The 117844-nt window shown below is 40.8% G+C and overlaps 3 protein-coding genes across 10 annotated transcripts; 2 read left to right on the plus strand and 1 right to left on the minus strand.

Annotated features, from left to right (window-relative positions):
* Window positions 1–9814: 9814 nt before the first annotated feature.
* SYNJ2 (synaptojanin 2) lies at window positions 9815–77869 on the plus strand (the record flags this gene model as incomplete). Its single annotated transcript, XM_082307655.1, has 27 exons — window positions 9815–9935; window positions 20196–20282; window positions 29378–29648; window positions 31932–32157; window positions 41313–41396; window positions 43221–43282; window positions 46191–46287; window positions 48075–48247; window positions 48635–48716; window positions 48944–49093; window positions 49191–49356; window positions 50664–50855; window positions 53002–53086; window positions 55306–55446; window positions 58328–58520; window positions 60244–60402; window positions 60623–60779; window positions 62736–62853; window positions 64913–65131; window positions 66331–66409; window positions 67676–67844; window positions 68231–68383; window positions 71054–71188; window positions 72428–72540; window positions 73296–73404; window positions 74740–74942; window positions 76845–77869. The coding sequence occupies 27 exons, from the start codon at window positions 9815–9817 to the stop codon at window positions 77640–77642; spliced, it is 4542 nt and encodes a 1513-aa protein (XP_082163781.1). The 3' UTR covers window positions 77643–77869.
* On the minus strand, window positions 72578–109237 carry SERAC1 (serine active site containing 1). Of its 7 annotated transcripts, none has more exons than XM_082307659.1 (18): window positions 108467–108975; window positions 106013–106104; window positions 104623–104659; window positions 104169–104305; window positions 102939–103028; window positions 101863–101994; window positions 99696–99817; window positions 97547–97675; window positions 96048–96161; window positions 94217–94379; window positions 92246–92396; window positions 91278–91419; window positions 90368–90468; window positions 87501–87598; window positions 86783–86965; window positions 86155–86298; window positions 84050–84213; window positions 72578–72634 (listed from the first exon to the last, which is right to left on the minus strand). In XM_082307659.1, the coding sequence occupies exons 1-17, from the start codon at window positions 108616–108618 to the stop codon at window positions 84077–84079; spliced, it is 2124 nt and encodes a 707-aa protein (XP_082163785.1). In that variant the 5' UTR covers window positions 108619–108975; the 3' UTR covers window positions 72578–72634; window positions 84050–84076. The 7 variants fall into 7 exon arrangements, with proteins under 7 accessions (XP_082163785.1, XP_082163783.1, XP_082163784.1 ...); XM_082307657.1 differs by lacking the exon at window positions 72578–72634 and adding an exon at window positions 109214–109229 and having other exon boundaries at window positions 81778–84213; window positions 108467–108773; XM_082307658.1 differs by lacking the exon at window positions 72578–72634 and adding an exon at window positions 81778–82620.
* A 114-nt stretch (window positions 109238–109351) lies between these two features.
* On the plus strand, window positions 109352–113458 carry GTF2H5 (general transcription factor IIH subunit 5). 2 transcript variants are annotated; one of them, XM_082305799.1, is made up of 3 exons: window positions 109352–109433; window positions 109874–109993; window positions 113058–113458. In XM_082305799.1, exons 2-3 carry the CDS (start codon window positions 109959–109961, stop codon window positions 113236–113238), a joined length of 216 nt encoding a protein of 71 aa, XP_082161925.1. In that variant the 5' UTR covers window positions 109352–109433; window positions 109874–109958; the 3' UTR covers window positions 113239–113458. The 2 variants fall into 2 exon arrangements, with proteins under 2 accessions (XP_082161925.1, XP_082161926.1); XM_082305800.1 differs by lacking the exon at window positions 109352–109433 and adding an exon at window positions 109440–109677.
* Window positions 113459–117844: the final 4386 nt, after the last annotated feature.

Consider the following 117844-nt stretch of genomic DNA (forward strand, 5'->3'; position numbering starts at 1 on the left):
ATCAGGATCACTAAAACCAAAAACTAATTATTAGCAGACCAATTGGGCAAAAAGCATCAGAGAGCAAAGCAGGGAGAAGGGAGGGATAGGGACAATGAAGAGGGATGGTAATGGCAGCATAAGGAAGGGAAAATAAAGTTGGTGATGCGGGCAGCAAGGAAGGCAATCCAAAGAGCTAATGCAGTAGAGGTAATGAAAACAGCAGCAAACAGACATGGCAAGAGGTGAATGATAGTGGACTGGGTGCCTGACAGAAGTAGGGCTGTTACTTTTGGCTTGTGGCTCAGAGAGGAAGACATGAACATTTGTCACGCTCCAGCCACCCCTGCCCCCTCCAAAGTTTATTCTAGGTGGCACTGTAATTCTCACACCCCAGGATCTGGCTTCTCCCCAAAACCACAGCTTTGCTGAGCTTTTACAGCCACACCCACACGCAGCCTTCCCCCCCCCACCCCGCTTTACCAAACTGCTGAGATTATTTTGGCCTACCCACGCTCTGTGTTCACCCCTTCCCACGCACACCAGCCTGCCCAGGTCACCGGTACTACTGGGGTACCTGCAATGGTGGCCGGCACCAAAAGTGAGGAAATGTCCTAGGAACAGAGTGCAGACTACAGAGAAAGATAGTTTCTCACCCCCTTTCCACCCTGATAATTTTTGAGGCCACCTCACGCACATTTGGAGCAAAAAAAGGATAGTAGCCTGCAAATGAGTTTAGCTCTAACTTTCAATCGGCAGGGCCAGTGAGCCCTAGACTAGCCTACTCACCTACATGGACTAATCGTTTTTGCTATGCGTGCCATGACCGATCCCCAGACTAGCAGGGATTGCATGACTGCTACAGACACTGCCCTGGGGTGGGAATGTAGCATTCTTAATCAACCCCAAACTCCCATAATGGTTTATATGTTAACAGTGGACATGGCACAAGTTAGAAGTACAGGCAATTCTTTTTGTAAAAGCAACGCAAAATCTTATTTTAGTGGAGCAGAGCGGGACACCTAAATAAACAAGTCAAATTGTCAAAAAACAAATACTGACTAGCAAGCAGAATGAAGGACTACCTATGTTTACTTGTACATACACATAGTCTGTGGATTTAATTGGTGCATTAAGAATAATGTAACATACCAAAATGGTTGTTCAAATAACTTCAAACCATGGTATTTCCTCAGTCCCTCTCTTTTCTGGTCTGTTCCTCTCATTCACACACTCCGTGCTATTTCATAGCTACCCCTTTACAGCAGTACTGACAGATACAACACCTCCTTCTGTAGTCCTCCTTTCCTTTAAGGAAAAACATATGTTATTCACTCCGCATTCGCCATATAGATTCACATCAATTATGCAGCTGTGAAATAGCTTGACTCCTTACCCCGTTTGCTCTATTTCACTGTTTTAGTTTTTCTTTACCCTTTTCCAGCTCATGGCTGGTGGTGTACTGAGGAACTCCATTAACTATTCTAATTTGAACCAGTTCATATTCACTGTCTTTTCAAACTATTCAGTCTAAAAGTCATCTTAGCATAAAGCTGCTGAGGAGAGGAACACCTGAGATTTATCACCCAATGCCATTTTTACAAGATTTTTCAAAATTTACAAAAAACAGTTACAAAAACCCCAAAGCCTCAGTCTTCCAGGTAAACAAGTATGTTCTCCTTCCTTCATGTGAATGTGTTATTACACTGCCTCTTGCTCCCCTTGCTCTTTGGTCTGAAATCCCTCCTAAATCTGAAAATTAATGGACAGGGCTTTCTAAAGCATGAGGAGACATAATACCACAAAGCATCTGTTTATAAAATGAAATTAAACAGGCCTAACTTCAATTCAAAAGCACCACAAATGTTGTACTAGAAACAACTAAAATGGAAAAAAAGGTTTTGATGTGATAATAGAAGAGCAAATCTATGTGTGCAAGGCAGTTTGGGTTGCTTTGAGAGGGTGACTGAATACATGGCTCTTTTCTATGTGGGTTAGTATCTGGCATACAGTGGGCCATTATCAAGGGCACTAGCTAGAAATGCTGTATCTTAAGAAAGACGCAGCAAATAAATCCTGAACCTTACACCTAGGCAATGTTTCCCATGGAATTTATATATGAAACTGGAGTTCTGGATTATATTTAAGATTTGGGAGAAATTATTCTACTTATCACAGAGATATAAGGCTCCTTTTCTCAGTAGTTGCAGGGTGGTGGTACGGGCTGCTCGATAGCTGTTGTGTTCCACCAGACTACTGGCACAGATCACTGCTGCCACATGCTGTGTTTAAAGCCGTTTTTAAAGACCTATGAGATCTATCTGAAGGAAAGTATGAAAAAGTAAAATGCTGATAATATATTCATTTACACAAGATTAAATAAGAGTCAAACAATAGACTTTTGCCCCTTGGACTCTCCAAAGTTAGTTACTTTTCCCTTTTGGAAAGCAGTGATTTCATGTGCTTTTGTTACAAATTCATGTTTCTGAAGGTAAGCACATAACTTTTAAAATTTATTGATATCATGATTTGATTATACTAAAGTGGTGCTCTCCAAATAGAACACTCTCTTTTTTTACCCCTTTTTCTGTTCAAATACTTGAGTAAATTACATGTACAGGTTGTGTCCAAGATTCACTTCTGTTCACACAAAAACTTTAGTTTTGCTTTACCTTTGTGTTATGTGTGCAAGAAAAAACAGAACTGGAATGTGAGGCTACTTTAAAATATCAGCCTCCGTTGCTTTTATATATACATTTCTGTGAACACAGAACATGTGCTCATCTAACTAACAAAATCCTATTAGAAAATGTTACAACTGTAAATAGCTAGCTCTGAAAATAAACCCAGTTAACGTGCTCTATTATCCTTATGAGTGTTCAAACAACTCCCACTAATGCTTACATGCTGAAACTCCGTAGAAGATATTCTCCCTTGAATGCCTCATCACACTGAGGGCAGACTCTAGTTCAATCAGCTTTAAATAAATTAGCATTAATTAGAGTCATGTATTGAGCATGGAAACTCTGTTCTCTTTGCCCTCTCTTCCCACCCCTCATTTTTAAATGCCTCATTATAGGTCTCATCTGCTCTGTATGCTCCTGGTTTCTGATGTGTAGTCTGTATTACCCAATAGGACAAAATAACTAAAGATTCTTGTGTTAACAGAATTCATTTACAAGTTAATTATAGTAAGAGGGATCAGAAGCTAACATTTTCCTCAAGAAATAAAGTGTACTGCACCATGAAAATTATCCAGATATATATGAAGCCCTGCTAAGACTTGACGGACTGCTTTTTCTCCTCAACTTTTCCAATTTTTGTGTGTCTTGGTTAGTCTAAAAAAGACAAGGTTGTTTTTTATTCATTTTAATTATTTAGCTTTCAGGTTCATCTTCTGTATCACAATCAGCTTTCTGTTGTATTCTTGCATTTTCCACCCTTGTATTCCATCTGTTTCTGTCTGGCTAGCTGTAACATCTCAACAGACAATGAAACTCTCAGATTCTGAACAACCAGGAAAACTCTATTCTTCCTTCTTACAAATATGGAGCATCAACAGAATAGTTCAATTCTTATTTAAGAATGAAGTTAGGAATGACTTTGCTGCAACAGGCAGTCTCTTCCAGTACCCCGTCTGTGAAAACTGTAGCCACTATAAACCAGAGAAATGCCACAACAGGAAATCTGGGACTACCTCTTTCTGGAGTTTTCTTCATAGCTGACTCATGGATAAGAGGAAGGCCTCCTTCACCTCATGAAAACCACATCCCTTGATATCGGGTAATCGTGAAACTCTGCTTTCACTGTTGATGTTCAACAGAGGTGTGCACAATTTGTCAGAAGATAAGAAAAGGCATATGCTCACTGAGAAAAACTGCCAACTTAGATGCCGCGTCTCTGTCTGTGTAGATATTAAGTGGTTCATTTTAAATTTGAACTTTCTATTTTATTAAGCATTTTGGTTTTCCTATCAGGAGTTCCAGAAAATTAGGCAAGAAGCAGTGGAAAACTCTGTGGCTTCCTAGTCCTTTGAACACAAGAGAGGAATACCTACAACTAATCATAAGCATGTCAGTCTGGAAGAAAGAATGAAAATTTTATCTGGTTGTCCGGTCACTATTACTGCCTAAATAAACGCTGTCTGACTAATGCTGCTCATCTGCACATAGTTTTGGGATGAAGAAAGTTAAGCTTTAAAACAGCTGCTGTTACTGAAAATAGTCTCTCAATAAGAAAAGGCTAGTATCTGTGAATGCAGTCAATCTGCCTCTCTAGATAAATCTCTTTCATTTAGCATGCACACAGTTAAAATATAAGTGGAAGAGGAGGTGAGAAATTCCACTGACCTCCCAACAACACTTCAAACACAATTTTTCATTAGCAGCATTTATAAAACAGTTAGCACTCCACCAGAGCATTTCTCAGCCACTTCTGGTACGTGTTCAGAGCTTGAATTCACAGCCCAGTCTTCTGCCAATCTGGAGCTACAGCCTGCAGCCAGATAGGCCCTGACTCAGTCTGAACCTAAAGCCAGTTGTCTGCCAGTCCAACTACCTGTAGCAGTTGAACCTGCACTGTTTATTCACTTGAGAAGTCTCAACCAAACAAGGAGCTGTGAGATTTAGGCTACTGATATACTTAAAGTTCAGCACATGTTTTAGTGTCCTACTGAACTGGAAGCTCAGGTCAGCTTTATTAACCCACCCCTCTCCCTTCCAAATAATTCGTTAAAGGGTAATACTGATACCAAAATATTCGTATTAAAAGTTTCTTTTTCCTGCTGTAAGGATCACAGACCCCAGGGGCAAGGAGTAAGGGGAGCTTGTCAGGAGAGGTTGTAAACAGGAGTGGAAAGTTGAAAATATCGTCACTGGCTTAAGTACAGAAGATGTCTCTGCATCACTCCTCTTACACTCATGGTGAGGTCAAATGTTCTCTGTCAAGCTCTAAACACACAAAGCACACTAATTTATCACTTGTGCTTCTCACACTCTTCAGAGTTATTTTTAAGGAAACGCTGTTGACTTTGTTGAGAAACAGTGACCTAGCTCGAAGTATATCATACTGTCTCTGTAACAAAGTACCAGATGTCTTTTGCACACAAAGTTCTTTACACAGTCAAGACAAGCGTAACCGACTAGAATAGAAAGCTCTTCTCTCAATTTCACTGAGTGTAAGAGGTGACATTAAAAACCCACAGCTACTTTCAGAGCAAGATTTTGAGCACTTTAGCCTACAAGTGTTGCAAATGCTTCTCGGTGACAAATTCAGCTTTAAATAAAAGTTATTCTAATATTAACTAGAAAATGTGAAAACAATAAAAAGTTTTGCATATTAGCAGCAGTTACTAGTTGTTTTGAATGTCATGTGCAGGAAAAGTGGTGCTGAGGTATTTCCCCTATTTCTTCTTTATTTACTGAAGTCAAAAGTTTCTCATAAAAGGCAAAACCCAAACACTTTTCAATGACCTTGTGGGCATACACATTTCCTGAGGAATCTGTGACCACTGAGGCTGTGTGCAAGTGGCCAGAAATCTCCAGGAAATGCCATCACGAGTAATCTTTTATATTTAGTCTCCAAGCTTTAAAAATTTACCATTGTTTCCAGTAGCATAATATTGGAGACACACAGATATTTTTTGGTTGTTACTACTGTGTATCACCAAAGCTTTTTGTACAAGAGTCCCAGATTGCAAAGATCACTCAATAACACATAAAGACAGAAAAGTAATACTACAGGGACATTCACCCATTCTATGCCCCAAAGTCTAGGCCACGGGGTTCACACAGCTCTTCCAGGCAGCTAGCAGACAGCTAAGCCCAATACATCCTGCTCTCCCCAGTTCTGCTAAACTGTTTTGTAACACCCCTGTTGTTCCTCTTCGGATGCATCTCCAGACAAACATTACAATGCCACCTGCTAAGATCAGCACCAGCACTCTCTTTCATTAAGGCAGTTATTCAGACCCTGTAAACATCCATTACTATAAAGACCTGGGAGCAGGAGTCATTATAATGCATAGCATGCTTCAGAGGTAGACAAGGGGCTGGGGAGGGGAAGGGATTGGAAATGTGAACCAAACTGAATAATGACTTGGAAGAAGATAGAAGTGTTCAGAAATGAGGTAATTTCTGCAGCTAAGATAACAGCTGAATTTCTAATGATAGCAAAAGAACTGTGCTTAAAAATCTGTATAAACACAGCGTGGACATTATCTTCAACACAATTTAGGCCACAGGTGAGCTAACAGGAACTAAACTGTCTTTAGTAGCTGAAGGCTGTATCCTCCTAGCACGGAGGCTGGCCCTCTAACATATCAGTGCTGCAATTTTGTTTGAACTGCATGTCACATAGTTCTGCAGTCAGCAACGAGATCTTAAGGATTCCTCCCCTTCTGATAGGGAGAGAGAAGGATCTCCCTCCCTCTCCTCTGAAGACAGGAGCTGGAAAAGGAGTTGGAAGAAGAGGAAAGCAAAGTAGCACTACTGCTGACAGGAGATATTCCACCCCCCAAAATACTCTCACTATTCTGTGCATGCAGAATGGTAGAGATAGCCCAGTGACCTGTTGCTTCCCTCAGATGAAGGCTGCAGAGGCAGCGGAAGATCACCTCCCACTATTTAGCTGTGGGAACATTCAGAAAGTAATGCAAAATATCTGTGACTGCTCAGAGGTATAAAAAGTGATAAAGAGCCAAAGATGGGAGTGTGAAGAAGGGCAAAGAAACCAGTATGATGAAACTATCAAGGCAGGCGATTAAAGGAAAGGAAAAATCCAATGCGAAAGGAGGATGAAATGAAAAAATGCTGAGGTGTTAATGAGGGTGTGTGGCCTGGGTGAAAACAGATGCTGTGGAAGAGGGAATGAGTTCACCTGAGGGACTCCTCAAAATGACTACAGGAATTAATCAGTTTCCACGATACTCACATAAAAATGCTCCAGAGCAAGACAGCTCAACTCCAAATGTCAGCTAAAATATGCTCTGTCAATCTCAACATTTTCCCTTAAAAAATGGACTTTCATGCATTGAATCATAATCAGTTTGGTTACATGAAAAGATCCTGAGTGCCATAAAATAAGGCAAGGGAAACCTTTGCATACCCTCCCAATATATCGAGCAAGGTTGCTATCTGAGCCCTCACTTTGGACATCATTCTGGGTGAAGGTTTGTAAATTGTATGGCTTTATTCACCACTCCTCTTCACCATTTTCTGATAGTTGCTTTCTCAGTCTTATGTTTCTAAGGTAACTGACCTGTGACACAAAGTCTAATTAACTTAGTGCTTTTTCAGTAATTATGACATCACATCTTTAAAAATGCACCTTTCCATGCTGTGGATGTTTTGCAACCCGAACCCTCTGAGAAGATCTGTTCGTAACAGATTAAAAAAGATTCATTCACTGAGCTACCTGTGGAAGCAGTGCTTTGTCATACACACTGCTAAAGGTTTCCAGTTTTCCCCCTTCATCTGAGTTTTCCTCTCACGTCTTCATCTCCTCGTATTGATTTGGGGTGCTGAAAAAAATACTATCCCAGGTGCACCAGTCCCTTCTCTAGTATTTTGCCCAACAAATCTGACAGTAAGTTTTTTATTAACAATCCTAAATTGTGTGTTCTTGGAATTTGCAGCGAAAAGCACTAATGACAAAAATTACTAATGAGTTACAAGTACGGGCAATAGAGAGTGACTTACCAGCATCCTCCAAGTGACAGCTTACTCTCATAATGGAGTTTAAAGAGGACTATGAAGAATCATTCCTCAAAGGCAAAGACACACAAAAAAAGGGCGTGGTTGTTTTTTTTTTCCTTGTTATTTTTAAATACGTAAGTGCATGATCCAGGGCAACTTTTTAAAATCCTACGTAATACAACTGTCTTAGGCAGCTCTGATTGTTTAAGTGATACTTTCAGTATTTCACCTCAAGTAAGCACTTTTCTCTAGGGAAAGAGGTCGCTGTGAAAGATGACAAAGATATAAATGGATTCTTGGTCTGCTGTTCCCATGGGACAGCTGTAAGAAAGGCATCCCTTTTCTGTTTAAAACAGAGAATGGTTAATTCACACTCTTCCTTACATCCTCTCAAACCTCCAAACTTTGAGCTGTGTGCTCTCTCACTTTTTTCATCCTGGTCACTTAATTTCTACAGTTTCTGGGTCATTTCTTTTACGTTACCCAGCACTTGTTATCTCACCCTACATACTGTATCAAAGATTAGGATCAGGGGAAAAAAAAGCCCGGTGCAAACACCAATCCCACTTTCCCTACCAGTTCCCTTCACAATGCTAGCTGTTTTAAGAAGGCACCATAAACATACCTAAAATTAATCTCCTTTCCAAATTACTACTAGTTATAAAATAAACAAAACAGAGAGGTGTGACAGGAAAACAGTACCTGTTTTCAGTTTATTTCCATCAAGTTCAATGGGAGCAGGGACTGTTAATATTCCACCTGGCAGAGCACAGCCGTGGCTGATGTCCTCAACGCTAATGTGAGACAGTGATAACAGATGGTAGTTTGGGTATTTTGAATTTCGCAGTTTTCTCTACATACCAATGTAAAGTGTAATTCTGCCATATTAATGAATTAGAATTGTGATTGGTTTACCTGTGTATAAATAGGACTACATTTTCTGCTAGAAATTACAGCAAATTTTCTCTCATCTGAACAACATTTGTGTACCTGTGCCTACCTCCTCAAGCCATTCCTTATGGCTGAACTCTAGAAAAAACTAGCGCTTCATCCTGTACAGTCTCAAGAGGGAATTGGGATGGGAATCCTGCAGTATCAGAGAAGGAAAAAAAAAAAAAAAAAGCTCACTTTTATACGAAGGAACACTGCTTTTTAATTACTAGTCAACCTGAAACGTGCATTGCGCCCTTTACCCGAAAGGCTTGACACACAACAGGCGGGACCGCGCTTTCCCGGCGCAGCCCAAACCCGCCGTGAAGCCGGAGGGCAGCGGGCAGCCCCGCCGCCGGCCGCTGCCCGCAGGAAGCGGGAAGGAGGGCCGCCCCTCCGGGGCAAACCCGGGCAGCGGCCTCCGCTGCCAGGCGGCCGGAGAAAGCCGTTTCGGCGCCGGGGGGCACCGCACTCATCCCGGGCCTCCGCGCCTCACGCAGCGCGGCCGCCGCGGCGGTGCGAAAGGCCGCGGGGCGCTGCCGGGGGCTCGGCGGCGAGCGGCGCCTCAGCGGCCGCAGCCCAGACGTGCCGCCGAGGGGGTGGGCAGCGGCGCCGCCGGGCCGGGCCGGGCCGGGCCGGGCGCGGCAACGCGGCGCGGCCGCTCCTCCCCCCCTCGGCGGCAGGGCGGGTGGCGGCGCCTTGTACCTGTCCCGGAGGGGGAGGAGCCGCAGCCGGGGAGCCCGAGGGCCAAAGTTAACTGGAAAGTTTGCGAGGGACCGTGGGTGGGAAGAGGAGGGCGGAGAGGAGCAGTTCGCTCCCGCGCCGCTGGCCGCAGCCGGGGGCTCCCCGAGGAGGAGGCAGCAGCAGCCGCCGCCGTGCCGGGGGGCCGCAGGGGACGGGGCGAAGCGGCAGCCGCAAACTCCCCGCTCCCTGCAGCGCTGGGCGCCCCCTGACAGGCACTTGGAGGCCTGCTGAGGTGACCGGCTCCCGGGAAGGGGACGCGGCCGCCCTCCTTGCCCGCCTCCCTGGGCGTTCTCGCCGCCGGGGAGAAGCGGGCAGCCGGGACCGGGGACCCCGCGCTCGGACGAGCTCCGGCGGGGGCGCGGGGCTGCTGGCGGCCCCCCCGAGGGTCCTTCGCCACCGGCGCCGGGGGTCGCATCCCCACTCCGCCGGCACCCTCTGCTCCTCCCTCCCTGCGACCGGCGGCTCCCATGGCTCTGAGCAAAGGGCTGCGGCTGCTCTGGAAGCAGGAGCCGGGGCCGAGCGCCCTGCTGGAGGCGCGCAGCCGCCAGGACTGCCTGTTGCTGGAGGCCGGCACCGTGGCGGCGCTCAGTAAGTGCCCCGCGGCGGGCCGGGCCGGGCCGGGCCGGGCGGCTCCCCGCGCCGGGCCTGTGGGGGAGGCTGCAGCGCGGGGGGGTGGCGTGTCCGTGGGCGCGCGCCTGGTGCCTCTCTGGTGCCTGCGGGACTCGAGTGGGGCCAGCGGAGCAGTGCCGGGGTGCGGCGGCCGATGCCCGGGAGGTTTGGGGCACTTTGCCCTGAGGCGTGGAGGGGGGAAGGGGAGAACGCAGAGCTGGGCCCGGTGGGACGCTGAGCTTAGGGCCCTCGCTCACCTCACTTTAAACCCCGGCCTCCCGCACGGCCCTGCAGGCCTGGCCGCTTGCTGCCGGTGTGGGGTGACCCCCGGTGCCCCGCCGTGCACGGAGGGTTGGCCAGCATCTCCTCCCTGTGCGACTCCAGGCCCGATCCGCGTCCGACCCTCTCTCTTTCTGCTCCGGGTGCCTTTAGCCTCCTCACCAGCAGCCCCGGTGGGAGAAGCAGGAGGGGCCGCCTGCCTGCCGGGTGGCTGTGGGGGCACAGGGCACCTTTACTGTGCAAGCCTTGTACTCTGCAGCCGTGCATGAGCTTCACCGACTGCAGAGGAGGGTCCAGTTAAAGAGATGGGGCCCGGTGCCTCTTGAAGAAATTTCTGTTCAGCTACGTCGGGTGCCAGCCACCAGCGTAGACATCCATTTCACAGCAGAATTTGTTTTGGATAACTGACTTGAGATTCATGTCCCATAAAGAAAACCTGGCTTCTTGCTGTGGTGCCATACCTGCCCTTGTGGTTTGTACTGTATATGGTTACTTGAGGAGCTCGAGTCTCACCTGGGGCAGTGGAAACGTGCTCAGGGTTGTCTCATCCTATGTTTTGATACTTGCCACCCATGAGTTAATGCAAGGCCAATGTTGAGGCAGGCACAGAAAAAAGTGGTGACTGAGAATGTAAGGTGCAAAAAGTAACGCAGGGGAACACGTTGTGCTTGTGCCGTGTTCTTAAATTGTTTAGCGTGTAGTATTTAACCTGTTCCTGCAATCATGCCACTGTTCACAGTGTTGTAGAAGTCCATATTCAAGCAGCTCAAAGGAATATGGGAAGACTTAAACTGTGAACTCCTTGTACTAAGAACTGTATGTATGTTGTGGTTTGTACAATGTCAGATCAGGATCCGGGCCCACTGAGCTGAATCTTCCATGGTATACGATGGCAAGACATCCGGACTAAAATGCCTAATTTTCAGGTATTGGGGATTTTATGAATGGAAAAAGCCAAAAAGGTCTTCAGGTGACAGCTGATTTTCACGAGAATAGTTCTGATAGTGGAAAAATTTTCACCTGTCATGATAAAGATGTTATTGCCACACCGTGGGTATTTTTTTAATTTATTTTATTGGAATTTTATATTGTGTAATACGTTGGGGGTTCAATTTCTTGTTAAATTCATTGGTGATAGTGGACATTAATGTGTTACATTTTTCTAGGGGTTTTTTGTGTCAATTTTCAATGAACTGACAAAGTGAAAAGTCTGGTACTACTGAGCAGCATTTTACTCACTTTCCCTGATTCAAAAGCCTGTTGACATTAAAGCTCCCCACTGATATCAGTGGGTCTTGGTCTGTATTTCATTGTTCTGAGACAAATCTAAAGCAGCTCCACTGCCTAAAGCCAATGTGCATGAATAAAATTGAGAGACCAATATTCATCTAGCCAACCCCAAGCCATTTGTATGACCAGTAGTTGGAAAGATTATTTGCAGTCTCACTAATTAAGGGAATCATCAACTTACAATAGATTTTTCTCCCTCAGTGTTGCTGTCTCCCATTTGAATTGCTATAGCTAGAAATGATTAGAGAATTTATATAGTCTCTTTTAAAATGTGTGTTAGAAGAATTTTGAAGTAGTGATCTGTATAGTGGCTAGTGTAAAAGCCTGTTCGCCATGCCTTTTGAAAGTCCAATGTCACCTCTTGAGATAACTGTAATCATGCATGCGTTGGCATCCAGCCCACTCCATGTTAGTAACTTTGTCATTTTATTTCATTTGGTTTCTCTTTTCCTTCCTGGGTTGGTTCCTGTACTGTTGGAAAAGCTAGTTTATCCAGTTGAGCCTGTTTAGTTCATGTCTTCTGTTTATGCAGCAAAGGACCAGAAAAGGAGGGAAAACCAGCAGTGGGTATTGTGATGGTAAATTTACAAGAATTGTGAAGAGGAAGCTCTGTAGCCAGGGTGGTAACAGAAACAACATTAATTCTGTTTTGGTTGCCTGGCCTTTAAGTTGTTACTAACCATAGAACACTTCAGTGGAAGGTTAACGCCGTGTATTACGTATGGTTTCAGATACACTAGCCCTAGGATTGTGTTCATTTTGGCTTCGCTGTCTAATTTTCCATTTCTAAAATAAAGTTTTTAAAAAATTGCATGCCTGTGGTGAGGAGGAATTATGCAACTGTGCCTTATGCAAACTTCCACTAAATAAAAGCAGATACATATACCTGGAGCACTTAAGTTGTACAGCAGTTCATGGGATTTTGCAATAGCAGCCTCATGTCAGTAGAACTGTAGAGAGGAGTATCATGGATGGACAACAAAGGCCTGAAAACAAATTTTAGTCATTTTTCATTATTCTTTTTCCATAGTTACCAAGTATCTCTTTGCCCTTGAACAGGCATGACACCTGCCTTTTTTTTGAAAGTTCAATTGCTTCTATAATACTTTTGTACTAGAAGAAACTTAAATGTCAAATTTAACCTAGTTCAAGTGGCGGAAGGGAGTGAGAATCATCCTGGAAGAAGTGGTGTTACAAGAAATCTAAAAAACCACACACTTGTATAGACACTGCGTTTATACAGGCCATAAGCCTCTGGCAAACTCATAATTAAAATAAACCCTTTCAAATATGTAAACCAAAAATTTGATACTCTCTTGTGAATGGATGACTTTATACTTTTTCCTCTCTCAGTACATTATAAAGATCATGATGACAATTTTAGTTGTAAATTCGTTATATTTCAGAATTGCCTTATTGCATATAGAGATATAATACTTTTAACTTGAAAAAATATTTGAACATTTGGTATCAGTAGTGGGAAAGTATTAGGGAGATCTCTAACTGTCTGAGATGTCAGCAGTTTACAAAATGAGCAAACTTGGGCTGTAGTGGAAACCTAACCTAAGAAACTTCTGGAAAAATCAAGGAATCAAAAATCGCAGCAGGCAACCTAGCTACATAACCCCAAACCCTTTAACTTAATCTGTATAGCGATATAATATAAACAGAACAATTTTCTGTTCTATCATAAATTAAATGGTATTTTTGAAGGCGGGACTTTTTCTTCCTCTTCTCATAATGTCACTGTAGGGTGGAGGGTAAAACTCACTGTTTTGAATTTAACAGCACATTTCGCAAGAGGCTTTTTTTGCTGCTGGCAGCCCTGAAGCTTCAGTCATCTCCAGAAGGATGGGTGACAGCCTGAAACAATTCTTCCAGGAATTCTCTGAACTAGAACATCAATAATTAGATTCTATGGAAGAAACTTAGAGTCGTGAAGGATGAAGAAAAATTGATTGAGAAGTTTTGGCTTATACAAGAGGGAGTATAGATACAAATGCTGTTCCTACTTTTAACATATTACAGTTTTAATGCTTTATAGATTAAGTGAACTGCACAAGGCAGTTCTGAACTGCTGTCAAGGCAGTCACTGAACTAAACTAAGGCTATAGTGCTGAAAATACAGTTATTTAACTTTATTATAGCAGGTAATCTCAGTGAAATGATGTCAGCAGGAGTGCTCTGCTATTGAAATTCAGCATAAAAATATGTTTTTGCAAGGGCAGAGCCAAAGGGTGGACAGATTTTTTTTTTTTTTTTTTGTAAGCACTTTGATTCTGCAATTGCTTTTATTAAGGGATGTTACAACACCTGTTAGAGTGGATCCTAAATGGCCATGGTCTTTTGAAAATACTGAAATTCAAAGCCGATACAGTGCATGTTTTTGCAAATAAGACTGATGTTTTTCCTCCAGACTTTCACCCACAGATCTGGGAAGTAAGCCTTTACTAGAGACAAACTTATATAGAATTAAGGGGTGTGTACACTCTGCAGAGCAGCTCTGTGCCTCCTCTACGGCTTCAGTTGCACGTATGTGTGTGGTTCTCTGACGGAGCTGAGCGGAATCAGGGTATAGCCTTGCAGCGAGAGGGACACAAACCCAGGAATTGGCAATTATTTACCTATGTATCTTTTTTTGTACAGAATGCAGTTTCTGTGCAGTACGTACATTCACTGTTTACAATAAGCTTTAGTTTTGTATTTAGGTGGAAAAATGTGCCACTGGAAATCAAACACCAATACTTCTGTAAACATATTGTGAATGTGTTTCTAAGCACTATACGCTATCCAAAACAATGAGCCCTATAGCATGACTGATTTTTACTCTTGAGCCAGCATATTTATATAGCTAATCTCCCTATTCTGTCTGTATTTCTAAAACTTTTTGTTTAAATTTAAAAAAATCAAATAATCCAATTACAAATTTTTATGAAGTTTTCTGTAGTTTAGTGGTGGTCAAACTTCTTCCATTTGTGGATCCCTACAAAACTTGTAGTGGAAGTAATCTATGTAGCAGAAGCCTTGCTTTCCTTGGTTATGCTGGCAATGGGCACTTGCAAACTATGGTTTCTCAGGCTGAAAGTCACTTCTGTAGGTTATAGGAACAGATGTGTGTTACAGTTCCTTTGCTGCTGTTGAAATGGAAATTGAGTACACAGAAGAGGGAAGGTGTATGGGTGTATAAATGCAGAGTGTAGATTACAAGACTCGTTATCTATGCTAGGAAACTGTTAGTGGTTGTGAGGTATAAATTCGGCTTGCTGTTTTATGTCTGTAGTGACTACAAGGTTCTATGTTAATATATGTAATGTATGACAGGAACCACATAAAGATAATGGTCAAGCTCCAGAGGAATGACTTAGGGACTTCTCTTTTATCTTAACTGCCTGCAGACCACAGTGCTGGCCAGTAGAAACCTGGTGGTTTTTATGAGTCCATTCTTCTTTGGTTGTGAATGAAAATATTCATCTATAGACATGCAGCTATGAAAACACAGTCCCTCACTAGAAAGCAGAATGTTTTCAACCTAATACAGGAAGCCAGTGAACTGATCTTTCCAAAATGCCACTTTCTTGAGTTGTTTGTTGTGTTTTCAACCAGCTGTTTTCCAGCTTTCTAGAAAATCGGTAAATATATTGCTTAGCATTTTGAATATCCAGACTCTCTTAACCGTAACTCTGACCACAGACCTCTTCCCAACTCTGTATTGCTTGACCTATATGGTATTTCAGAATACAGTAGGACTTGCATAATGCCTGTGTAGCTCTGATTGAACATGAACAGGAAGAGTTTAGCGATGAAAGATAAGGAAAATAAATGAAAATACAACAAAGTGCTTTAGGCCTGTCTGAGGATGACAGAAAACAGAATTTGGAGGCAAGTTAATTATTTGAACTCATGTAATACCAGACATTGGACATACTTCTAGGTAAGGCGCTAATGGTAGTGTACATATTTTTTTTTTCGCATGTGTTTTTGGTTTATTTTGTGTATGAAATTTCTGTTTGATTATAGACTTGCTCTTTCTGGGGAAACTTCACACCTCTTTCCCCAAAATGCTAAACGGCACAAATAAAGGAGACAAGCTACTGAGACGCCATCACATCAAACCTATGTTTCTAAAAGTACTTAGAAATGCTTCAGAATGTACCTGTATAGCAGTACCTACAGCTAAGCGGGTGTCTATTTCCAGAATCAGGCTTAATAATCAGAGGGGAGAGCCAGAATCTGTAACCTGGGCCCAGGCTCTTTTCTTCAAGAGCTCTTTCTTCAGTTTTATCTTCAAGTTCTAGATATTACTGTGTCTGTCCTTAACGTTGGACTTGGAACTAAGGTGCCTTCCTGCCCTTTCCCTCTGGTCACTGACCTTTCTGGAAACCATATGTTTGAGAGCCGTGTTGGTTCCTCCTGAAGTCTGGGGGTTCAGCCCTAAGGAAGGGTTGAATAAAGGAAACTGCGTACGTCTGGCCAGGTCCTGCGAGCCGTTAAATCGAACTGGGAGCTTTCACAAGCAGGAAGTCACACTTGGATAGGCCATGTGGTATATGTAGTTGTCTGTCTTTTCGTGGTGTTTTTCTTTGGCTCTGAAATATTTTAGGCACGGAAGAGATCACTTCTAGTTGCATTTATTGTAGCTCAGTTTCATTGAATTAGTGTGTGCCTCTTATTTTGCAAGGGTTAAAATTTTGAGCTAACGTGCCAACCTTCTGTATAATTTACATCAGGAGCTTTTACGTAATTGATATTAAGAAAAGTGCTTGAGGAATGCAGGCAGCGTGCAGGTCTGTAAAGCTATTATGAACGCAACACAGTTGTAATATTGCAGAGGGGTGGATACTCAATTATATGCTTAGTGGAAGGAAAGATTACTACAAATATTAATGGAAAGCTGCAGTGGAGTTTGGTAATTACTATGTGTACTCTTTAATACCTATAGCTATTATTAAGTAGTAAACAAATGTACTATGTATTTGCAAACTCAACTTGTTCTCTAAGTGGAAAACTTTTTCGTGAGTTCACTTCTGTAGCAGTATTGTGCATCAACTATATATGTATGTGTATATGTATTTCAAGCTGTCTGGCTTGAAAAAGGAAGGATTTTACATGTGAGCAGAGTATAGTTAAACATCCAGTCTTCGTCCTAGGTTTTCAAGCAGACTGCTCTCACTGCCTCTGCATTCAGACCTTTTATGAAAGCCATTGCAGAATAAAAAACCTGACTTCGGAACATTTAACAGAGAAACACAGAAATCATTTTCATGTTACCGATTAGAAAAGTGCTATGTCTTTGGACAGATCTAGCTGTCAAATGTTGCTGCTAAAACAGTATTTTCAATATTGTTGAAACTTGTCAGATATGATTTATATTTTCCCTGTTCGTCAACAATCCTTTAGAGTTTCGTAGTATTTTTTCCCTTTAACTCTCTTCTTCATCCAGCAAAGGCAGTAGCACATTCTTGAGTTTTGTTCTCTGTCTAGTCACTCTCTTTCTGATTCTGGCTCTTGTGTCCCAGCACTGTTTGCAAATACTCTAGGAGATGTTTCAGACTAGGTTTTGATGACAGTTATTTGAGATTTCAATAAGAATTTTTTTAAGATTTATAAATATTTCTTTTTAATAATAAGATACGAACTTGGCGCAAGCCGTCTGCAATAATGTCCTTTTAAAGTCACGCTTTAGTCATCCTTTCCATGTACTGCTTTTTGTAATGATTGTTGGGGATTCCTCCTCCTTGTCCCTTACCCCCTCCAAAAAATAAAAAAGTTGGCAGGGGTGTGCCAGAATCCAGCTAGGACCTCCCAGTGCTGGCGAGGTGACACCTGTATCCTCGCTTGCTCACGGGCAAGGCATGGAGCGAGACAGCGCCGCGGTGGCTGGAGGCTGTGCGGGGCGAAGGAGTCACCCCCCCAGATCACGAGGGCCCCTACGGAGGGGGTGCAGTGTGCGGGAGCTGCTGCCTGACCTCTGCTGCCTGAGGCCCCTGCCCTGGCCCATGCAAAATGACGGTGCTCACAGTGCACCTCAGGAGTTTGTGCAACAGGAAGGGCTATAATGGGACAGTAGACTTCAAATTCCATCAGTATCTATAACAAAGGGAATTTTTTTTTTCCCGCACAAATTTGGTCTCCGTGCACCAAAATATTCTGGCCTGTCCATTTGCGTGACCCACAGGCGTAGCTGTGTCTGTTTGGCATGTTCTTTCCCTCTCGGACTATCCACAGGTGAGGTCTTAGAGCATGCTGTATCTTTGGAGAGTGCATGGAGATGTCAAGGAAAGATCACTTTGTCTCTTTTTTGGTTTCTGAGTCTAAACTGCTTCAGGGAGCAAAATGAACCCTAGAATAAATAACAGAATCTGCCATGTGGTAGAAGATATTGGCAAGTTGTTAGCCAGCCAGAACGGGTGGCAGTGCAGCCCAGAGTCCTCCTGGAGGTTTGTGTCCAGAGCCTGCTTCTCCCTTCCAGGCAGCTCTGCTGGTACTGTTGCCCTGCCTGAAGCTACTGTGCAGGCAAAGGTTCTGTCAAATGGCCTGCCCAGACCTCTGGGGTGTTTCTGAACCACTGCTGGCAAAACACAGCTATTTGGGCATTTGGAAAAGTCCCATGCTGGGAGCTGATGTGCGTGTGATGCTGCTGGCTTGACCTGGGAAACTGGTGGCTTCTGTACGTGCCAGGGTCGAGCGCTTTCCGTTAGCAGCATGAGTTGTGTGTTGCTTATTTCCACGCTGAAGTAGATTCCATTCTTTTGGATCATCCTCTTACCAGACACTTTAACAGCCAGCTTTCCAGCACGTAATTCTTGAAGAGTATTACCGTGCTTTCGAGAGGTCTTTTAAATGTTTTCAGGTTGTGCCTAGCCTGCAAGTTTGCAAGCTTCTGCATCAGTCTGAGATCTGAATCTCTTGCAATTTCTGTTGTTCTCTGTTTCTTCTTGGAGGTGGAATATTTGGAGCAAGAATTTTGTTTATGGTTTTTCCTTTTTATTTTAAAGGGAATGAAGATAAGCTTTTAAGGCAGAGAACAATTTAAGAAAAAAGTCAGTATGTTGTTGCTGCTTTTTTCTAGTGAAGGTGCCATGGAAAGCAAAACATCACTTTTTTAACTTTTTTTTTTTTTTTTTAATACCTAAGGAGGGCCTGAGAGGGAGTCTTTCTTTTAAAAAATGAAACATTGTTATAGTATATCCAAACTGTTTTTGCTGAAGTTTTTTTGAAGTGCCAGAGAACTGAGCTTCCAGAGTCTCAGCTCTTAAGAGGTGCTGATACTAAATATTTAAATTGTTGCTGTCCAGAGGTTTGCCTGACCCAATAAAAATCCCTTTCTCTTCTTTCTGTTGCTTATGTTTTGTTTCACTGGTGTGTGTGGTATCAATGTTTTACTAGTTTTTGTAATTCACTCAGTGTTTGTGAGAAAGCAAAATAGATAATTTGTGAAAGTCTGATGTCAAAAATAAAATCAGGAAAAAATTAACAAGTCTTCTGTATTTGTCACCGATGCAAAAATTGAGACAAATGTGTTTTGATTTCCTTTGGAGCTTGCCTCTACTAAGGACTCCACAAGAATTGTGCGAGTGGAAGAGTTCTTCCTTTCACTTCAAAATGTCAGCAATATACGAGATATTTATTTGTTTTCCATGCCTCTCACTGAGCTACTTGCCTCTTGAGGCTTATAAACAGAAGTCTGTTTCTTTCTTTTCTGTGCTCTCATCCATTGCAGGCAGTTCAGTTTGTCCTTTTTATGCCCGGAGGTTTCAGATTTTTTTAACTGCTGAAGTTTATTAGGAGCATAAGATTCTAAAGTGTTAGCTAACCTCCAAAAGTACCATATTGCTGTTTATCTGTGGTTTGAGAAGTAAATGGACATTTGAGGGTCACAGCCTGTTTTCCTCATTCATGAGGCTAACCTTGCTCCTCATTAGGAAATATATACCAAACGCAGACTTACTCATTCAGGAAGTGCTTTGGTTTTACTTTAAAATGACAAGTTTGAGCCGTGTTCTGGCTTAATATTTAAATGTTCAGGTTGTGCTCATTGAAGTCAGTTGTTGCAGAAATACACAAATCTAACATCAGCATCTGACCCTTTAATTTTATTTATTTATTTCTAAACAGCTAATTCTTACTTCACTGAAATATAAGTTCAATTCCTCTTGAAATCAACATCTGATGCATCTACGTCAAATTATGTTATCTTGCATAAAAAAAATTCTGATCTGTCTGAAATTAGATTGTGAGAATCTGGAAACAGAAGCCATCTCTTTTTGCACATTAAGAAAAGATATATTTTAGCTCATGGCCGGACAAATTATTATTTTTGTTCTTATTTTAGAATGGTGTAAAGTTTACATGTGCCTGCATATTCCTTTACTTATTCTGAAACTGATGTGGCATCTATACTATAGAATAAGAACATTACTAATGATCACATTGTTTGGAAGGGTAGTTAGTGCCCTTCTTTCTTCTAGGGTGGTGTCTGGAGAGGCTGTGCATTTCTGTGCCATCACCTTTTAATCACTGTATTCTTACAGCATTTTAACCCTACCTTTGTACTGTAGTTTTGTTTACTGAGTGAAATCAGCTGGGAAGCATTGGTGTAGGCTGTAGCAATCTGAATATTTGATAAAGACTGGAAAACTAAGGTTCACTGCCTTGCATTTTGTTTTTCAGCTCCAGAAGAAAAGGATGCAATTAAAGGACAATATGAAAAACTCATGGATGCTTACGGCTGCTTAGGAGAGCTTCAACTTAAATGTGGTAAGTGACCATCTGTATGACTAAGATTATAAAACGCCCAGACAATGCCAGACGATAACAAATGGCCAAAGTTGTCTAATTCCTCAACTTGTGAAAGCTAGTTTCACCTTGTTATGTTCAGTCTGGAAGAGATCTATTTCTTTTTCTATGCTGTGCCAAAAGCATACTGCTAAGCGATAGTCTAAGAATTTTGGATTTTTTCTAACTTTTGTTTTGTCTAACATTCTTAGCTGCCTGAAGATAATTGTCTTTTTTTTCCCTACCACATTTGTCCAAGGCAAACTATGATGTCTTACTTTTTTTTTGAAGGATCATGTTTAAACAGTGATGGTTACTGAGACTGCAGTACTACAGATGCCCAGTCCTTACTATAATGCCCAATTGCCTTTAATTGGGTAATTCACATCGATAAGGATTTGCAGAAGCAGGCCTTTAGCTTCAACTAGTATAGTAAGGAATGTTTATTGTCATTGCTGTAAATTTCTGTACAGTTTGGGAATCTTGATTTAGCAAAGGACTGGCTATTACACTGCCTACAAGAATGTTAATGGAAGTAGCATGTTTTAGGAAAAGAACTACAGTCATTGATTTGAAGGTAATAGTACCTTACACAGCAGACGTCAAATTCACTGATGAAAAAGATACATTAAAACAAAAAGCACTATATGCCTTGTTCCTATGGTCTTCTTACAGTAAGGCTTAATTTTGGCTTGGAGGAATGACAACCATGTTTTCCATATAACTCGATCCCTGGTCAAGGAATCTGCCAAAGGCAGTGGTGGTGTGAGCACTGGTGTATTTAGACCAGTAGATATAAGTGTATCTTTTTATAGCCCGCTTACCATTTTATGGTATGAGTAATATGACTTGAGATTGATCTGAAGAGGCGACTGCAATCTGAAAGATTTCTGTGTTGTAATTTAAAACTGTAGGCCCATCTAGTCTTTTTAAAAATTAATGTGGGCTTTTTTTTGTTTTGTTTCCTGTGGAGTTAATTAGGCATTTCTATGGAGATTAATACCAATTTGTTAATGTAATTAAAAATGGAGGGCTTGTGATTAGTTTTTCTTGGCACTTGATCCTGTTTTTCTTCATAGGAGTCTAATGAATCCTGTTGTAATAGTAAAGGAATGTAGCTATTGAATTCAAGGTCTTTAAGTTGCAGATGAGGGTAGTTTCTTGTACATGATGGGAACTAAATATATCCAATTTTAGTCTTCATATTAAAAGGTGAACGATTTCAAATGGGGTATGAAATATTCTCAGTCTTATTTTTTCTCTTTTCTCCTTTTATTTCTGTGTTTCCCATGTCCTTACTTCTTTTTGAACAACACCTGCTTAACTTCAGTGCCCTTAAAGTGTGAGGTTTTTCCTCTCTGAGCTTTGTCACTACACCTCTGTCTTGTACCTCCTGGTACAGGACTTCCTTTGGAAAGGATTGTTAAAAAATGTATTGGTAATTGGATAAAAAATTTAACTACTGGAGGCAAACTTCTAATTGTGATTGAGTGAAAAGTCAGGAGGGTCGTGCTGTAATGGTAAGCAAAGGTAAGCAAACATTTTCTGCTGCTGAACATGTTTAAAAAAGCAAAGATGATTGCATGCCATCTCACCATTCAAGAGGTAGCTCAAGTTTTTTTCAGTCTTAGTTAACCCTTCAATCTTACATGTAAGTAAGTTCCATCCCTTTAGCTATTGCTTACATAAAAGATTAACACTAGAAAGGAATGTAATGTAACTTTTTTCTTTTTTTTGTAAAATGCATTCTAGCAGCTTCAAACAAGGGCATAATTGGCCAGCTCTTCACTGAGCATCAGTGATCACGCAGACTTTGTTCAGGAGCATCAGTATTTTTTTCTTACTACTGGAAACCTGCACACCATAAGTACTAAATTAACTGAAAATATTTGTGAAAGTACATTCCACTGTGATATTAAAAGAGTATATTTGTAGAGCAGAAGGGGAGACTTTTTTTCAAGGCATGAAAGATGTCTCTGAGCACTTTAATTAATCTGTAAATATCGCTACTTAGGAATCCAAATAAATCACATTGTATGCCTGCCAAAGTAGATGGTGCTTTTCACAAGAAAGTAGATGAAATATGTGAAACTGACTCACAAAGTTAATGTTTCCCACCAGTAATAACATTCACTTCTATGTACTTATGTCTGTTAACATGACTCACTAAGTTCTTCTGCTTTCTTTTGTGAGATGGATGGCAGCAGAATGAATTGTACAGTGTTTCTGAGCTGTATCTCAGCCAAGATTTTGCTGCCAAAGAAGATCTAGCAAATATACCTTAAGGAAAGTGTTAAAGGAGCTGGCTTTGCAGCGTTTGGTTTAGACACTGTGGTGTCAGGAAGGGGTGCATCTATGAGGTCAGTATTTTGACACCATCACCTCATATTTTGTTTAGTTTAATACAGCTGCTGTATTTGGGGAGGCATTCTGAATTAATTTGACTGTGTGTATACTCTTGCTCTTGCACATATACAATGTGTAGTTGAAAGGAAGAAGTTTCAAAGGCAAAAAGGACAACTAAGTACCTGTTTTCTATTCCTTTTGAACATTTCCTAAGTAATTGTATTTAGAAGAGAGAGAAAGCGTATCTTTGAGACTAAAACTGTAGTTTGGAAAATCTTTGTTCTTTTCGTAATTCTGATATAGATTTCCTCAGAGATTTTCAGCTAGATGCTTAGAATCTGCTCCTCTGGTGTCTTCTGTTGCTAGTTTTGAAGGCAGATCAGAGGCAAAAATACCTTGCAAATTGCGTTTTTGTGGACTATAAAGTGAAGTGGAGGTATGTGCGGAGTGGAGATGGAACAGGCTGAGGGAACGTAAGGCAATGGCATGACTGTGTTGGAATGGAGAAAGAGCAAAAACTGGAGCAAATTCATTTTTAAAAGGAAAAGGCAGTCTTGAGTGAAATATTTACAGTTAAGAAGGACAAAATAAGAATTGAATATTGCCTCCTTTTCACTGCAGCTCGTAATAAGCAACTCTGAAGTCATCCAGTCAACTACAGGGGGAACAATTGCTTTGAGTCATGTAGACAGGTTAAATACAGAAACTGCAGCTTATTATGGTAGGGTGTGACGTACCAGAACTGTGTTTCCTGTTCAACTTGGATTAAGGCAGTTGGTTTCACAAGAGCTTTTGAAAAAATGCATGCAAGTTATTTTTGCCTTGTTTCTATGCCAAATATTCTCCATCTTCTGCCTCCCTTGTGGAACCTGATAAAAGGGCATTCAGCACATATCGCTGTAAGCAAAACATTTCTTACATTTCTTCGAAAGTGTTCCTTACAGACGGTTGTGGTGATTTATAGCTGTAATGGGGCAAAAATAATGATCTTGGTTACGATGCATGAACGTTTATACCCATCTATCTGAGATCAAAATTTGGTCCATAAGCTTTGAAAGATTTTTCTTTTTCTTTAGTACTGTAAGTTGGTCTTGCTTTTTCATAGATGTGTTGTTGCAGAAAGCATGACTAGTAAGAAACACTTCACTTCTTGCTCTAAAATTATTTCAGAGACTTCTTTAAAACATTTCCAGGTTGCATCCTAAGGAAATGAGGGACTTTTCCACAGGTATGATTGTCAATTGCAGTTCTTACGTTCCTAAATCACTTTCATCTATGCGTAAAGTTTAGAAAGGCTAATATGAAGCGGGATTGCATGTTAAACTACTTGTAAAAGTGTAAAAAAATAAAAAAAGTTGTTTTCCAAGGGGCGGGGGGGGGGGGGAGGGCGGTAAACAGTCTGCAGCTAATGTGGTTGTTGGTACAAAGTGAAGTGTAAGAAAGAGCCAGACCTGGAGCCTTAATTACTTCACAGGAAAAAGTTTTCCATTTTTTTGAGTTGCTTTTTTGTTGGCCATGGTGTTGGCCCCATTCATCATGCACTTTGCAGCTGTCAGCTGAATATAATATGCTTTCTGCTACTGTACTGCACATGAAATCAAGGGAAAATTACCATAAATTTTCCACCCAGTGTACTTCCATTAATCACTCTTCTTGATAGGAACTGTTGGGCTCCTGTTTCAAGAAATAAGACTGGAGTTCAGCCTGTCCCCTACTCCAGATACGCAGGGAGCTCCTGAGAGCAGGGAACCTCTGTAGGCTGGCTGCAGTGGTAGTACTGACAGGGCCACTGACTTTAGGGAATTGATTTAGTGTTAATTCTCCCTTTGATCTTGAGTATGCACTACCAGCATTTTAAAACTCAGCTTCCTGACTTATTTGAGCTTACACTTAAGCAATGACTGCTCATTTCATGGCTTTAGTATTTTTTTCCATGTTGCTGTTGGTGTTCTGAACAGAAGAAACGTGAATACCTTGAATACTGTTTAGTTCCTTTCAAAGGCTGTAACCCCATAATATGCTTCCTGATGCTGCTGCCAGGTGGATTTGACTATCACCTGATGTATTTTTGTTGTGATTGGTGTTAGTCTGGTGCTTCAAGTGCAACTTGCATAAGAACAGTTTCACTGGAAACTTAAAAGGAGCGGTATTTTTAATATAATTACAGAATTGGAAATGGTAGTGAGCTGCAGTTTTGAAAAGTTAAGGCTGCGGGGATTAATAGAATAGTCTCAACTGTTTTAAGGAGAAATACCTTCTAGCTTTAAGGAATGTCTGGGTGTTTCAATTTGATCTGTTTCCTTAAAGGTGTGATATTTTCAAAGTTTGCTCAGCAATACCAATTTAATTAAAAAAAATCCTCTCTTTCTTGTGCCATGGCCTCACAAATCCACCTACCATAGGAAATTCGATGTTGTGTTGATAGCAGGATTTTTTTGTTGGTTTGGTTTGGTTGGGTTTTTTTGTTGCTTTTTTTTTTCTTTTTTTGGGGGCGTGGGTGTAGTAAGCCAGTGCAACTTCTTGCATTCTTTTGTGAGATTTACTGGATAATAAAAATAAATTGTTTAGGAACTAAAAGAATTTTTCATTAAATTCTTGTCAGCTAAAAATGTTATTTTCCTTGCAATGAATGAACACCTACCAAATAACTTAGTATCTGCAATTTTTAGAAATGGAAAGAGTTGATTTTAATTTTGCTTTTTATTAAAATTGCTTGCTCCAGTAGCAGCATCCATCCTGATTGAAGCAATTGAAGCAATTCCTACCCTTAAATTTAAGTGCATTGAGGTAGGGTTGTGGTTGATACAGCTGTTTTCATGTTAAGTATCTATTTTCAACAGGAAAGATTATGGCTTGTTGACATTTACATACCAGAAAAGAAACCACATTGACTTTTTAAAGTTTAAATTTAGAAGTAAATGGACTGATTTTTTGCTTTAATATATCCATAATAATAATAATCGGACTTTCAGTGACTGGCAAATAAGCAGAAGCATTGTTCCTGTGGCTGGTAATGTTAGGTTTCTGCCATATGAGGTACTATTTGGATATGTAATGCTTTTGTTTTATTCCTTGGAATAGCATTTTCAATCTGACAAAATGCCTAAGTGGAAGCATGAGTGCAGGTAGCGCAGTTATTTGCATCACAAACTTGTCCAATGTAGTTATCAATATATTTAAAAACATTAGCAGCCTGGGTTGAGGGGAAATAGTGTGAGAAAAAAGTTTTGGGATTGAAAAAAGAGATTCCCGGACATAAGCTGATGTCGCTGGCGAAGAAGGGAAGATGGGGAAAGCTTTGTTTCACTGTGTATAGCTTAGTGGTGAATAATTTCTTAGACCTTAATGGAGATGTGATTAAAAGATGAATAGCAGAGTAATATTTTGGTAGCATTAATTTTGCTGTGTGAGGTTCTAAAAGGGTGAAAGGCTGATGGGAGCCCTACCTCTGCTCAGGACCCTGTGGCTACATCTGTGCTGTGAATAAAAATGGGGCAGGCTTGAGCGCTGTCAATGGGATATTGTGATTAGCTTGCTCCCTGTGCCAAGGGCGGCATGCACATCAGGCAAGGATCTTCCTCCCCCAGACAGTGCAGTGATAGCCTAGACCTGATTCCCAGGAACACTCTCCAAATACCACCTGGGATGAAGGTGGTATCAGGGGATGGAGCTTGGAACTTTTTTCTAAGGCAGAGAGTCAGAGAAATTTGTGTTAAGCTGGGGCTGTGGTGGTGTAGGGTTTCTGCTTTCTACCTGTTTTGTAGCATATCCTGAGTGATTTAAGCAAATCAGAGAGGCTAGAGTTGATCTGAAGACCACCTCAGCTCACAGTGCGGTCTAGGAGGACAAAGCAGCAAAGCAGGCTAGTTTTATCGTAGCTTAAATCTATTTGTCTCTTTACTGCTTTTTCTCCAATTTTCTGGCTTGTAAGTGTGAACTCCTTTGCCAGCCTGCCTCTGTTCAAAGGCATCATGAAAAGTGCATGAAGGATGAAGGCTGCTCCATAATTTGAAGTACTGTAAGGACACTTATTCTGTGTATATAGAATCATAGAATGGTTTGGGTCGGAAGGGACCTTAAAGATCATCTAGTCCAACCTCCCTGCCGTGGGCAGGGACATCTTTCACTAGATCAGGTTGCTCAAAGCCCTGTCCAACCTGACCTTGAACACTACCAGGGATGGGGCATCCACAGCTTCTCTGTTCCAGTGTCTCACTGCTCTTGTTGTAAAAAAATTCTTCCTTATATCCGATCTAAACCTACCCTCTTCCAGTTTAAAACCATTGCCCCTTGTCCTGTCACTACAGGCCCTGGTAAACAGTCTCTCTCTATCTTTCTTATAAGCCCCCTTTATATATTGAAAGGTTGCAATAAGGTCTCGCCAGAGCCATCTCTTCTCCAGACTGAACGACCCCAACTCTTTCACATGGGGTTGCTACACAGTGGCAGGAAAGAGTATTACAGCTTCAGAAAGCCGTCAGTCTCCTGATGCTTCAGGGACAGTGTAGTAGCTTCTTAGCTGTGATTTACTATTTTTGAGCTCATTAGCTAGTGATTTAGGAGAGTAGAGGTGCTGGACCTCTGCATGTGTAGATGTGTCTCCCATTTTGGGGGGGAGTGGTTGAGTGGAGGAGGTAGTAAAAAGAGTCTAGAGTCTCTGCTAAGGGATAGCAAGTTTCTAAGCAAGGCAAAACTCTGTAGTTTTGATTGGCTTTTCTGTCATGCTTTATTCCTACTTGTTGCCACCTTAAACTAAAGAATTGCTTTATTTAGATCCAGTTATTTTCCACTGATTACAAGCTCCTCAAAGAATAGAACCACAGATGAAAAGCCCACTATTATTAATTTTTTGTTCTTTTTGGCTATTTTAATGTTGACTTTCTCATTTGAATTCTTCTGAACCCTCTAGGAAAGTTTAAGGTCACTGAAGCCAATGAAAGTGCTTGTATTCTTTGTCTCGGTGTCCTAGCCAGACAGCTCTCCGAGTCTGTCACTACTGGTTTTCTGTCCCTGAAGCTGATAGTAAGGCATATTAATAGTGTTTCTATACATTGCTTCCAAATTCTCATGAGTGAAGTTTACTTTGAGCTGATCAGTTTTGCATGGTTTCAGCAAAGTCACAGAAGCTATTAGCTATCCTGAGAGACAGCTAACTCCTCCTAACCTCTTCTGGAGGCTGCAAGACAGTATTTAGTCAGGTATGAACTACCATGGTGATAACTGATGTTTCTCCTACTCTTCATCCTTTATAATTATGCACACTCAAGTGCAAAGGAGGAATAAACTGTCAGGTTTTATGTATTTCTAACCCTCCACTACAGTGTCATCTAGAAAAGTACAGAAGATGTACTTCTTAAAAACACTCAAGAAGCAGAACACAGCATACCCTTGTTACAGAAAGAAATGTGATGAACAGAGCTTTTTAGTAAATACCACCTACACTGGCCTTTATGCAAAACCAGAGTCAGCAGAACACAATGAATAAGATAAGGTCCTGCCATTCCAGTCCCATGTGCCTACGCAAATATTCTGGCCCTGCTGCAAACCACCCCTAACTCAAGTTTCTGTAGCCAACTTGTGATCTGGAAGCAAGGACTTCCCTGCTGGTGTTTCAGAAAAAAAAACAGTTGTGGCGTGAGAGTTTGTCTGCATTTTTGGACAGTGGGCCACCATGGAGGGTTGAAGATTGGTCCTACAAAATGTTCCCTTTTGCTGTCTGAAACCATACTGTCCCAGATTGTCACTGTGCCCTTAGCTAATTAGCTTGCCCTTGGCAGGTCAGCTCTTGTTTCTGCTATGCTAGAGCAATAAATCTTGGCTCACTTCCACCTTTTCTTACTAACTGAAGTGAATAGGATGACATTGTCTCTGTTAGAGGCCAATTTAACTGAATCAAACAGTTTCTTCCTAGCAGAACCAGTGTTTTCAGAACAATTGTTCCACTGTTTCTTAATTACTTTATCATTTCAGAGAGAATGAGCAGAGGTTGAAATCCTCCTGTGTACGAGAGATCTGATTACAGTGGTGTTCTCAAGCTTCAAAATTTATCTTTTAGTTTTGGGGCCCAGAAATTCAGCTGCTTCATGATTTCACACTTTGCTTCACAGCCATGAGAGCTGGAATTCTTTTTAGAGATAAATGACGTTGTCGTCTAATCATATACACTCTTTTGTGACATAAAAAACAAAATCTCAAGAATTGGTAATACTGAAACTTTCTGAATGGCTGAACACACCCAGCTGCATCTGGAGCCAGTAAGAAATCTGAATGCTTCATACCTTTAAAATTCAGAAGTCAGTTGAAAAATCCATAGTGAGGAATACACTGTATCTTATAAATGACCAGTCTTTTACCTTTCCCTTCAATCAAATCCAATGAAAACTGTATGTTCTCTAGGGTGGTGAAATTTGATTTTTGAGTAGTGTCCCAACACCAAGCTCATTGCACTTCATAAAGTAAGTGGGAAAAACACATTCTAATGCAACAAAGGATGGGAATGTATAAGTATTGTGGAATATTATGCAATTGCACTCACTTACCTGCAGTCAAAAGGAGTTCAGAAATGTAAACGAACATAGGCCATGTGCTTGTTGTTTGTATTTGTTTTCTTCGGAAGCAAAGATGCTGGCCTCTGCTGGAGCCCTGTCAGCATTGCACATGACAGGACTGATGCGAAATGGCATAGCCTGGGTCCACCTGTAACCCTTCTGTAACTATCTGTCACTTTCTAGGTAACACTCGGCTGCACTTTCTGGTCCTGGTGACAGGCTGTACGTCGGTGGGAAAAATCCTGGATGCTGAAGTTTACAAAATTACTGCAACAGATTTCTGTCCTCTCCAGGAAGAAACCAAGGAAGAGGAGCGTGTTACTGCCTTGAAGAAAATACTGAACTCTGGGATGTTCTATTTCTCCTGGCCTAATGCAGGCTCAAACTTTGACCTGACTGTGCGGGCTCAGAAGCAGGTTGATAACCACTATGAATCTGGTGACTCGTTCTTCTGGTTAGTACTGCATGTTATACCAAAGTCTTCTGTCATCCCCACCTGTATCTTATTGGTCAAACATTCTCAGAGGGACGTGAACATATGCATTTCAGGTGCCCCTCCTTCATTTCATTGTCATGTCATTCTACAGGGCGTGTGGCCTTAGTGAATTCGTGGTAAACCTGGGTCAAACAAGTAACTTCTCTTTAATTAAAATTAATCTGATTGATAGTGAAATGCAATTCTAATAACTGGACATTTTGTGTTTTTAAGAAGGAAACACAAGATGTATTGCTCACACTACAGAAACATGTCTCTACATGTCATGAATAGTTTCCCCTGCAGTTCTTTTTAATAATTTGCTTTAAACGTTATCTAATAGAAACCTGCACTTCAACTGTTCATAAATCCCATCATCCGTGCCAAAGTATCTTCTGTTTCTTAAAAGTCTGTGTGTTTAAAGTCTGTAGTTTAATGTTTCAATAATATGCCCTAGTTTTTATGCTGAAAACATCAATATGTTTGCAGCTCAGTGTAAATGTATGTTGCACAGAAGGAAGCTCCTGTGATACTCTGCTCTGTACTTCTTACTTTCTTGTGCTTATAAAGCAAATAAAAAGTTATTTCTTGTTGTGGTAAGTATTGGTTGAGTGGAAAGGAATACATACAGATGCTGGGTTTGGTCTTCCCTAGGTGGGTTCATTGTTGATGTAATTCAGTTTGTTTGCTTTACAAGTTCTGGCAGAATGCTTGAATTCCTATAGCCTCGTGTTTTTCTTTTTAAACAAAAGGATAGTCACACAGGAAGCATAGATGTACTGGAAATAAACGAGGGTTATACGATGTAGGTGGAAAATAACTGGCAGTTAAATGTGGGTGTGCTGCTAGAATGTGTGATAAGTCTTGTCACCCAAAGTAGGTGAATGTTAAATAAGCAAAAAAGTTCATAATGGATGATAAATAAACATGAGAGAGCAGTTCATTCAGGCTAAAGAATCTTTCTAGCTATGACGTGATTTTGACTGGTAAGATCTAGTGTTTTAGTTTAACTCAGAAGAGAGATATATAAAGCTTGCTTTCAACTGTGCTAATTACGCATCCCTCTCAAAAAGCTCTCCAAGCGTATCAGGTTAGACACGTGGCACAAATGAGCTGTGTTCCAGTGATGAAACTCCTAAGGTGGCAGTATCTCTTAATAAAGAAACAACCTTTAAAAAGGAACTCTTTTTACCTGTACTGTCTTTTGAAACTTTTCTTGGAAGATAAGTATTTGAACTTTCCTTCTTTGCTGCTTCTGGCTAATCTAGAAGTAGCCCTTGAAGAGGTTCAAGTCTCTTACATGTTGTAGAACAGGGATGAATGGCGACATCACATTTAGGGCAAAAAGGTGTTCCAAAGATGATTTATCTTGAGGCAATTATGTGATATGGGAAATTCCAGACCAAAGAATAGATTCTTGAGAAAAGTAAACAGTGGGATAAATAGTTACATGATGAAAAGTGTCAGATGACCTTAGTTATAAGCAACACAAACTGGCTGTTAAATGAGTTCCAACGAGAACAAAATTCTACTGGAATTTGGCTGAGTGAAGACTTCCCCTGTGAGTAGAGCTAGAAGAAGGAGGTGGAAGAGATACCAAAAATTGTTTTAGAGCTGCTTTTTCACTTACATACTTAGTTTAAAAATGTAAGAATGACTTGCACCTTTTTCAGACAAATGCTGTACTCTAGAAGAACAATTCTTCAGGGGTTTCGCTGGGGTTTCATTTTTTTAAAATAAACTCAAGGTTAAAACAGACATTCCTCTTAATTTTAGTAGCATTTTTTGCAATATCTCCATTGACTTATGGGTCCAGTTTCTGCTTGGAAAAATTTTCCTGAAAATCCTGGTGGGTTTTAAAATGACTCTTCATCCTGTAGTGTATGCTAAGGTCTGGGCAGTACTGTTCAAAAAGTAATTAGCTTGACAGCACTGTAATTTATGAAAAAGGTTACTAAATAGAAATGTATTACTGGAACTGAAAGAGGTGACATTTGTGTCTGAATTTATAAGGCAGAGGTACAAGATATAACGACAGCACGTTGGTGGTAGCTGTGCTATTAAAATTTGCATGTTCTTGTTCACTGTAGCAGTTCACCAAGATTTCTTCCTGATATTTCCTGGTTTTGGATAAAGTAAAGGTACAACAGAAGAGGGGTCACAAAACAGTAATTGCTTAAATTAGTGATTGTTGTGGGGTGGCACCCATGCCTGTCTGCCTTATTTTATTCAGTAATGTATCTATGTTGTTGAATGTTACAGGAACCAGCTATTGCATGTGCCTTTCAAACACTACCAGGTGAACTGCTCTGACTGGTTGCTGAAAGTGATCTGTGGCGTAGTGGACATTCGCACTGTTTATGCTTCCCACAAGAAGGCGAAAGCCTGCCTCATCTCTCGCATCAGCTGTGAGCGAGCTGGTGCCCGGTTTCACATTCGAGGGGTCAATGATGATGGACATGTGTCTAACTTTGTTGAGACGGAGCAGGTAAGCGGATGTATCCAATAGCTTTGACTAATTCAGTCCACTCGAGTTTAATTGGGGCAGAGTTTCCAACAAGAATTAAAGGAGTTCAGTAAGTGTTTTTTCCAAGAATATTTAAAATATTATTGCATGACAGATCTATTTGTTCTTGCCCATTAAGCATTTCTTTGCAATCTGTTCTTTTTCTGTGTTTCTGACTTTTCCATGCACGCAATTTTCAGTAATACTTTTGATTTTTTTCATGAATGTGAAAGTCTAGCCATTTGATATTGTAGTGAAATATAGACATGGGTTTTTAAACCATGCAGAGAGCTCTGTGTGTTAATTCATGCGAAATAAACATGTGTAACAATAAGTTTCTCAATTGCACAAAACTTGCTTAGAATTATCAATCATGAGGCCCATATATTAAACAAAAGAATGTTTTCAAATCTGTTCCAGAATAAATGTCACACTTTTATGCATTCTGCATACATTTTAAAGTACATTTTTTCTAAAATTCATTGTGTTTCCCATGCTATAGAACATTGGAGAAGAACTAGTTTGAAAGATTTTCTGTAAAGTAATGGTCTCTACACTTCATTTCTCTTTCATTCATTTTAAAGTATCTCTGTTAGTCCATACCACCAGGTTTGCTGGGCTAGCCGTTGAAAGTCCTTTGCACTACAGTGGCATAACTATGTCTACACTGGTGTAAAAGAATTTGCTTAGGGATGCTGGGGGTGATTTTCAGCAAAGACTAGAGCTGAGATTTGCTTTTGGCTCTAAGGAAGTCACTTTTAGAATCATATAAAATCTTATGATCATAAATATTCATGTTTCAAGTTACTCCTGTCTGCCTTATTGGATCGAAGCCATCACTTCTTTTTACAGTAAGTTTTTCAGCTAAAAAGCGAGGGTGATTATTAACTTCCTGCCTCACAGGACTTTTGCAGACCAGCCACAACAACATTTATAGAAAGTAGGTAGCGTATGTTGTGCTATGGTGAAAAAGAACTCTCAGCGCTCAAATATATCATTCTAGTTAAGAGGAAGCTCCCCAGCAAAGGAGCTGTGTTCGCTGGCAGTCAAATAATCTTTGGCTAGTAAAGGAAACGGAGAAAAAACACCATCTTCTCAGAGTTAGGCAAATTCCAGCGCAACTCGTTTTGAAAGAGACTTTGCTTTATATTCCCCTTTGCTTTGTGGGGGATTCTCTCCAGTGAGAGGTGGTATGACACAGTTTTTATACATACATGGTAAAAACCTTATTTCCAGCTGATGCTGAGACAAAATATATGGGTGAAATGCATTCAGCAGGCTCCCTTGATTGACACAGCCAAGCAAAATAACACAGAGTCAAGTGGTTTATTACACATGGTTTAGCTTACTACCTTGAAAGTGAACAAAAAGCAGTGGACCCTGAAGAATCTGAAATCTTCTGTTCCCGCTGAAATAAATGCATTCTTATTCAAGCATAATCACCTTTTCCTTTTTGAATAGAAGTAGTAATTACTAGCAGTCAGAATCGTCATACAGAAATGGATGTCTCTATAAGCAGAATAGATAAATGGCTGGTAGTAGTTATCGACAAAGGACAAGGATCTGCTCCTAAAATTTGGTTGTTTTCAGCGTCTTCTGGGAAGATCTACAAAACTGTGTATGTAGCATAGATTGTTTTTATATGTGTATGTATGTGTCTAAATATGTAGGTGCACATACCATGAAAATAGATTGCTAAGGTGATCCACATAAGGGGAGGCTGGTGAGACGTGTCTACATGACACAGTGAGTGTAGTATAGAGATACTTAAGCTAGCTGTGTCTTTACTTGTTCCAGAAGAGTTATAGCTTTGTCACTGTAGGACTGTGCCTGACTGCTGAGGGTGGCATCCCCCCTCAAAAGTGCCCATACTTTAGCACTAATATTTCCTCATGGCATTGCGTGAGTGTAGCGGCTCACACTCAGTGCTGTCCTTTCTGTCATCCCACTGCATGAGGCAGGCATGCCTTCAGGCACCTGTTTGTCCAAAATCCAAAGATTTTAGGCACTTTCAAAATTTCCTCTAACATGTTGCCTTGATGGTACAGCTTTAACCTCTTCACCTGCTTCTGCCTAAGGACACGTGTAGAGCTACCTTAGACTTGACAGTGCTGCATTGCTCAGCAAAAGGCCTGGAGGAGTTGCAGACTGGTATTCCCCAGTCTGCTGGTGAGGTTTGATCCCCAAGACATGTTCAAAGCATGCACAATGTTGCACGTGTGACTTTCTGCCCAGTGGTCAGAGTTCTCATCGGGGATGTGGGTGGCTTTTCGCTCATGTCCCTCCTTTTCCTGGTTTGCCTGCGTTTTCAGTAGGCTGGCCTGGCAGCTTTCCACTTAGTGTTCAGGCTTCCACAAATTCTGCTTGTTGGATGCCAGACTCTTCCCCTGCAGTGCTTGGGTCTCTGTCAGCCTCTGAATTCTTTGCTAATAATTCTCTTTTGTGCCTCTGCTCCAAAGCAACTGCAAGTCAAGTCCTAAAGCATCTACATCGTTCTAGAAAGTCTGTCAGTGCATTGGGAGATGCAGATAGGTCTGCTCACCGAAAAGTGGAATTTTCCCCTGGAACTTGGGAACAGAAGAAGGGACATATGCCATTTTTCAGTAATAACTTGGTACAGTCTGCTATTTTAGTTGAGTGCCTTCTCATGAGCATTAGTGCAAAGTATTTTTGCACTCAGGATTGAAGAATGTTCTCTTGCTGAAATGCAGAGGAAAGAAAATGTTAGAAAGGGTTGTCAGCTTGCTTTCAGATCAGTCTCATATTTGCGGCACTGCACTTAGCGGTTGTCTAATTATGGGAAACACTTCAGCTATCCTGCTCACTAGCTGGGTCAGAAGTAACTCGTTCTATTTAATTATATTCCCGGAATACATTACGTTGCAAACGATTAGCATGAAAAATAAGATGGCCTTTGCATCCCAGCAAAAAACCTGAGGATTGGCTCCTGGTGAGTGGCAAAGCAGTACTCGGTTGCTCATGCTTCCCTTAGCTGGGGCTGGGTCAGGCTCTTCACAGGAACTGCTGCGCTTTGTTCCCGTTCAGCCAGGGGCTGCCGTGAAGTGGGAGGACTGAAGGCTTTTGAGTGTTTTGCAATTTGGTGAGCAAAAGCACAAGAGTCGAATGGTTACAGGGTGAAAGGCTCAAGTAGGTTGAAAATTATAACAAGGTTTTGCAGTTTCAAAGGATTGTGTGGTTTTGTTTGTTTTTTGTTTTTAAAGGAGAAAAGAAGGTTGCTGTTGCTAATGGGGATAAACACTAGTTTTACCAAACTGCGTGTCCTAAGAAAGCGAAGTTGGGCTAACCAGTGGGATGCCTGAGATCCAGTTCAAGCTGGCATCCACTTAACCATTAGGAAGGAAGAGTCCTAGAATAAACTCGCTCCTACTTTCATAGTAGACTACTGACTAATCGCCTATGAGGTAATATCTTGGCTGAATAACATTTTGTTTCCATTTGCTGCAGCCTGTACAGTGTAATGGCATGCTGGCTGTGTGCTTTCATGGATAAATAGCACCCTAGGATTCTGAAAAGCCAGGACTTTTCCCCCCTTTATAGGAATTACTTCTAACATTTTTCTGTTTTTAGAAGAGGGAGAAACAATTAGTCTTATCTCCAGGCAGCTCTTTTATGCATAGATGGTATGCTTTTGTCTCCCACTGAGTTAGTCTTGTGGCATTTTAGCTCTGCAATGAGTCATTTTTTTGTGGGCTCACTTAACTGCTGTGACTCAGAGTGTTTGAGAAGAAGAGGGAAAAAGTTAAATACCTCGCTTCACTTTTGCTTTTCAAAAAAACCCAAAAAACTACTAGTAGATCTTTCAGATATTTGATCATTTGGCTTGCGTCTTTCCAAAGAAAAAAGAAGAAAGAAAAAATAGTAGGAAACACTTAAGGAAAACAAAACATGTCGGGGAGAGAAAAGAGGGCTTTTTTGGAATCTCTCTAATGTGTGCTTCCAGATTTGCTGCCAGTATTTTGTAATGGGACAGCAGCCCTTTCTACTTGCAGTGTTGCAGTTAATCCTCAAGTAGTTTTAAAATCACACTGTTTCCCAGCGATAGCTTAAATGTTTCCTTTCACCCTTTCTTCTTTCCTCTCCTACTAATCCCCTAAAATTGAGACTGTATCACATTCTTTTAATTCTTTTCTGCTGATAGCATTGAGAAACAAGTGTGCTTTCTTCATTTAGTTTGTGTGCCTGTCACTGTTTACATTTCAGCTCCTCCCCCAGTTATCTTCCAAAGAGTTGTGCTAAACTCTCAATATCTTAGTATGTGACTTTCAGAGAACAACTCTTAATTTACCAAAGATAAATTAATCGTTTCAGTTGTTTTCCCCTTCATGGAACTGTTCAATAAAGAAAATGGAAACCTTGACAAGGCATTAAAAGGAAATGCCATGAATTTGGACTAACCTTCCCTTTCTTCCAGTTTAAGAAAAAAATGTCGGGCATGGATTAAGAAAAATGATCCCTATTGCACAATAACTCCTAGACCGTGTTGGATAGCTCTTCAGGAGAGGAATGGATGCAATCATGTGGTTAATTTATTTTCTGGATCAAGTTTTAGTATGGCCCCAGGCGGGGAAAAGAGGATTATTTTGGCAAGTACATCCTTGGATCCCGTGGTCTGAGTTAAAGGGACTCACGGAGAGGTATGTTTAGGCCATCTGTTATCCATGCTCTTTGTGGGTTGTGTGGCAGAGCTGGGGATCCCAGAACAAGCCATGTGAGTATCCATTTCATCATGGAGTGTGTCTCTGTGCCCCTTGAGTCTGTAATGAATTTTGCCATTTGAAGTTGTGACTGGATAATTATTTCCTTCTAATGAAGCTAAATGATGGAGATTAGTGAATAAATTATTCCAAGCGATGAATGGGAGCAGCATGCTGAGATGAGAACACCAGCTGGTTGACATAGATGTTTGCTTTTTGCTCAGAAGTGCTACCAGTTTGCCTCTTGCTCAGAAGCTTGCTAGCAGTACCTGTGCATGAAGCTTGTGTTACCAGGAAAGGTCTTTGGATCACAGGGGCAAGGTCTGGCCCTATGCAACAGAAGGAAAGATTGATGAATGTCCTCTTGAACTGTCAGCAGTATCACCCTTGATCCTGGAGTTGGAGAAAGAGACCACAAAAAGAGTCTAAGACAGCAGAAGTTGAAAGAAAACCATGGCAAATTCTAACACCAGAGGTCAGAGGACAGGCAATCTGTTATCAAGGCAAAGAGGACCTCCTCATGGGTTAAGTGTCCAGTTGCTATTACGTTGTCTGATGGGAAACTGCAGGAAATGTGTCTGAAAATCCATCCAGCTAACTGGATTGGATTGTTCTATGAGCAGACCCTTTGAGATTAATGAAGTAGTCCTTGAGGATTTGATAGGAACGAACATTCTCCTTGGCGCAAGTAGGCAACAACTTGGTGTCATTTTGGATCTAAGACAAAAGATAAGACTCCACAATAGTTTTATGAAGCCCAAAGACAAAAATTTAGCAGTATGTATCAACCCTAATGACAAAGTGTTGTCCAAAATGTAACTGATTGTTGTTGAACTGGTAGAGGAAAACTCATGTGATCTTCTTGGATGTATTGCTTGTCCATGAGTTAAGGAAAACAGGGGACAGGAAAATTCTCAAGTGCTTTTTAAAAAGGAATGGTTTCTTTTCTTAAAGAACTGTTCACCTTTTATGTAGTGCCTTAGAATAAGAGAAATGGATCTGCTAGAGGACGGGGTAATAAAGTCAAAACTAGAACGACAAAAAAGTGGGACAGATATCTGCTTGTAGAAAACATGACACTGTGAACAAAAAAATGATCAAAGCTTGGAAGAATATGAGAAAAGAAATTCTGTACTTAACCATGCATAAATGGTGGAATTACATAAGCAATGAAGTTGGAATCTTTTATTTATGAGTATAATTTTAACCTGGATGTATTATCAGTGCTTATTTAAGATTTTAACAAATGTGGTTTCTTATAGTGTATATGGGTGTTAAGAATATGTCCATTCCTGAACTGGAAAGTCTTAGTCTCAGTCTTTCAACCTGCTCACTTAAGACATCTGCTGGTAGGAAGGCTGTGGCCACTATTGTTGTAATGACAAGGGGCATACATAGTAGAAGGCAATGTCAAGATCAGGGGTCATGTTCCTTGGAGTGGTGCATGAAAGATAGTGGGTATTGCTGAAATTCAGGGAAGATTTGCACAGTTGTAATGCTTAATGAAATGGTTACAATCTGTTTAGGAAGGAATGACTGGCAGAAAAGGGTGTTACTCTCCCACTCATTAAAAAATACTAGGTCTTTTTCCAACTCACTGGCGGCTCTGAAGAAAATAATTTCGGATTCATCTGGGTCATGAAAATGAGGTGAGAGGATTGTGAAAGACCACAGAATTGCTCCAGAGAACAGAATGATGAGCCCTGTAAGTGAAAAGAAAAAAAATATGTGCTAAAGCAGAGAACTTTCTTGTGAATGACTGTGTTGGAGAGGCCATGTTCCCAGTTCAAAAACATCTGAATTTCTAAAAGCATAAAAATGTCAGTTTGTTTAAAATGCCCTACCATCATAGGGGAGTTCTGTATTAGACCTCACTCTGAGAGAGGATGTCCCCAGCCCAGCACATCAGGATGTGGGCATCCTGTTTAGATCACAGGAATGATCTCCAAATAGTTTGAATTTTTGTTGTTGTTGTTGTTCAGTTTTCCAAATGCACAGCTTAATAGAGCAGAAAACGGTTAGAAGAGGTAATGGGTGAAAACCAGTGAACAGAAAATGTGAGTGATAGTAGTAACGAACATCTGTTAACTCTTACGATGCTGAATCACTAGTCAGTGGAAATATGAGCATCTGTTAATGCAGAAAGGCAGAAATATTTGGTCTTTTTTTTTCCATTTAAACTGTAGCTCAGGAAGATGTTAAACTGCCGGTATTAAAATTAGAATTATTACTGTTATTGTTATCTTTTAATCAGTGGATCTAGAGAATTTGCAGGTGGGACTTTTTTAAAAGAGCTGGCCAAAGAGATACTTGAGCTGTCCATTTTTTGGTTAGTTACGGAAACAGAATGTTCCAGAAGATCGTAAAGAAAACTGATCCTCTGTACAAGCTGTTTGAGTGGCCAAATTGTAGTTCATATGAAGCTTTGTTTGTAATCATCATTGTTAGATGCTTCGTTTCAACCCATCGCATCACTAAGGTGATGATTCGTGTCAAATTTTCAAGTGAGCCAGTCCTGACTCTTTTTTTCATAGATTCAGGACCTGACCGTCATTTAGTGTGAGTCAGGATAATGCTGGGGCTGTCAATGGAGCTACACAAATTTGCTTTACCTTACAATTGGCTCTTCTGGGTCCATGAGTGAGTGAAAAGATGATTCAGTGTTTAGGAGTCACTGACTCATCTTGGTACAACCTGTCTCAGTGAGGATGCGACAGAGGAGGAAGGTGGGCCTGCTCACTCCTCCTGTAGTCCAACTGCAGGATGAACTCTTCTGAGCACAGAAGTGCAAAGAGAGGTGCACCAGTGTGTTGCCATGGTAATTAGCTCCTGCGCTCAGATACTGGCAATGTTTAGAAAACTTTACTGGGAGAGCGTGTTTTAGAGCCACGTTACTCACGCTGCGAGGCAGGCCTCGCAAGGGCGCTTCTCTGAGCAACCCCCTCTCTTGCAGGGGGTTGTGCTGGGATGAGATGCAACAAAGAAGGGTTCTCAGTTCATTGGCGTGAGGCTAAAAACATTGAAACGTACAGTTTTGCACTACATCTGGGGTAGCCATCATTCTAACACTGACATTGTGTCCTTGATGAAGCCCCTTAAGTCTTTCATCTTGGTGAAATGGGGGTAGTTGTAAGTGCTCTGCAAAAATATTGTAAAGATTAGTTAGATAAAACTGGTGATGGAATATTTAAATACGTACTTCTCTGGTGTAGCTATACTTCTTTTCACATGTGTAACTCTAAAAATGTACATTGGTAGTGATTATAAAGATGGGAGTTCAAGGTAAATGAAGGCACTTCCCCGAGCCACCCAGCCAGCACATCTAGTGGCAAATCCAAAAGCACAAACCACGTTAAAGCTGTAGAGTAACCCATTTTCATGTTCTTTTCTATTTTGGGAGCTGCTAGCTAGCTGGCAGCAGTTGTGCTAAATGATATGATGCGGTTAGAGAAGCAGCTACCTGGATGACCTGGTTACCATTCCTCCGCAGGGCTGCAGAGGACTTATTGTCATGCATGAGATAACAGAGATGTGTATCATGTATCCCCTATGGAAAACAGCCAGGATTCCACAGCTAAGTATAGGCCAGGGGGGTGAGCCAGGCTTTGCACAGTTGCTCTGTGGTCATACTGAATCTGAAGATAGTACCTTTTGTGCTAAGTTAACGTATAATGTAATGCTTTGCTTGGGGGCTGGTGGAGGGGGAAGGCAAAGGGGGAAATCAGTCTTTGTACTTCGCATAGATCTGACTCAAAATCAGCTTGTTAGCAGTGATCATAAGAACAAATATTAAGGGAGAGTTTGAGGTCTGGTTAGAGAAGGAATGGGGAGTTTGGAGCCTCTCGCTCCTGGAAAAGCAGTAGATCGCGTGCTGTTCGCTGTGTCTCAGAATGGGAGTGGCGAAGCTGCTGGTTTCACTGAGATTTATTTAGACACTCTGACAAGGCACAACACGCAGTGAAATAAGAAATAGTAAATAAAGCAAGAGATAAGCTTATCCCACACCTGACATAACCCATCATCGGTCACAAGGAGCAATGACATTTTGGACAGTTAAATTTTGTGAGAGAGACAGAGTATATGGCTGGTCTTCCTGAGTGTCTCCACCAGTAGATCAAATCCATCTTCATTGTGGATGAAAGATTCCTTCCTTCTTGCCAGTGGTGGTGTTTTAAATTTTCTCTTATTTCTGGTGAGTAATGAATTGAATCTGCTGTGATGACATGAAAGCAAATACGTTGTGCTTTGTTCCGCTGCCTGTGAGACTATGGAAAAGTGGCTGAGCAGTAAGTGGATACAGTGAGATACATGGTTTACTTTTTTTACCCTTTGAGTTCAGTGTCTTAAACTGTCACCTGATGAAGGGGTCACAGACTGAGAGATCTAACTGCAGAACTCCTTCCCTTTATTTTATTTTTGCAGACGATTTACTTGGATGATGACGTCTCTTCCTTTGTGCAAATCAGAGGTTCTGTTCCACTGTTTTGGGAGCAACCGGGGCTTCAGGTAAACAAATAATCAAAAAGCCTACCATACTTATCTCTCCTGCTACTTATAATTTAGAAGTTACATACAATTTAATTGTTTTTTTAAATGAGCTGCAAAGCTCATTCCGTGAAAATGCTGAGCTCTTTCATTTTAGGTTTACCTTGTAGGAAATTTTGCATGTTTAGATAAACAGAACTAAACCAGGCAAATGGCTATAGTTAACTGAAGTTTGACATTTTCATGTGTTCGTGTGCCTCTACAGGGAACTATTTGTAAGGGACTGTGTCCTAATGTCCTAAGCTGAAGCTTGTAGCAATATCTTTATCACATTTTCAGTTTGATTTGGAATAACCTTTCCTTCTGAAATGCCCGGTTGGCTTGATGATATTGACCTCCACAATAAAACTGGAGTATCTAGGGATACCAGGAGCTCTATAGGAGCACATTACCTTGAAACACAGCTTAATGTCTGGATGATGTGTTTGCTAGATTTCAGTCAAAAGAATGATGGTGGTCTAATCTGATCTTCTGCAAGGCAGAGATGTAGGGTTTCATCAGGAGATTATTGCATCAAGCCTAGCGGGTTACATATGGTCTGTGACTTACAGGTTACAAGCTCAAATAAGAATCACCCTAGCACTCTTTGCATTCTCTGAACAGAGGGATAAGTATGGAATGAGTATGCACATATATGCATATATGTTAATGTAACTTTTTATAGATTCTTTAAAGATTATTTGGTACTTTTTTATCTTTAAGTCTAGCACGTAGGTACCATTCAGAACTACTGGATTTAGTGCAAAAGAAAGATGACTAAAGGATCTCTATTGTTGTCTGTTAGCACCATCCAGTGCAATACTTGCTTCTTTTTATAAAACGGGTCTGCCCATATGGTTGTGCAGACGTCCTGCCCATGGTGTAGCTGTACCCAGCACTGTTGTTCTGTATGTTATGAAGCCATAGAGCTTTTCCCCAGGTATTTTTGGATAGTGCGTAGCATTTCTAGTTAAAAAGAATTTTCAGTTTTTTAGTAGGGACACAGTCTGCTTTTTCGCCTAATCTGGATTAGATTATGCAGCTTTCGTTTATGTTGGTGAATACTCATAACTGTTATTCCTTGGATGTGAGTGTGCTGGTGCTGATGTTAGAAAGAATTGCAGAATCCAACCTCATAAAGACAAAGGAAGATGATGAAGTACGGGAAGCAATGCATGATCCTATAAATAATTAGCAGTGTAGTTTTTGGAGAGGAAAGAAGCCGTCTGCATACTGTAATAACAGCAGCTAGCATTCAAAAGGAGCTTGAGGCTACTGTTGTTGACATCCATAGTAAAAGTCTTATTAGATTGATGGCACAGGATTTTATCCTTCATATTTTCAAAGGACTTTTCTGATGCTTTTTAGTTTCTGTAAATGATGAAAGATGAAAGAACTCAGGACACACAGCCCATGGAACTGGCATAACTGCAGCCTTTTCTGCTGAGGGAAGGGCAGGAAGAATGCTGGGCACACAGCATGCTCGTGTGAGGCAGTGTAGGATATTTGCTAGAGGAACCTGGCAAAGGGATGTGATTTGTTTGGCCATAAAAAGATGTGTAGGTATCCCTTTGCTTAATGATAATCGTGTTTTCACTTGTAGTTGTAAATGTTGTTGTCTAATAAAAGCTGTGGCTTTTGTATTAAGGATATTATGTGTGTGGGTGTGTGGAGTCTGTTAGAGTTGTCTGGTGCTGTTAGAGAGATGTTTTGCTCTGAAGGAAAAAGGGAGACATCTAGTGATTTAGGACCGTAGCAATTTAAGAAGTTACTTCTCTTTCTTCTCTTTCCAATATTTTATTTTAGGTGGGTTCTCATCATCTAAGGCTTAACAGAGGTCTGGAAGCTAATGCTCCTGCCTTTGACAGGTAAGCTTCATTCCACTTTGGCAATAACACAGCAGCCTGGCGTTTAACCAAGATTCCACAACTTTATGCCTTCCTAGTAAATCCTGAGAGATGTGAAACATCTCTCAGATGATGTTGCCAGTCCCTCAGGTGTTGTGGGATTAAGTGGGTTTACTTTATTTATTCACTTATTTTTGTGCATTTTCCTTTCTGTTTTTAATGGTAATTGAATTAATTTGGTCTCCTGGCTTGTTTCTGTAAAAGCTAAGAAATACTGAGTGGTATGCAAAAGGGTCTATGTAACCCTTTGTGAGCCAACAAATGTGAATTTACACTTAAGGTACTCAGAACATATACTCTTTAGCACTGTAACACAGGTAATTAAAAAGTAAACACTGCTTCCATGCCAATCTATCTGGATTGTTTTTCTCCTCATTGTTTTACTGCTATAAAGAAACAACAGTGTCTTATTCTATGATCAGTATCTTATTCTATGATCAGTATTCTGTGATCAGTATTGACAGCATATATATGATGCTGTCATGCTGATGCTTTTCTACTTTAGCCGAAGACTGGCTTGTAAACCTCTTTGAGCAATTAATACTCTGCTTGTCAGCTGGAAACTGTAAAAAAAGCCATACATTAGCTTGATGCCTTTGAATGTCTGACTATGAAGTGCTGTCCTTTAAGGGCAAACTCCTATGGACATCACTGGGAACATTGCCTGAAAAGGACATGAAGGATTTGGCCTGTGGGAAATCTTCAACTTCTAAGTGCCAGGTCAAGTGATTAATTTCTGTTTTGCTTTGGTTTTGGCAAATCAGAGTTTATGTTAATTTTGAGTAAGGCCTGTTAATACCTTGATTTCATTTACTGCAACTGTCAGCAAACATGACATTAGTGACTGTTAATAGTTTTGCAGCACTGAAGACCCCAAACAGGGATTAGAATCTAACGGGACTAGGCACCATAGCAGTCCCTGCTCTGAAGGGTCTTAGCCTACATTCTCCAAGCTTTTTAAGGCTCTTAAATCCTACTGAATTCAAATGCCTTTGAGACTCGTGGTCTTGTGGTCATCAGGTGCCATGGTAACTTGCCCTGCCAGTGTCCCTGAAGCTCCATCTTAGAGGTTTGCATTCCACAGCAGAGATAACGTATATAAGAAGAAACCGATAATTTATTCAGCATCCTCTTGTGCTGCCCAAGAAATTGAGAGTACCTCAGCAAGGAACAACTCCGTAAGACCATTTAGCTCAGTCAGTCTTTTCTCTCTGATGAAACTGGTGAATAGCTTTCTTGTAAGAAACATGAACATGATGATCAACTTGTACTATTCCTTCTTTCCCTTGTGCGCAGAAAAGCCTTTGGGTTAGATGAAGTTAGGGATCTGTCTGCTTACAGATCTGTAAAAGACAGTCCTTTGAAAATGGGCAAGGAATAAGCAACTACTTACATGGAAAAAGATGCTGAAACTTAACAACCTGCTACAGCTTTTCTGAGAGTGTAAGAGTGGATTTAGCCTGTTACATTTTCCCATCTGATAGGTTAATGTGTTGAGAAGGCACTGTGAGAAGTGAATGGTAATCTTGTTAGTGGATCTTTTTTGTCCCCTCTCCCCGAGAAATCCTTGGGGAGCTCTGCTTACTGTACTCAAGCAGGTCACCTGAGCTTCAGCAGTTTTGTTGTAAGGAAGCAACATTGGCAGAGAAGTAGGATCTTGATGCTGGGATCAGGGGGGTGCAAATGTATGGGAAGAGTTAGCATACAGAGAACTGGTTGCAGAATCAGGAACATAAATAGCACCAGAAAATATATTTAGCCATGTTTGTTGAAGGCCATGCTGGTAACTTTTTCTTTCTTTTCTCCCCTTCCACGGTTTTGTGTGTGGCTTATTTCTGGTTCTAGGACTTAAAGGTGCATGCCAGAAAGATGCATGCTTGCTGTTTTTCTGACACTTCGCCATTGCATGTCGCTTTGCAGCATGTAATAGCTTTTCATTTGTGTGAGTGTTTATTTTATTGTTTTTGTCTATTTCTATCCAGCTTCCTCTTAAGTACTACTACAATGTTGTTAGTACATGATGGAAGATGGCTTTAAGATCTGGTTGTCTCTTGGTGAGCCAGCACAGCTCCTGTAGCACATGTATGCCAACTTGAAAAAAATGTATTGAGGGGAGAATGGGTGCCTCTGCATCTGGCTAAAAGCTCTTGACTTGAGAGTCCCTAAATGTCAGGCTTTGAGAGGTTGGGGATGTATGCCCAAAAAAATACCACTTTATACTTGTCCTATTTTGTGTTTTTCCTGAAGAATCTGGGCCAGCCCTCTTGGCTAAAAGGACCTTTGGTCTGATTCAGCACAGCAGTTCTTATGATTACTGACCTTCCTGCTTAATTAAGTTGAGAGTGAATGTCTCAATGTTGCAGTAGCTCGGAGATGACTGAACCCTGTCTCCTATGACGTGTGTTTGTGCCTCTCTGGCCTTGGCATGGGAGTCCTAGGCCCCACTGCTGCTGCTGCCTCTTTGTAGGCTCAGCCCTGCAAGATGCTGGGCAATTCCTGTTGAAGTGTAACATGTTTCCTCTCTTCTTGTCCTTCCTATGTAGTTCCCAGGCTGACAGCCAAGAGGTGGGAGCATACGAAGGGCAATATCAAAGCCAACGCTGACATGAAAGATCTGGGGCCTGTTTCCTAATATGCTTCTTTCTTTAAATTCAGTACAAGATACTGTGTCCATCAATTGCATACCTTCACCATTTGTACTATTTAATAATTGCTCGCAAGGAAACTGAGGAAGATGTCTGTAGCTGCTGTGGCTGAAACTTTCTGCTGGATGGAACAACCAGTGATCTCTACTTTTGTATTTTGAAAAAGGTAGTAGGCAACATAACATGGTTTTGTTTAGTACTTACTATGGTTACTTTTGCTGTAGGCATATGATGCTTCTGAAAGAACAGTATGGAAAACAAGTGATCGTTAACCTGTTGGGAAGTAGAGGAGGGGAGGAGGTGCTCAACAGAGCTTTTAAGGTAAAAGCAAACGTTTGTTTGTTTGTTTGTTTTTTTAAACTGCTGATTTCCCCTGAGTCTCCGTGTTCTTCTGTTTCCCTTCTGGCCCGGTAGGTGATGAATAGTATATCTTAAGAAATGATGTTATCTCTTTACTAGATGTTACATACTGAGAGAATGGTGCTTCATAGTCTCATAGCTTAATTTCCAGCACTGCCTTCCTGCTTATTTCTTCACACATTTATGCGCATTCCCTTTAACCAGACTTCGAAAAAAATCGCCCTAATTCTCCTAAGAGTAGTTCACATTTGCAAAAATGAATTGTGGTCAGCTTTGTCATGGTATGTAGTCACCTGTGCAGTCAGGTGCCTCATGGAATTGCTTGGGGGCCAGGCCCTGACCCTGGCTCACTGAGCGTAAGCAAGCTGTCTTGCTCTGATTGTAATGGGAAATAGCTATCTCACACTGACGGTGATGGGAATGGGCTGCCTGAGCACCGGATGACAGTCTGGTGTATGAAGAGAGAGGTTTTCCTGACCCCTACGTGTCCCTAGGCACAACTAATACCTGAAAGCATCTGGGTTGTGCTTTCAGGATGTCAGGCATTGTAGCTGGGTTGGGTTCTGGTGCAGTATTCTCATGGCCAGATTTTTAAAACTGGTGTGTACTTGAAGCCGCAGGTTGGCACTGAGTGGGATTTGCAGCAATGCATAGCTGCCTGTGTCTGGCTGGAGGCTGGTGGCAGTCTGCCCCCTAAGTGCCTGTTGCTTTAGAAATCTGACACAGATACGTTGGAGTATATCTTCCTAAGAATAACATGAAGAATGGTTTAAGTACACACCTGTACTGTTATGTATTTATCATTGGTCAAAAATGATACAACAGTTCTGAGTTTAAGGCTTAATGGCTTACTTTATACAATTATACTGGTGTAACTGCTGCATGTACACTGTTAATGTAATATCAGAATTGTTTTGTTCAGTTTGTGTCACAATCCAGGTGGAGTAAGGTATCCGTCTCTTGAGATGAGAATGTGCAGAAGGGAAGGGAGTAAACAAAGGCTTGCATAGCTAGAGTTAATATAACAGTTCTCCCTAGCTTTGTCGTGGAGAGCAGGATGTATTATTGTCATATCTATTACAGGTACCTTAATGAAATTTGTGGTGATTATGGAAATGCATGTGAGGTCATGGAAATTGGCGGTGAAATAATGAGTCTGTTTGTGCCTCTTCTTTCACTTTTGTGGTTTACCACAAACATTTTGTCGTATGTTTCCTGGGACATTTCTTTCTTACTTCCTCCCCAGGCACCCTCTACCGAAATTTAGGGCCACGTTTTCCCATGTCTTGGCACTTCAGGAATGGTTAAAAAATACACCCATGCACTGTTATGCTCCTGTACCTTAAGCAGGTCTGGACACCCTTCCCATCAGGGTCCTGGTCCTGAGCCTACCCAGAGCATCACTGTTGCTGTACACCCTCACGCGCAGAGGTAGCAGCCCACTGCTGCAGGGCTGGCATTAGCCAAGGCACAGACAGCAGCAGTTCTGAGGTGTACTCTGCACTTATAGTTTGAGTTCTTCTGCAGAAAAATTGGGGTCTAACCATCCAGTTTACTTTTGGAAAGAAAACAAATAGGGAACTTCAGGTGCTTTTTTCATGTCTGGCCTTTCAAAATTCCCTATGAACTTCTCAATATTAAAGACGTGATAAACAGGCAAAGTTTAGTAATGATAAAAGCATGCTGATATCAGTCCTTACACTGTGGCTTGAGCAGGATTTGTTTTCCTTCATTCTCTATCTAAACAGAAACTGCTATGGGCCTCTTCCCATGCGGCAGACACTCCCATGATAAACTTTGACTACCACCAATTTGCAAAAGGTGGGAAAACTGAGAAACTGGAAAATTTGCTGAGGCCTCAGCTGAAGTTGCACTGGGAAGACTTTGGAATCTTCACAAAGGGCGAGAATGTAAGTCCACGGTGAGTGTCCCTGCCCCTCTGTCCCGGTATAGCCAGGCACCACATGTCTTGGCCTTCCCAGGTTGCTTGCTGTGTTTGGACCACGAGCATAATTTTGAGACAAAGTGTAGTCTTGATGCTAAATAATTATTTGGCTTAACTATATCTCCGTTGTTTGAAATCTGCAAAATTACCAGTGCATGGATTTGCTAATGCAGTTTTGCAGACATAGTCAAGTAATTAGACATGTTAATGGAATGTATTGTGCACAATGTGCTTGCACTGTCAAAATGTGGGTGGGTATATTCAGGCTGAACATTTGATGATCTTGTTCAATCCACTCATGATTAGATGTTATTTTAAAATATACCTTTTTTTCCTCCCTCCTCTTGTGTTTGGTTACCAAAGTCTGCAGACAGGTACTTTTCGAATGAATTGTTTGGACTGCCTGGATCGTACTAATAGTGTACAGTCCTTCATTGCACTGGAGGTGAGTTTGTCAGAGGACCTTTCATGGATGCCTGTACTACTGCATACATTGTCTGTTCCATGGGGAAGACGGGAAAGAGGGCATAGGCCTCAGTGATATGAGTCTGTCTTGCCAGCTCTATGATACATAATGGTGCTGGCTGGAATACTTAAACTGAGGATAAAATGCAAAAAAAAAATTTAAGAACAACGTTGTTGTTGTTTTTTCTCCCTTTGCACCTAATCCAGATCCTGCTTGCTCAATTAGAGAGCCTTGGGTTGAACTCTAAATCTATAATTGAGCGCTTTGTGGAATCCTACAAAGCAATGTGGACTCTCAACGGTCATAATCTGAGCAGAGTATTTACTGGCAGTCGTGCCCTTGAGGGGAAGCACAAGGTAAAGAAAAACGGCAAAACTGTTTATTCACCAGTAAAGAAAGATGTCCGGTTTACTCTTCAGTGTTACTTGCACTGATGATTCCTGTCTGATGTAGGTTGGGAAGATCAAGGATGGCGCCCGCTCTGTGTCTCGCACCATTCAGTCAAATTTTTTTGATGCAGTAAAGCAGGAAGCCATTGAGTTGCTGCTTATGGGTGACTTCTTCAGCGAGGAATATGCAGACAAAGGCAAGATGCTCATGGACCACACTGCACTGCTGGGTAAGGCCAGTGTAAATCCTTCGCTTTTCTTTTGTGTCTGTTTTTAGCTGTGTGATATAAGCAATTGCACCCTTTTGAAAAAAATCAATAAATAAGCTACTTTTTGCACAAATCGGTTGTTTGAAACACTGCTTTCAAGTGACCATAGCACAACTCTGTGAGTTTTAATTCCACTGTGCTTATTTCTCATATTTTGTTTTGGCCTTCTGAGTATGTTTGTCTGCTGTTTGATGATGATCTCCTCCAACAGTTTAGAGGAGTTGGTCCCAAGGGAAAGATTTTAGGGCTATATTCCCAGTCCGGTCCTGTCTGAGTTTGTCTTGAGGAAGTCTCTTGAGCTCAGATTTTTTTATCTCCATATTTTTGGCCTGGAGTTTGCACATGCTTTTAGCCATTTGGATGTTTAAAGGCACATTTATGTTGTTATGTTGGTTCATTCCCTGCTTTACTTCAGGCCCTGACAGTCCACAGCATATACGCTTTTGTTTGCACCCATCTAGAGTAAACTAACTTAGCGCTCTCTGAGAAAATACTTGTGTGCAAAATACAGGATAATTGCACCCACAAGCAGTATCAGGTGGTCAGTTTCCTCCAGAGAACTACTGGATTTTAATAGGATAGACGTGAACCATTCAGCACCACTTCAATCCTGGGGCTGCTCCCTGATACGGACCACAAGGAAAATATGGATAGCTTCCCTATGCCTGACTGCCAATGCAAATCAGGTGGTTAAAGATTAAGGTTACCTCAGGTGCTCACACAAAAAAAAGCACACTGCTAATTTTCTATAATCATCAAAAATAAATGAATATAACGATTTCCTGTGAGGAGCTCTGACCAGGCTAGAGAGCCATGACAGTGCTAGTTTTGGACTGATGTGAGATTCTGTGCTGCTCTCTGCCTTTCCCCCCACACTCTAAACTTGTTAGGGCTTCAATTTAAGTCATAACTTGTGACATGTTGATCGTTGTAGGCTAAACTGAAAAGATTAAGGGAGGAAAAATAATTTGTTTGCTTATTACTTGAAGAAGTACAGGAAAACGTATGCTGAAAGTGAGTGACCAGCCCTTCACAAGCTTTCAAAGGGTACCTGATTTCTGGAAGAGAAGTTGCTGACGTCAACCCCAGTTATCTTGTAGTTATTGCCACTGCCATTTGAGTTCCTCCTTAGCTTTCGTGTTGTTGCTGCTAGAGTAATGTCATTATTTCTCAGGGACTGCGTTGCTGCTGTCTGATGCTTTCTGTCCTTTTACGGCACATTCTTCTTTCACCCACCCTCTTTCTGTCTGTCTCCCCTCTTCTGTCAGTAACTCCAAGTATTTTGAAGGCCATGTCAGAGCGTCAGTTTGAATTCACAAGCTTCAAGCGAGTTCGTGTTGCCACGGGCACCTGGAACGTGAACGGAGGGAAACAGTTTCGAAGCAACATCCTCGGTACCAGCGAGCTGACAGACTGGCTGCTGGATTCTCCCAAGCTCTCTGGAGTTTCTGAATTTCAGGGTAAGACTTCACAGTCAAAATGTGTAAGCAATATTTGGTGGCATCTCTAGGGACCGCAAGTTGGGACACAGATTTGACCAGCTGTTCTTTTCAAAGGCAGTGCATCTTGGAGGACATTTTCTGTCCGTTCTTGGGGGTGTATTCAGCCCCATGGAGACTTGTGCTGCCTCCCCTCAGCAGTGGAGCGGTGCATGTGAAGGGCTTCTGACAGTCAGAGCAACTTGTGGGTCTGTGCCAGGTGACTCTGCTTTGAACCTTCAGCAGGTCAGAATTCAGAGGTCTCTTTCACGCCATTGTGGGGTGTATCTGGCTATTCTGCATCCCATATTTCGTTTTCTTCTTCAATATCTCTGTCCTTTGTTCTTTGTTGTGAGTGGGAGCTACATGCTTAGGTGTCCTCAGAATGTCTCCTTGATCTTTATCTGGAGCTAAACTTATCTGTACAATCTCGACTCTGAGATTGTCTGGAAATGTTACTATCAAAACCTTCAGACAAAAAGAGTTATTACATTTGTTGAAGGTAATTTCCTTTCTTTAGCACTATAGGTAGCTCTTGTGCTTGTGGCTTGCTTAAATTGGCTGCTGAATTTCTTATTTATAGAACAAGGCCAGGTATTGTAATTGATTTACAGTTTTTATTAAGGAAAATGAAAAATGAATGTTCTGTCATTTAAAAATTGAGTGGTTGCAAAACTATGGCAAAACCTATGCTTTCATTGTTCCAGAGGAAAATTTAGCTTCCTGCAGGCATCACAGGGATATTCCTGTGCCTAACCTTCAAGCTCAGGAATTCATTCCTCAAATCCTTGGCTACTTACACAAGTTGTGTTGTTTGAACCCTCAGTGCTTGAGTGCGTGGATATGTGATTAGGTGCAGACAACTGTACTCTGAGCAGCTTGGGTGGGTGATCGGTGCAGTCTGTTTCAGAAACAGTTTAGATGTGTTAGCACATGACTATGCCCATGATATCAAAATTTGTTGAGAGGCTGTCATGTGCTAGCCTTGCCAGGCCTTTCCCTGAGAGAACTGGAGGAGCAGGACTAAGTGGTACAGGCAGCCATAACGTGATAGGCCTAAGCAGCTTCTGGAAGGGAGCTGAGTTATGTGAATGGGCAGAGCTAGGGTATGACCATGCAAATGTCTGTGTTCGTGGTAATGTCAGTGCAGTGCCTACACCAATGGGTAAGTGTTCAAAGACAAATGTCCAAAATTATTAATGGAAAATACACATATGACAGTGCCTGTCATGTTAAGCCAGTAAAGGAGGCTAGCTGTCATGTGCTAGTTTCACCCTTGTGTCTACAGAGAGTTGCTGCATATTTTACTTTTCTTTCTGTTCTTATTTTCTGAGGCAGGTCTGGTTTAGGTTCCTGTGGTTGTCTACTATTTAGGTCTTCATGTTGAATTAAGTTACTGTTACCTTGGTCGTATGACAGTTTAAAAAAAAATAAAATCCCTCTAGGCAATGGACAGGCCTGATGGGTTAACAGATATGCTTCACACTATTATATGAGAGCATTGGATCTTTGGTGTTTTACCAGGTTAGTATCCACAGGCCTGGGCCAGGGAAGGGAGAGTCACTGTGCTCTAGAGTGGCCTATCCTAAGCTTAAGTTAGACTCGGAAGAAAACAGAAGAAGAAACTTCAAAGGCTTCTTTAAATGAGTAGAGAAATGTACTAAAGGCATCGAGAGGGAAGGGACATGCTGGTGTGTGGACAGTAAGTTCACTTACATAGCAATCAGTGTCAAAAAAAGAAAAGGAAAAGCATGTTGAGTAAAATGACAAGTGGGTGAAAGATGGTGGGTAGTGAGATGTTGTGGCTTTAGTGATGAGTGGGGTGAGGGAGAGAGAACATTGAATATTTTCTCATCTTAACATTGCTACAATATAATGCTCTGTTCTGAACTGCTTCCTGCAAGAGAGATGGAGACCAACTGGTGGGAGAAAAGCAGGAAAAAATTTCAGAGGAACTGCAGGGGTTGCTTTGTGAGATTAGATTAAAGGAGCTATGAATATGTATAGCTTGGCAGGGGATACACAAGATAGAACTACAGGAATGATCTCTGACAGAAACTGGAAAACAAGTCGTTAGAAGAAACAACAAAATAGTAACTCTTGTATGACTTTTTCCTCTTGCCAACAGATGATGAGAACTGCCCTCCTGACATATTTGCAGTGGGATTTGAAGAGATGGTTGAACTAAGTGCAGGGAATATTGTGAATGCCAGGTAGGTTAAAAAACAAAACAAAATAACAAAAAACCCCAAACCTCAAAAACAAACAAAGAAACAAAAAAAAACAAAAAGAGCACTCTCTCCAAAGGAACTAGCCAAACAAAAGCCTCCAGAGTTGTGCTTTGTATGGTCAGGTGTACAGAATACTTCCTTCCAAGCCTGTTGCTTGTAATCATAGCTGGAAATATGTTTGCCATTAACAAATGGCACGGGGACGGTGTTGAAAGTGCTGTCACTCTGTGAACTTCTGTACAGTAGAATACACTGTGTTTTGTAAGTCTCTTAAGTCTTTGTGTTGGCAGAGAGGGATTCTGATGGTTTACACTGATTTAACACTTGTACTTAACCCACTGTCTGATGTTGGAAAAATGTGTTCAGTGACTAGAAACATAATTGGCATTCATGTGGGAATTCGAAAATGAACGAAATGTCTCTGTGGCTAATTGTATTTGTGAAAATTATGGCTAGAGAAGGAGTTAAAGGCAAAGCCTGAGCTTGGCTCGTCAGCATGTACAGTAGGCTATGGTGTATACTGGTCCTTTTGAATCTGAAGGAGGAATACATATGGAACCCTGAAGATAATGTTTCCCATGCTGATTCATCAGGCTGACCAGTTAGTTGTCTCTTCTGGGAATGACAAGTTAAAGCAGTGCTTAGCATGGCTGCTGGACTGGCCATGTATCTGCATGTATCAGTAGACTTTGGAGACAAGAAAACGCTAGTTCTGCAAAAGTGAAGGTATATGCACCCACCCACAAACCTTCAGCTAAGAACAGCCAACAGCTGTGGGTAGCCAGTCATCTCGCAGTCAGAGAAGATCCAGAGAATCATAGAATCGTTTAGGTTGGAAAAGACCTTTAAGATCAAGTCCAACCGTTAACCTAGCACTGCCAAGTCCACCACTAAACCATGTCCCTAAGCACCACATCTACCTGTCTTTTCAATACCTCCAGGGATGGGGACTCAACCACTTCCCTGGGCAGCCTGTTCCAGTGCCTGACTACCCTTTCAGTGAAGAAATTTTTCCTAATATCCAACCTAAACTTCCCTCTGGCACAACTTGAGGCCATTTCCTCTTGTCCTATCGCTTGCTACTTGGGAGAAGAGACCGACCCCCATCTTGCTACAGCCTCCTTTCAGGTAGTTGTGGAGAGCAATAAGGTCTCCCCTCAGCCTCCTTTTTCTCCAGGCTAAACAACCCCAGCTCCCTCAACTGCTCCTCGTAAGACTTGTGCTCTAGAACCCTCAGCAGCCTCGTTGCCCTTCTTTGGACACGCTCCAGCACCTCAATGTCCTTCTTGTGGTGAGGGGCCCAAAACTGAACACAGTACTCGAGGTGCGGCCTCACCAGTGCTGAGTACAGGGGGATGATCGCTTCCCTGGTCCTGCTGGCCACACTATTCCTGATACAAGCCAGGATGCCATTGGCCTTCTTGGCCACCTGGGCACACTGCTGGCTCATGTTCAGGTGGCTGTCAACCAACACCCCCAGGTCCTTTTCAGCCAGGCAGCTCTCCAGCCACTCCTCCCCCAGCCTGTAGCGTTGCCTGGGGTTGTTCTGACCCACGTGCAGGACCTGGCACTTGGCCTTGCTGAACCTCATACAATTGGCCTCAGCCCATCGATCCAGCCTGTCCAGGTCCCTCTGTAGAGCTTTTCTGCCCTCCAGCAGATCAACACTCCTGGCCAGCTTGGTGTCATCTGCAGACTTGCTGAGGGTGCACTCGATCCCCTCATCCAGATCATTGATAAAAATATTAAACAGAACTGGCCCCAGCACTGAGCCCTCAGAGAAGATCTCTTCACTGTGAGCACAAGCAATCTTACAAGTCGTGAGACTGACATGGATTTTTTGTTTCATGGTTATGATTACTACACTCAGCTTCGAGTTACCCCCAATGAATGGGGATATCAGATGTCATGTGAGCATGGATCTTTCTACATGTAGTAGACAAAATCCCTCTCACATCCAGAAGCAGCATAACTGTATTTGTGCGCTGTGCCTGGGCTCACTGACCCTGCTAACTCTGGGCTGGCTCACAAGGAGGTATTATCTGTCTCTGCCATGCATCCTACAGCACTTCCAGTTCTGGAACCAGCGTGTGTACAGCCTAATGGATGTCTGTAAACCTCAGCCGCAGTTAATCTGCTCGTTTTATTGACTGTAATGTGGTTTGTTTTGATTCCATTAAATGATTTTATGTTTGTTCCAGTACAACGAATAGAAAAATGTGGGGAGAGCAGCTTCAAAAAGCTATTTCCAGGACTCATCGCTATGTTCAGCTGACATCAGCACAGCTTGTTGGTGTTTGTCTGTTCATCTTTGTACGACCCTATCACGTCCCCTTCATCAGGTAAAAAAACAAAACAGAAACAAAACAAAAAAACCAAAACCCAACCTGTGTCTTCAGTAACATCTGCTGTTGGAGTGTGGCCAGAGAGGGTGGGAGTGATTTTTCAGCTTGGTTGGAATTACGCAGACATGGATTCGGGTCTCTGCTCAGTGTGGGAGAGAGACATGTTTCCAGGCAGCAGTAGTCTGGAGTCCGCCCTGCTGGCTAGTGCAAAGGTCAGGCAGCCCCAGTATCTTCCTCCAGTTCAGCTGAGAAGCCAGGCATGCTCCAGGTGGGCAGTCAGGGTGCAGCAGCTTGTTTGGGTGCTGTCTTTCTGGAAAAGGAATGACCTGAGCTAGGAAGTCCGAGAGTGTTTGCAGCACCAAGTGAAGGCAAGTGCTTGCCTCTGCCCAAAGGGCAGGTTTTACTTTCTAACCTTAACCTTTTCTCCTTAGTGTTTCCATATGGAAACAGGGCTGGTTTCAGGCCTGAAAAGAATGGTGGAAAAGGTGGAAAGGGAGGTGGGGGGAAGAGAGCTAATTTTGCCCCCTGGCATTTTATAGAATTGAGAGCTGTAAGGGCCCATTAAGTGTTTGTCTCTCCTAGATGTCACAAGAGCCAGAACTGTGTGCCTAGTCAGGAGGGTGCGGAGCTCTGTGCCTTCAGCTTACGAGCACCAATCACCTTGGAGACTGATCAAACTCCTCTTGCCCCTAGAAGATTCTCATTTTTATTAAAGAGGAAAGAGTACCAAGCCACAGGGATTTCTGCATTAAAATGCTTTTGCCATGAGCAAGAATTATGCAGGCTAAGGGTGAATGGGTAGGAAATGAGTCATTAGCCCAAACTGTCTTTGGGCATCACTCTGTCCTTAAAGTCTAGAGTGATCCAAACAGTGCCCTCTACTCCATGTTAGGAGCACTAACTGGCCACTGCATTTTGTGATTAAAATATCAAAAGCTGTCTCTTTCTTCCCTCTGGTCTCATATCTACTGAGAAGAGGAGTGCAGAGCTTGTGCAACATCAAGTGCTCTAGGCTAGGCAGAGTAATATAATCCAGGTAACCCTGATGGTCTTGCATTGCTGCCTTCCCAGTAATCTTTCTTCAACATGATTTTAAAAAATTACATATTTTTGGTGGTACGAAGCAATCCAGAAGAGAAGTGTTTCTGTCAGTTTTTGACTTTTCACCTGGCTTACAAGATATTTAAGTAATCCAGCAGGAGATGCATGGTTTAAATGGAGATCAGAAGCAGAACAGCACAGTGGCTCTGTTGCAGCTGTCAGACTGCTAGGAATTGGATGTAGCCCTTTGAATCTCCAGAGAAAAAGGGAAGAGTTTGATTTTAGTGACCAAGTTTCATCATTTAATGCTAGTGTGCTGCTATGTGTTACATGAGCATAATCAAACCTAACCTGTATGCTTGTGTAGTTTTTCCCATGTCTAGAAAAGGAAAACAAAAATGATCAGCAGTGCAAAAAAAGGCTTCTGTGCTTACAGAGGTTGAAGAGATCAGAACAAAAGTTAGAGAACAGAGAAATAAAATGAGAGAATAGCTGAAGCTTATACAGCAGTGAAAGGATTGATGAAATACAAGCAGTTGAATGTACAGTGGGTTATCTCAACGTAACCTTTGCCATGAACGCAAGTCAGATAAATATCAGTTAGCAGTTGGGTAGGCAGGCAGCAGGAAGGGAGAACTCCTTAGAGTGAAAAGACTGAACACGTGCTTCTTTCAGAGTGCTTGAAACCCATCCTTTCATTGAAAACATTGATGGTCCCCTTTTGCCTCCCTGAGGGTGTCTTTTCTGGAGTCAGGAAAAGAGAGAAAAATAAAGAGGGGCAAAAAGGTAGAAAAGATGGGGGTCGAGGAAGAGAGGAAAATGAAGAGGAGGGGAAAAATGAGAGCCTGTAACATCTTGCATCACTGAGATCATGAATGCTTGACAATGACTCAAATAAGACTGCATGGTTTCCTCCCTGCCCCTTGCTTAAAGCCAGTAATATTCCACTCCAGATCTGCTCAGCTTCTCTCTGGAAAGTAAAATTTTCTCACTGGGAAGGACATGCATGGTGCTGGGGTTGGTTACAGCAATGATCTCATCATTTACTTATCTGATCAGACAGGCATGCTTTATTCTCAGAGTAGACTGGCTATCTGGGAGAAATTACCCTGTGAGCAGGTGCTCTGCTTTGCCAAGCAAGTCATCTTTCTGTAGTAAAGTGTATGCTAATCATGACGTTGAAATACTGTGTAATTAACAACATGGAGGACCTAAGCAGTTTGTCATCAGTACAGAACTCGTTTTAGGAGTTAGGTATAAATAGTTGTATCTAATAATCACTGATTTTATTGCACCTGATTTAGCAAATTATGGGTTATGATCTGTTGCTCTTTAATTGATTGAAAAATCCGGCACCAACTGCGAAGTTGGGTTTCAACACATGGTAACACTAAATTGTTAACTATCTGAAAAACAGATTTCTGTATGTTCAAAAGTAAAAGGAAATATAATAGTATTAGTATTAGTTATTGTCACTATTTTAAAGACCACGGTAGAGGTAAACTTGAAAAGTATATTTTGTAGAAATTCCCAATATTTCAGAAATAACGTCTTGCTGGCCTGTTTGAAAGGGACAAGAGGAGGAGGAAAATACTTTCAAATAGTTTTATTTCTATACTCTTGTATTATACTTAATTTGAAACATAAGTACATGAACATCATCAAGAAACTAAAAGATGTGCTTAAAAGCAGCAAGCTTTCTGGAGAGGAGAAGACATGGCATTGTAAACTGGCTTTTCCTTTATGTTGCAGACAAAGTTAATTGAATGTTTGTCCCTGCAGCCCTTTACTCTCTTCTCTTTCTGTTTTTTTTTTTTTTTTTTTTTTTTAAATACAGGGATGTAGCAATAGACACCGTGAAGACAGGAATGGGAGGAAAAGCTGGAAATAAAGGGGCAGTGAGCATTCGTTTTCAGTTCTATAGTACCAGTTTCTGCTTTATATGCAGTCACTTAACTGCTGGGCAGACTCAGGTGAAAGAGAGGAATGAAGATTATAAAGAAATCACACAGAAACTCAGCTTCCCCATGGTAAGTGTAGGTGTATGTATGCTAAAAACATTGGAGATAAAGGCTGTATCTTTACAGCTGGTCTCAGGCTGTCTTTGATGACAGGTCATCAAAGTCATCTCAGTGCCATAGAGAATGGGCATAAAAGAAAATGGTAAAGAAAACACACACACACGCACGCACGCACGCATGTTTCACAGGAGACCAGACACCACCCCCAGTATAGCACTTCCTTTACAAGAGTTCTGTGCCTTTCAAAAAAATATAGTTGCTGCACTGCTTGAAAAGTCCTCGCCTTTGAACTGTTTTCAAGTTGATCTTTCAGAATGGTGCAAGTTAACTGACAAATCTGTAAGGCCTGATGGGTAAGATCTAGGTGACTGGTGTTAGAGCTGGAGAGCATGATATTGATAGCTCTTGCTGGCGCTAGTTAGTAAGGGTTGCTAAAAGACCATCCGTGTTACTCAGTACATCAGTGCTTTAACTGCTCCTGTTTGGGTACAATATATCAGTTCTTGGTCACTGATGTGGTACTTCTGTTCCCTTCATTCTGTCCTCATGAACGTGTCACTGTCAAGGAACTGCTGTTTTTTTCTCAGAGTATGGCAAGTATGCTCTATTGGTCTGTATGAATAACTTTTCCCCTAAATCGTGTCAGATCTATCACCCTAGTGTTTTATTTCACACTTGTCTCCTCAGGCCGGTAGATAACCCATGGGATTTGTAGCAGTGCTTCTTTGCTTCCCTTAATGTTGGTCGCTTTAATTTCCACAGTGCTTTCTTTCTCAGACCTCTCTGGAGAGGTCCTAAACTAGGGAGCAAATGGACCAGTTTGTGTATTATGGTTAGTCAGCAAAAAATGGTATTTAGGTTGCAAAGGATAAAATTTTAACTCCCTGTTGTTCGCAAGGTGTAGAGGCTTGGCACATGCAGCATATCAATCAGTTGTTTTATGTAAGAACTAATACTGACAGTCTGAACATCCTGCATAGAATATCTGCTCCAAATGGCCATAAAGTTGTGCTTATGGTAGTTTTCCTTCTAATACCTCATTAACTATTTTATGTCCCTTCACATTTACAATAGCTAAATGTACCTTTTGTGTATAATGCATATAAAGAGTGCCCTCTAGTGTTGTGACAGCCACAGCTCTGCAATATTTCCTTTACGAATCTCTGGGTTTTAGAGGTTTATAGCTTAACTGGGAAAAAAAAAAAAGACTGGTTAGAGGATAGGATGTTAACATTAGAATTGGAGTGAGTTTTCATTGACATTTTATTTCAATACATTTACAAAACTATGATGTGAACATAAGATCAAATTTGGAGCTTGTTCTTACTCAGGACCTTTGTTGCTGAACATGCCTTGGTACCAGAAGCACATTTTGTGTTATATTTAGAATATGTAAATATATGTGTGTGAAATGTGTTAGGAAAACAAACATATTTTTAATATTCATGATAGCCAAATTGTGAATATAAAGCTGGTGGCCCAGCTTAGACATACCTTCAGGAAACAGGGGTCAGAGTCTGACACTTGTTTACAAAATTCAGCTCAGCAGGATGCAAAAGACAGTGAAGGAACCATTGCATTTCAGCACAAGATGGGTTTTAACAGATAGAATGTGGCAAGTAGGTCCGGTATTTAGTAATTCAGAGAGACTGACTTGTACGTTTCAGTGCTTTTAAAAGGTGTTTTCATGAATGTGATTTAACATTAACAGTATTCTGTACCTCTAAACTAGGGGCGGAGCGTGTTCTCACATGACTATGTCTTCTGGTGTGGTGATTTTAACTATCGCATTGATCTAACATATGAGGAAGTCTTTTATTTTCTGAAACGTCAAGATTGGAAGACACTTTTGGAATTTGATCAACTACAACAGCAAAAATCCAGTGGAAAAGTAAGGGAGTGTGTCTTATTTTCTTGAATACTTGCACGTTGGCTTGATCTAATTCCTTGAGAGAGCGAAAAAGTTGCATTTTCAGACCCTTGTTTGCAGTACATGAATGTAGTAATTTGTATAAAAATCAGAATGTTGTTTGTTTGCAAGGAAGTTGGTACGTCACAATGGCATCTACTAATCTGTAACTTAATCAAAGAGATGGTATTTCTTTTCATAGATTTTTAAAGACTTCCATGAAGGGACTATTAATTTTGGACCAACATATAAATACGACGTTGGCTCAGAGGCTTATGATACAAGTGATAAGTGCAGAACCCCAGCTTGGACTGACAGAGTGCTTTGGTGGAGAAAGAAACTGCCTTTTGAAAAAACAGGTGCGTAGGATCTTTCCTCCTTTGTCTGAAAGTTGTTTTCGATTTCATCCAGAACCCACGTAAGGGGATTTAATCTAGTGAATGGTGAGGAAGGGAGTTAGTGAGTTCTGGGCTGAGAGCTGTCGCGAGATGTGTCCCGTAGGCTTAGTCAAATTGCAGGGGCTTTGCTCAAGCAGATGTTCTTTTGGCTCCATTGGAATAACTTGTAGAGATAGAGAGCCCTTTCTTCTTGAGGGTGTGAACAAGGCTTCATGCTGCAGATTGAAATGGTGCTAGGAGCTCACTGAGGAACTGAAAACAATCCAGCTGTAGCAATCTAGAAATGATTCTGTTGCTTTTCAACATTAGTCCACATAAAATTCCCATGTTAAAATGGCTAGATTGTTATAACTGTTGTCCTCAGTAGATGTATTAAGCACTTTTCTGTAATTTCTTCTGCCTTGGTAATTCTTAGGAATATTTGTGCTAGTTTCTGGAATTGTGGGAGATTTCATTAATTAGTGGTTACAAAGTACTTTGAGATCATGAGTGGCCGGCACAACAGAAACGCTGTTTTCACTTGTTATTCAAACGTTACAATAACAAAATAAAAAGTATTTCTTTGTGTTCCAGGGACAGTTTTCATAACCGTTCTCTCAGTCTGCGGGTACATCTATCTCCCAAGGTTTATAAAATCTGAACAAATTCATATGAAAAGTGTAATTGCTGGAGAAGTAATTTAGTTTGTGCCTGCAGATGTGATTTTTTCACATTCCTGGGAACTGCTGCTTGGAATCCAAGTCATACCATGAGTACACTAAGTGTAAAAACTACAAAGCAAAACTGGGGCAATCAGAGAATACATGTCAGTGTGATACAGAATTATTCACTCTTATTTAAGGAATGAAAAATAAAGTAAAATGAGGAGCTTCAGTCATTGATAGAGACATAATCTGGGAAAGGAAAATTGTATGAGACATAATAAGGAGGTTAAAACAGCCCTTTTGTGCTGGCTGTTTTCATTTTAGGAAAAAGAAAACCCTTCAGCATTTTCAATCCTTGTTTTGCCTGGCAAGGCTTGCCCGGGGAGGACTTTAGTTGATGGAGTACACACAGAACATAGGACCTGTCTAGCTGGTCTGCAAGAGCTGAGGCAGGTCCCTTTCTTTAGAGCTTGTAGGCCTCCCACAGCTAGCTGACGTGGGTATATCACTGACCCTTTGTCTGTTCGCCCACCTTCTCAGCCCTGCAAAGCTTTTCTAGTTAGTTTGCTGCCAGAGTTCCTCTCCTTTACTGCTGGTGGCAAGGCTCTTCTGCTTCTCGGCTCTATTTCTTTTGCCTTGCTTCTTTTTGCTTCTGTAGGCTAGAGGACTATTTGCCTTCTGAGAAGAAAGAGTAGTCCCAGTGCGAGTGATTAGGCGAAACACCGTATTAACTCATTTTCAACTCTGCAGAAAAGACAGAGAGCTATCCGTTAGCCCAAACAGTGACCTAAAAACTTTCCTGTTATTGACAGCGATATAATACCTCACTCTAGGATAACGTCTGGAGCATTTTCTGTCACCTTAATGGATTGCAAAATAAGTATTTGGAGGTTGGATTTGCAGTGTATTTTGCAAGTACAGTGTCTGTTTCTATGCTCAATAATGGGGCAGGAGGAAAAATACTAATATGACTCTGTCAACCCAGATTGTCCAGGTAATTGATTGGGTGACATTCAGGTTACCCATTTTGCAGGTGTCTTATTCTAGTGACCAGCTGTCTCTGTTGTGCTCCCTGTCCTTTCTGTATTTTTTTCCTAGTCCTTAGCTTGTAAATCTTTTAGGATACAAGTTCTTCTTTGAATGGTATATACAAGAACCAAAAAACCCCACCTCCCACTACTAGGGTCTGTGAAGTGCATCGTAATAAAATAGCTTTTAACTGTTAGTAAAACTAGCTTTGGGTGAGTTTTAAATCTCATTGTGTGCTTCATAGCTGGAGAGATCAATCTTCTAGACAGTGATCTGAATGCTGACACTAAAGTCAGTCACACCTGGACCCCTGGAGCCTTGATGTACTATGGGAGAGCGGAGCTGCAAGCATCTGACCACAGGTAAAGTCGTAAGCAAACAATCAGAGGAAGGGTTGCTAGGTTAGAATGTGTCAAACTGAACTACATCTTCAGAGTGAGAGATCGAGTCTGATTGTAACAGGAGTTACACCCTTATTCTGTGTTCAGTATCTGTTTGGTGGTTTGTTGTTTTTTTTTTTCCCTCATGGTGGGTTTTATGCCAGGGTGGCAAGTATCTATGGTCCTGTATTGATTTCTGCTGCACTGTGATCTCAGTAAGGGTTGGCTAAGTTGCAGCAACAGGTATAGAAAGCTGAGGGCTTTCTGTTGCTTGGTTTTGGAAAGCTCCAATACCAAAACAAGCTGCTCTGATGGGCTCCCGCTCAGCTTGCTGTGGGAGAGGAGGAGGTTGGGACTATGTGGCCTGAAGAGGTGTAAGCCATGTACGTAGGGCCAGGTGTGACCTCTTCAGAGTAGTCAAGTGTTGGGCTTCTGGGCTTCCCTTAGAAATGGAGATGGGAGGAGGAAAAAACAAAAAGACCAATGCCTGTGGTTGGTCTGTATCACTAACTTCTGTTTAAACTTGTCACTGCTTCACTTCTATGAAACAAATTCTGTAATAAATACACCTTGAAAGCTGCCTTGCATTCAGAATAATCTTTGTCTGTCCCTTGCATGCCCTATGGAAATGCTACAATATTGTTCCTCATAGCAGCGCTCAGTGACCCACAATAGCTGGCTGGCTCTGTGCTTCTCCTGGTGCTCTTGCATGCGAGGACTGTTCTGTATTCCTCCAGCAATGGAAGAACATGCCTCTTGCAATCAATTTTTGTGTGTCAAGGCTTTGACATTGCTGTGTTCCACAAAGCACAGTGGAACTGCTGCACTCATTATATAGGACCCTGAGGATGCAATCTGTGAAACATGGCTGTTGTTCATTGGCTTTCTATTTCAGCAAACTTGACTGCAAAAACTGCTTTTTAATTCCAGTCAGCAGGTTTGTTTTCCCAAGGTTTGTGCTGGAAAAAGGGCTTAGCTATATCTTTGTGACATATGGAAATGCATTATGATTCACAGTGCTTACAGAAATAGTTAACACTTCCTATACGTTTTTTTGCCTTTACTATTCCTTTCTAGCTCTGCTGTTGTTGCTTTCATACGTTCTGGTAATGCGTATTCCAGAGCCTGCTCTATTGCAAGTAGGAGGCAGCAATTTTGACATAGTTAGAAGAGCAGCCATCCCAGTTCCTGCTTTGTGTGTATGTGCAGGTGGAAATCTGAGAATGTGGATTGCAACCACTGAGATGAGGCAAGCTTTACTCTTTCAGACAGGTTTCTCAATTTGATTTAGATCTGACACACAGAGAGGTCATTTGTAAGAAATGGCTGAAGAAGCAAGTTTGCAGTGTTGACTGCTTATAAGTTGATGAACCGACATATGTTTGCTACATAACCACATTATACACTTAGAGTACCTTGTCCGTAGTTTTTGGAAGAAGACATCTTTATGTGGCCTTGTCTAACAGAAAATAATGTATTGCCTTCCCAATCTGTAGATGTTTTGGGAGACAGCTGTTTGATAATGAGCGAAGTATCCTGGTATTTTTAGACTGCAGGTTTGCCAGAAGAGCTACACACAATTGTTATTTGAATTTCTTTCTGGTGTGTCCTCACTGTTACATTCAGCTAATGCAGAGCTGGTAAATATAATTAACAGTGCTCAAGGCATGATCTTCCATTGCAGGAAAAATGAAACAGTCCACCAGACTCTGAACTTCTGGGTTGTCTTGCCAGCCACAGTGCTTTTTCACAGTGAGACCTTAAGGAATTTGTTCCGCTTCTCTTTCTGTGTAGAACATAGATAATAATCACTTCCTTCTAAGGTACAGCAGGCTTAATTAAGTGTTTGCAATGAGATTTGACATCGTGGAGTTAAAAATGATCATAGATGTATAGAGTTTAAACAAGACCCTGTTTGTCCTTCACACAACTAAGTTCTTAGTCCTACTGCTTGACACTGATTTTAGTTTTATATAAGCATTTCCTATTGGGTGATGTTGATCTTAATTTTAAATAAGCATTTCTCCTTTGTTTCATGTAGGCCAGTGTTAGCTATTGTAGAAGTGGAAGTTCAGGAAGTTAATCAAGCTGCCCGTGAGAGTGTTTTCCAGGAAGTGTCATCTTTCCAGGGGCCACTGGATGCCACAGTAGTAGTAAATCTGCTCTCCCCAACGCCTGAAGAGAAAAATGAATTTCCTGAGGACTTGCGTACAGAGCTTATGCAAATGTTTGAGGATTATGGCACTATTGTTCTGGTCAGGTAAGTTTGGGATCTGAAATAGCATGTCATCGATTCAAAACCACAGACTAGAAATTCCCTTTTTTGTCCTGACAGAATTAACTTTGTATTAGAAAGTAGTATGCTGAATTCCTTTACTGCATGTTGAATTCTTCATTAGAAATTGAATACAAGTATTTTGAATATCTTTTACCTCTCCTCACCCTGTTAAAGAAATAGTCTAACAGCTCTCTTGGCTGAGTGGAGGAGAATTTTATTCAGTACAGCACCATAAAGCAGAGGCTTTGATGTGAATCGTCACCTTTAGATTCAGGCCTCATTACCATGCATTGCTTCTGCTGGCAGGGTCCTTGGGGCCATACTTCACTTCCTCCAAGGAGGTCTGCTCTCTTGCAGCACTCTTTCGCACTTACTAGGATTTCCTGGCTGACTCTCCTTTCTTTTGGGGGTCATTTTGCTTATTTTTTAGTAGTATGGCTTCTTGCTGTTTGAGAGGGAGAGTGCGATACCTTCTGGCAGAGCAGTTTAATTTCATTCTGGTTGATTCCGTACAGGGCTCCAGCATAGCTATGAGACTTTGGTTTTGAGAAATACAGGCAAAAGACCTGGCAGTTGACCTGGGAGGCAAGACCAGAAACTTGTTTATGTTGTATTTGACCCATTTCTTAATGGAGAAAACTGATGACCTGTAGTTGTATGGTTTTATGAAGTACCAAATATAAGTTGGGGGTTCAAAAGCAGCCCTGCAGGAACAGCAGCACCACTTTGTTTGTGAAGAAAAGGAGCAAGGAAAAAACATGCTTTGGTGGTATTTGTTTTGTTTTTAATTGCCTTAGAGCTTGGTGGTATACTCATCTTTGGGAACATCACATGTCCCCTGAGGTGAGGGATACGCAGAGCCATGGAAGTTAGCACAGAGGGAGTGTGGATATCAGACTAGGTATCCTGTCAACAGCTGCTGAGATGTTTGTGGTGCTGCTTCAGGAGCGACCCAGTAAAGGGCAGGGTGATGGGGTCACACAAGGGACGATGGAGGAGAGGAAGAGCCCAACTGGGATACATAGATCACTTGCTCCTCCCAAAAAACAGAGTTGTGAGGAAAATACAACTAAAACAAAATACATCATAGCTGTACAAAACTATCATGCTTGCCTTTAAGGCTTTTCATTCAATGGTGAAGTAAAATGCCCTGTTTTCTCTCTTTTGCCTTTTTTTACTAGGATCAGTGGAGGTCAAATGCTGGTGACATTTGCAGACAGCAAGTCAGCTCTTCGTGTTATGGATATAGATGGTGTCAAAGTAAGACTCTTTCAAACCTATAATAATAATTTCATAACAAATTTCTCAAAAGTGGTTGCTTAGAATGAAATAGTTGAGTTTCTAGCTAACTCAAGTAGCATTATTTTAAAGAAACTTAGTGCTCACAACGTCCTTAGCTTTCACAGCTGCTGAGGCTTTTAATGCAGTATTTCAGTTTCAGGAGGGCAGGAGGTGACTTTTCTTGGAGCTCCTAAGCAGTGCTTAGTATCTGGCCTCTGATACCACTGCAGAATACATGGACTCGGTCATCGTTCTGGCACTTGAAGCAGTTCCCCTGAGATTATATGTGACTTTATACTGTTGCCAAAGCATCCTCACGATTGTGGTTTGGAGATTTTTTTGTTTCTCTTAAGTGTATCAAATAAACTCCTTCTACCAAGCTGGAACAACATGACTCATTGGCCTCCATGGCAAACTCAGCATTAGCAGTAGGCGTTTACCTTCCCATCCCCTGCTCTTCCTTCCCACACATATACTCTACAATTCATCATCCCCCTCATTTATGCTGACAAAACTGTTTGCGGGACTGCACTATAAACTTAACATTGAAGTAATGGATTTAACCCTCATTCTTCTTTCATATTTGGAGTTTTATCTGTTAATTTGGCTCATTTCATTGATGTAATTTATAGCACAGACCCAAACACAATTGTATGTGCACAATGTGTGAAGGTGCTGGGAACCCGATTCAGGAACTTTCCAAAGTAATTTTGCTGCTGAAGCTGCTGCCTTGGATACATCTCACCCCAAATGTCATGGAGCAACACATATAAGCAGCTGTGGTCTTAATCTGTTTAATAATATACTTTCCATATACATCAACCATCATATTTGGGATTTTCTGAACAGAGAGTCTCCTTACAGATGGCATCAGGTGGCAAATTCTTGTGTGTTTTAAAGCTACTGACTCAAAAATGGAACCCTCCCACACCATTATTACTATCACAGTATCATTTTAACGATATTTGATGTTTCACCTATTTCTCAAGTATTTCCTAAATGCAGCAGCAGTGCTTTTGAGCTGTGAAGGTAATTTTCTTTCAAGAACGTTGTTACAGTCTGAAAACTTGGTTATGGGGATAGGAAGAGTGCTTCCTTTTCATTTAGCTTCTGAAATGAAGCTTTAGTTATATCAGTTTCTGAAGCAGTTATACAATAGACTGGCAGCACTTGGTTATTCTGTTCAGGTGTTCTCATTTTGCGAAGTTGCTTGGCAAAGGGGAAACAATTCTTTTTTTGCGTTAGGTCAGAGGCAGAACAGTGAAGATCCGGCCCAAGACCAAGGACTGGCTAAAGGGCCTTCAGGAGGAAATTGCTCGAAAACGGGACAGCATTGTCCCCATGTCCCCCACAGCAAACTCCTGTCTTCTGGAAGAAAATTTTGACTTCTCAAGTTTGGACTATGACTCAGAAGGTGAGCAGCAGGTTTCTAAGCTAAGTTGTGAGAATTGCTTTGCTGACTTTGGTTGCACAGAGAAGGTACAGTATGAGTGTTGGTGGTATCTGAATTTGTAATGAAGCCACACTTCTTAGAAAGAGGATTGTAACTAAAGCCATGACCCGGCACTGTGCCTGGGCAGAGAACTGTTGCTTAGATCATCCTGTCAATTTAGTGTTATAACATATGTTAGCAAATCCAATGCATGGTACAGTTGTCTGTATAGAAACAAACTGTAATGAAACACACGGGTTAAACAAGAAGCTTGCCCAACACATATATTAAATTCACTGTTTGGTAGCAGAGAAAGGCAGGGAATGCATTTGCTCACTAAGTCTTTGTTATCTAATATTTTCATTCAGGTGATATAGTGGAGGATGAAGATGATTATTTAGATGATGCTTTGTGTCAACACCTAGTAGCAGACACAGCAGAAGATATGCCTGAGGGCTGTGGACATTTTGCATCCACAGGTCATTCAAACAAATCTGGACAAAACGCACGGCTGTATAAAGGTAAATTATCTGCATTCCTTAAAGTAAGACCTGAAGGTTTGTTGTTTGTTCTCCTTTTGTCTCTATTTCCCTGCTCATTTGTATTTTCATTGTAGGTCCTCTAAAGATGAGGGTCATCTTTTTGGTTCATGTTCGTACAGTGCTCAACCCTCCTTTAGTTAGTGACTGTAACTGAGGCCCTCAGGCATAACAGCAATACAAATAATAAAGCTTAGATCCTCCTTCTCTCTAGCCCCGGGAAAGGCAGGAGTGCTGAAAAATGCTCGTTTGCTTTTATAGAAATTAGAGAAATTAAGTCTTTTTATCCATTTGGTGTTGTCTGGCACCAGAGCATACAACAAAAAATTGTCTGTTATTTTCTTATTGGTGAGGGCCAGAGCAAAAGCAAACCAAAGGAATCCTGTTGATTCAGTGATGGGCTTGGCCCTGTCCTTTGAGCAATAGCTGTGGCAGTGCAGTCAGGTGTAAGCTGGACAGTCCAGGAGGTTGTTGTGTTCAAATTTACTTACTTCAAAGAAGCCTAAAGTTTCTCCTTTGTTCCTATTTTTTTTATTTCTGAAGAAGTCGAGGTTCACACAACAGGTGTATTCATTCTTTTAGTGCTTCATAAATGTGTTACCTTTTTTCCTGGTCACCTGGCTTGTTTGCACATTATTGTGAAATGACTTGGTAAAGGGAAAATAAAGCTGTGAAGAGAATCCAGATGAAAACTGCAGCAAGCACTAGCCAAGCCAGTGGTGGTCTTATACTGGGATGTGATCAGGACATGCTTCAGTGACCAAGCATTGACAGGCTGGGTCACGTATTAAACAACACTTCATCATGACGGCAAGTGATTCAGTAGCTGTCTTTCTGCACTCTCACAGAAGTGCTTTGTCTTCTGACATAAAAGTGAAAACTTTAATACCTTCAAAGGTTGAGTCAGAAGTAGAGTTCAAAAAGATTAAATGAAATTCGTAAGTTTACACAGACAGATTTTTCCAAACAATCATCAGAGGAGTGATGTATAGCTTTCTTGCCCACCCTGAGTCATAGGCTGGGTGCAGTGTGGCCAGACCCAGAAACCTAGCCCTGAGCCAAGGAGTAATCTGTCATTATTAAATACTGTGGAGCCAATCACTTTGTATTATAGGATGCCTTGCCCTCCAAACACCTCTGGCCTACTGTGTGATGATTCATTAAGCTACAGAGAATTGCAGTGATTCTTTTCACCCACACTAACTCTTCTCCACAAAAAATATCACAAAGTAAATGGAGATTATAAAGTGTAGTTTGAAGGAGGTCAAGGTGGGGTCATGATCTCGTATAACTCAGAATATGATATATTCAGTCCATCTTGAAAGTCTCTGCAATTTCAGATGCCTCCATAAGCTTCCAATTCTGCCTGAGTAACTCCTAATCGAAGGTATGATGATTGTATAGCTGGTGTTCGACACAGATGGAAACCAGTGACGGGCAGAACAGTGCGTATGTGTGTTTCTGAGGTCCGAGAAGGGCATAGTCTCACAAAACTGATGTTCCTGGGAGCTGTTGCCTAAAATCAGCAGCCTTTTAGGGGAAGGAATAGAGTGGTGGTGGCTGCTTTTTGTCTTGTGTTCAGTGTGACTGCCAGAATTTCAAGCCATGCATTTAGGTGCCTGCATGATTCCTTGGATCCTACCGATGAGCCCGTATCTGCAGCTTAGAAGAAGATGCAGAGAGAAGGGGGAGGGCGGGTGGGTTGGGCAGATCTCCGGCGGTGTCTCTGTGGCTGCCATCCGCTGCTGAGTGGGAGTAGGAAACTGTGAGGCAGCTCAGTATTCCCTGCAGAGCACAGCTTTCTGAAAAACAGGAACTTGTGTAAAAATGCCTGAAGTATGAGGGACTGCTGCTACCATCATTCCTTCCCTATCCTCTCCAAACCACAGGGACAAAACTAAACCCAGTGGATTTTGGAGCCCTAAAGAACAGAGCTGCATGGCTGGGCAGGGAAGAGAACTGAAGTGAACGCCCTCACTTCAGCAGGCTGGAGACTAAAGCAATCCCTACTCCTCACCTCTCCAGCTGTCAGAGAGGCTTAGATGGGATGAAAGACTGTGTAATAGCCGAGACATGTAAGGTGCAGCCAAGTGCTCTCAGATTGAGGCAGCTGTACCTGTTAAGAGACGTTGCTGGAAAGCAGAGATGTGATGAGTGAGCCATTCAGGCAGATTTTTGTCTGGCAGAAAAAACTAGTTCTCCTGACCAAGGAAAGTTGTCTAATCCTCCGAGGAAATTCCTGCGTTCAGGAAGCAAGAGCAAGGGATTGACCGTGACTAGCCTCCTCGTGGCTGCCGTGACACAGTTTGAATGAGAGCAGGTTGCCACCAAGTCTGGCTGTGAAAAGTTCAGAATCTAACAAGCTGACTAGTGACCCTGAAATCAGATGCAGGCAGTCTTTGTGGCGACACAAACGGTTAATAAATGATGGAAAAAGGGAGAGAGAAGCGTTTGACCAAAGGGTAGCTGTTTCCTGGAGTGGGAGCAGGGAGACATTCGGGGAGAGCAAAACAATATGAAAGGAGCCACGTCGTGTTGCTGAGATACCTGGTTGAAGCCTGCCATTCATAATCGCCTCTCTCCTGACCGCCTGGATCTGGCGCATCTCACCCAGCGGATGTCTAATACAGGTCCTTTCTAAAATGCCCCTAGATGATACGGACCTGGCCGATTTGAAGCGAGAGCTGGAGGCAAGTGGGGAACGCCACCGCCGCACTCCAAGCAGGTCTCTGTCCATTCCCACCAGGCCTCGGCCACTTCAGCCGCCGCAGAGGCCTCCCCCTCCTGGTGAGTTTAACTTTCTTTCTTTAATGTTGTGTTGGCCCCAGCTGAACAGTTTTGCCTGCCATTTCTGGGTGACAAAGAAAGTAATTGTACCTTGTTCTGAAATGTCAGGCTGTTGAGGTACTTTTACTTGCTTCCCAGTCTGTTTCAGCCTGACTATGGCTGCAGTTAGCAACGGGAGAAGTTTGTCTTTAGGATGACAGATACTCCACAAAAAATGCCTTAGTGAGGATGGAATGGCCCATATGTTTCGTACTAACTCATCACTCAGGTTAGCGAGCTGACCAGCCACTTTGTGGCAATAAAAAGAAACATCAGTATTTATGCCTGCTGATTTCCAAAGTCACTGAGTGTTTTCTCACAGTTTGTCTTTTTCTGACTTATTTGTAATCTTCCTTTTAAAAAGTTTTGACAAAATACTTGTTCTGGACAGTTTTTGCCCTTTCCTGCTTTGCAAGCAATTCTTTCTTGCTTTTGTGTTTATGAAAGAAATACAAAAGTGGCTTATGATTTTCAGTGAGGCACAAAGGGGAAGTGATGCTCTTTACCTAAGCTCTACCCACCTGAGATGCCATCGGTGCTATGCTGCTCCTGTTTTTATGGCTGCTTCTGCATGAATGCCGATTGCTAGATCAGCATAATCATCTTTGCCTTCTGGATGACACAAGCTATACATCACATTTTTCTTGCAGTCCAAAAGTCTCTCTTCCGTATATATTTTCCAGCCTTAAATTAAGGGTTCTGTCAGACTCACTGCTGGAAGATGAGTTCTTCAGGGTTATTCCCATTCATTTCTGAGCCTATTGCACAGAAGTGACAACACTGGTCTCTGTATTTCTGTGCCTGGAACGCAATGTTAATGCTCAGCTGAGGTGACTGAATTGATTAAATGAAAGCAAGACTTAACAGGGAACTGCTTCCTGAAACAGTTTGAGATTTCAGCATTTTATTCTGTGTTGAGATTTTTTTCACCTTAGATTAGACCAGTAACAGTTCAGCCCATCACTCCTCCTAGATCCAAGTGTCTTGCTCTTGGCACTCAGGCAGAAGGACTCAAGGTCCCCAGTGTCAGGAAGACAGGAAGGTCTTGCCTACTACGCCTGTCCCTGGAGGAGCAGGGAGGGTGACGGCATCTCTTTTATTTGTCACGAACAATTTCAAAGCACATCGGGTTTGCTCCATTGCAGATAAAACGTTGTACCAGCTCTTGAATGTAAAAAGCCATTTTTATTCCTCTTGCAGCCGGAACATCAGGCAAAAAGTCCCCCTCAGATGGTTCCCCCTGTCCAGGAAGCCACTCCGCCTGCTCCATCCTGGCAACAGCGAAGCTGCTTCCCGGAGCCCCTCAGCAGCCAGTGAGTCCTGCCGCTCGGCATGGCCACTTAGCACTGTCCTGCTCTCCCCCATCTGCATACACTGTAGACACTGAGCATCGCGGACGTGACGCACCTGTCATACAAGGAAGGAAGTCCGTCACATGCCTGAGCTAGGAATGCTAAGATGAACTTATTGTAATGTAATACTAGACTGTAGGACCTGCTAGACACCAGAAAAAATGTTATTAAATTGCCAGGAATTAGAAAAGCCAAAGAGGGAGAGAGAGAGAATGGTGCAAGACCGGGGCACTGTTGGTTTATTCCATGTGCTGCTTTCTGACAGATGCTAACTTGAATTCTCAACACCCCGATAATCTGCTTTAATTCTTTTCTTACCTCTTTTCTGATGGTCCCTGCTAGTGCCCAGCATACAGGTAGAGTCTTGACCCTTCCCAGCAAGGCTGCTTGCCCTCTGAGGAGACCAAGACCGGAATGTGGGAACACCTCCCCGCTCCTGTCTTGTTGGATGAGAACCCTAATATATTGAACGAGGGATGGCTAAGGGACTCGCTGCGGCAGTAAGCCATGGGCCTGTCTGTCAGCTGGTAACAAAGATATCTGCCAAAAATATCTGCCAAAAGATTCCCCACCATTTCTGTAGTATTTACAGATTGCTGAATAGCCACTGGCAAAACCAGAACTTTACAGGTGTGTGAGCTTAGCTGTAAGATTACAGGTGTACAAGAAAAAACAGTTCTCTCAAGATTGCTCATTCTCGTATTTTTTTTTTAAAGCCTAAAGTCCGGACTGGAATAAGTAAACCTTACAACGTCAAGCAGATCAAAACCACCACAGCTGAGGAAGCAGAAGAAGCTATTAGATGTCTTATGGAAGCTAAAGGAGGTGAGGACAGCTTTCTAACTGACTTCTAAAAATCTTTAAATAAAGAAAACGGTAGGTGCATTCATCTTTCCCATCATAGCCCAGATACACATACTTCTATTCAGAAGCTCACCTGAGCACTGCCATACACATTGTTGCAAGATGGTACCTGGTGTTCTCTTGTCAGTTTTGATAATATTAACCTTTTTTTTCAAGATGACTCAGGTTGTATATTTTGTTGTAGAACCTGTTAGGAGGAGCACCTTGGGTTATTTATGTTCAGCTTTAGTCTGAAAAATTAAAAGATAAAGATGGGGTTGTACTAAACTGATGATGCCTTTGTTAGCTCAGAGTTGCATAAAGGACATTTACTGCTCTATTTCGTGAATGCTCACTATTCCAAGCAGAACTAGAGAGCAAATACAGCTGTGGGAAGAATAACCTGGATTCTGTTCACATTTGGCCAGCAAGGATAGTTGTAACCTAGATAGCAGCTTGCACCACTTTAGCTTGAATAGCTAAGCTAAAAGGCTACTCTCGGCTTAGGATCTCTGTCTAATCCCTGGAGAAGAAAGCTTCTTGCAAGGGCAAGTTAGAGCAGGAAACTAGCTTAGATATTGAAACTTAGGCAGTGTGAATACAGCCTCCAGGGTTGCAAGTAGTCTTTCTGCTGATGCTGAAGGAATGCAGCGTGACTCTGGGATGATTGCCCGAGTTTGCGAGGCTCTCAGTTTAGGAGAAGAACATCCCTTTTCATTTCTAAATAGAGCAAATGCAGTTTGGAATAATCCAATTTAATTAGAAATACCATAAAGGCATCTTGATGTTTGTTCCTTCGAGAATCCTGTACATTTGTTTTTAAATCAGATTTAGTCTCCATTAATTTTGAAATTCACATTAAGCACTCTGGTAAGGAAATGAGTCCAGTCAGCATCACTTTCAGTCCCTTGTGCTGTACCACCAGTTGGCATTTACAGTTCTTCCCAAAGTAAAGGCGCACTCGGTATTAGTATCTGCATTATCCAGATAAGGAAACTAGGGCAAAAGGAGACTCGGGACTTGAGTCCAGTACTCCTGAACTCCCAGCCAGTGTTTTATCCACTTGGCTAAATGGTGGCACAGCACTGCTGTTTCGGCATGAAATTAATTCAGACAGGGGAGTTTTTCCCTAACTGCCTCTTGCAACTGTGACAGGATTGCAAAGAAAGATCCATGCTTATTTCTAAAACCTGCCTTCCTGGCCTGAGCACATTCCCTTTAGGCATGCACGTTTTGGGAAACATGACCATGAAAGAAATGATCTTGAAGATGATACATTCTGATCAAGCCAAGATGCTAACTGGTTTTGCTTTTCAGGACTACCGGAAGATGCAGTAAAGCCTGCTCCAACTAGAAACCAAACGTTCACCAAACCTGAGCCTCCTCCCAGCATCACAAAGTCAGCATCATTTCAAGGGTCGCAGGCAGGACCAGTGCTTGTGCCCCATCGCCCGCCACCCAAAGTTCCAACTACGAAGAAGCCAGTCCCTCTGCAAAGGAGCGGAGTCAAGGTGGAAAATGTAAGATGGCTGCAGCAAAATATACCCAGCCTCCATGACACAGTGTGAATGACGGCAAGAGGCGTGGACTGTTAAACAGTTCATATGAAGTCCTGTCATTTAAAGTTCTTAGCCAGCAGGGACTAAAATGATTTTGTGTATTGTAGTCACCAATGCATAAAAATATACTAGGAGATCAGAAAGGAAAGAGAGCCTTGAGTTCCTTACTCAGCCATAGTCAGCTTTTCTATTTGTCAGTCCATTCTCTTAGCTTTTGTTACTTTTCTTCTGGTTTGTCTAAACCTTGTCAGGATTTAGGACTCATCCCTTCTTTATCACAGCGTTTACTTTGGACCACATCATGAGCGGTCTGCTTTGTATTGATTCGAAGCAGCTTCTGGATCAGCATGCTGTTCTGTGGCCTGTTCGGAAACCTCTAACTTTTCTCACACGCCTTATAATGGGATTCAGCCTTTCACTTTGGATTCTGGATTCTGCTCAAGAGTTCGGTTCTTAAAAATACAAACCTGTAGGTGTTGGGGTTTTAATCTGTCTCTCTGTCAGGTCTCTACAATGGAGATGATAGTTCTTCACCGCTAGAGCTGCTAAAATGAGTATTTAATGGTGAAAGCAATTTAAGTAGGAGAGAGACAAATACAACCTTTTATATTCTTCCTTTGACAGAACCTCCGCTAGGAAGCTCTGTTCTAAGCTGTTAGGACTCCTGCCTTACCTTCCTTTGTAAAGGCATTCATCCCTTCTCTCTGGCGGACTTTGTGCAATCTCTACTTAGCAGATTCACAAAAGCAAAAAACCCAGACAACACAGTGTGTGCCCCCTCCTCAAACATTCAATAACAAGGAATGGTCTCTGTTTATTTTATGTTGTCGCCATTCCCAGGGCACTCCTGAAAGGTGCTGAGAGGGAGTGCTGTTTTGGTGTTAGTTATATGAAATCTCCTGCAGGAATGTATCTATTTCAGTTTGACTCTATCCACTCCTTCTTCCATCTGAGTGAATTCAGATGGGAGTTGTGTACTTGAAAACCTCTACCCAATCCACCTCTTTCTTTTTGTTAAAAAAGCATGCAATCAATCAAACGTGGGCAACTTAACAACAGCATATAGACAGAAGTAGCAGGGGATACGTCCATCATGAAATACCGACTGGATATTTTGACTGCATTAAAAAGCCTGTATATTATCTATATTATGGGAGAGTAATAAAGAATTAAAATGCTTTCATTCAGTCACACTGGGTGTGAGAAATCTGAGGCAGCCCTTGCCCTCTTGGACTGGGCTGGGTTCTAGTTATTTATATATTTTTAAATGGTGAATATACGCTAGATTGTACTTCGAGAGCTTACTTATAGCTTCAGTTCCTAGCATCAGTGAGACGTGACAGAGCCATTAATGCCTTTCTTGGGCTAGCTTGAGCTAATTGTCCTTCAACCTTATGTATCAGAACATACCCAAAGACACGTGCTAATGGCCCTATTAATTTAGCCTGCCCTATGCATTCTTGCTTAAATAATATTAGTCAGCAGAGAGATGTAACAAATAAATAACTCTCCAGAATGGTGTTAAATTGGCCTGGAGCAAAATCCTACCATGAAAGAGAGATGGTCAGAAAGAGATGTATTTCTCATACAGGGAGCAAACGCGCTGTAGGATCCTTGTCCTCAAATAGCACTCTGTAAAGGAACACTGGTCCAAGGCACGATGTGTGAGAATAGAACCAAGCAGGTACGGCGTAAACCTGTGCTGTCAAGCCTCCTCTCTGTACTGCTTTTTTTTTTTTTTTTTTTCCTTCCAGTACTGTCAGCTCTTCTCAGTAATGCCATCAATAAGACTTGCACTAGGAGTGACTCAGAGTTTAAGGTACCCTTTTTGTTCTCAAATTTCTTGTTCCTTTTCCCCCTCAGGCCATGCCTACAGAAGAGCAATTTGACCAACAGACAGTAGAGTCTCCTTTTGGCTTGCCAGAGCCCTGTTTGGAAGCCGGAGCTATTCTTAGTCCGACCAGGATTACTCCAGTCCCTAAACCCAGAACGCCACAACCTGGGAAGCCTCAGGAGAGCAGGGGGAGCGGTGAAAGGCAGCCCCCCTCAGCAAGCACAGCCGAGGCCAGCGCGCCGTCTCCCCCGAACGCTTCCTTTGCCCCAAAGGTGCCACCACGAAGAAAGAAGTCGGCTCCTGCCGCTCTTCATCTGCAAGTTCTCCAGAGCAGTGACAACCCACTTCTTAGTGGGTTAATGTTCAACTCCAGCAACAATCCTGAGTTCTGCCCCCAGACTCAGGACGCTCGCGTCCCTGCGCAGGCTGCTCTCTCAGCTCCTGCATCCTCTGCCCGCCCAGAAAACACCACAAGCAAGCAGCTGGCACCCAATGCTGCAGAAGCGATGGGCGACCTTCAGGGCCCTCCTGTACCAGAAGGCCAGCATCCACAGCTCTCGGATACCAGCTCCCTTCCAGAGAACAGCAATCTTTTGGACCTGGACTCAGATTCTTCCTCCCCTCTTTCCACACAGGCAGCATCAGCTACTGCTCCAGCACGCACTCCAGAAAAGTTAAAGCGCCCCAACTTGAAAGATTTCAGTCACTGGGTTACATTTAGTGATGATGAAGACAGCGGTGCACTGTCAGAAGGGTTCGACAAACTGCTTGTCTTAGAACAAAACAAATATACCTTGATGAACACAAATACTGATTTAGAATTGTAAAATTTGTCCCCTTAATGTTCCTACAGAAATCACAATGATGATGCAAAATGAAAATAAATCTTTTGCACAAAGATTTTTATTTAAGGAAATAGATCATCTGTCCATGCTCCATTTCAGTCTCATGTTTAAATATAAAGATACTGCCCCTGGAGGGAAGTGTACAGAGTATATACAACCTAACATTATCTATAGCTTGTTTGAAAAGTTCTTTATTCTAAGTTATTTCTTTTTATTAATCCATCTTACGATGTTTTATTTAATTTCAGGTACAACTCATATGTAAGAACAGGTAATGTTGTATGGAAAAAAGATGTTACGAACAACATTTTCCTGTGAAATTCATATATTAATTTCTGTCACTTGAAATAAAGAACCCTTATCTTTAATACTTAGACTGCTACAGTTATTCTGGAACAAACATCGGAAAGGGGAAGATACACCAGTGTAACTAACTACAGCACTAACACTGATAGTGTTCTGCTACCACGTTTCTGCTGTGGAAACAAGGCTTAGACAGTATCTTCTTGTAGATCTTAACTAGCTGCTGCGTTGGCAGGCCCCCGTACTTACCTTGTTGAAGTCATTCCTGTGTTGAAAGTAAAATTAAAGGTGTGGGCTGTCAAGCAGAACCATGAGAGGTGGTGCCCCCGCATCAGCAAGAAACGCCTGCTCTTACTCCAGACGGGGCAAGTGAACCCCCGTGTTACCGCAGACCTCTTCCAAGTGCCGTGCTGCTCCTGGCGCTGTAAGACCATGCCTCAGCTATTCTGAAAGGGCTGGGGAGCCTCTCGGACTATTGCTGCGCCCTACAGTGAGATCAAAGGCAGCACTGGTTGGTTTTCTACCGCGGTTCCACAAAGGCGCCCTGGTTTTTGTTCACAGCAAGCCGATGCCGAACAACAGACTTTACAATGAAATCACACGTGGACAACAACAGTCATTTTTCGAAGAAATGCTATAGTCTGCTTGTGTATTATCTATGCAGCTACTGTGGAAATATGAATAGTTGAGACCTGCTGATGACATAGGTCATTAGCACATTAATGTCTTACGCTAAAGACAGTTTAGTAATTCAATAGTTGTGTCTCTGTTCCCATTCTGCTGCTTTGTAAGAAAACGCCACGTCAGTCTTCTATTTCCACAGTGCAAATGAGGAAGGAGCTGGTCTTGGACCCTAACTTTATGCACGTGCAACGCAGGCTGTTACATCCTGAAACTCAGCCGCCGGCACAGGACTGGGGGTGGCAGAACCCCCCGGCAGAGAGGAACAGTTGCTTTTGGCCCAGTAACGAGCTCGCCCACTCACAGCAAAGCTCAACTTGGACACCAAAGCGGTAGGGGGTGGCAGCGTGCAGAGCTGCTGCTCTCCCTTACATTTAGCCAGCGTTCCACCAGAGCCCATAGGACGAGTGTTTCAGGTGGGTCTATAGGTCACGTACCCCGGCGGGCTGACTCCTGAAGTATTGCTGCTCAGCTCAAAGCAGACTTGATCTCCACAATGAAGTCCTCTCTCGTTTATTAGCAAGCCAGCAGTCCTGCTTCTCAGAAGCCCAAGATGTTGGCACCGATCATCCCTGGTGCTAAATGTGTTGGTTATCTGCTCTAGCTGCCCAGGCTTTTGCCTTGCCTGTGCAGTAAAACCGTACGCTATAGATGCCGTTTGTTCAAAGTAGGCAGTTAAAAATGATGAACAGATTGCAACTTGTCATGGTAACTTGTTAAGAGAAGCATCAAGATCTTTTATTATTAAAGGAAGGAGAGCATTTTTAAGCAGTTGGTGAAGCTGAAAAAAGCCTCTTGTTTTCAGATGTTTTTTGCAGAAAAAGTGTCTTAGAAAAAGCAGAGATTGGGTTTTTTTTCCTCCATAGGAAATATAATTTACTTGTTCTCAGCTTCCTGGAAACTGGGAATTCAGCCATTTTCTTATTTGTAATGCTACCTGTTTCACTGCCACTGCCACAATTTGAACACAAGACATCCTGTAAGAGAGGATGCTGCCTTTGTCTGAGCACCTGCCATCCTCCTCTGATCCCTCCTTTGTCAGACACTTCAAAAAAAAAAAATCCCCCAAACCTTCAAAGGCCAAGCCAATAAAACCCAGTGCTAAGCCTCTTACGTGTCCGTTTAACGTGGCAGCAGGCTGGTGAATAATGCTGAAGCAAGACAGTTGTTTCCCTATCAGATGACACAGAGCCTTAGTCTCTTTGTCCTCCTCTTAAAAAAAAAAATAAAGCGAATATTTATAGGCACATTTCAGTATAAAACATTAAGAGCAGTAAAAAAGAAAGAGTACATTATATGACCATATCCAGCATTTTCTGCAAAGATAATTAACAGCTCTAGGACAGCTAATTTACATGTTAATGAAAGTGTTAGCAGGAAAGCCAATTAAAGTGGATTTATACAAGTCAAATAAAATCTGCTTTATTACTCTCCTTGAATAAGAGAAGTATGTAGCCCTTAGCATTATATTTTATGTCTATGTATGTGGCAAGCTGCCCATTAAAGTATGAATCCCCGCAGCTAGCTGGTTTATACTGTCAGTGACAGCGTATACCATTCTGTCGCAGCAAATCAAGGGAAGGGAAGAGACAGTCCAGCTGAAAAGGTTACAGCAAAGAATGAGGGATCTCCTGTCTCAATATATTATCTTCCACACTGGTACCCAACACCCCAGCCAAGTGTTTTCCAGAGGCGGGTTCCAGTTTTAATGCTCAAGAGAAGCTAAGCAGGGCCAGACTTGCTCTGCATTTGGGAAACCATTAACAGAAATCTCAGACTGCAGGAGGCGGTGATTCTTTCCTTCTCACTCGGGATTAAGCCGGGCCCCACCACAACGTGAAAAGAGGCTAAAGTAACCTGAACCACCGTTAGCTGGCATCCACAACGAGGGAACCCACAGCACGGCTCTGTCCTCAGCTCTGCTGCCCGTTCTCACTGGGACGTTATCAATGGAAACCAGTGTTCCCAGTGGTAGCTGTCAGTCTCGAGGGCCATATAACGGGTGGTAGGGACTGGCTATCCCATAGCATTTTTCGTGTTGTGAACCCAGCACTTGGAAATCTTAAAATTGTTGACACTGGCTGTGAAGCCAGGCATCAATGATTTACCAGAGGCAAATATATAAGCATCTGTGTGCTTATTTAATGTGAGAGACTTTGGCAAAAGCCTAACGCCATGTGAGCTTGCCCAGGGCCCTGTAGTACAGCAACTTTAAGTTGCTACAGGCATCCTGGTTGTTCAGCTGCATTTGTGTTTGGGGTGGGTAAATGGTTCTCCTTGGTATAGCAACTGCCTGATTTAGCTTTTTTAGGTGGGTGATCACTGAAACAAACACAATGAAAGAGAACCAAACCCAAAATATTGTTCAGAATTTCTGCTCTGACAAATCAACATTTTTGCTTTTTCCTTTTTGTCCAGAATTGACATTTTCACCAGATGGAAAATTTCTCCTTTCTAGCTAGCTGCTCTGCCTGGCACCACGGAGCACAAATGACAGTGAAAGCCAGTTTGCACTAGCATAATCACAGCAATTAAAAACTTGATGACTGTTGCTACCAACACAGTTATACAAGAGTGATGGACAACAAGCGCACGAGGATTGAAAAATTCCTGTTAACCCTCCCTTCCTGTCTTACTATTTTAGTCTTGGACACCACAATGCAGATGAAATACCATCTTCTCTGGCAACTCACACATACCTGCTAGCCACATCTGCAGGTGGGTTCCCAGCTAGACGGGATTAAGAGCATAGTTTGAGACCTAAGAATTCACGTAAAGGCACTATTCTGAATTAATGTGACACCAGGGAAGCATGAAAGCGTACCTTTCTAATGGGAGGCAGACATGAATGCTACACAACAGACCCTCTGGCCCTCAAACCAGTGTCTGTACAGGGTTTAGGAGGCACTTTTGCAAATCTAAAAGCACACCTGAAAAACTGTTCAGTTTGGCAAAACTGATGACCAGCTGCCCCAGTACTGTGCCTCTTACAGAAGATGAAGGGTAAACATTACATTCTTCCAGTATGAGACAATCACTAAAAAATAATGCAAGTCTTTAACAAAAGTGAACATGATCCAGAGCATTCATTTGGCAGATCATTCACCTTTAATACATTTTGTGGCATATCTAGTACATCTTTAAAAACACATTTCATTACTATATTCCAAAAAAACCCCAAACCCAACAACCCTCAAAATATTAGTTTTAAAAGTTACACATATATACATACAGTTAGAAAAAGGAGAAAGTTGCCTCAACAGTTCCAGTTACAGTAGCAAAACATAGATGCATTTACTGACGTTAATGTGTAATGTAATTGATCTGAATCCCTGCAAGCCAATAGAAGTCTATTAAAAGCAATACAAGATTTGACACGCATTCAGTTATTAGAAGTCTTGTCTATTCACAATGAATTCCACATACCTCTACTTTGTGAACACAAAGTATTCTACTGTATTTACACTCTGAAGTTTAAACCACAGTGTAAAAAGGATAAACGTCTTTAGAAGTTACGACAGTTCTGTTACATTTTCTATCTGAAATACTGCCATGCAGTGTTCTTACCTACATCTCGGTTATGGGTGGAAAAATGCTCTTTTTGCTAGTGTGGTGCTGTACATTCTCTGTACTACTCTCGTGAATTTTACTTTGCAACTCCAGCAGGCCAAGGCTCAACTTCCAGAGGTGCATTTTCAGATGCAGGGTCCTCCCGGGCTGGAGTGCTCTCGAGTGGGAACAGCTGAGGCGGCCTCAGGACCTGGCAGGACTGCGATGGCCACTGGCACCTGCACCAAGCCCGTGCAGAACTGCAAAGCGCACCCCACCTCTTCGGTAGCTTTCATAGCCCTAATTTTAAGGCCAGTGATATTAGATCCATCTCACATAAGTGATGCTAAGGGACGTCTTAAGCCTGTCATCAATACAGGCCTTATGTAACAAATGGTCAGCTGGGGCAGTATAGCCTAATCATAGCCTGTGTTCGTTTTGAGAGAGGGTTGGGGGTGGAAAGAAAGGAAGGAAAGACACCACAGTTAGACTAGGCTGCTTTTAACTACGTTGCCAACTATTTAAGACTTTAAAAAAGTGTCTGAGCACTGCCATTTTTTTTTCTAAAAATACTATTTCTCACCAGCACTGTTAAGGTATCCTTAACATAAACATAAACTCAAATAAGACAACACTGCTGCTTTTCTCTGTATCTACACCAATAAATACACTTGGGCTTCAAGAAATCAAAACATCTGGGATCTTCTGTATTTCCAGTGAGACCTGACGATCACCTGAATTTTTTCCTGCTTTACTTTTTTCCTACCTGAGCTCCAAACTCAAAGCATCATCTTTTTTGTCAGGGCCTACATGTGTCTTACTCCACTTGAGCATTTTCAATGCTATTCTTTAAATCAGCTAAAGAAAGAGTTTCTAAATGAGTAACATGAGCCAGGGATTTGAATGCACCATCTTCTCAGTATGTCCCAAGAGTAAAGCAAAAGAGCTAAGCCTCTGTTCTGCATCTCCCACGTGAACAAGCACAGAACTGCCCTGAGTCTGACCAGATACACACTGTCCTAAAGAAAGCAATCTCACAAGTTGCTAAGGTTAAGAGAGAAATGTACAAGAAGGTGAACAATTCTTTTGTTTAGTTTTCATTTATACAAACAGATTAAAACAACTACAGTTGTCTGTGCAAGACAACCTACCAACCTCTCTCTTTCTCACACAGAAAACAGATGCCGTATTGGCTGACAAATCTGGGTGGTCTATTAAATGAAAAGGCGAACTACAAAAACCCCTGTAATTGGGCCACTAGACCAAAATGCTACCTTCATTCACTTGGACAAATTTCTTCAGGCTCCAGTCAGACTACTTAACATGGACAGTAAACCAAAGCTTTGAGGCAGCCACATGCTGCTTCTCCCCTTTGACACAACAAATAACCACCTCAGTTAATTATTTCTGATTCTCTCTCTCTAAGATTTTAATCCCAGATGTATATTTACCTTAATGAGACCACCTACCTCCAGAGCAAGCTTTTTTTTTTTTTTTCCCCCCAAAAGAAGATATCCTGGGCACTCTCCATAGTCTAGCTGTGTTGCTCCAGAGGGATATCTGTAGACTAAATGAAACTTCTCTTCCACTCAATCCCCATCCCCTCCCAGCCAAATTGCTGGAGAATTTACACGCATTTTGTCGACAGATCATGGTCACTTTAAGCTAACACACATTTTCTTTTTGCCAAGTTTATAGGCGTTCAGTTTGTATTTGTTTTGAATATATTTTAGACACCTCTCCAACTTATTTCTAAGTTGGAGATGTACTGAAAATTATTTTAGCAGCAGATACTACTGACATAGCATCTTTGTAGTTCTGCAGATCCCCTAACAAATGTTAGGAGAAGAACTTACTGTGTTACAACAAATGGAGGCAAAAACTCAGTCTCCAAGTTCTTGGGCTAAAACATCCTGGATGAACTTCAATGTACGTTGGTACAGGAAAGCATCCTTCTTCTTTGGCTTACAAATATTTAGATGATTAACATCCACTGGAATAAGGTCTCCAATTCCTAACTCTGGGAGAGGGGGGAAAAAAAATACATACATGTAAGAAAAAACTACCAAAGTTCATAAGATCACCTAGACTGAAAAGCACATCTTGCATTACTAATTTTTCTCTCAAAAACAACTTCTTGTGTCTTCAGTTTAACTGTTTTGTCTTCATTATTTTTTAATGTGCTAAAAGCTTCAATACACACTGTTATAGTCATATAGAGTTATATGTTTCTACAAAACCCGCACTAGTAAACCATTAGGTCAGAGTTCTACTGTCTTTATTGGGAATACACAAATGTACATTTCTCCATACAGACAACTCTGAAGAATCAAAACTTCATTTACCAGCACCTGACTGACAGCAAAGTCCTGACTGAAGTTTAAGCATTGACATGAACAGGGATAGGGTTTAATCCAGGGTATCCAGATTCTGATCACCACTAACTGCCCATATTCCTTATAAAATACTTCAATGCGGAGATTAAAAATGGGACTAGAATTAACCTGAAATATGCCATAAATCACTACATACATTTCCAGTGAAATGAAAAATTTACATTGCTTAATTGTAGAATACACGTATTCCATTTCAGGCACTGATTTTGGGGCACACTACAGCATTTATTCTTTCCTGACAGCTATCACTACTAGTGAACTTTCCAGTTAGGATGCTGTGACTGCCACATTCCAGTTTATTATCTATTCACTCAACCTCCTGAGAAATCCCCCATTTTGTTTGGAATTCTGTATCTTTAACCATGTAAAATTACACTAGAGCAGGATAAAGTTTGCTTTCATGTGCCCAAGCATGCATGTAAGAAACAGTGAGTGTACTGCTTGTCAGCCTGGGTTTTGAACAAAATGAGCGGCGTGCCACTGAACCGTCATGTAGCCTTTAAAGGCATTCGAGAGCTCAGGCGCTGCATTGTGCATCATCTCTAGAAGAGGAAAAACGTGCTACAAAATTGTAAGTGCGCAGTGCTTATTTGTGCCCTCTGTTATCCAGCCCTCTTCTTCACTTTTTTTTGTTAAATCAAAAAAAAAACTGCCCAGTTTTTCAGTCCTCACCAATAAAATTGCATCAGCAACATTTTCGCAAACAACTGCTTCTTGAGAAGACATACTGAAAAAATACTGCTAAATATTGACTCAGGAAAACAGGGATGTATAGTCTGTCTTTTTCAAAGCAACTAACCTTGCATTTAACCTAGTGGATTTAGCTGGTGGAAAGCCTGATCTAAACCCAAAAAAGCAATGGTTTCTGTTCAAGGCCTTACACGTACCTTGGGCAGTGCAGAAGAGGGTTTTGCTCAGGGAAAACCTGAAAATATCGGACTTAAAACAATTCTCTAAGTTGAACACCCATAAACAAAGCAAGAGAAAGAACTATCTGGTTTTCCCTTCTCCTACAAAAGGCAAAAGGATGGAGGGAACTCTTCAGGAGGCAAACTCTATTGCTTGAGTACCTGAGATATGGAAGATAAAGGATTCTTAACACTGACAAACGGCTTTGTGACTTTTTCCTTCCATTAGCAGTTTACTAATTTTCTTTCTTATTTTTTAAAGGAGGAAATAGCTGGAATTTGTGGGAGCTTCTGAAACACTATTCAGCCTACCTACACAAGGATAAACAACAGTTACTCATAATTACAAAGGAAAAGACTACAACAATGTAACATTAGACCAGGGTCTACCCTGCTTTTTTCAGTAAGCAAGTGCTACTTGCATTTAGAAAAATCAAAACAAACAATTGCTATTCTAAGATATAAATGTAGCTGCCTGTGATCTCAGCAGGGTGACTCTAGTTTAAACTCAGCCAAAAGTTTAAACAAAAACCCCCACAACATAACAGATGTATTTTTCTAAGTCTTTCTACCATAGCATTTATAATCCTTCCTCATTATTGATGCTCACACGAATATATGCAAAAATCAAATAAATTAAATGGCTATTTGACTTACCTGCTGATTCCAGAGGTACGACGTGCAGTTTTATCATGCTGCCTATGTGCGTTGGTAAGGTTTCTGCAAAACTCAGCACTGAAAATTTCTTATCTTTGGCAAAAGACAGGAAGTCATCATTCAGCTCTTTAAGGGCAGGAGAATCTGAGAAAGAGCAACATAATTTTTGCAGTGTTACCTTGAACATAAGATTATAGCATTTGTCTGGCAAGATTGCATTCCTGAATAAATGTTTTTCAAAAATTGATACTCCGGTAAAAGGAGTAGCATTTTGTTTGTAGTCCCTTTTTCCAGCTATCATATGCAACAATTGCTTGTTTCTGCATAGCATAGAATTTGTTTAGAAGATAGGAGTCTGAAGTCCAGCACACGTTGAGTTACTACATTGCTAAATGGCCCAAACTACTCTTCTATAAACTTGTTCTGACCTCTTTTTTCCCCCCTCGCCTCTGCAATAAAATGAAACAGTTACTCAGAATTAGTTACAGTAATTCAACACACAGCCCAAAACATAAAAAGGGGTTTTTTGTTGCTTTTATCCAGCTTTTTCTGACAGCAGGATAAAAAAAAGCATCATGAACAGATTAGCATAGATCCCCGCTGTTAAATGGTAGCAAAGTGAGCGTACCCTTGCTGAGTTCTTTAACCTCCACAGACGGAAAGAGAAGATATCTGGCATTTATAGAATATTCAGCCAGCTGGGAACCATGGTGAGGTACGCTATAAAATATGATTCCTCTGGTGTTGTTTACAATTTTATCCATTTCTGGATTCTTGGAAGCATCCACCAGCATCTTTTTGACTAGAAGACCTGGCAACAGAAACTGAATTAATGCAGGGATTTAAACCACTGTGAAAATAATGATCATGCTATATTATCCACGAAACAACTAACCATATCCTTGCCTCAGTTGATTGGTCCTTAGTTTGTCAAATATGTAAGATTAAGTTGAAAAAACCCCAACCAAACCTAAGGAGGCATTAAAATAAAATGTCAAGGAATGATGCAAATCCAATTTTGGTTTGCTTTAAGTGCTGCTAATGACATTTACTATATGCCTCATCATGGAGAAAATTTTGCCTCTGGATTCCCATTTACATGAATTTCAACTCATTGATTTTGTGTTTTTAAATCAATACAGTAAAACCAAACAGCAATAAAAATCCTTTGAAAATGTATATGCTGTTGAATATAATGCATTGTGAAAATAGAAATCTATTTTCCATTTTTAGGACTTTGCAAATTGTTTAGATAAACTATTCCGGATAACTGCATTTCAGATAACAGCTTATTCTGAAATAAAACAGCAAATAAATACTTTATATCAGATGGGCAATATGCTTACCACCCATGCTATGTGATACCCACACCAGAGGTCTGTCTCCAATCCCAGCAGCTCTGAGCTTGTCAAGAAGCTCATTGCTCCTGTAAGCAATAGACTTCCTGCAAAGAAAAAACAAACGCAAGCATGATGAAGCATGATAGCTTAAAAGGCAATGTTAAAACAGAATGAACTTTCAGTGCTGCACATTTATGAAAGTGAATTAGGTACATAAAACATTAATTACTTAATTATTGTTGCTACACTGAAAAATGCCAAAAACTTTTGTAAGGTTGGCTTCACAAGGACAACAGAAATTGAGCTAAATTGTTTCTTGGTCTTGCTACAAAATTTTATTTTAATTTCACTCAACACTCATTTCCTTTAGCTTTAGTTCGATAAATCTCTTTATGGAGTTTTAGATAGCTTCATTTACACATTGTAACAAAATTATGTTTTCATTTTATGAAGCATCATCAATGCATAATAAACTTTATCTCCTAAAACAAGAATATACCTAATGTCTGACAAAAATGTACTTTGCTAAACAATGCTCAAAATGTGGAGCAAGGTACAGGAATTTAATAACTAAGTGCATGATCAACCAATACATTAAAGAATCAGAGATAATGTCTGTTATACTTTCCAGACAATAATCTCCAAATGCTTTGTACTGGAATATGTATATAAAAGTATAAAAGCACAATAATCTCCACTTTATAAACGAAGAGACCAAGCTCTGGAAAGGATAAGGTACATGTTAGAGGTTGAAAATGAATCTGTGGCACAACCAAAACAAAACCAATGTCAATTCCTAATCCAAGCTTGAAAGTGCAACATCATTACTCCTTGCAGCGTAACAAGAATCAAACATAGAAGACCCTGGGATAATGAAAACATCAGGGTACTGGGGCAACTGCTGTGCAAAGTAATTCACTTCACCTCCATTGGTTCTCAGCATTCTCACTAGAAATTGCTTTTATAACACATATGAAAAGGATACTCAAATGGGTCTTTTCAGCCGAACAATAGGCTTTAGGAGAGCTGAGAGACATAAAAATTCACTTTTGAAACAGCAAATGAGCCTATACACTTAGAGCAATCATAAGGTTATGATTCTACTGCTACATCTTTGTTCCTGCTAGTTAAAAACATCTTCGATATCTTTCATTTTTTTGTTAACCATATCAAATTATAAAATAATCAAATACTATGCTTGGGTGACCATAAATAGCAGGTAATGTAATTTTCCATTTTGCGATGAAAAAGACATTATCTTAAAATAAAGAAAGAAATCTATGTTTATTTCTTTTTCAAATTTTATTCCATTATACTTAATCCAGATGGACACAGGAAAAAAGTTCTCTTAGAATCATAGACTCATTTAGGTTGGAAAAGACCTTTAAGATCATCGAGTCCAATCATTAACCTAGCATTGCCAAGTCCACCACTAAACCATGTACCTAAGCACCACATCTACCTGTCTTTTCAATACCTCCAGGGATGGGGACTCAACCACTTCCCTGGGCAGCCTGTTCCAGTGCCTGACTACCCTTTTGGTGAAGAAATTTTTCCTAATATCCAACCTAAACTTCCCCCTGGCGCAACTTGAGACCATTTCCTCTTGTCCTATCGCTTGTTACCTGGGAGAAAAGACCGACCCCCACCTTGCTACAACCTCCTTTCAGGTAGTTGTAGAGAGCGATAAGGTCTCCCCTGAGCCTCCTTTTTTCTAGACTAAACAACCCCAGCTCCCTCAGCTGCTCCTCATAAGCCTTGTGCTCTAGACCCTTCACCAGCTTCGTTGCTCTTCTTTGGATGTGAAACAAGGTACAAAGTCCCTCTACAAGGTCCAGTCATCTTTGGACCTTGTAGAGGTAACCACCTACGTGTTTTTTACTGTCATTGTTCTGCCTAATTTCAAATAGGCATATTAACAGCCATGTCTTCCTTATTTCTTCCCTGCTTACATGCTTTCTTTAATGCAATAATTGCATTGATCCTTCGTATATCCATAGGGAGGAGGGAATGAACAAGTACCAAGTTCCCAGTCTATTATACACGTGCTGAATTTTTTTTCTCCCCTACACAAAACATAATCAATTTTCAGATCCTTAACCTGTGAGCAGTCATGCACATGCCTTCACTGAAGTACACAGGTTGAATCTACAGTACTAGTTACATGCTTAAGTATCTGCATGAGTGTTTGAAGGACTCGGATTAGGATCTGACTTAAAGATCACTGAACTCAATTACGAAGCCTAAAATCCATTCAAGCCAAATAACCTTTACAGACTCAAAGTATTTTTATTTTTTAGAAGGAATATGTTTGGAGGTAGCATCTTCCTCTGACCTACCCGGTTCATGGTCACTAAAAACACAATTCCTCTGACAAGGGCAATTACACTATCTGACCAAACCAGATACAGTTGCTGTATTTTATCTATCAAACACTTATATCAATCTCTTTCCAGGGATTAACACTTCCTGAATAAAATTATATGCTTCATTTTATCATGAATATAAAGCCATAATACAGTGATTTTTTTGCTGTGCTTATGAAGCATTATTGGGTCATTTTAAGTTTAAGGAGTATTCCCCTCAAGATATAAAATTGATGTTATATTACATCAATTAATAGCATAATTTAGTGTCTCCCCTAAATATGAAGCAGAACAGACTGTAAGAATTTAGGAAGTTGCCACAAGCCATTAGCTGTGAGGCTAAAAAGCTCAAGCATACTATGACTGTACCTAATGTTTTTTCAAACTTGATTTTCAAATGCAACAGGAAAAGTTAAATTCACTGTATCACACTAGGTGATCCCAAGGATCAGCTTTACAGGTCTCCCTCCCATCCCCGCTCCAAACTGTGGACACTGCATTTGTTACCTGTGAGCCTCAACAGGACATTTTGCTTTCCAGTCACTCAAATGGGTGTCATATTCCACAGATATGATTCTAAGGGCAGGACAGTCTGAAGCCAGCCATGTCTAAATTAAAGAAAAGCGAAACCAAAAGGAGCTTATAATTGAAGTACTTAAACTCTTGCAAGCAATTTATCAGCCATGGAGCAAAGATGCTACTATGGGGACAATATCAAGCAAGACTTCTGCTCTTCAGTTAATCCCCAAATACATCTTACACCTAGACTATTATGCTTTTATTACACACTGGCAAACTCTAGCCTGTTCCCCAGCCACAGAGTAGGTAAGGGATGGATTACTAACTTGTGCATTGCTGGCTCCCTCTCCTGGATGAAACAAGAATCACTAAGATTACCAACAGCACACATCAGGAAGTTTTACAGAGATACTTAGGTGGTTATACCAATGTGAGTTGCTTGAAGCAGTAATTACTTATTTACCAACAATATTTAAGTAGCAATCTGCAAAAGTTAAGGTACTCAGACACCTATGTAAGAAAGGATACTTAATTTAAAATGTAATTTTATGTATCTTTTTCTCAGCAATAACATTCCATAAAAAGAAAAAAAAAAGAAAAAAAAAAAGGAAAAAAAAAAAAGAGGGAAGTAGCCATTGCCTCCTCTTTCACTAGCAGGAGAATGATGGTGAGAGCATTAAATTTAGCAGGGCTTTTCCTTTGCAAGAACAACCTGTTCAGAATTTCAGCTTGCTAACAAAAATATATCAGGAACTTGGAAAGTGCTACTTGTATAACAGATTACAAGTCATTTGATTCAAAAGAGACAACTGCAAGACAGCGTAATTCCAAATGCTCTGGACAGCTCTCATTAATGAGAAAACAGCAGCCGCATGTGAAAGTGTTATTGTCTTTTTACCTTCGGCCAGCACTGACTATAGTCCTCTTCCCCTTCTAAAGCCTTTTTATCCAGACGCCGGTCAATGTCTTGCTGTCGCCAGGTTTTAAATGCTGCTCCCAGAAGCCCATGAACAAAAAGGATGTCTGCTCTGATGGGCTGACTGATACAGAAAAAGGTATTTTTAAGAGGTGCATCGTACATATTCTTTTAGCAAATTAAATTCACACAGAACTTTTAATCTAAGGGATGCCAAAATGCTATTTTTAACACTATATGTGATTTCTTATCTTATGGACAACATTTCATGACATTTCATGATATTTCAGAGACAATATTCAGATCGAGACAAAAAACAGGGATCCACCCAGAAGAGATATAAAAAGAGGTATGGAAAGTACCCACCTCACAAGTCACATTTTTCTATAATGAAAAACACCACTCTCTCCAGCTACTGTTAATGCAGCTTGACAGTTCCAGCTTTATCATCAAATTAGATCTTCACTGTAACCTGACTAACACCAGTGACCCAGGGAATAGTTGCTACTAAATGACATACCACGTTGGAGGCTGCTTCAGTCCCAGATACACAATCACTATTAAAAGAAGCTGCAGCTGTAAATTTGCTGCATCTTAGGCCAACACGTGCTGCTGCCAACAGAATTATTACAAGGCACTGTATCCCAAGACAGCCAGTGCAAAGGCCAAACGGTCGCAATGCATGCAAAGCAATAATTCATCTCATGGTTTCTGTTTGGATTTTTCCATGCAGTACAATAATACTCCTTTCATGGCTATGGACTGCTCCCATCATTTCTGTTGTTCTCCTCTTTGAGAATCTAAATTCAGACCTCTCAACCCACTAAAGAACAGGGGGAGCAGGTGACGTGAGTACAGCAGCACTCTAATGCTAACTCTTCCAAAGTTTTGTACCTGAACAGTATAACAAGTAACTCAAAGCACACCATGTACAATATCTCCTGCTTTACCTGCTACGATATTGTGGATGCAAGACGTAAACACCATCTGGATACTTTTCTTTCACTGTGTCCCTGTCTAGATTAGCCAAAGCTCTGGATGCATGAGAAGACTGAATGATATGTGGGGATTTCATTACTTCAGCAAGTACAGAAACCCAACCTACATTGAAAAAATAAAGTGGCAGGTTAACTAATCAGAAACATCATCCAAAAGAATTCAGAAACATCATCCTTCAAAGTATACTTGTGAAAATAGATGTTAAAACTTAAGAATGGTAATATCAAAACAAATTATCTCAATCCACTCTCTCTACCACAGGAAAGCCAATGGTAGGTGGTAGAACCTCCAAAATGCAAAAATCCAGAGTGGTGAGGAGGCAATGTATTTTACTACTGTTTGGCTTATGATTGGAAGGAGAACTTCTCAGAAGAAAAAGGGAGTGTATCAGCAGGTCAGTGCAGCTGTCAGTGAGAGAACAGATCACGAGCCTCTTTTTGCAGGTAAGATGCAAGACAGACAGAGAAAAGAAATGTCCCAAAGAGAAAATGAAGCTTAAAGCATATGAAAGACACAGGAAACAACCCACAGGATCAATGGCAGGTGGAAAAATTTATGCTTGCTGTGAGTACAATCATTTCTGATTTTAAAATCCAGTGTGTAAAAAACTGTTCAAGGAATGAAAACATTCTCGCTATTCTAAAAACAGTATACTATTTATACTTAAAAAACATAGGAGAATTAATGCAGGAAACCTTTGAATACATTCCTCAATAAAATTTTAAGTCATAGCTACCTCAAGAAAAAAACAGACACTTTATAATACTTTAACTATGGTGTAAAATATAGTTTCTTAGACATGGATGGGGATGTTCATAGAGTACTGAGAAATGCAAAGGACTATCTTTTATACACACACAGACACATAAATTTCTTTACAATCCTGATAACTCTTGTTGCTGCTAGCAAGAGTGGTCTATAAATCACAATTACATTAAAGTCAAGTTCATAAATAAAACCTGGGAAGACTTTGAAGAGAGATTTTCAAATGGAGGCTGATTTGAAAAAGAAGAAACAATTTACTTAATAAGCACTGTTTCAAAATCATGCACAGTATGTTGTTATTAGGATAGCCACTATGTTGCTAATTCAAAATAGTTCATTGTGGAATTAGGAAAAGAATGAATTGACACGTGAGTCTTGTTTAAATGCAAGTACCTTTGTTCTTTCTACCACAGCCATTCCAATTTTTTATCACCCTCACAGTCCTTCCCTGTGCCTTTGTTACTTCTCCTTTTTGCAACAGGGAGATTAAAAACACACACTGTGTTTAAGAGGCAGACACCAGCTCGGATGTATGCAAGGGTATATTGATATTTTCTATTTTTCTTTTGATTTCTTTCCTAATAAAACATTGGGAATTATTTATTTGGTACAGAACTAGAAAGAATCATTTCATTGTGATATTTAGGGGGTATAAAAAAAGGGGCACCAGAGCAAAGCTTAGCAGAAGTTACTAGCCTAACGTAAAACAAGAGAGGGCAGGAAGGCATGTTTCACTTTATTCCAAAAGATAAGGACTGCAAGCTGGTCTGGTCCTTTACAAGACTAAAACACAGTCAATTAAAAAAAAAAAATCTACAAGGTAGATGATCTGTAGGAAACTCGAAAGATTTTTGCCAGTAATGTGAACCGAACATCAACCAAGTCCAAATTTTCACCATCCATCAGACCTAGAGCACCTCTGTAGCACTGATATATATTGGCTAGACAGCATACAGGAGTTTTTAATCAACACGGTTTACACTGTCTACATTTTTTGTATTAAAAAAAATGCGCAACTACAACACCTCCCCACCCCACCAAATATAAAAAAACCACCACTGCCATGGTCCGTTGCATTTTACAAAAGCACTGAATCCTCTGAAAATTTTAGAATAGAAATCTGAAATTCAGACTGCTTGCACTCGCTTTCCTTTTACCTGCACGTACTATGGATGAATGAAGACGTTCATCCAAAGCCATGTTTCCAATAATGCGAATTATGTTCCTTTGTATTTTTGCTGAATCTTTACGTAGCTGGTATATCCTCTGTAGTAGCTGAAGGCCTCCTTTAGCTTCAATTTTATCACAGTGAGAAGAAACCTACCATTATACAGTAAATACAATGACAATAAGTAGATGTTCTGCAAAAGGTTCTTTGAGATGCTGTTAATTCACAAATTAGGGAATTTTAAGGAGCCGATAATGATGCAGAACCCTTATTACACAGAAATTCTTATTAATCTAGAATTTATTATGCCATACTTGCAGAGGAAGTAAATATTTTAATATGCTAAATGCATTATTTGTATGCATTGACAACCTGAAAGATGCTAAGTACCATCACTCCACTCTCCTCCACATCTGAGGGAGATGAGATTGCTCTCCACTTGGCGTGATGAAATTTCAACTAAAGTTCAAGAGTCTGAACAGGACAATTGTCTGCATTTGTTAAAGCACTGTCTCAACCAGAGATACTTGTCTTCCTGTTCACCACCTAAACTGCAATCATTACAATCCCTTCTCTTTGAAATGCAAAGGCATTGCTACACTCCTAGTGTAGCAATAGTACTGCTATCATTATTGATCTTAAGGGCAACAACAGATTCTAGTCCAAGCAGATGAATATGCACTAATTCATTGTAGTGTCAACTACTGCTATTGGCCAAATGCTTATGACTTGAAAACGTTGTCTACAGTGCTTAAAAATGTGTGATAGTTATGGAACTGCTGATGTCCTGAAGTCTGTGGCTTTCAACAAAGACAGACACACATTCGGAATGAGTACAGTCACAACTTTTTTAAACTGAAAATCTGGAATGTAACAAATCGTAGACTAAGTCAGAATTTCTACGTGTATGGAAGATGTGAAAGGAATACTGGCACACTGCACTTTATCCATTCGTACTACCAATAACAATTTGGTATTCTCAACACTGTTTCTCAGTGTTCTACGCTTGTGCACAATTAAGTGCACGCTGAAGAGTGCAGCAATAGGAATCAAGAAGAATCATTGTTACACAAAATCTTCCATACTCTTCATCTGTGTCTGCAAAGAGCATACTGGTTCTGGGAGTGCACTGTATCAGCAGCATGCTGTGCACTATTCTGCCCAAAGGCAGAGACCCTTAAAGGAGGGACCTTTGCGAATAGCCAAGGATTGCCTTCTGTTCTGGCTTCTGATTAGAGTGAATTCATGAGGCTGCTTCACTTTCTGGAAACCTGGCACTAGAGTTAGATTAAGAACTACAAGAAGAGACCGCTTGTAAGCTTTCTGAACTGATGTACACCAGCTCACACAAATCCACACACACTTTGCACTGAGAATTTCACATCATCAGTATCTTGCTTACTGAAAACCTGCAGAGTGGAAACACCATTTCCTCATGATACCTATCTCCAATGACTTTGAGTGCCAGTGGGAGGGAGCCTTACACAGAAAAGACTTGTTAAAGCCATCTGGACTTCAGGCATTCTCTCCTGCTTTTCTGTGTCAGAGCTGCCCTTTTACTTCCTGAAAGATATATACAGGTGTAGTACAGGGGAACTTATATGGGCTAATTAGAAACAAAACCAGAACTTACATACACTTCCCACATGAAAAAATTAGTTTGGTATGCTGCCTTCAGTCTCAGTTGTCTGAACATCCTTACTGATGGGGTGAGGGGTAGGAAACAAGGAAATGGCAACTCCTTCCCCATGTATGAGAGCACATTGGAAAGGAAGGTTTATAAATGTAGCTTTTCAGTTATAGTTTAAAGGACAAATTACCTTAGAATGCTGTACTAAAGCTTGCAAGCAAAAGAGCTCCACTGTCTCTGAAGGGATTTTACTCAATGTCTCACAATATGGAAGTCCATTTCCTCCAAAACACCATAAGCCTCCCTGAAATGAGAATCAGTAAAAATTATACCACATTCCAAATGGCTACATAAAACAAGCATTTCTAAACTAAAACGTTAAGTGTGTAATGATCTATAGAAATTGCTATAAAGAGTGCACAGCATGCATGCATTTTTCAAAATGTACAAATTACACAACAGTACACCATAAAAATACCTACTGTTTTTAGCTGAAAATATTAAATAGATTTTCAGTCAGTAGTCTCTATAGTCTATTAACTTCAAAACATACAATAAAGGCAGAAAATGTAGGATTTTCATTTTGTTAATGAATGTCATCTTTTAAGAGTTTGCTTAAGCATAAAAAAAGGAAGAATCAGACTGCATCTAGACTTCCAGAGTTGCAAAAATGAGAAGAGGAAAAGAGGTCTTCAGCACTTAGCATAGTCTCTGAAGACCAGCCTCTCTCAATCATGCAGTAGGAAGACCAGCATAACCTCAATAAAGAACAGTTTTCTAGAACGGCATGATTATCAAAACGCCTCCATGTGTGGTGTCTTACCAAAGCTCCCTTTGTAGCAAGAGCTCTGGCTGTGAAAACAATAAAGGAGTCATAGTGTAAGAATAGTACACATAATTGTGTCATAGGGAATAAAGAGTTATCGCACTCCGAAATCCCTAAATAAAGCCTGTCAGGCATCATTATTAAAATATGACCATCATTTTTTATTATTGTATCTTACAAAAAATAATAATCGCCTATTAAAAAAGTCACAACTTTTAAATAAAAAAATAAAATGCACAAGAGAGAATGCCAGTGTCATCCACTACAATTATTATTTTTAAGCAATAACTGCACTTCAAATTACATTCCTAAAGCCACTTAAGAAGTTGTTAGACAGACAGTGTTGAAGAATGCCCAGTTTCCAAGTCCAAACAGACCACTAGACTATTCCAATTCTGGTTTTGGCAACAGTTACGTCTTACAGGGAGGCATTTCCATGTGATATAACAGAGTTTACTATTTAAGGTGTGCTAACAACTTATCAGCTTGCCAGTAAGACTTAACAGAGGTTTAATCATCTCAGCAGTGAAAGAACACTCAACGGTAAGATGAAATGTGAAAAAATCATTTTATGAGCACTGCAAGGGGAAGGAAATGTTCTGGAGAAAATGTTGAAATATCTGCTTTACAGGACAGCTTGTAAGTAAAGATATAATCTTTCACTAGACCAAATAGGGAAAGATAAACAAGCTTTCAAGCAGACAGACTGTATGCAGAAGAGATTTTACTTATGTTGTATGGTCACAAAGTCTCCATATTTCTCTTCCTCGTATAATGCTCAAAAATACGGAAATAGGTTTGTATTGTTGAGCTCTGCAGGAACAAAGAATCAAAATAGTTCTATTCTGCAGGTGGGAACTCACCCTTTGTGCAGCGAGAGTCTGACTACTTTCACGTAAAGCAAGAGATGTGAAGTACTGGACACATGGATCTAGACCAGTCTGAGGTAAAGATACTAACAACAAGCGAAGTTCATCTTCTATGGTATAATCCTGTGAGAAGTAAGCACAAATAGCTTTTAGTTCTGTTCAAAGCATGACGAAAAACACAGAGAAAAGAAAGATCTGAAATATTAATAAGGCCAGAAAATATGAACCCTGGACTTCAGTGCTCTGCAACTTCAGTTTAATAGTTACACCTGTAAAGACTTTGGAAACTGATAATTCCAAAACCACCAACGGAGTGATGAAAAGTAAGATTTAAACTTCATATTTTGGTGGCCTTATTCTAATAGGTCCAGAAAAGCCAAAGAAAAACCAGCTCCTATTGGCACAGGAAGCTTAAAAGTTCACCCTTAGCTACACAGTAATTTTGGTGCTGCTCCATTAAAATAATGTATAAATTACTAGTGAAAAATACAGACAATATTTCTTTTAATCTTTTATCTGCAAAATATTCATATAGATGTTTGTTTAATAATCCAGGGTAGGTGACAGGAAAACAGATTCAACAAAGTAATTTTATTTGCCCACAGTCATGGAACTTGCAGTTACTCTAATCCTTGCTACAATCAGAGATATCTGATGTGCAGAGCAACACTTGCTGTCACAATGATTTGCTTCAACTTTCTAAGCAGCAGATTGGAACTCTTAGCTTCAATCACTTAGCAATCACACCGCTGTAAAATTAAAGTATATACAGAACCATATACTAGCATAACCTACTACTTCAGGACTGACAGGTACAGATCTACTATCACATAATGTTACAAAGATAAGAAAGCAAACTGAGAATATCACTACCAATCAAAGCTGATTTTCAGAGATTTTTTGGTTAAGATGTACAGGTATTCTCTGACAGGGACCTTTGCCAGCATTCATTCTATTAGCATTACAAAAGACCTCTTATATTATGCTTTGTGTGCCCATTCTGTTTATTGAAGAAGCTGATATGATGACATGATTGATCAAACCATCATATGTATATACTTACTCATTGACATAAAAACAAAACAAGGTCAGATTTATCCAATATGTATTCGTTGGTACCCAAAAGCTGGCAATAAAGAGGTGGGCCTAGGCATAAAGAAAACAAGGCTGGTAGATCTTACTGTATGTAAAGAGGATGGGGAAGAGCCACATCTCCACCTCAGAACCTCTGAAGGCATTTGGGAATTTAAGACAGATTACTTAAAGCTGTTCCAAATGTCACATATTTGCTTATCTGATTAATTCTCAGTTACTGTATTGAGGTACAAGGCATTTCAGCAGCTGAAATCATACTTATTGAATTTTCTGTTGGAATACCATTCAAATAAATCTAACAAGTACTGTGATAACTGAAGTTAAGTAAAACTTGGTTAATAGTAATAACACTAAAGCTCATCTCCAAAAACTTTCATAACTTCCAAATTCATACATAAGTAGATTAAGATGTCAAAAGGAGAGGATAGCAGAATTTTTGGTGAAAGACAGTGAGTATGTCTACATTAGTGAGTGTTGGTGATTAGATTAGGAATTTTTCCAGGCAGCAAATCTGCATTGCATCTGCACTTGGGAGTCACATGGTGCACTCAAAATTATTTCCCTACTTATATAATCAAGGTTAAAGCTGTGTGCCAGAACACTATCTAGAGCACCACACTAGCAGTGAGGATGAAAAGGCCTCCAGGAGCGCTCTCTATGCATAGGATTCTGTCAGCATCAACAAGGCAATCTAGGATGACTTAATATAAGACTGCTTTGCATTGCCTATTAGGTACAGACAGGCAGTGCGTGCATCAGACTGGTAACTGGCTCAAACTTCACTGCTAGTAAATATGTAATGTGGACATACGGTCTGAGAACAATAATTATCAACCCCCTATCCTTACTTCTTTCCATCATGCCATTCACTAATGCAGATATACCCCAGGGGTATATCACTACATTACGGTTTTGTATTTTGGTCTTAATTTTACTACTCGTTCGTTATTTTAAAAGGGCTCCACTTTAGCATGGTTACCAACAACAAAAGCACTAAAAACAAACAAGCAAGCAAAAATCATCTAATACCTACTTTTCATTTACTTACATTCTTTATTTTTGGCAATGGTGGTGGAGGCAGAAAAAAGCGAAGGTCGATGTCTTTGGATCGAGCCAAACCTATAGCGGTCCTTTGATCACAGGTTTGGGCAACTGTACCATACTGATAATCTGTAGTACAAGAACTTCAGTGTTAGGGTTAAAACTAACCTTAAATATTTCATTTGGTTTTAAATGTAGTTTCTGATCTACTTTGTTAATATACTTGAAAACAGAACCACCTCTCTGCAATCTACATAAATAAGCTCTGATTTTGTAATCACAAATTCCAAAAGACAAATATTGCAATTGTTAGACCAGCCCTATACTGAACTGAAGACACCTGGGCACTAATTGCTCATTATAGACCAGTTTGATAAAGGTCCTCAGATATAAGCTGAACACAAGCAAAAGCAAACATTCAGTACTGCCACTGTGAAAGCAGTACAAGGACTACAAACCCAGCTTAATCCCCTGAGCTTGAGTTAAAATTTGAAAAGCATATGCATATTTTTTTCTGCATACAGTATTAAAAGCCAGAGCCTTAAATCCAAATTCTGCCAAGACATAGACACCTAATTTTAAATGATACAAAAGCTATGTTTCAATAAAATTGTTAGAGTCACAAAATCAGGCGATCTCAGAAAAGGCAGGACAGCACCAAAGTACAGTTTTAAGTAGCTCTTCCTTACTGAAGGTACAAGACAAGACTTTCAGTTACCCTACTGAAGGGAAACCAGACTTAAACAGTAACTACTGTTCCTTTCCAAAACCCACCTATTTTATAGCTGGAGAAACTGAAAATTACATACTGAAATTAAGTGGCAAACTGAAGGAAAAGAAAATACAAAGTGGATCAATATTTATTCTACAAAAATTAGTTTCTGGCCTTGTTACTGTTACACAATTCTACAACAAAACTGACAAGCCATCTAAAATATACTTTTCACAAACAGTCACAGATTGTCCATCTTTTTTCTTTGGTGCAGACCACTTAGAGCTGCAAACTGATGTCACCGAGCGGTGCTTTGGACAAGCAGAATACTGTATTTACGATAACAGGTACGCTGAACAATTTGGTCCTAGGTGTGAAAAGTTAGCACATGTTTTCAGTCTTCTTTGGACTCAGTTTTGGAATATCAGGTTAAAAAAAAAAAAAGCCCATTTCCCTTATGAGGTAGTTGGCAAGAATAATTAGCGTCTCCAAAACATCCAAATACTACAGCAATGAGCACTACAGAGAAAAGGAGACTACAAAAAGCAACTAGATCCCCAACTACTGGCCATCTCGTGCACTGAGATCACCTGCTACCAGTATTCTCCTACGAACACGAGATGGTCATACTAAATTAATACACATAGCTGCAGTTTTGGTGCAGCCTAGCTTTCAAATGTTTTCAAACACAGCTTTTTGATGTAAACTGCTTGGAGTAATTAATTAGAGTTTTATAGAGGCAATCTGAAACAAGATAAATCCCTTGGTGTGGAATTGCACTGGAAGAGTGAAAGGTCCTCAACTGACTGGATTACCAGAATAACGAGAGTCAACATTAGAGTGTCACCTAGTTTATATGGACTAGTGATGGAGGGGGAAGGAGGACACACATACACATCCCTCCTCCCCCTTTACTTGGGGTTTCAAGGATATTCACTGCTGGAGGAACAGGGAGGGCTTATTACTACCAAATAATAACTAGGATGGAAAATGTCTTACAAATAATGCTTACACATACAAGTCCTCTACCTCTAGTTTGTCATTACTATCTATTAGTTCCTAACCAATTTTTATTAACTGAACTATGGTCTTGAACTCACTCCCCTACAGAGCCCGATAAAAATCACTGCCAGAACTAGTGACCTTGTTAGCAGTTCCAACAGAAAAGCTAAGGAACTAATCACCATGAACTGCTCTCCCCCATGATGGCAGTGGCTACAAATCTCTGGTGGGGAAACAAGAGAGGGGCCGGCACTGCAGGTACACACGCTGTATCAGAGTATTAGGAAAGAAGAATTACTTGAAATGTAAATAACCCACCCACATTTTAGATCAAATTTCAGAGCGTATTTACACTCCTTGCAGCTACCAGCCTTTTTTCATGTTGGTAGCAGACTTGCAACAGCTAACTGAGACTTTGTCATGTTTCTGGGATGAATTAGGCTACACCAGCATACATTACCATGCCAGTGACTGTTGTTTGCCAGGTCTTGTACAGCCTGCAGTCGGACCTCTTTGTCTTCTGACTGACTCCTCTTTAAGAGGAGCCATAAGGCACATTCATGATCTTCTCCATCAAATGTACTGAATTGTTCTTTTACCAGGAAACAAATAAAAGGCAAGTTATTATTAATGAGCATTTTAACAGTCATGTTTCTATTCACTGAGTAAAAAAACCAACCAAACCTGTTTCTTTTGATATTTGAATATTAGTCACCAACAGTAATTTAGAGTGTAATGTTTTAATATTGAATTAGTACAATATACAATAACAGAATGGCATTAGCAAAATGCTGATCCTTAAATTAACGGGATGATTTTGACTCATTTTGGTGGCAACAAGTCGATATTTCATATATATGTTAGACGTACACACCCTGGCTGGCACTTGCCAACTAAAATTGCCAGCTTCCAGCAGGAGCTGGAAATGATTAGCAACTCTTGAAGCTCTGACCTTGAATACTTAATTTCATAGCACCACAGTGGAGGTACATATTGTTATAACCATTTAACAGACAGCTACATGAGAACAGATAGTATGCCCCAGGAGCACAGTTTCTTATACGAATTTAAATTCTTATTTTAAATTACTCTAAAAAGCAGTTACACACTATTACAAAAAGACTGTGCTGCTTTCAGTTAGTATTGGCAATTCTGATGAAAGCATAACATACTTTTCTAAAGCGAAATTTTTAGAGTATTTCATCCCCCAAACACCTTTTGTACAAAAAACTGGTATAAAATATTAACCTAGTATCTTAAGCTTCAAATCTCTTCTGAAACAGGGGAAAAAAAAAAAAATCTCAAATCTCTTCTTAACCATCACTTTCATTTACTTTAAGAAAAGGAATGGTTTTAATACATAGAAAAGATACTAATACTCTACATTAATACAGAAAATTATAGTAATATTACCACCGTTTCAAACACAAAAGAACATGTTAACCTTGTAAGAAAAATTATTTTACTTTCTAAAAGGCTTATGTTTTACTATTCAAAAATAATAATCATAGATAAAGCCATGGTTTCAATACCTACTGTTAAAAGGTCTCCGGAAAATTTTAGCTTCTGTTTCTAGAATTTTCCTCACAGCTTTATGGATTTCTTTTCTGGCTTGGTATGTGATCCCTATGAGAGCATTTTTAGATTACTGGAAGTCTGAAAGACAGTTCTACTACATTATTTTTCTCATATATATATATATATATATACACGCACACACATATGTGTGTGTGTATATACACAAAGACAAGTGTAAGGTCTTGCACCTGGGAAAACATAACCCAGGAGTGCAGCACAGGCTGGGATCTACCCAGCTGGGGAGCAGCTCTGTGGAAAGGGTCCCAGGGGTCCTGGTGAACAACAGGCTCAACATGAGTGAACAGTGTGCTGCTGCGGCAAAGAAAGCCAACAGAATGCTGGGTTGCATCAACAAGGGCATCACCAGCAGAGATAAAGAAGTCATTATCCCACTCCATTCAGTGCTTGTCAGGCCACACCTGGAATACTGTGTTCGGTTTTGGTCCCCGCTATGCAAAAAAGATGTGGACAGGCTGGAGAGGGTCCAGAGAAGGACCACCAAGATGACCAAAGGACTGGAAAGCCTGCCGTATGAGGAAAGACTGAGAGAGCTGGGTGTGTTCAGCCTTGAGAAAAGAAGGCTTACTGGAGACTTTATCACCATGTTCCAGTATTTAAAGGTTGGCTACAAAGATGGAAACTCCCTTTTTACAAGGAGTCACATGGAAAAGACGAGGGGTAATGGGTACAAGTTAATCCTGGGGAGATTCTGGTTGGACACAAGAGGAAAATTTTTTACAATGAGAACAATCAGACATTGGAATAATCTGCCCAGGGAAGTGGTGGACTCCCCAACATGGGACATTTTTAGGATCGGCTGGACAGGGTGCTGGGCCATCTTGTCCAGACCGTGCTTTTGCCAAGAAAGATTGGACCACATGATCCTTGAGGTCCCTTCCAACCTGGTATTCTATGATTCTATGATATATACATGAAATATATACAGACACACATGTACATACATATGGACGTATATATATAATTATCTCACATATAGAGAACTGTATGTATAGAACTATCTTAAAAAAAACAGCCACCAGCTTAAAATAAACTTGGTGACATTGCGAAGAATATCATTTTTGTAACAGATCTCAGGAAATATATCCTTCCTTATACAAGGGTGACTTCCAGAAACATTCTATTCTCTTAAAATTCTATTTTTAGAATCCAAACAATTATGCATCTTACCTTGATATTCATTTGGATTTAGAGAAGCTGTACGTATGTATACATAGGATTTAAGTTTTTCTTGATGTATAGCTTGAGTATCGATTTGCAGTAACTTCTTTAAGGACAGGACCTCATACGTAATGAATACAAAACCTCTTTAAATAAAAGAAAACTGCATATGAATATTAATTTTAAAATTATGATGGCAAAAATATGTTAACAATCATTTTGGTATCAATCAGCCAGATTTTACCAAATCTATAATAGTCTGCAGATTATTTTAATTTAGCAAAGTAGTGAAAAGATTCTAAAATACTTAAAATAAGTAAATAACTATCAGAGAATATGCTTCAAAACTATATTCTATCATGTCTAAAGGTCTGCTAATATTGTCACATTTTTTGAAAGATACACGAATTAAAATTTTAACTATATACGTAAGTTACATATATGCTTGTCAGTTACAACTTACCCTAGTATAAGCGATCCAGTTAGTTTTGCAATTTTTCCTTGAAAAAATGAAAAATTCATGTCAAAGTTGTGTGCATCACCTCAATATAACCATAGTTAGCATTTGATTACCAGACAGTAAGAATTCCAGCCATTAAGAGTAAGCTTTTTAAAATTTTTCTATTGCTCTCTGGCTTTCAGAAAATCATTATCTAAATTTACAAACAGAGAAAACATTACTTGATTAGAATTTCCTGCTCTCCTAAGCAAGATGATAAAACATGTATCCTGCCAGTGCTATTTACTCTGTGTATTGCTACCTATCAATTACATTCATTGCTCAGCTGCAGGAATCAACAGTCAACTTTCTCTGCGTGCATCACTAGCATTCGTTTGGAACTCCAGATTATTTTAAGGAGTTAACTTTTTCTTATGTGGCGTGGATATTTCTTCAATGCATATGAATACATACAGGAGTATGTGTATTCTTTGAAAAGTCCTGCAGAAACTCCCTAGGAAAAAATATTTTTAAAGTAATTCCATTGAATCTAATTTATAAAGCAAATAGCTGAATAAACACATGCCTCTTGCAAAAATTTCCCTTTTGAGTCTAAGGATTCCTGTCAGATTTGAACTATTTTTTCTGGACAAAGTTGAGGTGATTACCTGGATGTAAGGATCTCAATACAGAGAAACTCTATTATTACCAGTAACAGCAAACCCAATGGAACACATCTCATCTATCACAAATTATTTCTTTTCCTCAGCATGAATTGGAAGACTGCCACCAGGTTCTGTCTTTGCGAGACCATAAGAATTTTGGCATGTAGACAAGAGGCAGCTACATGTTGAAGAAATAACTGGTAGAGAAGGTTGAAAAGGCAAAAAAATGTAATGCTTCCTGTAGAGCAGAAATGGAAATATCCTGTCTATCTTTTAATGCTCAAAAATAAACTTTGGAATTGTAAGAAGTGTCATTCTATATGGAAGGCACCAAAGAAACCAGAGAGACTAAGCAGGGAAGATTGCAGATCAGTAAATAAGGAGGAAGAAACAATAGAAAAAAAAACTTTATTCAAACTTCATGGATGCAATTGTTTCATGGCTCTAGAAGTTTAAAAAAAAAAATCAGACACAAAATGGAGTTTAAGATAGTTTAATGAGATTGCATCTGGGAGGGGGACCTTCATCTTCTGTTCTAATCCCAGATAATCTGCTGGTGTCATTTTACATATCACTATGCAAAGCAAGGTCAGAAGCAGACATCCACTTTAGGCAAGTAAAAGCTTTTGATCACAAAGTATTTAGGTATTTAGATCTTTTGTATCATTTAATTACACATGGCATCAGACCAACACAGATTTTTCCTTTTTATTAACACCTCAGATCAATACACATAGAACTGTACTTACTGATATCATTCCATGGTAGGTGTGTTTTTGTGGCTGGACCAGAAGTTCCTATTTGTCTATAGCAAAATATACAGTAAGCAGCCACTGACATTCTGTATATTTAAAAAAAAAAAAAAAAGTAACTATTGATTTGAGAATTACAGCAGAAAACCTGTAGCAGCTTTCTTTCCTGTCTTTTTACAGCAAAGGTCATGATTTACAGCAAAGGTCACAATAAACCACATTTATGTCATTTTCCTCCATATAAAATGCTGTAATTAAAGAAGTCTATAAAGTCCTCAATTCAACAGGCTGCATTTCAAGTACAAGAAAAGTTTAAAGCAGTTTTTCATACAATTACGCGTTACTGTTGATTTTAGTATGTATCTCCAGTTAACTTCTGTGTTCGTAAGTCTCCTTTCCTACTTCTTAGTAGCTCTCCCTTAAATACCGTATACAGTCATACCTCCATCAAGACATTACTCAATATCACATGGGCTTTGATACAACTCAGTAACCAACTGCTTTTGAAGTTCATAATTGATTGTGTTAGCAAGTAAGTCTTTTATTTTGACTAACAAGGCTCCAAGAATTACTATATATTTTTGCCTTTGGAGGGCAAATCAGATTAATACTTCAAGAATGTAAAAACTCTACACTTAATAAAAATAAGTATTGGTTCTAAAATCCTCTGACTCCATGAGCTTGTGAAACTCATAGGGCATGCTTACAGGTAAAACATAGAGGATGCATCTCATTTTAGAAAAATTCTTACACATGCAGAAGAATGAAAACCTAGCCATACCCATGGAGAAGAGAACCTATTCTAAAATTAAGACCTTAGCAATTCAACACTATGAAGACCCAGAATACTGACAGACTAATTGCATTGCATTCACTGAATGCTGAAATCAAACTAAGCAATATAGGATTTTTTTTCCAAATAGCCACAAACAAATGCATGTAATGTATTTTAGAACTACCAAACTTCTGAACGTAGAAGCAACCCAATGCAAGCATGACTCTTCTTGACAGTCATGTGGTCTCCAAGAAGGTAGTATCCAAGTGCTTCAGAAATATGAAAGGATTTATTTTTCTGACCTATCTATGATGCAAGACACTGAATTTTCCCCATTTTACAGATAGGAAAACGAGTTAAGACAAGCACGCTGCAACTTCCTTACAGATATTACCATGCCTCTTTGAACAAGTGGGACTATTCAGGAGGGAACGAAAAGCAGCCATGCTCTTTAGCCCACTGATCAGGGCTGCATTTTAACCACCACACAATGAGTTCAAAGAAAGTACACTCATATTAGTCAAGCACTGAAAACCAAGGCAGTTTAGGGCAGGCAAAAGCACCGATTCCTGTTTCTACCAGTCACATATATTTACCATTTTATGTATTAGCAAATGTTACTGTCATTATATTTGATTTATATAAGAAAAACTCACCTAAAGTTAGGAAAATATACAAATTGGCTTTGACAACCCACAACAATCAAATTCTGTACACCACTTCTGCTGAAGACTTAATCTCAAGTCTTAACAGATAGAACATGTAGTATTTTTAGTGCAAGAATTATACCAAAATCCACAAAGAATATTAAACTTCTATAACAATCACAAAACACTTAAAAATCTGTTGCTGCACACACAACAGAAGTAACATGAAGTTCATAGTTTAGGATAGGTGAAATTTTAGTGTCTGCATTGATACACTTATGCTGACTGAAATACTAAATTAAGTTAATCTGTTTAAACAGATTTAAAACCACACCACTACCTATCATACATTTAAGAAAGTATTATGTTGGAAACATAGGCATCCTTATTAAATGTCAAATTAAGTCTGTACCACCACAATGACAACTCAAAATGATAAAATGTCATGCATGTAAATCTTTATCAGTAAACCTGATCTTGAAATATGGGATCCCCTGATATTCTCCTTGAATTTAAGGTAATCTTTACAGACCAAAAAAAGAGCTTATAGCGCTTTTAATGTCAGGGCCCAATTTCTCTAAACAAGAGGACTTTTTTTGTTTCCTTCCATTAATGTCTTCCCTCTTTCCTGTTTCCCCAAAAGTTTTAATTTTTCCCCGTTCTCTTGCTTGTGTTTGGGACATTTTGGAAAAATCTCAGCATTACCCCAGCACTGCCACAATCACAACAGGCAACTTTTTGGCTTCTGCCATGTTTATCCATTCATTTCAACAGAGTACACAACACTACGAAACACTTCTAAGACATTAATAAGCGGTCCCCCGGAGATATCACCCCCGCCTCTAAACTCTCTGTCTAATGTACGGCAGCTCCTTTACTGTCTGTATTGATAGAACCACAGTATTCGCATTTATTCTTCTCCCTAACCAGTCTGTAACTGCAATAAACATGTGGTCCAGCGACAGCAGGTGCCACAACTCCCTGAATTAACAACATGCACCTGCAGACACAAGAGGCCAAAGCGAGTACCGTTTCCTTGTTGCCAGGATCCTCTCTTCAGGTCTGAGAGCAAACAGGCTTGGGTCCATAGCAATATAATGCAGAAGGACCCATCTTGCAGCCTGTTTCACAGCTGGTTCAGGAAGCTCTGCAGTCCGCAAGGAGCTCCTGCACCGGCCCATGCCGGCCAGGCTGCGATGCCAACGTTTCTGTCGTTACCCCAGCGCGGGGCGGGAACGCTGCTGCCTCGCAGCCAGGGCACGGTTAACAAAACTACGGCTTGAGGCAATGCAGCATGTCAACGGCCGAGGAGCAACGCGGGGATAACTCCGCGCCTCTTTCCAAAGGGGAAAACAACATTTGTTACCTTTGACGCGCCCGCAGGGAGCGGGCGAAGCCTGAGGCGCCACCGCTGTCTCTGGAGGGGTTTAACAAACGCGGGCTGCCCGCGGCCTCCCCGCGCCCGGGCGGGGCAGCGCCGCCCGGCAGGCCGAGGCCGGGGGGGCGGCGCAGCGAGGCAGGCGCGCTCGCCGCTGCGGCCCCCCGGAGCCCGGGGGGACTTCAAGGCCGGGGTCGTTAAAATAGTAACAAATATGAAACCGGGAGAACACCCCGCAAACCCTCTGAGGTAAACCAGCACCCCGCTTCGGCAGGCGGTGACGGCGGGGCTGAGATCCCCCGTGCCCCGCCCCGGAGCCCGACCCGCCGCGGGCCCGCCCCGCCCACCGGCCCCCATTACCGAGCCCCCCCGCCCGCCCGGGCACACGCAGCCGCTACCTTCCGCTTCCGCCTCCGTCTCTCCGCTCCGCACCCGGCGCCGGCGCCCACGCGCTCCCGTGACGCCAGCACGCTGCCGGCGGCCCGGCCAATCCGGAGGTGATGCCGGGAGCGGAGGCGGGAGAGGGGAGGGCCGCGCATGCGCGTAGCACGGCGGTGGCGGTGGCCAGCGGGAGCGGTGCCTCCGTCGTCAGGGAAGCGGTCGGCGGTAGCGGCGGAGGTGAAGGGCGGGTGGGACCGGAGCCCCTGGGAGAGGCCGGACCTGGCGGCCGGCAGCCGCCCCGCCCGTTCAACGCCCCTGCCCGTCCCAGGGCTGGGTTGGGGCCTGTCTCCCTCCGCCCAGGCCGCCTGTCGCAAGGCCGCGGCTCGCCTCCGGCGGCGGAAGGGCCGGTAGCCGGCCGCGGCCGCTGGAGGAGCTCGGCGGGGCTGGCGGGGGGGCAGAGCTGCCCTGACTGCGCTCAGGGGTGAGGGGAGAAGACTTTAATTTTCACAGCTCGGTGCCACGCCTGAGCGGGCCCTGCTGCCCCGGCCTGGGCCTGCGCGCCTCTCCAAGCCCCCGGCCGCCCGGCCTAGTAGCCGAGCAGCGCTGCTGGTCCGGGGAGGTGAGTTGTCTTGAAGGATCGCTGGGTTCAACCAAGGCGTTGTTTCTTTTTCTTTCAGGTTTCCTTTGTTTACGCCTGTAACCCAAAGCAAGAGTTGGTTCTTGTCACCTCTTCCTTTCAGCGCTTGTAAGAGAAGTGAGAAGATGGTGAACGTTCTGAAGGGTGTTCTGATTGAATGGTTAGTAACAGCACTTACTCTCTTTTGCTGTGTCGAAGTCTACTTATTTCTTTAGAGCTGGAAATATTCTAGGTAACTTAAGAGTCGAGACGGAAAAAAAAAAGAGGAATTGTTGTGAGGAGGGGTGATGCTGAACAAGCAGACAAAAGAAAAATGTGGCCTTTGGGGGAAGAAGGAGAGAGGCAGTTGTAGGTAATCCTATTTCCAAACTCCATTTTTCTTTTCAATATATTGTTTTCCACTTATGCTTAACTGTTAGATGTTCCCTTTTGTTCTTTGTATTGCTTACAAATAATGTTTTTTTGGTGGTGTTTGCGAGCAGTGTATTTCTTTACTGATTCTAGAGGGAGATAGATAATCTTTCATCCTTTCTTTCCTGTTTTTTTTCATCAACTCCAATCCAAATTCCATTCAAGGCTGACATGTGGCTCTGTTTGTTGATCATACTCGAAAGGACTATGCTTGTCGTTTGTAAAAGTAAGCTTTTGATGTATGTGCAGTAAACATGTTGTCATGCAATCTGAAGTCTCTAGACTAAGAATCAGAAAACAGTTTACCTCCAAAGTAAAAAGAAGCATCAGTCAAGATTTGTGGGGTCATTGCATAGCATTATATGACATATAAGACTTCTGCTGTACACTTAGATTGTAAATGTATTAACGGTTTATAACTGCACAAAAGCAGAAAAACTTTGAACCTCTTGTGATGTGCTTGCATGGTGCATATAGCTGTGAGCTTGCAGCACCCAACTTCTGAGCTGAGTGGACATTAGCCAGGTGAAGTCTGGATGTCTAACGGCTATGTGTGATCAGTTCAGAGACTAAACTCTGCTAGAACAAAAAGCCTGTCTTCTCAAATTTGGTTCCATGCTAGTACATTGACAAACCTTCTGAAGCACAAGAAATTGCCTGCCTGCAGCTGACTATGTAAAGATGTCCAGAGCAGAATTCTTCACTGACAAGGCAAGAAGCTCTAAAATCTCAAGCAGTTAGCAAAATACTTTATTTTGCACCTTATGTGTTTATTTTACACATACCTAAAGATCTGTGTGGTTTTATTCATCTCCATGGCCACATCCTACTTAGTATTAGCATGGAATTTCATGATTCTCCCTGGAAGGGAAGGGAATTTTCTATCTGATAACAAATCTGCAGCATTTGTTATGCCATCAGATGGTTTCAACAGCCCTGTGGGAAACTGACCTTTGAGTTGGTTTTGCTAGCTCTTGGTGGTTTGGTTTTTGTTTTCTCCCCACCTTTGCATAAGGGTAGCCCATGATTGGGCACAAAATTCCATCCTAGGAGAAGATGCAGATTTACTATAAACCTGTCGCCTTGTTTACACTTCAGATACAAGTTTTTTAAAACCCAGTTTTCTGAGGATGTTTAAGATACCAAATGGAGAAGGAGTGGGAAAAAAAATAGGCAGTTCTGAATGTGTAAATCATGCAAATAAAACAGTGAAATGTTGTGCAGGTCTTTTTTTCCATATTCTTCCAATAAATAGCTAAACTTTTCTGAAGACACCATATCAAGGATTATAATCTTCAAGTACTGTAAGGAGATCAGTGTTTCTGCTGTGACATACATCTACTGGCACTGATTACAGCTCTGTACGTTGGCTGTGTGAAAACCAGTCTCTGGATACTGCGTAACATCATACAAGCTGGTTGGACCAGCTAGAACAAAAGCTCATGCCATCTAGTACTACTAATGTGAGTCACTAAGGTCCAGCTGAATAAAACAACCGAAAAATAAACCTCCCTGCACCCATCCAAAAGGGGATGTGGAAGAATGCTGGGAACCACATACTTTTGGTATCTGATTTTTCTCAGCTCTTCTGTTCCTCTCTTGTTTCTCTTCTTACATGCCAGAGCACATTAATAGTGGTTTTTCTAAAGAAGGTATAGCTTCCAGACTTTCCCATTCTCCTTTCCTCAAAATTACTTTGTACTTTGAAAACTCATCTTATTCTAGTTATGCTTCTGCAGGTTTGAGGCTAATATTAAAGATTGTTTTTTTGAGTTGCTGGGTAGGGGCCAGGGTTTCATAGCGCGTGTCTTTGCACCATATATACTTCTAGTTAAGGGAGAATTTGTCCTCATGCCGCAGTTAAAAGAGAGAAGATTAGCCAAAGAATTCTTTTAAGATTTACTGTGTTACTAAGAATTCTTTTTAAGAATTAGTATGTTGCCAAAACAACTCTGTTCATAATTCTGAAAGTGTCCTGAGCTACCTGATTCCAATTTACTGTATTTCTTGTACATATTATTCACCCGTTATTGCAATCAAATACTAAGTTTTATCAAAGAGCATGTTTTTCCTGTTTTGTAAAAACTATTATCAGAATAATATTGTCTGAATTCTTAAAAATTTCAGTGGATCAAAGAGCTTATATTTTGAAGCCACTTTATCTAGCTGCCTAGTATAATGCAGCTGTTTCAGTTACCTGTAATTTCCATACTTCCAAAACGTTTTCTTCTAAACACTTAAATTTAACTTACAAGGTGACATCATGAAAAAGAAGAGACTGTTCAGATATGGTGTGATAAACGTACAATTCATACATGACCACTTTTTCTCTGTGCTCTACTACTTTGAGTGAGGTCTATGTTCTCTTGGGTTTTGGTTACCTTTAAACTAAAATATGCTTTAAGAAAACATGTTTTTATGGTGCTATTTCTGAAGATAGAAGTGTAAGTTCAAACTTGCCTCATTAAGAGTTGGTTGGTCATTTGTTTTGGTTTTTGGGTTTTTTTTGAAGCTACTTTAACAGCAGCATAAGGGCACTTCTCTGCCAATCAAGTAGCCAGTTCTCTTTAGACTTTGTGATCAGTTTATTTTTATCTCTAAAGTAACCCAAGCAATTACTATTGTGAAAGAAACAACTTTTGAAAAAGCTTCATAAACTTTCTTTAAATTGTGAGCAACTCCTGAAATTAATCTCCCAAAGAACTTTGGAAGTGTCTTCAAAGGGTGGCTTTTTTTGTTTGTTTGTTTGTTTTTTGTTTTTAACTGTATCTTATTACAATGAGGTGGGATCTGATGTGTGTTTGTCTCTACAGTGACCCAGCAATGAAGCAGTTTCTGCTCTACTTGGATGAGTCAAACGCATTGGGAAAGAAGTTCATCATACAAGACCTGGATGAAACTCATGTCTTTGTATTAGCTGAGTTGGTTAACTTTCTCCAGGAGAGAGTGGGCGAGTTAATGGACCAGAACTCTTTTCCTATTACTCAGAAGTAAAAAGACTAGGGAAATGAGATTATTATGAGTTTCAAAATAATGAATTTCAACAGTTTGGGTTGTTACTGTTTTAATAGATACACTGTGGTTAGTACGTTCTATGTGGAAGTGGCTACTCTAGAAAATGGATCATTTTCGTAGACAAAATACTCTTGAACTGGATTTTATTTCTCATTTTGAAAGATTATGGTATCTTTATTAAAATCCTTAAAATGATACACATGAGGACTTGCCTAGAGAATTTTTGATGCATGCTCTCTGTTTTTCCTTTAGGAATTTTATCTTGCAAGATGGTATGACCCAAAAATTAGAGTAGTGTTTCTGTATTGGAATGCTATATGAATTCCTCTGACATGTTACATTCCTGTGGAATTGATTGAACATGGTTATAGTGTGACTGGTAGAATGTAAAGAATGTTTGTTACAGTATGATCTGTGCTTGATGGAACACCTCCATAAGTGGAAGGCATGGTCAGATACTGCTTTAACTTAATGGGTTTTATACACCAAAATGAAAGTTGGTGTGAGTTTTCTTTTTGTTTTGTGAGTTTTTTGGGGTTTTTTGGTGGTTGTTTTTGTTTGATCGCACCCCCCCCCCCAGCATTTTACAGATGCCCTGTGCTACTTGTCTACTTTTACCAAGGCTATGCTTTCTGTGTTGTTTCGGGGGGGGCACGGCACTAGGAGTTTGGAAGGAGGGGGGGACAACAGCATTCATTACCCCAGATCATGATCATCATGCATCATTTAATTGTAAACTGATTACTTGCATATCAACAATAGCAAACTAAAGGGGTAACACAAATGGGAGACCAATCCTTTAGATATGATTGCCTGTATTTTTCCACTGAAGCCAACACTTAGTCACAATAAGCTATGTGATCAGGAAAGGGAAATAAAGATTTGTTTGCTCTACCTGTGAAGAAGAAATCTGGTTTTGGTGTTTTGTTTTGGTTTGGTTTTTTTCTTCAGCTTAGCTCTTCCTCCCCCATGGCACTTTGCTGCAAAGAAAAAGTCTCATAATTTCATAGGTTTTTTTTTTTACACTGTATTTGTAACTCACTCAGACACTGGCTTATTTAGTAAGTCAGCTAGTGCATGGTGATAAAACCTGTGAAGATTTCTGTCTACAAATATGGCAGATACAGATTACAGAAACAAGAAGAATAACATGTATTACCTTTTCTTTTATCCTACTTCCTACTCAAAATAGTCAAATTTATTGGATCTATAAGTAATCATTTATAAATTAAGGACTTCTCGGATATGACTTGAAAGGGAAGCTTGGTTTTCAGAGCTGCTCATGTACATCAGACAGATGCCATCTTTTTATCTTTGGGGGAAAAACAAGTGTAAATAGAAAGGCTTTTATAAGCATCAGTTTTCTTTACTGACTCTCACACTGTTGCTTTTTTTTTTTTTTGTCCAGTAGATATCAGATTAGTTGGTGTTTTATTGAAAATTACACTGTTTGGTGTTTTGTTTTTTGTTCAAGCTTCAGATTATTTAAAGTTTCTTTTTTAATGGTTTTCAAAAAAAAGCTGTGTAATATGACCACAGTGTACCACAAAAGCAAATAAGCCTAAATGCTGTCACATATTTAGATACTTTTAGAAATGGTGGGATAAGCGAGTTCTGGAGGGTGGGTGTCGTTAACGTGGGGGTTGGCAGCACGAGGAAGATGACCCTGAGTTAGTCAGCATAGATAGGGATTATAATGAATTTCTTAGCTTGTTACCAATGTTAAGTCCCCTGTCCTTCTCTCCGGTGTAACAGTTAGCCCCGGGAGAATAATCGTCCAGTGCAGTAAAGGAGGAAATAACCAACAATCAGTAGAGAGAATGGATGTGGCCTCAAGAAAGAAAACTGTATCGGAAGAAAATGGAGAATGCTTCAGGGAATTCTCCTTCGGCTGGGGCTGCACAGCTAGAAGGCGCGTCCCCTGGGTGGTGGATAGGGGATCCCTCTCTGGAGGGTGCACCGGATAAAATTGAAGAAGGTGCCGTGAACCAACGCAGCCTAAGGGAAGGCCACCCTGACAGAAAAACCACTGGCCCTCCAAGTCATGGGGGTTGGGCAGGAGGCCAACTACTTCCTCCCGGAAAAAAAAAATAAAAAGTTGCAGAAACGACGAGCATCAGAAATGGCGGGGATGGAGAAAATCAGTAACGAAGTGAGGAGGAGGAGATGGAGCTGGATCGGTCGTGTCCTGAGGGGGAAACCGATGGAAGACTGCGCTGTGGCCCTTGACTCCAGAGCACGCAGCTGCAGACCAATCGAAGTGGAAGAACGATGTTCGCGCCTTGTGTGCCTCCTGGCACTGAGAGAATTCAGATCAGATCAGATCAGGGAATTCTACCATTTTACCCGAGAGAACCCAGATTAGATTTGACTTTGTAGGTAAACTGCCAGTGTTGTTTCGTAAAAAGGCAAGCATCTGAATCCATTTGGAATGAAGAATGATGGAGTGTGTTTGTTTGTTTGTTTAGAAGTTTAATGTGCTTATAATGATAGTTTGGGTTTTGTTCTACGTAGCACAGTGCTGAAAGCGAGATGGCTAGTGTGACGTGCTATACAAAAACATCTCCAAGTACTGTTGTACATTAAGAAATCCTATTTTAGAGTCTTTCCAGAATGGTAGGGTGTATTCAAAAGCATATCTTCTGATTCTTTTTTTTTTTAATGTGGCATAACAACAGATTTTACTGTTTTTTCTCACTAAAGTTAACTCTCTAGGGGCACCTCAAGTATGTGAGAACAAACTAGAGAACATGTATTTTATGCATTAACAGGGTTGTTTACTGTGAGCTGAAGTAAACAGGATTGTTTACTGTGAATTGAAGATAATGGTATTTCACAGTGTCATTAAAATGACTTATTTTAACTTTTCTTAGTTGGTATCATCACCGTAAAGTGTCCAATTTCAGTCAGCCCCTAGGCTGAGCTTGCAAAAGTAGAGCTGTAAAAACCATACAGATATAGATATAAATATAAAATCAACAAGTCTTTAATCATATAAACCAACACAGGCTGAGAGGTATATTTTGCTCTTCCAACCAGGCAGCAGGCCACTGAAGAAACCAGTAAGCTTTTGTAATAAATATCTTTGCAATTCCCAGTTCCACAGCAGATTCTGATCCTTTTCCCACACTGACTCATTGATTATCCCACAAATGATCCCATTAAAGCTGGTGGTGGTTACTGTGAAATGAGGCATTACTCATTATGTCAGAATTGGGTGTCTGTTTTGTAATTCAGACTTTGGCAAGGCTTACATGTGCTATACAAAAGTAAGGATTCAATAAATTGGTGAAGTTCATAATGATGGAAAAACAAATTCTTCCTGTACTAAGTCATTCTTTGGTCTTATGACTTAACAACTAATAAGAAATTTAAAAAATAGGGTCTCTGATAGAAATATGTGGAGCTTTTTTTTATATATATATATATATGGAATAGAAGTAATATTTTACCCATCTTTGTTTCATATAAAAAGATTTTCAGGACTGAAGACTTAACAATTTGAAGGAAGACCAGTAAGGGGAGCTCTTACCAATATTTTAAACTGCTTTTTAAAAAATTACTGCAGCATGGGCAATAGTGGGTCAGAGACTTACCATGCTTTGGAACATTAATATCTTTCTCTCTGGATATGCTTTCAGTGGGAGATGAACATTCAACTTCAAAGGATCCTTCTAGAAAGATATTTGCAGTAGGAGATTTTGGAACGTAGTATCTTTAGCTCTGAAATTTCTTAGATGTTTAGTTATCCAATGTTTTCTTTCTGTGCTTAGGGTCACAGTCCTGTTACATTAAAATGTGTCTGAAATGTGGTTTTCTCTTCAGATGTTACTGGTAGGTCTTGGTAGCTGTATCTCCACGCAACTAGCCTGCTTTAGGAGTTGCTCTGTATTAAGTTACAACATTTTTAGTGAGCATAAATCGCAGGAAGACATTGTTGAGACAGCCAGAAGTAACTTAGGAAGTTTTCTTCCCTCTTTATTTCCTCATCAAACAAAATACATGTGATTGCAGGGTACCTGTTCCTCAAAGCACATGCACCATACCGTACGGAAGACACATACAACTGTTCAATCTTACTGTATTTCAGTCTGCACTGGGGATTTCTGCACCTGTATCCCTGCGGTGTTGCTAATAGTATATAGAAATGAGACATATAGAAAGTTTTTCCCTCATGACCCCCAAAAGTGAATAGCTTTATTGGTTTACACCTATATAAAGGTAAAATTCAGTATGTTCCCTAAACAAACAAACAAAAATCCCACAGCACCTACCAGGTAAGTTTTAATATGAGGGGAAAAAGACCCTAATACCTTGGATATTAGTGGTTGTATTTTTCATACAGACAGAAAAAGTAATTTTCTCTCCTCTGATTGTGTAGCAGTAATAAGCAGATTAACTGCAGACTAGAAACGGACTATAAAATGGCTGTCCAGTGACCAAATTTTAAAAGTGAAAATTTTAGAGTATTATTGTTAGCTTTTTGCTTTTTGTGCTCGAGCAATTCTAGGTGTTAGTAACATCAACAAGTATAACATTGCTGGAAGAAATCTCATTTTCAAATCAATATTTTTCTTTTACCAAA

The sequence above is a fragment of the Platalea leucorodia genome (assembly GCF_965183815.1).
Source record: "Platalea leucorodia genome assembly, chromosome: 3".
Taxonomy (NCBI): Eukaryota; Metazoa; Chordata; class Aves; order Pelecaniformes; family Threskiornithidae; genus Platalea; species Platalea leucorodia.

What these genes read in the sequence shown, in the direction of transcription:
- GTF2H5 (XM_082305799.1), top strand. Translation starts at nt 109,959, where the DNA reads ATGGTGAACGTTCTGAAGGGTGTTCTGATTGAATG. An exon ending in AAGGGTGTTCTGATTGAATG is followed by an intron (nt 109,994 to 113,057) that starts GTTAGTAACAGC and finishes TTGTCTCTACAG; the next exon opens with TGACCCAGCAATGAAGCAGT.
- SERAC1 (XM_082307659.1), bottom strand. Translation starts at nt 108,618, where the DNA reads ATGGGCCGGTGCAGGAGCTCCTTGCGGACTGCAGAGCTTCCTGAACCA. An exon ending in CCTACCATGGAATGATATCA is followed by an intron (nt 104,660 to 106,012) that starts GTAAGTACAGTT and finishes CATTTTTTCAAG; the next exon opens with GAAAAATTGCAAAACTAACT. An exon ending in ACTGGATCGCTTATACTAGG is followed by an intron (nt 104,306 to 104,622) that starts GTAAGTTGTAAC and finishes TTTTATTTAAAG; the next exon opens with AGGTTTTGTATTCATTACGT.